Source organism: Leptidea sinapis, chromosome 34 (assembly GCF_905404315.1).
Source record: "Leptidea sinapis chromosome 34, ilLepSina1.1, whole genome shotgun sequence".
Taxonomy (NCBI): domain Eukaryota; kingdom Metazoa; phylum Arthropoda; class Insecta; order Lepidoptera; family Pieridae; genus Leptidea; species Leptidea sinapis.
Genome location: NC_066298.1, coordinates 704,205 through 821,410, shown reverse-complemented (window position 1 = coordinate 821,410; position 117,206 = coordinate 704,205). Strand labels below are relative to the sequence as shown.

Here is a 117,206-nt window from a genome sequence, read left to right as displayed (position 1 = left end):
AACAAAAAAAACAACCGACTTCAAAAACACTATTCCAAAACAATAGATATAATATGCACTAAAAGTATAAAATTATATGTATTTTTATACAATCTAATTAATTTGTTCCAAAATTTACGTACCTCTTAAGGTCTAGCCCGTTATGGAAATTTCCAAATTTGCTTGATGTGATTGATATTTCACTTAAAAATATTTTAGAAACCGTTTTGAATTGCGCGTTTACAGATCGTGCATGGTCTCAAGCCTCTTTACCGATACGGTTTGGTGGTTTGGGTACTCGCAAAGTTTCGGGCGTTGCCTTACCAGCATTTCTATCTTCAGTTCATAGTGCGCAGCCTTTGGTTACTAGAATTGTAAATCATGTACCAGGTAACTCAGAGATTGTGTATTTGAACGAAGCTAACAATGCTTGGCTAAATATTGCAAACATTCAAAATTTTCCAGACGATTTAAAGTGTCAAAAAGCATGGGACGCACTTCTTTGTAAGTCAGCCTTTGATGATCTATTGATCTCATCTACTGACATAACAGAGCGTGCTCGTCTTTTGGCCGTGACACAAAATGAGTCGGGCTTTTGGTTACAAGCCTTGCCTTCTGCGCCGATTGGAACGCTACTTGACAATATGACATTGTCAATATGCGTATCACTCCGGCTAGGTATAAAACTGAATGAACCACATCAATGTAGATGTGGCGTTCAGGTAGATGCTCTTGGACGCCACGGGTTATCCTGCCTAAAATCGGCAGGCCGTATCAGTCGTCACGCCAGCATTAATGAATCCGCAGGGCATTTGCCGCTCTTAATATACCAGCTGTTTTAGAGCCAAATGGTATTACCCGCCGCGATGGCAAGCGTCCTGATGGAATGACGCTGGTGGCTTGGGCACGGGGAAGGGCGCTGGTGTGGGACGCTACTTGCGTCGACACTCTGGCTCCTTCTCATGTCCATGTTACGTCAGTTGGTGCTGGGGCTGCTGCTTCGACTGCCGAAGACGGCAAGCGTCGCAAATATGTTGGTCTCAGTGAGTCATACATCTTTGTGCCGTTTGGTGTCGAGACACTTGGCCCGTGGGGCCCAGAGGCGCGGAGAATGTTCAAAATACTATCTTCGCGCCTCAATAAGGCTACTGGAAACCCAAGCGCTGGCAGCTATTTCGGTCAACGGATCAGCCTTGCTATCCAACGGGGTAATGCTGCCAGTATTCTTGGTACGCTTCCACGTAATGATAGTTTTAATTTTATGTAGTCGTAGTATTGTAAATATAGTTATAAGATTTGTTTTGATTAAATAAATAATATATCTAATTAATTAATTAAATTCTAGTTACCATTATTTTATATTTTTGGAATCGGTGTCCTTCCGTCGCGACCCGCTCTCGCCTCTCGCCTCCTCATGACTCAAGCACATCTCACCTATAACTATGTATGTAGTTACAAACCTATCTTGGATGACACTGACTCCAAAAATTACAATAATCGTAACTAGAATTAGATTAATTAAATATATATTATAAAAATACGCAATTATTTTTATACTTTTTAGTGCATATTCTATCTATTGTTTTGGAATAATGTTTTTGAAGTCGGTTGTTTTTTTTTGTTAAATTTTTAATTTTATTTTTGGATTTTTAGTGAATTGGAAGTACACTACCTAACAATTTGCCTAAATATGTCTAGATATACTAAATTTTTCAATGCAGCAATGAATGTGAGCGCTTTGCAATTTGATTACAAACAGTTCCACAGATCGCACCCTTACTGTAAGTCGTTAAGGAGTCCCATTGATCATCATATTCGACTACGACAATTACTCGACCATAACTATGTTATGGTAGATGACTTAAATATCCAGATAACATAAAAAAGGTTCGGCCGAATATCGTTAATTTGCTCCTAAGAATTGAAGATTTCCGTTACTTTGTCATGGATTTCGTAATCAGAACCTAAACAAACTATCTTTGAAGTATATCATTTCCAATAAAAATGTATGTACCTATAGCATATTTAAGACTTTTATGGTTTTCTCATGGATGCCATTGTTAGATCTGGACCAAATTACAATGGGACCACACGGGAAGCACGCACCAGCTTTCAAATAAAAAACCAGTCGAAAGTTTTGAGGTAACAAACATAAAAAATACACACCGACGAATTGAGGACCTCCTCCTTTTTTGAAGTCGGTTAAAAAAGAATTATTACAACAGTACTTACAGCAATAATCAATATAAATAAAATGATAGAGGTTTTCATTTGAGCGCGTATCACTGTATAGATACAAAAACTACTGTATAGATTTCAATTACCTAAGTCTTCTCAGTTTTATTACATTACATAGACACTTGGCCCTTAATTATCTTAGTAAAAAGCTATTAAAGTTTTAAGAAAAAACGATTTTTATACCTAAGCACTTTGTGATCAGCCAGGTGTGTATGCGGACGAAGTCGTTGGTTTCAACTTGTTATTTCTAAAAATGTTAGACTACAGCTGGGAGACAGGACCTCAAACTAGTTAGAACATGCTTTAAGTCTCCTGCTCCTGAAGTAATGATTTAATTGCATTTTCTTATAAATATTATTGGGACTAAATGTTTAGCTACTGTGCCTTATGAGATACAGCCTGACATAAAGACAGACATCGGAATTTTCTAATAGGGATTCCGTTAATTTATTTTGGTACAGAAGCTTAAAAGAAAAACGTCTCATTGAATTTCATGTGCCCGATCTCTTCAGGTTGGTCTCTTCCGAATGTATGATTGATTTTGAGTTACATTAAATAATTACAATATCCAATTAAGAATATAAACGTTTTTAAATGGTATTATTATTGATCCACCAGTATTTGGCGTAACGGGGCATCACTTTGTTTTTGGAGATCATTTCCCGTTCCCTACGGAACCCCGTTCCCCTTCCGTTGCCCGCTAATAGTTTCTTATAGAAAACACCACCTTTGGGTGCACTTAAAGGCGAACCAAGTCGTACTTTTCGAATAGATGGCATGAAAATCATATTAGCTTTTTAAATGCGCATTTTATCGTAACCTGTACTGCGATAGATACTCGTTTTATTTATATTCGGTTTTGTTACAGGTGGCTTTAATTTTCGGAGTACATGGAGCATGTCGTGGCAATGAACTTTTAAAAGTAGCTGTTGATGAAGTCGAAAACTGACACACACAAAAACAAAAATTGATCGATCCTTCGTGATCCGAGAGGAATACATAACTATTGTACAGAAATACCTGCTGCTGTCTATATTCATCCATTATCAAAATGGCAAGTAACTACTTCAATCAAAATATAGGAAAAAAATAAAATTTCAAACTTGCTATTAGAAATCGCTACTTAATGGAAGTTACCAGATATCAGGCTGTATACAATATTGTTTTCGTCGTACTTCTTACCCTTTCGGCATATTCTGGAGCGGACTTAACTGTTCTCAAGTGACATGGAGGATGGAAGTCGAGTGCTGTAGCAGAGGGGTACATAGAAGATTCCATCGAGAACAAGGCTAAAATATGTGAACGCATCGTGGAAAACATTAAATTGCAACCTTCACTTAATAAATCCATGCCACTGTCGCCGCGCCAATCTACATCCAAACCAGATATTCACCGTCACATTTTCCTCAAAATGAGCCAGATTCGGACATTATTTCACACACGCAGAATATAAAATCTACATCAATTTCTCATTCCTAATAAAACTGTAACAATAAATTTTCATATTTGCGAAAATGTCGCAAATGTAAATATAGGTGTTTGGTTGTTTTATTAATAGATACTATTTCATTTCAATTTAGTTGTTACTCTTTGTTTTATGAAATATTATTATTACAATAAAATATGAGGCGCCTTTTATTTCCTCAGAATAGGTGATGAAAAGTAGAGTGTAGAGATACATACCGAGTATTTTACTAAAGAATCCCTCGCTTTACTCTGGATGCAACGAAGTGCCCTCGCCTTCAAAATATTATTTTGCTCCCTTATGATACAATGTACTATGAAATAGGCTGGCTATCATTTGAAATAATTCAAGTAACGATTGGTTGAGTGGTACGTTAGTGTCTTCCTATGGAGGATCGTCAGGGTGAGGTTCCACATACTAAATATTATATTAAATAGTATTTCATGGGTAGAAATTATAAGGTTAGTGAAAAAATGTAGATGTTGCAATTTTATTCGTATGTTTGTGAAATTTCCCACTACAGTAACTGCATTTTTTTGATGGAAAACAGAGGACAGATTTGCTGATGTAGGATCACCATGGCCTATACTCTCTTATAACACCTGAGGGATCAGGAGGAAGCCTTACCGACCTTATAAATCATCGAATAAACGTACCTACATATGGAAGTATTTTGTGAGTACTTAATTTTTTTTAATTATTTAGTTGAGTTCTCGCTTAAAGGCCACTTCTTGTGGCGGCGACAGTGGAGGGTCGCCCTTTAAATATGGTCTAGGGAGGCGATGGCTGGTCTATGTGTTACCTATGATTGTAAACGGGCGCTACTCGTGGTGGCTGGAGGATCCTGTTACCATAAAGTCTGCTCCATGTTTTTAAATTAACAGTTTTTATATTTTTTTAATTGCTAATAAAATGCTCGCATATCTTAATAACTTTATTTATTTAATCAACTTTTTGACTTCCTTGTTGAAAGTGCACATTTAATGGTGTTTGGCGTTTAAGTAATTTTGTTGTATCACTTTACATAATATATTAAAATTGAAATAATTTGTAAAATGATGAAGCTGTAATTATTGATTAAAAGAGTGGAAGTCAAAAGTCAAAAACTGAAAATAAATTTATATTCAGTACATTAGCGGTTACCAATGAGTGTTTACCTACTCAGGTCAATAGTTAACAATGCAAAACAAAAGGATATGTGTCAGAGGTAGTCGAAAGATTATTTATTATATTTGAAGAATGTCATTAAGTACACATTTAAAACTGCACATCCGCTCATTAGCCAGTAGGTGAGTAAGAGTTGATAAGGGCGATGTAAAAACGCTGATTACGTCAAAATCCATAGATATGCAAATGTGTGTGGAGCTCGATCGGAATGCTACTTACTAGAACGATGACGCACCGGGTTGGGGTGACGATTAAGAAAATTGATAAGCTGGTACTAAGCTACTGAGGATGTAATTACGTAATTATTTTTTTTCGTAGGAATTATGGCTAAAATTTGTTAATCATGGGAATGGTTCCATCGCTTCACGTTGTGTAGAGATAGCCGTGACATTATGTATACAAATTAAATTTGATACCAAAATGAACGATGCGGGAATCGAACCCGCGCCTCTCGGCTTTCGGCCGAGAGCCACAACCTGAGAGTTGAACAAGACATACCAAGATTTTCAATACATTACGGGAATGTGAGGAATAGACAAGGTGAGGGTAGCCCTGGGAAAATCAACTCCCATGTTTATTAACTTAAATTCTTGAAATTTAACTCTTTTTTAATTAAGTTTAGATACCTATCTTTGTTTAAAATCAGCAAATAAGGTTGTTATTTGTTTTTAATGTCATTAAATTAATGGAGAAAATCTATAATTCCCACATAAAATATGAAAAATAACGTCTTGAATGAAAAAAAAATGAAATTCAGAAAATATTAACTGACATCTCTGAAAGACACTGAAAGTCTGAAAGTCACTTTCTCAATTTAAATCTAAATATCTATATTTCAATACATTTGTTCTAAGAGAATAATATGAAAATGCGTGATGTTTTAAAATTTAACTTATAAATAGAACATGTTATCTCAGCTAACTACTGGGAGGCTCCTTTGCATAGGATGCCGGCTAGATTAAGGGTACCACAACGGCGCGGCGCCTTTTTCTGGCGTGAAGCAGTTTCGTAAGCATTACTGGGTTTCGGTCTGAAGGGGCCGTAGCTATTGAAATTACTGGGCAAATGAGACTTAATATCTCTCAGGGTGACGAGCGCAGCTGTTGTAGTGCCGCTCAGAATTTTTGGGTTTTTCAATCATCTTGAGCGGCGCTGCATTGTAATGGGCAGGGGGTATCAGTTACCATCAGCGGAACGGCCTGCTCGCCTGTCCCTTATTTTCATAAAAAAAAACATTCAAATATAAAATTTTGCCATTCTCTTAAAATAATTACCGCACAATAAAACACAGCGGTGGGCTTTTTTTCTACTCGTAATTTCATAAGGCGGGCTAGCGTTGTCCTTTCTAGATGAATAAAAACTTATCTCGCATCAAGTAAGCTCATTAAAGTGACTAGCAATACCTACCTGCACTTTTACTGCTACAATTTTTTTCATCCCTAATAGATAAAAGTAATGAAAGTACAAATTTTTTGAACTTTTTACAAAACACTAAGTAATTATGTTAAGAACAACATCATTTACCTTATAGTTACTTAGAATTACGTATGTAGTTGCACAAATTATATATTTGAGCTCGAAGAGCTCAAAAACATCTGACGTTTGATTGACATTCGGCGACAGTTTGAAGCGTTTATGTATGGAATTAGCAGGAAGTTGCAGGGATGGCCTTTAGGGTCAACCGTTATCCTATTTCTTTTTCATGCACCTATTGTGGAAATGTCATAAGCTTATTTTACCCAGAAAAATATAAAATATAAGTGATTAATACACATGCGATAAAACTGTTTAATCAGGTGAATTCCATTTATATATTTTTTCTTTTTCCATGTTATATTATTATGTTATTGTTTAATATTAGAGCTATTTATAAGTTTATTTTTATATTTATTTAGTTTATAATAATTTCCAACCATAGTTATTACTATATAAAATATAAGATTAAAGTACATTATTTTTATTTTGTTTATCAAACTACCCTGATAAAGACCATTAACTGAAGATGGAAGGGAAAAGGGAATAACTGGCCCACAGTGGCAAAAATAGCCCAAGACAGAGGGAAATGAAAATCTTTAGGGGTGAGAGGGATTAAAGGCATAAAAAGGCATTTATTTTCTCAAAATTGATTCCTTTAGAATTCTTTTTGATGTCATTTCTTATTCTACTAGATACTACTACCGCTTCGGAAACAAATGGCGCTCTGAGAGAGAAGAAGCGGCGCAAGAAACTCTCCCAGCATTCTTTTTTTTTGCGCTCTTTTCAATAAAAATATACAATATTGTACAGTCGCTATAAAATAATCACAATCTAGTCCCAGGCTGTCCGATCATTTAGATATTTAGCAGTGGAGCAATAGGATTTACGACAGAGCCATTTTTTTATAAAACATTTAAATTTATTTATAGATAATGCCTGAACAGTGGCTGGGACTTTATTGTAGAAGTGTATACATTTACCCTTAAAGCTATTATGTGTCTTATGAAGCCTACTAGAATTAGTTACAAGCAATCCCTTATTTCTAGTGTTATAATAATGAAAATCACTATTAAGAGCAAAAAGGTGACGATTTTTGTGAACATATATTAAATTTTCATAAATGTACTGACAATAAACAGTCATAATATTTATTTCTTTAAATTTTTCTTTGAGAGACTGTCTATAACCAAGCTGATATATAGCACGAACAGCTCTCTTTTGCAGTGCAAACACTATATCAATGTCAGCAGCATGACCCCATAGTAATATACCGTACGTCATGATGCTGTGAAAATAACTAAAGTACACTAATCTAGCGGTCGCAACATTCGTGTACTCTCTAATCTTTCTAACTGCATACATTGATTCCAGTACAATATCAAATTTATAGATACTTTATACTTAAAATGTAAATATTTTTTTAAATTTAATATTATTTAAAATATAATGTTTTTTTGTTATATAAAGTGCTATATTTTTGTGTTTGTTTGTAAATCTGGAAATACCTAAATGGTGATTTATTTTATTTTACTATATTATGATTAGAAGGACCACCGTTGAGTTTCATACCGATTTTTCTCAACGAAAAGGCTTTACGTATCGGGTAGCAAAAAAAATACTTAATTTTATAGTTTAATATATTTTTCACAAACGTAATAAATAGAAATATTTGATTTGAGGATGCCAGACGTATTTCAGATGTACTAGGCTACTTCTTGTAACTACTTAAACATTGTGTAAACGTATCATTAACCATTAAGTACCTCAGTGCACGTCTATAACGCAGTGGTGGAGAGCTTTTATACATCAAATCAAATCTTTATTTGAGGCTGGCTAATAAGTGACTTTTCATTACTTTAATCGGAAGAATGATTTTGAAATACGTTACTGCTTGTTGAAATATGTGAATCACAGCTGCTTTCAATATCCAATCTCTAATTTAACTAATTTAGAATGAAGATTTGATGTCGTAAACTTGTAGGTTCCTTCTATTATATATTCTTTGGTCATACGTCAATTGACCCGTAAACTGTCAATCTTAATTTTCAAATCCATTTAGTTCTAGAAAAATACTTATCTAGAAATAATAATCTTAAAACGTACTTATAATAGGTACCTATCTAAATATGTCGTGGGTGTGCAAAGTGCAAAATATTTATAAAACGTTAGGTGCATAGTAGGTTAATGTAAAAATTATACTTTATAAAATAAAGTAGTTTTACATCTAACAAAAGATTTCCGGTTTTGCAAGGCAATTTCTAAATTTGTATATTCTTTAACATGGGGTGTTCCATAATTACGATTTAATAAATAAGTTGTTAAAATGGGAGTTCCACAGGGTTCAGTTTTAAAACCTTTTTTTTCTGTTTCAGATTTATATTAATGTTAAACACTATCTCGCCAAGGTTAAATATCGAATTGTGTTGTTTGCTGTTGATAAATAGCTCATGTTTAAATTAAACTGTTGCTTTTCTACGAAGATTTGCTTACTTATGGTAAAAAAACAGAATATTTTAAACGATGGGTCAATAAAGAGTCCTAAGCGACACTGCATTGTAATGAGCAGGACATATCACTCACGATCAGATGAATATTTTGCTCATCTAATCATTTTTCCTTAAAAAAAATATTAAGCGTTTAAGTTGCAGTATAGGTATCCGTAAATTGGCTAAGCACTTTATAAAAAATAACGAGAGAAGTTGTTAAATAAATTAGTACATATAATTAAGTATTATAGTGTGCAGTATTTCCATAACGATATCCCCTTACGAAAACTGCATAGATATTGTGCCACAAAGCGAGGCAATCCTGTGATTAATCTGGTGTTGCATGGATGGCAGTCATCACCTAATGGTAATTCTAAAAACGTAATAAGCACAGTCTTAATCCTGTAACTTGGAATTAGGCGTCCGCAGATACGTTTTCAACCCACCTGTGACAGTATTATTGACACTTATCAATTCATTATACGTACCTTCGCGACTATAATATAAAAAAGGTATTCAGTTCTGAAACAAGTATGTGTATGTAGGTACATTGTGAAGCAGCTGTTAACAATAGGTTTCTATCGATACATGAGCCCACGCATCGATGTATGATCACCTGTGAGGGCGGACAGGAACAACAACAGGCTATTCAAAGCCTTTTCATGTACCATTCGTTGCGATCCCACCAATGAGAGACGAGGGCGTGGCTCTGCGCACACGCCGCCCGGACATCATCAAACTGTCAGTGTATACCCAGCTGTCGCATCAGGACTACGCATTCGAATTTCAAAAATAAACAGTGCGTGTTTATTTGTTTGGAGTGTACATTTTCATCTATAAACGGTTTATAAGACTGTCAGTTGGTTTGCAAGATATGTTTTAGTGAAGTGACTTTATGAGTAACATTATCAAAATGATGATGGACCAGGCACACTTTGGTGAATATTTACTGAGGCAGCAAATGCTGCATGCGGCTTCTCTCAGTGGATTACGTAAGTATTTAACATAGTTCAATTCTTCCATTGTCTTCCGATCATTCTTATGAGTATTTATTACTCTTTAAACATATTATGTCTTAACAAAGTAAGTTATGAGGTATGTATTGAAATGAATACTATTTAAATGGCGGTTATCGCACTTTGACATACCTAGTTAAACTTAAGAATAATTTATTCCTTAAATCTGAGATCATCTTTGAATCTATCACTTTTCCATCAGTACTTTGAAAAAATTGAGAATTCATAAGGTGAAATTAGAACTCTTATTGAATTCTGCTCAAAATCATCAATTATTTACAACCTTAATATTTACAAGATATTTGTAACATACATACAATAATTATCATACCTACCTACTTATTATGAAAATCATTACTTACTCGAGTTGGTTACTTAATACCAGTTAACTTAAATGAAGGCAGTCATTTAGTCGCAAAATGATCATTTATAGTTAGATTTAAAACGTAGTTTGTCATACTTAAAATTGTCATTATAATAGTGACTATTACATTGTTATTACATTAGTTTAATATAATAACTTAATCTCAATAATAATTTGAATCTTGAGCGCGTTGATGTCTTTTGTACGATTGATTGGCGATATTGATCAGATTTTAAGTTTTTTTGAAAGTTTATTAAATATTACACAGATGGTAAATAAACAACTTTATTATAAAAGTTCCTTGTCTAATTTGGAACTTTTTTATGAAACTTATATAAGTATTAAAGTAATCAAAAAACTTTGTATTTATTTATATGAGTAAAGAAGATTTAATTTTAATACAGTCTTAGTCATGCCAAAAGACAAAAAAAAATATGACAGGTAAAGCAACAATTAACTGTAATAATTAATTAATGAATTTATTATTTCACTAGCTGATACCCGCGGCGTCGTCCGTTTACACACATGCACATAGTGGTTATAAAAATCTTTGTTTCTTAAAACTTTAATAACTTTATATTAAATAAAGATATGAAAAGAATGTTTTTTGTTAGAAAAGGGCCAAATGTGCAAGGAATAAAATTTAGAAGGCTTAATTGAAATCTATTAAGTAGCTTTTCCGGGATGACAAATGAAAACCTCTATCTCTTTATTCACATAGATTTACGATAAAAACCATCATCATCAGATCATAATATGACTACTATTATATTCAAGTATAATAATTACAAAGTGTACCTACATACTAATAGGTACATATATATATATTTAAATAGTAATCTATAATTGAGTAAAGAGCTTTTATTATTGATTATTTTAACGTGGCTAGTATTTTGTTTAAATTACAAAATATTAATCAAATGTAAATAAATTATTATTGTGTTAGTGACAAACGGGTAAAGGTTAGCTTCATGCTAGATGAATCCAATAATTTTGACTATGCGAGGACTTAAAACTTTCAAAACTTACTTACCCATTTTTCAAGTTTTTGTTGCCGAAGATCAAACTCTTTGCCTAAGCTCAAAACACTTAATATCCATGAAAGGCATTGTTGAAAGGGCTAATAGTATGAAAAAAAAACACACACAGCAATATAATTATTGGGTAATAATAATAATATATGACTCAATATATGACTCTTATGTCTAGATTTGACAAATTAAGCATTAAACAAAAGTGTAATAAACCTTTCGCACGTGGCAACAGAAACCGCTACAATTAAAGACGCGATTCTTCAATCAACAAAAAACCGTTGGAATTAACAATAATTGAATTCTCTGATTGCTTCCTACATAATATTAAGAGGTTTAAAAAATATCAAAAACACCGGCACATTACAATTACAAAGGATTATTAACGTTTATATGTTATACCCATACTTAAATGGTACAAGACCATCTTGGAGATATCGTATGAATTATTCATTCCGAGTCTTATTGGAATAGCGATTTCAATAAGTTTTTTGATTACAATCTTGGAGGTAAGATTTTATGCGAATACAGCTAAAGCGCTGACTGGCTTGTTTATAAAAATTAAATTTTGATTGTTTCTTTTATAATAGATAGATAAGCTATAAAAATTAAAGAACTTAATAATAATTTTTGGATTAACTTTTTAACTAACTTAAAAGCTTACTTAGCCGCTATTTATTACTATTTACGTACTTGTTCTATATATTTAAGTACCTACATATATTTATTTAAATTGAACAGTACCTACCTAGCATAGATTAAAAAATACGAATCATTCTTTTAATTTTCTTTGTAAGAAAAAACAATCTCCACAGATAGACCTAATTATATTCAAGACTGTTTATTAGCATAATGATTGTTGTACCAGCAGCAATTAACTCCTCTCAGCAGAAATTTTGATAGAGTTTGTATTATCATTGTATATGTAACAACAAAGTATAACAAAAAATAAGATAGCAAATACCAAAATTGCCGTCATGCGAATTAAAAATGTTTGTTAAAAGTATTTATAAAAGTTTTATTTATTTATTTTGGTACACAAAAAAACTATAGTAAATTAAAGATACGTAATGCACCTTACATTCTTTACACAGATGATCTGTATTGTAGATCACTAATAGCGTGCACAGCATGCTTGTTTTCAAATCATCAACGTAAATTACATGGACAGATGATCTTTGTGACTAGATCATTGATTCAAAATTACGGTACCAGATATGATCCCTGAGGAACTCCAGATATGACTTTAATTTTCTTCGATAGCCTTTGGCTGCAACAAGCTGACTACTATTTTCAAGATAAGATCAGATCCATCCAATATATATCTAACATCCAAATTATTTGTTATATATCATAGTATCATCGTATATGAATACAATTTAACGAAAAATTCTTTGTAGACTCAATAAAAACCAAAATGTATTTATTTATAGTTCTTAAGAAGGTATAATTAAAGTAATATTTGTGGAAATTTGCAAGATTGTACCTTTAATGTAATAATATAATATTATATTAATTGACACACTTCACACAATATATAGGTACTATCTAGCTACAAATTAGGCATATTAAGCATGGCCTGTTGGTACTATGGGTGCCAGACAACGATCAATTTAATAAAATAGACATACATAATTACATATTTAAATATCCATGACTCGGAAGCAAACGTTTGCACCAACTGGGATTCAAACCCGGGACCTCTAGCTCTGTAGTGAAGGTAACTAACCACTTTGTTATGAGTCGTCTAAGTATTCCTACTAAGTTCGTTATCATTAGTTGAAAGTTGAAAATAATAAATAATATTACTATAGGCTTAAAAAATAACTTTTAATTACTGACATAATAAAAGAGATACAATAGGTAAACTGAATCAGACTATTAAGCTTTATAATGATGGAAGTTATGATGATTTTGCAAAAAAAAATCCTGCAACAAATTATTTTGGAGAGACAGCAAATTTAAAAGTTTCCTTAACTTTTTTGTTTGTAGTTTTAATGTTGTAATGTATTATGTAAAGATGTAACTTTGACATCGATAGCTGTTATAATTATTAAAAGGTGAAACCTTTGACTCTCACCACAGTACCTCTGGTTCATAATTCACATACGAATGTGTATTCGTTTTTTGAATTCAATCAATAAGCCCAATAAGTACCTTCAGTAACTACAATTTAAAATAAAAAAAGTGTATATTTATACTCGTGCCTTTTAATTTAAATTTAATTTAACAGATTAAAGATGAATATTAATGTACCTAATAGTAAGTTATTAGCATTCGTTTTAAATAAATATGGAGAACATATGTAAATAATAATAAACATTAATAAATAAAAGTAAATGTTTTCAAGGATCTATCTCTCATGTACAACCAAGCTGTGGAATGAGCTTCCTTGTTTCTTTCCGTGAATCCGCTTTCAAAAATTAAAAAATAAAAAGGAATAAGAATAAAAACTTCAACAGCAAACAAAAAATTTAAAATCATACTATAATGTATATATGTATTATAATATTAACGGACACGTAATTATTATCATATTTTTAATATATATAATATATTTATAAATGATGATTCACTTGTACTTTAAAAAAATATTATCGTATTTCAGAACACAGAGTAGGTCCCGACGCGGAGCCGCCGGCTTGTGAGGCTCGACTTCTGAACGGGGACCTGTGGAGACGGTTCCACGACATCGGTACTGAAATGATCATCACCAAAGGAGGACGGTGAGTTATAATTATAACCTTCGTTTCAGGACAATGTTCATAATCAGGTCAGCCGTAAGACGTCCACTGCTGGACATAGGCCTCTACCAAAGATCTCCACGACGATCGGTCCTGCGCTGCCCTCATCCAATCTATCCAGGAGAATATTTTCGCCATATTGTGCCTACATGTCAGACGGCGCACAAACTATTCTACAATTTTGTCAGCATGAAGTTAGACCAATGCTAAGTTGACCTATAATTTCCGAATGAGCCGGTATCAGAAATGTTTGTTTAATAAATTCCGAAGGGGTATAGTGACTCACTCTTCACAAATGTTAGGATATTTAATGCGGATTGCATATTTAGAATTTAATTTGTGAATCTTTCGAGGGTTATTCTCTTTTAATTCAAAGTGAAAATAAAAATATATTTAAACAAATCAAAAGTATAAGCATAGATATAATTAACGAAGGCTATATCTAACATCAAGACCCTCCCTCTCTCTCTGTGGGTCGGTCTCTCATGTCTGAGGATCGTGGTCAGTGATGGGGCTGTATCTGGACCGGATGATCTGCCTCCACTGGTTCAATCAAGCGCGTCTCTTACAACCGTAGAGAAATAAGTTACAAGCAAAATCAAATTTTAATATCTTAATGAATATCTGTAGAGTAGTAGGATTAACGACGGAGCCATTTTTTAATAAAAAAATTAAATTAATTTATAGATAATGCCTGAAGATAAGATACATATCATAAGCCGCCACTACTATACTGCCGGCCACAGTGGCCGGCAGTTATGTATCTTATGAAGCCTACTATTATAAGTTCCAAGTAATCCCATATTTCTAGTGTTATAATAATGAAAATACCCATTAAGAGCAAATAATAAAGGTGACGATTTTTGTGAACGCATATTAAATTTGCATAAATGTACGGACAATGAACAGTTATAATATTTATTTCCTTAATTTTTTCTTTGACCGCACGAGGTGAGGCGGTGCGGGTCGGGTGCGGTATTGTTCTAATGAGCAAGGACCTTATAATATTCACATTTTATAATACATAATTCATACATATCTTGCAGTCATCATGTTCACATGTTGCGTGACCGCAATGCGTATTAGCGATTTTAATTCGCTGAACTAATTATTAGATTAGATTACTATTATTAGAACGATAATTTATTATATGATAATAACGAATATATTTTTAATGAGGGTACATCTAATTTCGATAGAACAACAATAATGACGTAAAGATTATAATGTGCAATCTATACCATTTTGATTAGAATCTATGTACTAATAAGGTTATGTGTTTGGATTAATTATTAATTGGTAGACAGAACTACAGCTGGTCTTATATTAAGTGTGAACAAACCAGAGATATGGATCTACCTTACCTACCTTACTAACTACTCAACTGTCGTAATAGTCTGGGGATGTACCGAAAATGATTTAATTTTATTTATACCTGTAACACATTACACGTATTAGTAACATTTCTACTTTGACCTAAATCATTAATATACCTTATTATTAGTTATATTTCAATAGGTGTATCTAATTTTGAGTAGGTGCACCGAAACTTAGTTAATTTAAATCCGCGTAAGCAAACAATTACCTATACCTTCTAGAAAATATATCTATCTATAGGTACCTACCTAAAATAAAATGTACCAAAATATACCTTCATTAGTATATCGATAATTATATGGTGGGAACCTACTTATTTTTATTTAATAATTATATACCTTTATTTTATATTTTACCTACTTACATGGAATACTATATTATATTATTGCCTGGCCTGCAATGCTTTTTTTTGAAAAAAAAAAATGATGTAGGCTCTACTTTGCGGAAATCCATAATTATCCAAATCATTTGAGTTTTCTTTAGTGTTAATTCCAATTCAAATTCAATATTTGTCTTTAAACAATTCGATACGTGTTTCGCCTCTACACGAGGCATCCTAAGGACGTGTTGACTCGCCAAAATCTGGCACGAGACTGGTCTCGAGACCCAGTCTGGATGCTCTTTTTTGTAAACCTGCCTGGTTTTATTTGAATATATAAACAAATACTCAAAATTAAAAGCTTATAGTGTTTATGTGCAATACCTACCTATTCTACTAAAGCCTATTTTTGATACACACTCATAGAATTACGCGATAAATCACCGACCGACGCATGGACTGCCCATGCGTCGGTCGGTGATATCCTAAATCCTAAACACAGGGAAACTTATTTAGGAGTTAGAGATCAGCCACGTACTTGTAGATTGTTCTCATAATGTAGATCTACATTATACATAACTATGTTCTACATTATACATAACTACTTTCCAACAAAACAGTTATTATGTGGAAGGCATCAGCTTTTATGTCTGTTTCACATAAGCCTACTGTCTGTATGTGCCTAGTTTATTAAAAAAGTCCTAGCATTATCAACCTCATACTAACTTTCTATAAGCATTTACCAAACATAAGTATGTAGACTTCTCTTAATATTTGTACCTAGTGGTTGTGATATAAGTTTTGTAGTAGGTATTATAATGTAGTAGGTAAGTACATGGTTTTATTGTATAATATTTTTTTTGTGACAAAATAAAGTATTTGTATTTTATTATTATAATTAAAGTTTAGATATACGTTCATATTGTAGTGCCAAGGTTATCTTGCAATTTATTAAGAATTGAAAATAAATCCTAAACCGTCTTAGAGCTAGTACTTAAACTGTAGCTTTTATTTGTTCGTGATTGAGATGCTAATCATTTTGAAAGATGAGGATAGTAATAGAACAGCTAAGTGATTTTATCTTGTACGTAGATAAACACTACACTTAGTGTTGATAAATAATATGTCTGACAAATTTATTTTTTAAGCATTAGTACGTAATAAATTTAAACTGATTATTAGTAAGAGCGAGAACATACATATTCATTACTTTATCGATTAATCTATTTCAAACTAAAACAAAAACGGAGCAGCTGCCATAAAAGCAATGTCCAGAGATCAGGAAACATATTCTATATCTTCTCCATTAAATTTCCAAATAGCAACAAAAACTTAACAAAAAGCCATTAGGGCTGCCGAATCTGACGCGGGGCTTGTTAACGGACAATTTGGGAGTTGGGAGTAGGTAACACAGACCTCCATCATAGACAAAACAAACAGCTGCCTCGATAGCAATTTGTACATTTCTCTAAATGGTCGAGCACAAATTATAGCTTATTATAAGCTTGTTTGCTTTACGACTGCTCCCCTACAATTATCTTTTTTCATCAATAACGTGAGTTAGCGAAGAAATTACTCGTCGTGTTTCGGGCGCCTCTCGTTTCCTGCTCAACACGACTTACGACTTACGCCCCCACTTGTCACTTCATGCTTGTTTTGTTGCATACATGCATCATATATACAAACTACGTGAAGGACATAAATATGTCGTTTTGTCACGTAATTATTGATCAAGCAGCACCACAAGTTTCATCACAATAAAGCGCTAATTAAAAAAATGCTCTTGAACTTGTATTTGTGATGTAACAATGCGCGTCGTTCGCGGGGACATCTTTTATATCATTTGTAATTATCTGTTTTCGTCTTAGCTCCCGTCTTCTTCTACACGTTTTTTCCCTGGCAGCGCCGCCGGACACGGGACCACCGCGATGGCAGAATTTCGATAATTTACCGCTTTATTCGGCCGATGGTGAATCTCGTTAACCGCTCGCGTCCGCGTCGGCCCAGAGGTCACTTTTGTTTGTTTTGTATTAATGATCCTGTACAGGCCGGGGGCTCGCTGGCGCCGCGCACGTCCCAAGCTGGCGCCACACATCGAACCAGCTCAAAATATTTGATTTATATCTCTCATTACAGCCTAGGTGCGTGTGCGCAGTAATTGAGTTATTTCGTGCTAAGCTCACGCATTTACATTACCGAAGTGAAAATACCTCAATTTGTTCTCCGACGAAGCTTTTAGGCGACGTTCAAATTAGGTGTGCAAGTGGGGATGAAGTTAGTTTAATAGAAAGTTCAAACAGTGGAATTAGGGCGGTTCCTTTGTGCAAGCGTTGGCTTCATGTATATAGGTGTGTTAGCACCTGCGCAGCCACCGCCGCCATTGCATCGTCTATGTATCCCCGGCCATCCGAGCGTCTAGCACCTGCATACGTGTCAATTAGTTTAGCACTCCGTTGCACCACAACATACAAATCTACACCAATCAACGCTTCTCCTACCTCTAACAATATGGCTTACATCAATTCAAAGACTTAATGTCCTCATAAAAGATGTTATTTATTTATGAATATAAACTTCTTCACAAAAAAGGATACTTTTAATATGCAAAGAGAAATATGGCCGAGATATCTAAATATACAAAATTTACAATAATAAACCACAAAGTGGAACATGTGTCCTTTATCAGAGATAACCCTATACTAATAACTAATCGTCGAACAAACAAACAAATGTATGTTAGAATAGATCGTTTTTTTTTTCTTAAAAAATACTTATGACAAATGGGCGCGGCGGACAGCCACGGCTGAACGCTCGCGTGTCGTCGCTCAGACCTCCCGCCATTTTAAAAACAAACAGACGATACAAAAACTCGTTATTTATTCTCATGTTGTTCGATGGAAAGGCGCGCCTAATTCGCTCAAAAAAATCAGAAGTTATAATTAAGAACGTCCGCTGCGTTCGTCGGGTTTGGCGACAATCTCGAGTTATGCGCGGCTTGTTCGTAATCTGTGGAATATGAGGTTTATGATGTTTCCGATCGTATCTGGGATGGAAACATACCATACCCTCATCCCGGCGCTTGTCTTAACAGAAATACCGATTAATTGAATCGATCTGTGTCGTAATTAAAATGGGTGATTAGAGCGGAGTTCGGCGCCGGCGCCTCAAAGCATCTTCCAGCATTCCTTTTGTTTTACTACGGGTCGATTGTCGCCTGCTTGCTGCGATGCCGTGCTCCGTCTCTGTCTGGCCTGCGCGCGCGGCGGGCAGTGCGAGCGAGAGGTTCCCGGGCGCCGACCTCCTGCGGCGCTGCCGACCGCCCGGCGCGGCCCCGCCCAGCACATACGTATAGCACTAATAATAATCACATTTTGACAGCCGAGTCCCAGCGGATCCGCCACTCGTCACTGTCCACTGTCACCTCAAAATTGACAGCGACCATACCTTTAGCGAAGCCCTTAGCCCGTCTAAAACCAGCATTAACTATTGAAATCGTAACATGAAGCAATTACAAGAGTACTAGTTGGCTGAATTAATTTTTAATCTTAAAGTATCTTTCCACCCTTATTTTATCGTTAAAAAACGATGTTTTTTTTTCACCTAAATTACTTAATTGCACTTCACGGTAATCGCAATAAATCGCCAAGTATCCGTAAAACGATGTTGTTTGTGGCTTCAAGTTGATTGTGACCGTTTAGTGTAATAAAGGCTTAGGTGACGTAACGTTTGTCGTTTCACAAAAAGCGTAACGTCATTGTAAGTAATGGATAATATAAGAAGCAGGAATCTGAAGCACGCGCCAACCAGTCGTCGCCATTCAATGATCATATCGCGCGGTCCCGCGGGAACTCTTGTTAGCTGCGACGTCCCGTCCGACAACGCATACCATTCCCTCTTTCGAACACACAATCATTTACATCGCTACAACGAAACCGGCGATGTATACTGAACAAAAGTTTAAGCCAGTCATTTAAATTGCATTGTCATTATACGGTTAAAAGTTAAAACAATTGATGAAAAAGCAAAAAATATGGGTTCGTATTCGTTCTCGCTAAACATATCTATACCGATGATAATTTCTCATTAGGTCATAGCATTTGTCAGTGGGACGGTCGGGAATTCTTGGAATAATTTGGGGAAGAAAGTGGTATGTGTATGTTTTGTTTTTATGGCGCCAACAGGCAGCCCGGTTAGATCACTATCTCTCGATACAAACGTTTAACCCATGTTACTTGGAACGTGGGGACCATTCCCACAGCGACTGGGTGCGGCGAACTGTTTGCATGTTTCCCTATATGAATACAATATTATAGTCACACGAGATCTGCTTATGCGTCATAATCGGTATGTAAGTCTTGTGATGTAGATAATTAGTAGATATTTTGGGTGTAAAAGTTAAGATTTATCTGGCGTGTGTATTTATATATACTTGCTGACTCATGTTACTTTTTGCAGTAGTTTTAGTTTAAGTAATTGAAAGATTTTCTTATTTTTGAATTTAGTCAAACAAATATACAAATAAAATTTAATCTTAATAAAATTAGTTTGTGTTTTACTTGTACAAGCAAAATACTGCATACAACTATAATTGTTACTTCCACTACGGCCGAGTCCACATAAACATACGATCGATGTTATGATCAACTATGGAACGAAAGAGTAAGTGTTGTTAAGCGAGTGAAAAAGTAGGGAAACCTTTAGTTTGCTTCCGTTTGCGGTCGTTCCTTGTGTTTGGCCAGGGCCTTACACCATCATAACACGTAGAATTATTCCCATTGCTGTACGTGATCATAACGTTCAGCTCAGGGTTATTACCGCTGGGCACTGGGTGAAGGCACCGTTTGTCACGTTATCATTAAAATTTAGACACGTATCATAAAAGTAGAGTCAGCATATAAAAGCTTAGCTCAAATTATATCATCAAATTACTTATTTAAAATATGATATATTTTATAGATGCTCTTTTTATAATAAATCGGGTTATTTTTAAAGCAGTTGTTTATCAAACATAATATGTAAGCTTTTTAGTTACGTTGAATTAAATATTTAAACTTATTATACGCTAGAACATTTTTGAATTGTAATTGTATTTTATGAATGTTTGATGCCAAAAATAGAAAAAATTCATAATTTTTTTATAATGATTTTAATAAATACTTTGCATTTATTGTTATGTGTACTAACTTAAATTATAAATACGTGTTAACTCTTCTTGCATCAACTTAACTTTACCTCAATTACATGCTTGTTTATCTATCGATTTATCAACTTTATATATTTTCATGTTTTGGCAATCGATGATTAATTTGCTATCGGTACCCAAATTGTTTGTTAGTTAAGAGTCCATCCCTCGAGATGTTTATCCGTACAGTAACGTTCGAGACTCACGATGCTATGTAAATGGTCCATAACTCCATGGCGCCACTGTATATCATATTCTTATGAATTTGTTTCTGGGTAAAACAAATTTTAGGTTCTCGTATTATATATAGGTATCTCGTAAGATAATACGGATTATCATAGTAGGCTTTATATTTCATTTTTACTTAGTGTTGTAGTAGTTAGTAGTTGATTAACCTAATCTATAGAAATGATTTGAATATTACCAAAGATTTTTATCACACTATATAAGGTTGTAATTTGAAACATAGAGACAATAGCTAATGTAAGGCAGATATGTTTTGATATTATGATAAGCTAAAAAAATTAAATTGTGTGATTAAATTATAATGAATATGTTCGTCTTTAGTCTGGTAATGGCCGCAGGTTACTGATCTTGATGCATGGTACATGTAGGTAATCCAAAATTTTGGTTAGCTTAAGAGCATTTATATAGCAAAACAAAAATACAATTTCGTTTGATAGAGATGAGCGCGGTTATATTATGGTGTAATATGTAGTTTGTTTGTTTAAAAAATAATTTAGTGTCTAGAAAATTAAATTGCTTCATGAATGATGTCAATCATCAATTCAAAATATTTATCTAGTTTGGAGCTAGCTCAATAGGAATTAAAAAAGAGTTGCATTCAGAAGAATTTTTTCCAGACTAAAAAATATTGTAAATTTAAAAATCATGATTCAGAATATACCTTATATCTTGTTTATAAAAATATCGTTTAAGTTTTAATTTTTAAAAAATATAACAATTTTCGTTTAATGTCCTATAGAGTCAAGTTAAGCGTATATAAATATATAAAGCTGGTCAATTTAAACATATAAGCAAATTTATAAAAGCCTAAAAAAAATTTATTATCCAAAATATGATTCCTTTGGAATTCTTTTTGTTGTCAGTAAATGACTAACTCGGCATCAGAAGCAAATTACACTTTGCAAGAGAAAAATACTTCACAAAAATCGCACCCAGTATGACTTATAGAGCGCTTTTGGAAAATTCAATTTATACACTGTTTAGATAGAATGCTTTATCGTTGAAAAACAGGTCCATATGTTTTATAGTACTTTTATTATAGACCATGTCACATGGCATCCCTTGGGTAATATAACATAGGATTTATGCAAATGTGTTGAACAATGGCCATGTTATTGATCTGAGCATGCTTAAACAATATGAGCATATCCTTTCGACTAATGTTCTTACGAAATATCTTTGGTAATACCAATATCATTCATCGGTTGTGTTCTAGTTCGTTTATTAATGTTTTAATACTTATAGACACACAGATAATAGTCTCCAAGTTTTTTTAGATATTATGGCTAATTACCTAATTCTGGAGTCTTGATGATTTTCTGTTATAGAAAACTAAATTTTAAGCCGATTGGACTGTTTTAAGAACCTTCCGAATGACTTCTCCTTTCGATTCGCTCAACCACCGTTCCTACTGTCGTATCTACAAGATATAACACTATTATTGGAATAAGTCATCATGGAATTAGACATATTAGAATTCGCCGTTTTGGAATCTGTCATTTTGGATTTCGCCATCTTGGAATTCGTTATTTCGAAGTTCATCATCATGGAATTTGCCATCTTGGAATGCGCCACCATGGAATTCGTCCTCATGGTATTCGTCATCTTGGTTATAATTTCTTGTTGCCATAGACATATTTTTTATTCGAAATAACTAAAAATAACGCAATCGATATAACAGAGCAAAAACGCTTAATAAAAACTAAATAATAAATTTTTATGAGTACTTTTAATGTTATTTCAGTGATAAAATAAAAATGGTAATTGAAAGAGTGATGTGAGAATGGTTGCCCGTTCAGCATATGCTTCAGCGGTCAGACTCTAAAAAGTACAAAAAGATGTGAGTACCTACATCTGTTTTGTGTATAGATTATTCTGTATTATGTACGTGAAGGTAAAACATTTGCAGGAAGGCTTTAGAGTAAGGAATGAACCACCCACGCGTGTCTGATACCATCAGCGACATCACGCCGCGATCCATATCTCTACCATGCTACTGAAATAGTCCTCTTCTCATCCAAACGACGCAACTTAATTTCAATCTTATTACAAAAGACTAAAGCTTGTCAATCCTTTGGGAGAGCACGTTGACTATTAAGTATTTGTATGATGCTGATAGAAGCAGGAATGGGTGACTTGTTGTAAGCTGCACGATTTTTAAATAAAAGTGTGAGTTGGGTGTCATTGCAGGCGACTTGGAAATCTTGTGAGAACAACGTTGTAACTGATAAGACTTAACGCGTAACCGTGGTCGTAATGTTTATTGCTTACGAGGCTGGTGAACCAAACTTAATACCAAGAAATCTTTTCTGTACTCAAAATTTAGAAAATAAAATTTCAATGCCGTTAAAACCGGAAATTTCTGCGACATGCATAAATCCGTATTAAATCAATCGTTTATCAATACGACTGTAAATCTTTTAAATATTAGTCTTAACATCATTTCATTTAATTCTAACGTTACATTTAAGAAAATATGAGAGCCAGTTAGTAAAAATAATAATAATAGTTGTAGCACTGCTAAAAAGCAATTTTAATAACTTTTCTGCAGTTACGTTGGCTCTTAATTTATAACAATTTTTTGATGAATGACGTAACGAAATGACATATAATACCTATACATTAGTTACTTACCTCTTGGATAACATTGTTTTCGTGGTTAAGTAAGTCTAACTTAGAAGAACTATTAACCGTCACCACCGTGTATGTATTCTTTGCCCTCCTCGTCCATAAAAATAATTCGCTAATTCAATTATTGTATCCTAAATATCTTGAAATAAAAAAAATTTGGCAAAATCAGTACATACAAGTCTATTAGAAGCAGAAGAACTCAAGAATTAAAAAAAAATTTTTCTATTAAATATGCATTGAATGAAATATGTCTTTTAATGTTTACATTTTTACTGACGATGTCTAACACATACATAATTTAAACACTACGTTCAGTCTAACAGGGGAATATAAATGAATGTTATGACATTTAAGCTGTCATATTATATCAATCAATTCAGATGCAAGGGCTACACTGTAAAGAAAATAATGACGTCCTAAACTGAGATGGCCCAAAATTATTTGAAGCGTAGGCTGGTCATTGTAACAGTTGGGAAAAAAAAATAGTGTATTTTTGATCATTCAAATAAATGTATTAATATTTATTCTATTCGTCAGATTGATATGTTGTCGTGTCAAATTAACAACTTATTTATTCACTAATTTTTATGAAAATTTATTGAAGTAGGCGTTACTTTGCGGAAATCCATAATTGATAAAATACAATATTCGCCAAGATTTTAGCGAGTCAACACGTCCTGATGATGCCTCCCGTAGAGGCGAAACACGTGTCGAATTGTATAAAGACAAATATTGGCGGCTTTAACACTAAAGAAAACTCAAATCATTTTGATCACTCATTTTTTTTTTAATATTAAGTTTAGGGCCCATAGGCCTGGCTTGAAATGGAGCATCCCGTTTTAAGAAATCTTTCCCGAATTATGACTATGTGATGTATATGAGGTACGTGTATTCGTTCATGTCCCCTACTCTAAGCTGAAAAAGTGACATAAATCTACATTGAAGTACAGAACGATGAAGACACATTTCTCTGAAATATGTAACGAGATACGAATGTCAATAAGACGAAGTGGTACAATGTCGCGACTAATTGGTGGCGATGACGGTGACGCGGCCTGTTTGTCCGTTTGTCTGTTCACACGTTGTTGCTTCAGCGCAATCTTGTTTACGCGCCACGCCATAAGCGATTAGCGAATTATTACTGTATAATTTAATTATTACTTTATATTTACATGACATAAAATTTACCAAACTCTCTCACACACATTTAGTTAGGTTACTTACAGTTATATATTACATTTCGTTAAACTTATTAAACAACTTACAAAGTACAGTGTTCTTACCCGTTCAGATATTTTTTCATATTGAAGGGAACATGGGCAAAAATGTGTTTTTCAGTGAATGTTGCCATACCACAGGTATTGAGATGCGTTGCCGGCAAATTAGTAGAAGGGTATTTAGAATCAGACAAAGGTTTTTAATAATATTTTATAATAATAATATAAGAGAGGGCATAATCTATGGGCCCTGGGACATTCGCAAGACCTGGAATCAATAGATACTTTGCTGGACTATGGTCTAATATTTGAATGTTCCTAAGTCGTATGGGTTCGCGATTACTGCAGCCGACATTTGATTCAAATGTGGCAAAAAATTCTAGCATTAATAACGTGATTTCTAAAAAACCTTAATCTCATGAATAAACTTTTTGAGAAATAAACTTAAGACGTATTTAACGATTTATCTAAGATTTTTATATTGCTTGAAGAGCTAGATTTTAAAATTTTGAAGTGAAGCTAAGAAGCAGCGATATTCAAAGCGCTTCGAATATTGCGCCGATTGAAATAAATCGATTAGTTAACGTTCTCGTCGTTCGAACTGGTTCCCCGATATCTGTAGCAGTACTCAATACTTGCGCCCCACACACAGAATTAACATCAATTAACACACACTGGCTTAATAATTGTGAATCGAGTGCGGTTCGCGTGCGGCGGTCTCTTTGTCGGTCCCTCTGTGTTCCTCCCGCGGCTTGATTCGCGACCGCTTCCTCGAACCGCTTCCTAAAATACAGGCGCCGCTCGCTTCCCAGTTGTGTCAATGAATAATGAACCCTGATATGTGAGCATACGTTTGTAATTAGCTCCCGTTTATCTGACGGTGGTTCTAGGTACAGCGGTATCACGCTACGGTGAGCGAAGATCCTGCGTTTGATGGATCGCCTCTTTGTGATCATTGGCTCAGTATGAGATTGGACAGTATTGTACTGACGTAATGTCAAACATCCAAAAGCTAACTGTCCAATAACTAATATAGATATGTTTATTCAAACAAAACAGAGCTTAAAACTATATTTAAATTAAATTAATACTATCATTACGGGGAAGTGTACCAAGAACACTGGCATCGTTGTCGCGTTGGAAATCTAGGCTGATCCGTTTACCAAAATAGTTAATACGAAATATATAATACAGAGAGGACGGCACAAAGATGTAAGACTCACTTCACGTTTACTGTCTTCGGCGGTCGAAGCAGCAGTCCCAGCATTAATTGAAGTACCTCCGACATGAGAAGGAGCCAGAGTGTCGACGCAAATTGCGTACCATACCAGCGCCGTTTTGCGTGCCCAACCAACCAGGGTCATTCCATCAGGAAGCTCGCGGCGTGCAATACCGTTAGACTCTAAAATAGCTGGAATATTAAGAGCTGCTAATGCCCTTGGGATGACTTGATTAACTTAGTGTTCAATTACTTTATTACGTGGTTGTAATACCACATTGTAATACCAAATATTCCATTTTTGAATTCAACACAGAATTAACATTCTTAACCAAAGATGATAATGAGAGTTAGATGAGTGTTCTGTTTGTAAGTGTTAGCCTAACAAAGAGCATAGACGAAATTAATTTGACTTCAGCGCTCCCTAAACGGAATTTAAAGTTCAACTTAGTGTTTCATAGATCTACAACATATTTGGTTTCGTCAGTAATTACTGTTTAGGTATTTAGAATCCCTTGCAAATCTGCAATTATTGCTGCTATGTTTATTTAAATAAATAATTAAGAGTCAAGGCTTACAATTGGATAATGTCGAGGAGTACGCGTTGCGAAATTTGACCCTTGACTGAGTCAGCGTCTAATTTTGTCGGCAACTCAGCAATTGGACTCAATGATGACGTCGTGTGCTGTCATTGTGGTGATCACCTAGTGGCCTTTCCCGTTGTGTGTTATTCATGCCTATGTTCAAACAACGCAGATAAAACAATATTAGATAGTATTATTTAACTATGTGATACACCATTATACATATTATTATGTGTTACCTACTCATAAATCATTTTAGTGTACACCATTATATTACGTTTCATTCAATTAGCATTTAAGTGCGGACTTAAAAATGGCGATGTAAATAATTTACTATATTAAATATTTGACAATTATTAGCAGCGCTAGATAGTTCATTATATCATAAGCATTTCACAGGACGATAAACATTCTTGACAAAAACTTATAGTAACTTAAAAAAACCTCCCAATATTTTGTAGACTTTTCATAATGTCCGCAATTAACAAAAAAAACACGCCACTACCACACAGATCATGTTAGATAAAATCAACTCATTTGAAGCGATCATCAATTCTTTTTTAAATCGTAGCTTTGACAGGATTATAATTAGAAACTGTCCGTCCTTATGGTTTTGTCGTTTTTAATGTCGCTGGCCGGGTCCCATACTGCGCTCGCATTTCTTTAAGTTATGAGTTAAAAAATTGTGAGTTCTCATAAAACGGTGTGATTTATATACGGACGGGGGCTAACGAGCCGCCACTGGTCCACGCCTTATAGACTTATATCGTCAACAACAATCAGATTATATTAAATAGTAGCAGATATATTATGAGCGCGCGTCGTGAAACTCGAAAACGTCATAATTGGGACCTGTCTTGGAATATAGAATTGACTATATTGGAACACTCAATTAATATTGAAGAAAATTGTTTAATTAAACAAGTCAGCAAACACAAAAGGGTAAAATTAAAGGCAGAGGTTCTGCCGTGAACATTATCCACAGACATTTTGGTACATAAGATATTAAGCACTTTAAGGCCTGAATTTAAATTCAATACCTACCGAAAGTTTAATCTGGTTAGAACCGTTTCTCTCTAAATTAATATAACTAGAAGTTCTAAAAAGCTATATTATAGTGTAATATGAAATAATACTCGTACGCCTGATCGCTGTTGTCCTTTTTTATTTTTTCCAATCACATGCGGAAATTAAAAAATCATAAATTGACCGCGGAATACTTAGTTTAACCCTAAACGTAAAAGAAAATAACATCGTATTATTTCGGTTATAATTTTTATTGTCATCAATTATTATGAATTAATAATTATTTTATCCTTTAAATACGACTCGAACGGTCTGGTCACCCGCCCTCGCTCAATGAGCAAGGTCACTGGCGTGTATTTAACGCCTAAGTCCTAAGCCTAAATACCATAAGCTCAGTAAGTAGTTTCTTGCGCAGCTTCTTTTCTTTCGGAGCGCCATTTGTGTGAGAAATGACGTCAAAAAGAATTCTAGAAGAATCAATTTTGCCAAAATGCCTTTTATGACTTCGTCGTAAGCTAAACTCATAATGTAATACTGGTATTCTAATAAGTACCGACTTCAACGAATCGATAAACAGAATAACTAAGTCCATTAAATCGCAAGCCACAAAACTAAGTATTGGGACTTATCGTAGTACTGATTGTTATCTAAACTATCTGTTGTGCGCATTGGACGGCGTCAAAAGGCGCATAATAGGCTATAGATATGTCGGCGAGATAAGCTTTGTCCTACCAGCGGCGAGCGGCGAGCCCAACTGTCAACTAAATTACTGAAAGATTGCGAACCGGCCTTTAGCAGTGAACGGGAGCCGCTGGCGCCGAGCCTTCGATACAACTGACACAATACTTACACTACAACTGAAATATTTTAATATATTCTATAAAAAATACTCGGATAGTATAAATTAAATTACTAGGAAATATTATTTTATATTTTTACTTTATATGTAGTAATAGATACTTATATATATTTTAAAACAATGTTTAGTTAATAAATAGAAAGTCACATGAACTTTATTTAAATAGTATTTATTTATTTAAATAGTATTTAGTAAGTTAGGTGATCACCGCCGCCTAAATTGTCGTCCTGGAAACACCGCGCAAGGTAACTCATTTTTTGTTGTTGTTTAATGACAGAAAGTTCTTTGAAATCGCACTGTAGAGAAACACCACATCCACATTCTTATTAAATAATAAAACAGTTTTAATTTTCGAAGTAACGAAACTTCTTACTTATAAAGCTGTTAGTCCACTGAATTTTCTTAAACAAAAAATATTAATTTAATAAATACAGTCAAAATATAACAGTGCCCCATTCCCACGTACTGTATTGAAAAATAAATCTTTGGACGGGTTGTATTTAACAAATCACTACTTGGACTCGAATCCGTGAACTAAATACTCAAACCGTTATGTCAACCTTATTACTCCATATCATATAAATTAATACACATATATAGAATCGTTTAATCTCAATCTCAGCTCAAGTAATGGCTGTAACTTTAGTAATAATATCACCATTTAATTACTTTCGGTGTTCATAAAAGGAGGTCTTATAAGTAAATGTGTAAATGCATTTGGCACACGCTAAGTTTATTGCGCAAAGGGGCGCCGACTCGGCGATTAAATATCCAATTTCCGCAAGTGTCGGCGTTTAGGGTGGTTGTAAATTTGGCGATTGGCGCATAAACATGTCACGCAGGTGCACGCGCTGCGGGTGATCATTGTTCCAATGAGCGCCGACCTTTACGACACTGTTCATCCCTCAAACATAAGTAGACACAGTCTTTATCTTGCGATGAATGTTTAATCAATGTATTGGACGTTATCAATGTTATTAATCAACATTTTATCGGCAATAGTAACTGATCGAGGAGTCCATCCATCTGATATGAAGCAGCATCAACAGCATTATAACTCATGACAATTCTATCTACAGCGTAGCATACTGCGGTTTTCATATCGCATTGCACCAGTCACCCTAAGTCTGAATATGTAATATCTCAAATACCCAGTTTTTACTCACTTGTACTGCACTGAACTTCTTTATTGCGACAGAAATGGTTGTGATGGCGGTACATATTATGTAATTACAAAAAAGTTAAAAAAATTGTTATTACATAATTAGCCTTCAGTAATAAAATATATAATTATGTATTTCTTCAATAAGGAGGAGGAGAAGTTACGAGAAGTTACCCTTTGGTTCTAAAAAGGGGACTAAGACAGTCTAAACAGCAACGCACTTACTTTTGCAATCTAAATCTAATATAAGTATTTATTATATTAAATCACTCAATGAACAATCTAGATTACAATATTTTAAATATTAATTAAATAAAATCATCTACAAACGATTATGAAGATATTTGCACGAGCTGTATCGGCCAATTTTTATATGCAATCTGTAGTTTAAAGTTATTTAAAACTCAGATAAAACACAAACTTGACTTTTACTTGACGTTGTCTTAGCCCAAGCTCAGTATAATTTCAGCTATCAAATGACTATAAAAACGAAATTAAATATTTACGTAAATAAAGTCTGAGCAAAGTCTAAGTAGGCTCTATAGATCTCAGCGTAATATGACATGTCTGATGTAACTAGTCCCAAACTATTTAAGTTTTCTTTAGTGTTAATTCCGCCAATATTTGTCTTTAAAACAATTCGACACGTGTTTCGCCTCTACACGAGGCATCCTCAGGACGTGTTGTCTCGCCAAAATCTGGCACGTGACTGAGATTTTGGCGAGACAACACGTCCTGAGGATGCCTCGTGTAGAGGCGAAACACGTGTCGAATTGTTTTAAAGACAAATATTGGCGGAATTAACACTAAAGAAAACTTAAATAGTTTGTATAGTTATGGATTTCCGCAAAGTAACGCCTTATTCAATAAATTTTCGTAACTAGTCCCGTTATCATTTCTCTTATTTTTAAGAATTTTTATAATATATGAATAAAAGACATATAAAACCTTACGAATACACCAGTTGTTTCTATGTAAATTAATTCAAATAATTATAGAAAATGTAATCTACAATCGCAAACTACATCATGACTAATTAAAGTTGCGATTAAATACAAATTAACATCAATAAAGCTGTTTCATTTACAAATTATTATTCATAAGCTACTCAGTTATGTAACGTATAAAAAGTTGTTGTAACGAGGCAACAAAAAACTATTAAAAATATGTTTTTTGTGGTAATCGTTATGATTGAAAGGACTGTCGCTGATTTAAAACAAAGAAAGATAGATACAACCGATCAATATGCTAATACTGAGTTACGTCGAATTGGGAGTCGGGCCGGAGCGATTTGGAATCGTTTTTGTACGCGGTCCCAAATTGGTCTGTTTGTTTTGTTGTGAATCTCAAAGCGAACTATATTTGTTAAACCTCAACACATGTCAAATAGCTTTTTATGTTATTTATAACTTACAATAAAGGTTTTGTTCAAACATTATTGTACAGTAAATGTTTTAGAACTGTACCTACTTTGTGTTACAACTACTGTTGTTTTTAATCCTTCAGGTGATCACTTGCTTTATGTATACTGTTTTTAATCATGTTTTATTAAAAAATAATAGATAAAAACGTCCATTTATTAGAGAATTTCAATGGAACTTTTATTATGATCGTAATCTATTATAACTATTTATACTTTTTCATTAGTTAATATTTTTAACAAATTGTCTAATTATATTTTGTTCTTACAATCACTTCTTACTACTGAAGTGTCCCATTACCAAATTACATCATAACAAAAGACAATTTTATTACTTTTTTTAATTCCATATAACCTCTTATTTACAAAATGGATAAACAAACAGATACCACCATTTACACGGCTGTAGTAAACAAACATTACTATAACATTGCATTGTTAATCACAATCAAAATAGAGCTAGCTGGCTGTGATTCTCACGGCGGCTCACACGGCCGGAGTGAACAATTTGACACATCCAGGTGTCCAATTTTTTATGACTGAAGAGTATTTACCCAGGCTTGCATCTGGACGAACTGAAACCAGCCGGACTTCTCGTAACAACGCTAATGAACACACACAAATTAACTTACAATCTTACATTCCTTGCATGAAGTGTTATTTATTCTTTCAAATGGCCTGCCTGTCAAGCAGACGCGCTTGAGTACAAGAATCTTATTGTCTGTTTAACGAGCGTTCTGGCTCAACATTGAACTTGAAGATAAAACGGTCGTCAAATCAACTTTAAGATAATTATAATCACTGTGGGGTAGGTTAGGGAGGCTGTGTTTATGATACTTTTAAAGCTTCAAGACAGCACTCTCTGTTGATTGTAACTGTTCAGTTGTAGGACCTCTGTTTCACAGGCTTATGCCACAGAAAGAAAGCAAACACTCCACTTAATTATTACAGCTAATGTGATTTAATGAGAGCTTTTTTTATGATAATTTATACGATATTTTGGGTAGAAAACGTAATAATAAATCATTTCAGTGTAGATTGAATGCAGTGCGTACTACATGGCCACATCTTATAAATATTATCTCCCTGTTCCCCTTTCACCCCTCGCGCTCGTCCTGTTGCGTCAGTACGGTTTGCAGTTTCATTACCGTTAGGCACATGTCGTGATATTTTCGTGCTATCACTGCTTTGTTTTTGAAGATTTCATTCTTACGTGTTGCCTTCTATTGTTGATAGTTCTGTGGTTTTGTGTTGTTCTGTGTCACTATAATAGTACTGCCAATTTTTTTTAAACTCAATCTAGATTCTTTCAATGATAAATATCCTAGTGATGCATATTTTACACACCGTAACAAAGCGACGATGTAACGTCATCGACGTTAGGTCCATAGTTAATGTAACCAGGTAGTATTTACTAAGCGGATATGATTGCACAAAATGGCGGCCCGTTTCATAGAGTTCGAGTGCGGATGCGAACGGTCAGGGCGGATGTAAGGGTTTCCCGCGCAGTTAGCGCCTCCGTACGCCAATTGGCAAGTTGTTACCGATTTACGACCCACTCTAAACTTTATTCAACGCGATTTTGGTGGTCCCATTGTATTCTAAAGTCCCACCGGCGGAGTCACCGCGACTTAGCGCGCCCTCAAACCCGTTTATGGCATTCAGTTTTTATAGTCTCCTTATTTCATTTGCATCGCCTTATAAACAATATCGTTATTTGAAGCCGACACTATCCATGTTTACGATTGTTACTTACAATATCGTTAATTCGGAAATTAACTTTGGACGGTTTTATAGACGATACAAAAACGCAATGAAAGTCGATTAATTTATGTCTACTTTCATAACTGTTGCTCAGAGCCAAGCTTTCATTTGGTTAATAAAATTTTACTTTAGTCTCGAAGGTCTTAAAATCTTACGGCGCAATAAATTATAAGCAAAAACAGTTCGGATCATATCATATTTGATTACAAATGTGAGTTCTTTGAAAGTTTTGAAGTGCATTTCTGATAAGCTGGGCTTATTATCATATTTAATTAGCTAATTGGCGTTCAGCATTGAGGCTGTATAGCGCGAACCTTCACGTACGATGCATTAAAAGTATCTTTACGGCTTTAAAGAGTTTTTTTTTCTGAAGCGGAGTAATAGGCTTTTAAACTCGTGAGGGTTTTCGCATAAATTGAGCTTTGATCGTCACCTTCGTCGGGCAGTTTCAAAGGCTCGTTAAGTGGACGCATGATAACAACGAGTGCAGGTTGAACGGTAGCCGCCGATTTGTCGTTGTACAGTCAACACGAGGCGATATCGGACAAGTATTGTATATAACGTGTCTGTTTGTACGGCGACAGGGCGCTCCGTCAATATTGCCAGAGGATAAGTAAGGCGAGATTGTGTTCTGTAAATATGAAACATATTTGATTACATATCGCTGGGAATATTGTGAAAGTTTGATGTGAGGATATCATGGTGTATTTTTAGTTAAATAATAAGAACTTTATTCAAGTCTTCTTAACATTTAAATGATATAAAAAAACACTAATTTAAAATTATTGCTTAGTGTATATTAAAGGTTTACTGTAATGCAATAGATTGCCTGATTATTCATAATATACAATAGGCATATATTCAAAATGTTTTAAAATGGTGGAAACAGCTGAATAGGCTCAAGTTTGTGTGTAGGTACCTTCAAAAAAAGCGCGTACACCTTCCTTAAAGGCTGGCAACGCTCCTGTGATTCCTCTGCAGTTGCAAGAGAATGTGGGCGGCGGTGATCACTTAACACCAGGTGACCCAAACGCTCGTTTGTCCTCCTTTTCCATAAAAAAAGGCTCTACTTTTGATGATGGGGACAAACTAGATCACTAAAAGTGGCAAAGTTCATCTAAAGCCAGTGGTTTATATTAAAAAGTTCTACCTATGTATTTTTATTGTAAAGAATAAACTTTAAAAAACTGTTTGATCAATTTCGAAACCTCTTTTACCGGTACAAAGCTTTATTATCACGGAGTATTAAAAACATTAAGACCTCTTAGAAAATTTCAATTTAAAAGTATTTTAACATTGTTGGTAATGTTAAAAAAGCTATGCGTTATTTCTTATTAACTACACTTATTAAAACAGTTCAAACACTTGTAAATCTACAATGCAGCTGTCTTTCAATTGGCCGCCACGACAAACTGTATCGATTTCTCCTCTATCTGTACTCAACGTAAGTCAGTAGCCGTCGTCGTAAACTTTAAATGGAGGCAAATTTAGTGTTCCGTTAATTGTGTCTCTGTCGGTGTTTTATCTGGAGGCTGCATTAGCGTGGCCGGCGGTACTCGATAGCCGCTGTTATGACGGATCACCACGGCTCGACCGAGATAACCGGCACCGGTTTTATGCTGATGAAGAAATTATAGATGCTTGACGTAATCTAACGAAATACCATTACGACTTGTCAATAATTGCTGCTCATTTTTATGTTAATTTATTTAACCTTACTCGTGTTGTTGTTTCTGTCTTATCACAAATTTCTTTAAAACTTTTAGAACGGTCCAACGATATTAGATTATTTTAAAGCATCTCTATGTCTGGCGTGTCTTTACAGTGCGGTTTACAGGACTTCCAACCACCATGACACCAACTAAAACTATGGAATGAGTTTCCTTGTGCCGTGTTACCAGGACGGAACGACAGTGGTGGTAGTGGAACATAGCGCGTATTCAAATAAAATTTGAAAATAAAATTTTATGAACGATGCGGGACTCGAACCCACGACTGCTCGCGTTCCGAGTGCTCTTCCAACTGAGCTAACCGTTCGAGTGACGTATCGTCATAAAATCATGTATGCTTTGTTCAACTCTCAGGTTATGGCTTCATGTTTCGTGTTCATGTTGTTTGTCTATTAATTCTAGAAGTGAGGGTTATCACTTTAAAAACATAAGAAATTGTTAAGCACGTATTACATATGAATAAATAAAATTTAATAATTGTTAGAGTCCTTCTTAACTATGTCAAACAAGAGCATGAATTCCACCTTCGCACGACACGCCACAAATTAGGATATCATTCCCACCATCTGGATGTGTGGCGTTCCTCCAGAGTGTGGTTTTTAAGACTTCCACGTACAACTAAACTATGAAATGAGCTTCTTTGTGCGATACATCTTCTAAAAAGCCTATGGCTCTCTATGGCATGATAATGTGGGCAGCAGTGATCACTTAACATCAGGTGACGCGTAGGTACGCTATTTTTTCATCCATCTTCATCACATCTTCCACGTGTCATTGTCACGTGTTTTTTCTCATATAAAAAACCGGTATATGTAAACTGTAAAATCTTGTGTCCAAATTAACAGATCTAGTTTGATTCTATATAATTGTGTGAATTAAATTAGCACATTACTAAATCAGTGTGACAAATATGTAACAATGTTTGTGTTTGATCAAAATCATATTCTAGAAGTAATTTTTTACTTGGACTAAGCGCTTACTTGACACTACAACTTATAATTTAGTAAGAAAAGTTATTAATTAAAACATGAAACAAGATAATTAGTTTTTAAGTTTTATTGATCCAGTACGGATCTTGTGCGGTATCAGATGTAAAAGATAGGCTCATACAATTAGTATTCATATTTCTTGGCATATTTACCGCAAAGAAGAATTTATATATGACGCAGCTACCACGATAGCACTATTTCACACAAAAAGACGACTAATCTGGTTTCAACCGGTATCATTTAAACATAAGAGGATGTTCTAAATCTAATCACATCACAATTTGACCCAAAGTACTGTACACTTGCTTGTTATGTTTTTTTAAAGTCCCTCACTTCTATGATTAATACACAAATAAAATTTGAAAATCAAAATATTATGAACGGTGCGGGACTCGAACCCACAACCGCCGGCGTTCCGTGCCGGTGCTCTAACCAACTGAGCTAACCGTTCGAGTGACGTATCGTCGTAAATCCTTATATGCTTTGTTCAACTCTCAGGTTGTGGCTTCATTAAGGCTTCATTTAGTTGGAGTGTCTCATTGCCTGTAGGTATTACACCGACATATGCTACCTAGACCGTACTACCTACAACTATTTATTTTTTTATTTTTTCTATTATCATTCAAACAACTTGGGTTAAATACACTATTTAAATATATAAATAAGTCAATAGTACGTTATAATCATATAGTAGAATATTTTTTTGGCACTGCTACTTTAGAACTATTGTTTTTACTAGTTTAGAACTAAAAGTTACAATCTGGATTCAACTCACGACAAACGAGCTCATGATGCCTTTCGAGTAGAATTTCCGTCTATCAATGATCATAAAAACAATGCACGGCGGGCGGCGATATCTCGTCCGGCGCCATCGATCATTTCCATGGCATCGGGTGCCAAAAGCCACTTGGACAACACATTTACCTCTATCACACGCTTTTATAATCACGATAAAACCTCACAGAAGTACCATTGTGCTCCCGAGCTCGACACTATCATCGTATACTGACTGTAATTTTATTATCACCTTTTGTATGGCGCGGCCAACATCGCCGAACAAAGTTATCTTTTATTGACTGTTAAGTGCTCGGTTTAATTTTATTTTTTAGACATTTTTCAAACCGTTTGTGGCGAGCGTTACTGTGATTTATAGAATGTTGTATATTTAGTCGTTTACACCAATTCTTCTTACTATTATGTTGCTTTGTAAGAATTTTATGTTGATATTATACCTTATTTAAGTTATCAATGCATATAATATAATAGTAACGGAGTACTGTACATTGATAATGCTTTTAAAAGAATACCTACTTCTTGTGTGTTGGAAGTATAAACAATATCGGAACCAAAAGAGGAGTTTACAGAATTTATGACTGTTTGTCTACATATATGTAATATTATGTATGTGGGGGCAAAACAAAAAACTGCTAAATAGACATATTTTCATCCACGCGGATGACATTGCGGACAAAAGCTAGTACTTATTGTAAGTTTATTAATTATTTTAAAATAAAAAAACGAATACACTTTATGATAAATTTAACTGTTGTTTTATCAGTATAGTACCTACTATAGTATCACTTAGCTACAAAAAGACCCTATTATCGGATACTTCGCAACTATTCTCAGGATTATATTAATATTATCATATTATATATTATTTATACCGAGGTGGCTGATAAAAACATTATATAGCAATTCACTGACTTTGAAATGTTATTTATGCCAGCTTTCGTACCATGGTTCTACTCTTCCATAATTTTTACCTCTAGATAGAGTCTCTTGCTGCTAGACAACCGATGAAAACGGGCCAGGTTTATAACTGTAATGTGCATGACAAGCTTCGTCTTGGCCTTGCGATTTGTGTTTGTCTTTGTGTGCGCACTTTGCTCAAAATAGAGGTTAACAGTCAACCTTTTTTTTTTCAACGTTTTCCCAGCTGTCTAGTATAGTCTATCTAGACGTATAAATGATCTAAGGTTTTAGTGTATCTATTTTGGGTCAACCTATCTGTCCCTCTGCGACAGTAACTTTTTTAAGGTTTTTACAAATTTTAAATAGATCTTCAATTTCAGCCGCATGTTTCCATCGCTACGGATATCCCTGAGTGGCTTGGACCCTCGCGAGGAGTACTGTGTCCTCCTGGAGCTGTCGCTGGTGGGTCGAAGACGCTGGCGATGGGCTGGTGGCGCCTGGGCGGCTGCAGGTGGAGCGGAGCCTCAGTCCCCGCGCCGCCTCATGCTACACCCTGACTCACCAGCCCCTGGACACCACTGGACGGCTAACCCTGTATCATTCAGCAAGTTGAAGCTCACCAATAACACTATGGATGCCCAAGGACATGTAAGTATCTTTTTTATGCTTCAGGCGGTTATCGTCGAGTCGAGACTCGAACGGTTTTCTCAGTTGGCACGAGGGCTCAGACGAAACCCGAGAAGTGGTTCGAATCCCGCATCGTTCTTAAATTTTGGTTAAAAATATAATTTGTGTAATAATTAATCCCAGAAAGAAGGGATATTGAACTAAACAATTTAAAATAACAAATTGTTTGGTTATGTTATTTGTCGAAACAACAATCGTAGAACCAATTTTAAGATGAACATTGGTTCATAAATGTTCATCTACCCGCATATTTTCTGCGCAGCGATTGGCGTTTTGTGAACCGAAGCCTCTTCAGGGATAGTTGACTGCATTTTATCATTACTGTCGTTTTAGGTCCGTCGAATAAGTATAAAATACATTTCTGAAATTAGTATTTCATCTCTATAATGTGCTCAAATCATAACAGGGACAAAAATTAAGAGAATGAAAATTGTAAACTTATAACTCGTCTATACACTTACAACCTCAAGCAAGAACGGTTACAAAAGGTTATTCAAATTGTAGAATCGAATATAACTTTGACAAAGTTATCACACCAAAATAAGCATACACTAAGTTACATTTTATAAAGTCGTGACTTAGTTCTTTTGACTCTTTTGAGGCTACGCCTACAAAAGCTCTAGCATACTTGCGTCTATAAAATGCAACAAGCCGTTTTGAATTATACCTCACTTGTTTTAAAGACCTAAATACAATAAATCGGAAAGGCAAACAAAAACTTTGTTTAAATTGTTTTCCGAACAAAATACTACCTTAAAACTTTAATATAAAGTTTACTTCACTCTGCACGAACATAACAAGCTATGCGTGCGCAGTTATTACGATGAAAGTTTGTAAAAGTCAAATTTGACAGGGACTGTAATTGAACAATTTTTATTAATTCATGAAGGTTAAAGTTTTACAGTTTTATTAATTTTATGAGAAAGAATATAATTTGCAACCAGCAAGCCTCGCGCAAAGCGCTATGTTAAAAAGTAATGACTTATTGAATTTTGTATCTGTTATTTTAAAAGGTACATTATTATATTATGACTTAACCTGTTATTAAAATTCCATTGGTGATAATTGAAAATTAAAAATCGTTGAATTGTACATGTTTTAACTATTATATTATATATAAAAATACAAAATAAACAATCTACTTATTAAAATGACAATAGTATGAGTGCACATGATTTTATTATTTTAGGTAATTCATCAAAATTTAGTTTCGCAGCTTTAATAATTAATAAACTTGAAGAAAAGAACAAAGCGTATATAATTTATATATATATATATATATATATATATATATATATACAACCGTTTTTACTACATGTATAAGAACACATATACGGTACTTACACCAAAATAACATTTTTTACAATTATTGTTTGTCTGTCTGTTTGTTCCGACTAATCTCTGAAATGGCTGGGCCGATTTTGACGAGACTTTTATTGGCAGGTAGCTGATGTAATAAGGAGTAACTTGGGTTTACGTTTATTTTAAAAAATATCTTTTATTTTAGAAAAATAAATTAAAGTTGCAATGACCAAGAAACCGCCGGGTCAGCTAGTATGTAATATATCCTGCAGCTTTGACCAAAATTGCAGAATTATTCTGTCGTACTTACTAATGCAGCGTATTATAATATAATACACAATATACTCAAAAGTTTTAAAAAATATAAGTATGACAATGAGGACAGTTTAAATTAATTAAGTTAACAAATGACAAAATCCAAAAACTCCAACTTGGCATAAAGGCAGACAAATCTTGAACCCTGCTGTTGCGTATGTCCATGGGCGGTTGCCACACCACTTCCCATGTCGTGAGACTCTTGCACATTTACCCCATTTTAATAAAAAAAAAAAAACAATATCTATCGCTGACTGTACCAAATCTGCTGTACCATAAACAAACACAGTAGAAGCCCTGTACTAAAATTGGTTTTGATATTCTTTCGTTGCTTGAAACAGTAGCAATCAACAAGTTTCTCCAGATCTTTACCCAACTTTTGTTACAAATTCAACAATTATTTTGTCAGAAACTATCATCTCATGTGACGCACCGCCGGCGGGCGCGGCCTTTCCTGAGCACCCACAACAATAGCTAAGCTACCGGGATCCTTACACCATCATCATTCGCATGGAAAATACACGCATCGTTTGCGCACTTGAGATTTTGCCACCTGTAATAAAAAGCAGCCCATTCTTCCCTTTACTGCTCATTGTCTGAAACTTTTTAACTCTACATCAAAGGAACGCAATAATACACCCTTCGGTGTTCTTTGTGTATCTCATACCTAATTAGGGTTGGGATTAAGTCAGGTTTTAAATTTGTTACACTGAAATATGTATGTTATCTGGTACCGCTGTTATTTTGTGATCTTGAGTAGTTTGAAATTACTATTGTTTACCGTCTATTCTCACGCAATTATAAGTAAACGGATTTGTCATTGGAGAGTATTAGTAAAATGCAATACTAAGAAGTCACTTGGTTATGAAGGAACGGTGTTGTAATTGTTTTCACTGATGTTAACAGGTCAAAAAAGCACGCAATGATGCTTTAAAAATTCACTTCGACATCAGTTGATAACATAATATGTTTACATAAGTTAACCGCTTAGTTTTATGCACCCATTATTCTCAGGTCCGAGGCTTTTTTTAATGGGATACAACATACAGAGATGAAAGAAATACTCTACAATATGTGGCCAGACCTGCGCTTTGTAAAACTCTAAATAGAGGGCTACTTGAAGTGTGCATACATTTACATTCATAATGATAAACAAACTCCTAATTCGACTACGACGACGCGCACTACGGCCGTTATAACCAGAACTTCTGAAGTTCCCCTGCTCGGTATACATAAAAGCACGGTGCCCCTAACAGATAACAACATTACCTTACAAGGTCTTTCTAAAATTGAGATTAATATGAGAAGTTAAAATTAATTAGAGTATGAGTAAATATAGAATAATTAACACAAATTTGTAATCTGAATGGGAACAATAATTCCGTGTTGGACTGTTTTTTTTTATCATTTTTTAAAGTCGCATTTGTACCTATTCTCCCGCTTGTGGCCCATGGATATCTAAAAAAAACAAAGCAGTGAACCCCAAATAATGATGATATCGATCGAATTTGAAAGACTAACTAGAAAACAGTCCAGAATGTATGAATTGAAAAATGAAAACGTATCAATACATAAATAAAATCACTAAAAATACAAATATGTCGAATTTCAACTCACTGAGCACAAATTCAAGAAATTTATATTGAGGATAATTATGCATGGTTCTTGTCTGCTTCTGCGCAGTCCACCTAAAATTTTATGTATTGTACTAGCTGACCCGGCAAACGTTATTTTGCCATATAAAGTATAATTCACGCGATAGTTTCATAAATAATAAAATATTGCCTATATTATAGCCTGTACATCATTTTGTTCTATTGTCAATAGTTTTTGCAGCGCACGCAAAAATAGGTTTTCGATTTTACACCTTGTGTTACAAAATAGCAATTTTATTACGGATCCCTAATTTAAAAAAAAACATAGCCTTCCTCGATAAATGGACTACCCAACACTGAAAGAATCATTCAAATCGGACCAGTAGTACCAGAGATTAGCGCGTTCAAACAAACAAACAAACAAACACTGAAACTGATGTAGCTACATGACGTTTAATACGTTGTAATATGTTATGTCATTGTCACTCCTTGTGGTAAATAAACATATTTCTCTTCTATTTAACTCCCAGAGATAATAATTGGTAAAACAACACTTACAACAAATAAAAAGCCACTGTAAATGTATCCGAAAATGTGTGTATATCTCTAAAGTGAAAAATTACCACAAATGTCCTCGAAGCGAGTCAACTCTTGACACAAAAACAAAAGGGATGTTTGTACGGCGCGGTATTAAGTATTATCGCTACAAGCAATCTGACTGGAGAGGCTAGAGACATGTCGCATGTCGCCCGCTACAACCTATTACAACTTGGGCGACGCTTCTCCCCTTTTCAACTTATCTCACAATCATGTTACGCTAATTATAAAAAAACGGGCAAGTGTGAGTGATACACCCACCGAGGGTTCCGTACAAATTTTATTATGATTTAATTATAAATGTATAGTTTTCAGACTTTTCCCTAAACTTGTAGTTCAAGTCGGTATTACCTTACATATTTCATATTTCTAGCTCTAGGGAAAATTTCCTATAAATTATGATTCCCGTTAGTGTCGAAATGTGTGTTTTTTGCGGCTTAAACGGTCGATTTTTTTTATTATGTTAGCTTAGGAGTTTCATTTTATATTATTTTAATTTCAACTCGATACCTCCACGCATTATGGAGGATAAATAGTCTTGACAGACAGATGGATCTCCGATCAACAACGTGATCCACCGACTTAAAACCTATCAATAAGAAACACATACAAATATTATTTTTTATAATTTTAAAGGTTTGAAGAAGAGGTGTATGAAATTAAATCTTTATTAAGCTATTTTGTACTTTTTAGTTTTTGAAGTTGGTTTTTTAAACGTATTATTTTTTCCTTTATATTACCTGACAGCCCGATAATGTGTGACCAATTTTGATTTATCAATGTGCGCATTAGCTAGTGGTTTAGTAAATTAAATCAAATCAAAAAAATATAACTTCGTAGGTAAATTATATTGCACTTGAAATATGTCATTTTTCATACAACTCATTCGGAAGGCAGATTTCTTTATAGAAGAAGGAGCAAGAAACTCTAAGATTTCTCTTTTCAATTATTGAATATAGTAAGGAGTTAATTTGGCTGACTGTTCTTTTCTATCTATATATATGTTCGTTAGAGCGTTCTTCTCTCTCGCACACTTTCTTAGAATACTGTATTTCTAGGGTTGCAACTTCCTAATACATATTACCTATGTCTAAAAGTAGTCTGCAGCATGCATTATATTAACAGATTATTCAATTCAAAACCCAAAATTCCCAGCATACGTAGCGGCAAAAACGAATTGTTGAAAATTTCCTCTTTATCTAAAACTTCAATCGCGTTTGATTGAATACTTGTCGGTTTGATGAACGAGAAATAAAACTTGTAGAAACGTTATAATGTCTGTCCGATTCTCACGCGTCAAAGATTTTTATGAAACTAAAAGAGATGCGACATGTTAAATAACATGTTGTGCCTATTATTTATGTCATGACAGATATAACTACTTTGTTTGTTTATCCGCTATGATTATTTTGTATGTATCGCTTTTTATATGCATTTATATAATGTGTATAAGATCTATTTAACATAATGTTTACCACCAACAAGAAGTTCGGTTCACTTGAAAATTAGCACACTTATCAAAGACGGTGATATTACAATATTTTCAAATGCCAATAATCCATTATACATATATGATTTTAAAGGGAATCGAGTCTTTTATATTTTATTTTATATCTATTTAGAGTCATAAAAAAAAAAGTTTAATAGCTGATAAAAACAAAATATATCATGTTTAACTTATACGAGTAAAAATTGAGAATTACTTGTGCTTTTTCATTGTGTATCATATTACCTATGTCCACTGGATTTTTATAAGTAAATTCTCAGTCAAAACTTTATATGTAACTTATTGCCGGAGGAGTTTGACAAATAAAACAGCTTACAATTATAATATTGGTAATCACATAAGGGATACTATAATAAGACATGCGTTTACAGGTGTAATCATCAAGTGTGATAAACATTCTTTACGAAAATAAGGCATGAGACGAGCAGGACGTTCAGCTGATGATAATTGATACGTTGGTAATTGATACCTGCCCATTACAATGCAGTGCCGCTCAGGATTCTTGGAAAACCCCAAAAATTCTGAGCGGCACTACAACTGCGCTCGTCACCTTGAGACATAAGTCATGTTAAGTCTGATTTGCCCAGTAGTTTCACTAGCTACGGCGCCCTTCAGACCGAAACACAGTAATGCTTACACATTACTGCTTCACGGCAGAAATAGGCGCCGTTGTGGTACCCACAATCTAGCCGGTGCTAATGAGCCTCCCACTGGGAATACATAATAATAAAATGAAAAAAATATGTTATTACATTTCTTTCTTTTAAAAAAGAGAAGTACAACTAGGTAAAACTTAAACAGTAAAATAATAAAGTTTAAATATTAAATGTAAATAATTAATTAGTGTGTTATATTATATTATAACTTATTAACAATTAATGAAAATAACTTAACAAGTTATTTGTAATAACTCTGTCAATACCTTAGTGATCACATTATTTTTCGATTAAATCACCCTGAGATGATTTTTTTTTATAGAAGAGACGAAAAACAAGCGTTCGGGTTACATGGTTAGTGATTACCGCCGCCCACATTATATTGTATCACAGGAGCGTTGCCGTTTTAACATATTTCCCTTATCAAAACAGTATGGAATTTCGAAAGTAAATGTTTTTTTTGTTTTCAATACATACAGTAGATCATTGTAAGGAAAAGTATCTTTCCACTACCTTTTTATGGAAAAGGAGGACAAATGAGCGGCATTAACCGTAAGTTAGTTACAACTTACAAATATGGTATAAAGGAATAAACCAAGAAAATGCATTTTTTTTTTCAAATAGACCTCTTACTTATGGTTCATTTAGGTATACGGACTTATAACGTTTTTTTTTATGGAAGAGCGGACAAAAGCGTAGGGGTCACCTGGTGTTAAGTGATCACCGCCGCCTACATTCTCTTGCAACACCAGAGGAATCACAGGAGCGTTACCGGCTCTTTAGAAAAGTGTACGCGTTTATTTGCAAAGCTGCTTGACATTCGGAAAACTTCAGAATCATCATCTTTTTCATGTTTTTCGTGAAAATTTAAACCTGACTTACAAGAATTATCAGCAAAATAGGTCATGAATCAATTTTGTCGATTGTACTTTTTTTCAAAATGTTAAGTAAAGTTAAAATAATTCGTAAGCGTAAAATAGTAAACATTCAACTATACAATAAAACGCTAGCTTGAACCCAAGATGGTTTCGGTTGCTTGCGTCCTCCGTTTTGTTGACGTAATTTATAATGAGCTATAAACAAGCTGTATAGCCCACACATAACTTTACTTCACACTTGAACGTTCACACATGTAACAATGGACGCGATGAATTTCACTTAAAACTTTTTCCACGAAGCTGAAGCCATCGCAATTTCGTAATTAGTTTCCAACGAGAAAAAACATCGGTATACGTATCGTCGCCAAAGGTTAATCAGAGATAAGGTTAATTTTAGGTTTGCTTTATTAGCCTTAATTGCATTACGTTTAACTGCTACCATTACTTTAATTACTCCGTTATAAAAACCGAACACGACGCCTCACGCGTTTGACGTACAAGAATTGTAGAAATACTTTATGTTTATCGCTACTCGGAAAATGTATTTGAATGCCATAAAATACATATGATATTTAGATGATAGGGAGCCGCAATGCATTCCTAGATATTAATATTTTGACGGATTTCACGGTATTTTATGAGAACGCTTAAAATTCATCGCTTGTGATGACGTCGTGAGGCAGGCCTGTCAGGCAATGTCATTCGTCAGTTTCCCCAAAATATTGTCGAGGTAAGCGATCATTGGTCTGCCATGCTTATAAACTTTTTTAAACTTCAAATGTCAAATATAATATGGTCGCATTATTTGTTTCATAAAAAAATACTGATTTGTAATTAAAATTTAAGTTTTAGCACACCTATTTCGTACAATATATATTTATATTTTGTTATTATAACTAAAAAGGTGTGGAATGCGTATATACCAAAGATTTATCAAATTTAAAAATAAATTCTTATTTTGTTAAGCATAATTTTCATTCTAATTATCACCTTTTTGTTAATATTTACTCATATTTGTCAATTTGATCTATTTAATAAACTAGGTTATTTACGGAGCCACTATTGAGGCGATAATTATCAAATATTTTCAAAAACGTTACTTACTACATAAATATTAGGTATGTAGTTAACACAGGTAAAGTATTCGTTGTTTTTGTACATAAATACATCTGCATCCACCGCCACAAGTAATTGGTATGTGTCCAGCAATTTCTTACAGTCTGTAATGTTATAACGTATTTATCCTGTCGTTTCTTAATGGTTAGGCTTTTAAACATTATTTCTTTGCAATTTACTAACATAAGCTTGCAGCTTTTGCCCCTTAGCTTTATTTTTAAACATTTTGCCATCCCTCTTCAAAATTTAAGCCCCTGTTGATAATAGTTTTGAGCAACAATTTTTCTATATATAATAAAAAATGTACCTATGAAAAATATTCTCGACCTGAATTTGTAAGGAAGAAATATTATTTTTATCTTTTCCCACAGCTTTATCGAAACACCTTTAATTTTAATTAATAAATTATATATATTAATGAATACCCAAACATTAAAGTAAAAGAGATATTTTCCGTTTTATTTTATTTATGTTAAAAAAAGTACAGATTTAATAAATTTAAATGTAGGTAGTTATGTTTTAAAACACTGATCAGATACTTCACAATTTTTGGAAAAAGTACCTACTAGGTATCACGTAGGTAAATTGGTATCTATTTAAAAAAATGATTTACATAAAATGATAACAAAAAGACATCACAAACAGCCTATTTTAGGTCATTTTTACTTTTACTATTATATTTATTTTTAGTTTCTGTATTTTCTTCTATTAACTTGGTAGGTAAACTTATATGATTATTAACAGAAAGTCTGTTACGTTCATTTAAGCACCCTTTCCGCCAAACGGTAGCTTCAAATAAAAATCACAAAAAGCGTTCAGCAAAATTACAAACCCTTTTACGCATGAAGTGCCTTACTGTAGATTCGGCGCCCGCGCAGGTAGCGTTCACGCGTCAAGTACTGCACTCAGATAATAGAGGGCTTAGTCTGGCGATCTTGAGACTGTCGCCAAAATATTATCTCGTACGTCCTCTTAAACCTATATGCACTTTCTTAAGTAACTACTTAACTATGCATAGTACTTATTCCGCCGTTAGGTATGTGTCGTATTTTGGAGAGGTAGTAGAAATTGTTTAGAAATTGTAGGAGCAGTTTGATTTATTTACTTTAAGGTTTATCAACTAGATACTTAATTTTACATATGTGTGATGCTATCTTTCTAACGCTGACCTAAGATCACAATAATTATAAGTATTACTATTTACGTAATTATACTAAACAACAAATGCTAATAATAGTTTTGCAAAATACAAGTAATTAACTGTTTATACTTTATTTTCTAATTTATATTCGTTTAATTGAATAATACACCTGTTTTTATAGAAGTTATAATTTGAATTAGTATCAATATTATGATCCAATTTAAGTATTTTATTATAGTTTACACACATGAGTTGAAAGGGAGAGTTTAAGCGCTAGTTATTTCCATAAATTTTAATAAACATTGGGGATTAAGTATTTCAATATATAGCAGAGAATCTACAGACAGACTGTGACAGTTTATGAGTTTGTAAAGATATTTTGATACACGTTTAGGAAGTAAGACAATATTGGACATGATATTGTTATTTTAATCCATATAATATTTAAATAGTAAACACTATAATATGTTCATAGAGTTCCTTTCAAGATAGACAAGGTTTTCGAGTATTTTATGAATCTCTATTATTACCACATTAACCCATTAGCCCAGCTTTCCTCAGGAGATGCCTTTATTTAATATTACAAATTCTGATTTTATTATGCTTACAATTTTTCGAAAAGCTTTTTTATTTAAATGCTTGTGCGCCGTTCTAAATAACATTTAATTCACTCACACCAAGTTATGGACAAACTTTCGATGGCGCTTCTTCAAGATAATTCGATATGGTCATAAAAGATGCGTAGTCTAGTAATTCTCTTTTAATTGCTTCTGCTTGATTCAATGTTCCCTTATTGATATATGTACGTGATTCCCAGATGGTGCTGACTTCCATGCACAAGTACCGTCCTCGCGTCCTGGTGGTTCGGGCCCGGGACGCCGCCGCACTAGCGTGGGGAGCTCCTCATGCCACCTTCTCCTTTCCCGAAACAGAGTTCATTGCTGTCACAGCTTATCAGGTAATTTGTTATTTTTTTAATGACAATAAGGGACGAGACGAGCAGTACGTTCAGCTGATGGTAATTAATACATCCTGCCCATTACAATGCAGTGCTGCTCAGGCTTCTAGAAAAATTTTGAGCGGCACTACAATAATTGCACTCGTCACCTTGAGACATAAGATGTTAAGTCTCATTTGCCCATTAATTTCTCTAGCTACGGCGCCCTTCAGACCGAAACACAGTAATGTTTACACATTACTTCTTCAACGGCAGAAATAGGCGCCGTTGTGGTACCCATAATATATAAAATAAAATGAGGATAGAAAATATCGGACTGGTCACCTGACGGTAAGTGATCACCGGCAGATCAATGCCGCTCAGGATTCTTGAAAAACTCAAAATTTTGAGACATCCAGTGTGACGTCTCATTTGCCTGCAAAACTTCACTTTTCAAAATGGGTTAATAGATCATCAAGTTACTATTTTATCAATTAGTTATATTTCATGGCTTCAATAGGGCCGTCTTAGGCCATGCCGGGGCCCATGGGCACACAAGAATTTGGGACCCTTTTGGAAAGTAATGAAAGTAAATGCAATGAATTAATTTACGTTGAAAATTCTGCGATTCTTAATAATATATAATATTAAGTATGGTTAATTGATACAAATCAAATAAAAGGTACATATATCTTTTATGTTATTAACAAGATAAAACACTGCTGTTTTAAATTAATAAATCTATAATATTTTTAAAATGTGATGTTGATGGTGCGATAGGTTAAACCGTTGACTGTCACCACATAGATAATATGCACGTTTATTCGACGTTTTATCTTGTGATTCCTCTAGTGTTACAAGATGGCCGCGGTGATCATATTCAAATATTGTTATTCAAAATAGGATTTCAATTCCCTTATTAAACGTCAATAAGTACCACCCATTCGAAATAGTGTGCCTCAGACCTGAGAAGAACGAAACGAACGAAAATACTTTATGCAAATAGCATAACTTTGCAAAGGCAAGAAAATGTCAACGGGCGATATTTATTGTCCATCCTCCTCCTCTCCTCTCCTGTCCTCTTGTGTAAAAAACTAGTGACTGATGATAAAATCATCGCGGCAGAGGAATAAATCATGACTGTGTGGTAGAATGTAGATAGTGTTCTATGTGTATATTATCATGGGAAAATGTACGTTACCGTGACATGTAGGAGTTTCGTTAAGTAATAAAGAGGTAGTTACGAAAATTATCTTCAAATGAATCAATCAATTCATGCATAGGTACATCATTAACCTAAATGAGATAAAATAAGTTTGTATGTTTCAATACTGTTGATAATCAATTGAAATTTCTATTGCGAGGGACATCTTACGGTCATTAGATTTCTAAGAAAACGTAGTAAAGTTCCGAGAACTTATGACTCGCACTTCAGATGCAATGATTTTTTCTTTCGGAGGCGCCAAAGCTTTTACCGAAACAGCAAAAAATTAGATTGCAACGGCGCGGCGTCGGTCATCGCCTGTTTGTAAAAACAAAAGCAACTAATTTAGAGGAACCGTCGGTTTGTTTAGTTCCGTTCCAATTGTGTGACATTTGAAACTTTTCTACAGTTAGACAATAAGCACTTTAATAGCGGCCAAACTATGGCTACTGTTTATGATACGATCAATAACTGTTATACTTACTGTTCATATTGCAATACGTATTTTAGTGTCATGAATTAAATTAATTATTTTATTTTAAAAATAAATTATTTCACAATCTAAACGTAGACACTAAAAGTAGAGATTTCAATTTCAGTTGTTATACTTAATCTGTTTTTAATGTAGGTACCTAGAGATTCATTAAACGGCTCCTTTGCAATGTTTCGTGCCCCAACACAGACCCCTGCTGTTTGTTTTCATACCCGAAGTCGCCGCCATTGTAACGCAGTATAGCATAGTTATTTCTTTGCATAATCCATCGTTGAGTAATTAGGGAGCGGCATCTTAACATCAGCCATGCGCTCCCGTTGACTGCAGCGAGGCGCGAACACTCCACCGTTCAATTACAATTACTACCATCGGCGGCTTTGTGGGATAATCCCGGAATTGTCCAAATAACGGGACGCGCAGTGGACAATGGTCGCCGCCGTATCGTTGCGTGTTATATTCGCATTGGCGCACTCGACGGCCTCGCTATTGTGGCGAATTACCATCGAATTAGAAAATAACCTTTGTAGTACCCGACGGTCTGTGCACGGCGTAACAAGGTGGCCGACCACGACGTGCCTTTGCTCAAACATATCTCAAAGTCTAGACGTGATGTTGTTTGTTAATCTGCCGATACTTTTACCGTTTGCACCCGATAACTCAAGTTTACACGAACCTAATTATACATAAAAAAAAACTGGCGACAGTCGCAAATATGAGATATTCACGCAAAAAGATACGGCGCTGACGTCAGGCGGCGACAGGGCGGGGCGAGGGCGGCGTCTCGAGCCCTGCGACCTGCGGAGCACTCTAGTGGGTTAATAACAGGCTTTTAGCACTCGCTGTCGAGCTGGCTGTGCGGTTATCTGGTGCGATGAACAACTCGCCGGCGCCGCCTTATCGCCGCGTGTAAACAATCACTTACAAGTGACTCTAATTCGGCGCAGACTGTTGGCGGGTAGATTTCGCTAGATAAACTACATGAGTCAAAGTCCTACCACATTCTTGAGGTTTATGGGGGCATAGGTTCAGGGGAAAGAATTACAAGATACCTATATAGGTATGTTAAAATACACTAAAATGCGAATTATTAATAGATTTTTCTACTAGAGACTAAATTAGGTTTAAAAATGTTTCGAAAAAAATATATTGGATTTGAAATATCCAGTAATTATGTATTTCGATTTCAACTTGTATAGATCACAGCAAGCTTTAGGGATTAAGATGCGGATTAATGTTTAACATTAATTATTTCGGAATGTTTTCATTATTTATCGGTCTCGACGTCTTGCTAAGTTTAACATAGAAATGGGCGTCTGAAATATTTGTAATCAACGTTCATTACTGTAAAAGCTATTCAAATTCAAATATTTTATTCATAATAGGATATGATAAAAACTACCACCCATTCAAAAAAATATCTATGCCTCAGACCTGAGAAGAACGGGCGCAAGCAACTCAGGCATTTTTTGCATAAAAATATGGTTACAATGTACAATTAAACTTATTATTTTATACCTTTACCACACAAACGTTCTTTAACAATTCTTTTGAATTTCGTACTTAATACATTTTTTTTTGAACATTTTCTGGGATGTTGTTAAAGCATATACATAGATACTATAGGAATAATACCAATCTGACGACGAACATAGAGTGGTGCATATTATTTGCTTAACGGCTTGGCTACAAAGTTTGGCGCCTGAATGGCAAGGTTTGCTTGTCGGACTGCCGTGGCTCGTCGCCGTTATGGTCGCATGCATGTCGCTCTAATTGGTGCGTCGCCAGTTCACATGTGCAACAATTATACTTACAAACTATTAGTGGTGACAGGCTCGCTACGGAAACGGATGTTTAAATCATCCCAATGAGATACAACACCGACCTTGCACAATTGAAATCAGATTTTAAGTTTATGATGACAGTTATTAAGCATTTTCAAAATGAAAAAAAAAATGTTGTCATTTACGCGTTTTATTGATAAAAAGAAGTGTTATTTTAAGCTTTAAATTATTAAGGTACCTCCTAGTACATATTATACCTATTAGTGATTGAAAATATTTTGAATTTGGAACAAGCACTAATACTAAGTAAAAAATATTTCATATAGGTATGGATTCTGAAACTTGCTACTGGCTCGCTATGTGGAGGTTTAAAATAAAAGGCCCGCCAATTTTAGTAAGGTTCTTTTCTATCATGCTATCCTGGTTGTCGTCATTGTCAACATAATTATGACAGTGCTTCCAGTGACGAAAATGAGACACTTACTCTGGAATAATTTCATTCTGAAGCAGCAATTATAGTCGATAAGAGTAATACGTCTCCCGTTGTTTATCCTTCAGATAGGGAACCTAAAAACGAACTAAAGCATAGAATAATGCGACACAATTAACAAACCCAAATAATTTGTACTTCACCCGTCATTCGGAGTTTTTATGATTGAATGTCTCATTCGCCTGTAACTTATACCGGCACCCCAACAGTCACTAAAACGCACGCTACAACCATAATAGTACAACCAATGTTAATTAATGCATAGATTTAAATGTGAAGCATTGAATTTATATGATGTTTTAAAAATATATCTCTTTGTTACAGAATGACCGCATCACAAAGTTAAAGATAGACAACAATCCATTTGCGAAAGGGTTCCGCGCGTGTGGCCAATCTAAATGCAAAAGAAAAAGCGTAGAAGGCGACACTAGCTCAGTCGAAACACCAGAGACTTCGGAGCCAAAAAGAGCCTGTTCCGATGCAGCTTCGTCTTGTTCGGAAGAAGGCAGCCTTCGCTCATCATCGCCCCGATCTCCTCCTCTCGTAGAATCTCCAGCACCAATCATTCGGCAAACAACACCTGAGAACATAAGTCATCCAGCTTTTTATCCTCCTGAATTACCATACATGCATCCCCTTCATATGCCAATGCCGCTTGGGATATGGCCTGGTTCTTCAGCACCATTTTTAACTGCACCCTGGAATCCAGCCCTTGCTCCACCTACACCAAGAATACCTTCACCGCCACCACCGGCAGTACCATGTCGAAGGGTGAAAAGCTTCACAATTAGCGCTCTTCTTGGTGAAGGTTGAGTTTACGACAAACCAATCATGGGAAACTTTGGCAATATTTACAAATAAATATGTAAATATTAAGAAATGGATTCTAATTTTGTACTATATTTATAATTATCTACATTTTAGATAAACAAAATAGATTTAAAATATTATTGTCATCTACCTCGTAGTTAAGAAGCTCTTTTGATTTGTGATATGTTTATATAAATGCTATATAACTATTTTTTTAATGTTTATATAAAACCAACTTCATTAAACAGATCGGAAATCCGTAAACAAATCTTACAAGTAACTGTACTTTTATAATACTCCTGTCTTCTTTCTGTTTTTCAAATTTCCAAACCACGCGATATTTTTGTTCTGTTTGACGAAACTGGGATTATTATAGGAAATAATTACTATTGTTTTAAGATAAATAAATGTTATGTAAAATTTGTAAATAAATTTTACCTAATACATGAATAAATATGTACTTAGATAACTATATTTGTATTACATACCTTCCTCTTACAAATCACTTTACATAACCATTAGCGGATGATGTTTCGATACATATTTCTCCCTTTCTTTTATTTGGTGTGGAGACGAGTGCGTCTTGGGCTCCTTCGTCAGTAACCCTTATAAAATAGACGCCTTATAAATTTGACAGTTGCCTCTGCTACAGAATAGGTTATTCAAACAGGTAACATGTAAAGCTTAACGCACATTTAGCCTACATACATGAGATCTAAATGTTTTTAAACAGAGGGGGAAATAGCCTATATTGGCACACCTGATCGGTAATAATTACTATTGTTTTACCCATGAACTTCCGCCATACTCTGGTGTGGATGACGAGATGCCTTTTTTAACGAGAAAAAGTCGCCCTGAACATTACAATGCAGTGCCGCTGACTGAATTGCGCTCGTCCCTTTTAGATAAGTCTTCTCTAGCTGAGTTATTACACGAACTACGACATCGTTTAAAGCGAAACTCAACAATAATTGCATACTACTGCTTGGCGCCGCACCTAGCTATCTAGCAGGCATCTTGTTGAAAGAAGCCTTTAAGCTTGAGCATCCCCAAGCCGCATCGTTTCTGGAATTCAGCAGCTATATAATTATATATATATAATATATATATTATATATAGCTATATAATTATATATAAAGTGCCTTATGCAAGGCAACGTGTTTGTAGCAAAACGCGTGGTTGTGGAGTGCCAGACAAAGATAATTTAAGCACTACGTTCAAATCAGTGCCAAACTTCAACGTGATGCGAATGAAATTACGCATATTGACGTAATGCCAAATAAAAATTCAAATATTATGTTCTAAATTCAAATTAAGGTACGACTGCTTCACGTTAGTAAGTATCCTCATTACTCATTACTTCATATTACATAAGAATTTAGAATGTGAATATTTGATATAATTAATATAACATTCCTATTCTTTTCAAAAAACTGACAGGTGGCGTGGCATGCTAGTTGCATAATTTCTATATAAGAAAAATTTTAGGTACGAAAATTGCAGCAAAAACGCTTAGGAAGTAATAATAGTTAAGAGAGGACCCGAGTCAAGCGTAATTTGAAAAATAGGTAGGTATTTGAAGAAACTATTGCCGTCGCGTCGCGCCCGAAACACGACTATCTATATATGCGTGAATAGCCCGTGCTTTTTGTGAGTAATGCGTATGATGGGGTGCGCGTACGCCACAAATCCCGTTTCATTTCTCAACTTACTCCGTACTCGCTCATAATTAGTTTTTGACCCTGGCTATTGATGCACGGATTTGTAGCGTTGCTATACTTTGACTCTGCACGCACTCGGCTTGTGAATCGGATTTTGAGTAATTGTTTTCACGACCTACTGAAAAATTTATGTATCAATAAATTTTAAATCTTTAATATCTTCGTAAGTATTCGTTTAAATTTAATGCTGTAAAAGGCCATGTTGATCTATATTAAATGCACAATGTATACTTAATTTTTATAAGGATTAATGCTGTATTGCTTAAATTCGCTTCGTAAATAAGCCATTATTTCTCGTAAATATACAGGGAAAAAAAATGGTTATTGTGGGTTATCCCTAAGAGATAGACATAAGTATACCCATCATCTGTGTCCTGTGTCAAAAAAATGTGTTCATTTACGACATCACATTAGAAAACTCTAAAATGATCAGTGTTTCTCTACTATGATCATCTTCAATATCATTCAGCCGGAAGACGTCCACTACTGGACAAATTACCTCCCCCAAAGAGCGCCAGTCGGTCCAGCGATGCCCTCATCCAACCTGTTCCGGACCATCTTAGACAGCGGGAACGACTTTGTCGTGATGATGGTACATTTAACATTCAATCACGAATGTAAAATATACCTATATATAAAAATATTGAACAAATGTATAATGAAAAGAATGTAATTAGGTCGGCTAGACAAATTCTAGCCCAATAAGTGATATGTCTCCTCTGTATAAGTTAAATTTATAGTTAAAAAGCTGAAGAGCTTCAACACTCTACAAATGATCAGAGTGATGATGAATTGTAGGCTTTAGAGAGGCGTATTACAGCGTAAAATTTTTGAAAGGTCTATAAGCTACGAAAAAAAAAACTTCAATTATTGCGGAATTATTACAGTCATTGCCCAAATCTGTACTACTGTACTATGTACGGTACTACTATATTCGAAGTAAACTGGACAGGACAATGTCAAAAGCGGGTATTCGAGGATAAGCATAATGGTTATTTTTCGGTATTACACCTGATTGCCTAGTAAATTATGATTCCATTGTGGAAGTAAAATGCAATATAAAATTGAAGAAATTAATACGAAAGATGGAATAGATAATTAAATTACTGTTTTTTGTACACTTCACAAAAACATGTAAAATTGAAAAGAAATCACAATTATTCTTTATCATGTTTCATCATCATCATCAGCCGGAAGACGTCCACTGCTGGACAAGGGCCTAATTTTTTATAGTCATAATTTAGTAAATTTTTTTTTATGGAATAGGAGGACAAACGAGCGTACGTAGGTACGAAGGTACGTAGGTCACCTGTTGTTAAGTGATCACCGCTGCCCACAATCTCTTGCAACACCAGAGGAATCACAGGAGCGTTGCCGGCCTTTAAGGAAAGTGTACGCGCTTTTTTTGAAGGTACCCATGTCGTATCGTCCCGGAAACACCGCACAAGGAAGTTCATTCCACAGCTTTGTAGTACGTGGAAGAAAGCTCCTTGAAAACCGCACTGTGGAGGACCGCCACACATCGCTAGCTCGCCTAACAGTTTTCTGTCTGAACTGTACTTCTATTATTACTATTATATTATTTGATGGAGCCCTAAGGAAATAACTTTATGAAACAATTGAAAAAGATGACGGATCTATGCGAAAAGTGGAAGCAAATCTAGAAAAAATCTACCTGAATTGATTGACAGTCGTATTCCAAAAAAATTACCTGTACGGGGAAGAGTAGAAATAACGATATAATAAATAACTTAACTATTTGGAAAATAAGTATGTAATGTTTTGTGTATAATAATAAGCACCCCCTTTTATATATTTTATTTTAGTATGTTTACAGTACCTATATATCGAAATAAATACAGTGTAAGCTCACTCTATATAACGACACTGAAGGGACTGTGGTTTTTTATGGCGTTAAATGGAGAGAAGAAAAATCAGAATTAGAAAAAGAAAAAGTTTATTTCAGACTAGTTAGTAGTTATGTACATAAAAAATAATCCTACTTGAACACTAATGCGTATAGTCTGTTATTTTTCTGTGACCTCTTTTGCTGCACCAGTAATTTTGTTGTATTTTTTCCTTATTTTCTTCATATCTTGCGATATTGAGGCATCTGGGTGATAAAGGAAGTAATTTTCCAATAATTTAGCTCCTTTCAGAGCTTCTTCAATGCTCGGTGGAGGCTCGGGCTCATCCATCTCATCTTCTTCATCTCTTTGTTCTTGATGCTCAGTTTTTCTCACTGAATCCAAAATTTATTTGTCTGTGACTGAATCCGTTGTAAGCTGGCAGTCGTCTACTTCGATGTAGGTTTGAAGATTTACCGTATTTCCTGCCATGTTGAACTGTTGAATCCACTCAGTTAATGGAAGGTCGTCGTCGCTATCAAACTCAGGTTCTGTTTCCACCTCATCACTCGTAGAATTGGTACAAAGTCCAGCAGGTCGAAAAGAGTGCTGTATAGTTGTGGGTGTCACTTCTTCCCAGGCTTTAGATAAAAAGGCTGCATGCAGCATATTGACTGAAGTTTTACCCTCAGATTTGACTAGCTCCATCAATAACTTCCTTCTGTAGTGACCCTTGAGGCTTTTAATCACACTCTCAACAACAGGCTTCACGTGCAAGCAATCCCAATTTGTAAACAAATGAACGAATTTCTTAGAAAGTTCGGTATGCATGATGCCGACAGTCGAGTTTATTGGGGGCTAGAATTATAAAGCGACAAAAGAACGTACACAGCTGTGCAGTTTTTACTAATTTTAGCAACTTAAAATGTACTTTTTATTAGTAAATTGTTGTCGTTATTGAGACTGGGTGTAATGATACGTAGAGTGTACCATTGTATGGAAGACAAGCCAAACCAACCAAAGCCAATGGATCTATACGTTCTATGGAATTTGTCGTTAGATCGAGTGACGGTATATGGAATTTACACTGTATATACATTATCGGTTCATGAGTTGAACAATCACAGTCTACCTACTCAAAATCTCTACTCAATGTCGCTGATGGAAGCAGCTGTGATTGATCAATTCAAGTTTAGTTTCGCCCAGCTCCGTGTCAGTTGAAACGCGCCCTTATACTTGTGATTGCGTGTATAATTTATACACGCTTGTCTAACCGTAGGTAACTTTTATTGATTTATTCTATATAAATTAATATAATCATCAGTCACGCACTACATACAACACATCTCACATTCACAACAATTATCCATAAATAAATTCTACTCAATCGACAAGCAAACCCTGTATCTGGGCGATGCACTATATATTATGTGCATACTGCATAACTCATAAGTTATACTCCGGATTGGACAACAAAGCCTTCCCCCGAAGAGTGCGATAGGGATAAATGCAGCTCAGACCGATTTTACCAACAAAATTTTGACTAAATAGAGGCTTCGTATTCCCCTGTTTTCCTCTAGAATATTGAACCTACCAAAAAAATTATTGATACAATATTTTCAGGAAGAAACAGTCTTTGTCGGTACGTTTTCCTTTTTTCTTAAAAACCTTTCAAAATTGTTACGTATTCTTCTGAACAGGGCGGTATAAAAATGGCATGTTCTACGATGTTTGAAGAGTCATATTTTCTAGAAGCATTATCCTCGGAGAAAAAAGGGGAATACATTTGTATGGAATAACGCTGCTAGCGTCCCCTCTTAAGAACACTAAGTACTGATATAATTTATAAATCATTACTACGTTGTATTTTGGATTCGGCTACACTTCTTAAATCCTTGAGTCTTGACCCACAAATAAGAATAATTACTTTTCTTCTCATCTCAAGCAATCTTAGCGTGGAACTATTTCGGTAAATCGGTAATTATTGTAACGCACCCATTTAATTACTATTTGAAAAGAGTCAAATTCCAAACATCTACACCGAGTAGGTAAGCCAATTTATTTATTTATTTAAGCAAACCTTACAGCATTTCTATTCGATAAATTAATACTATTAACTATATACATGTATTGCCTTTAACAAAGTTTGACAGGTTAAATTATAATGAAATAATATAGCTGGTAAATAAATAGAAATAATATAAAAAAGGAAGAAGAAGTCCTTAGTAATGTGTGCATGTGATACATAATTATTAAATGCGTGTAGTGTGTATGAATAGTAGTAGTAGTAATAGTGTGAGAGTGTTATGAGTTGTGAGTAGCTATGTCTGTGCGTTTTGTTTTTTTCAATCTAATGGGCATCGTTGCCAGCTTGAGACACGTGCTCGATCACTGAGTTAATAAATTTATTACGGCTGATAAAAAAATGTCAATATCTTTAAAAAAAAATAGAAAAGGCTAATCCGTGTATGTGCTGTACTGGCCCATACTCCGATCCGTCCGAACACTAAATATTATTTTTTATGCTGATGCGAATACTCACTCAGGTTTAATCTATTATATACATTAGTTACAAGGTATAAGTTCACCAGTTCCTTTGCACAGGATGCCGGCTAGATTATGGGTACCACAACGGCGCCTATTTCTGCCGTGAAGCAGTAATGTGTAAGCATTACTGTGTTTCGGTCTGAAGGGCGCCGTAGCTAGTGAAATTACTGGGCAAATGAGACTTAATATCTTGTCTCAAGGTGACAGGCGCAGTTGTAGTGCCGCACAGAATTTTTGGGGGTTTCAAGAATCCTAAGCGGCACTGCATTGTAATGGGCAGGGCGTATCAATTACCATCAGCTGAACGTCCTGCTCGTCTTGTCCCTTATTTTCATAAAAAAAAAATACGTACATAATAAACACCTACAGAACTTCTAACGGAATTTTACTCTTATAACCTAAGACTAGGGTTGCCATCCGTCCGGGTTTCCCCAGATATGTCCTAGTTTAGAAGGCGTCCGGGGAGCGTCCGCGCGGGGTTTCACTTGTAGTGCGGTTTTAAAAGTTGAAATTCACCGCCGCGGCCGCTTCGGAACGATATTTCCGCGAACAACCGACTCTCCAAAACCACAAAACAGAGGACTAAATAGTCTCGTCAGTAATTAAAAAAATTCAATTTCATAGATTATAACTGTGTCGATTTTTATGAATTTCTTTTAAGATAAGCCGATATTTATAAGCAGAAGAGATATTAGATAGTAGAGTTTACTACAATTAACACAATTTTTATTTTACGGAATAAAAAAAAACCGTTATGTCAGGGCTTTAAGCTCCTATATATGCGGAGTTTTCACGCTTCTTGTCCTGGTTGTCAAATTTCAGAGATGGCAACCCTACCTAAGACGAACCTCTATCATAGATATCACCTGTGGGTATAAACAGTATAATGCTGAAGTGAACTCCAATTCTGCATGTTCATATAAATTAATAATTAAGTCTACTTGTATACTTTAAGTTGCAGAATAAATGATTTTTCTTTCTTATCTTTTCTTTTTATAAGATGTGGCATCAAAAGTCAAAATTCAAACTTCAAATGCCGACTGGCGACCCTGCGCGTAGGTAAAGCAGTTGTTACAGGTTGGATGGCGACATCTAGTGATAAGGCACAAAATTCTTACTTTATGCTACGACCTTGTACCGAGTTACCTACTAATATTATTGACTACTACTTCGACAGGTAGACCAGAGTAAGATATTAAAAGGTAACTTTTCACCAAAATTCGTGGAAAAATAAATTATTTAGTTAAAGATAAAAATAAAAAACCAAAAACTTGATTATTCTAATTTATCACATAAATGAGGTTATATGAAAAAAGAGAGAATTTTTTTTTATTACATACATAAGAACGTCATTGCCTACAACTTTGCTATTTAACTTTTTTCCATAGGAGTTGTAATTTCGCCAGAAATCGAGATAGACCGTTTTTTACCCTTAAATACTTTTCCACTTCCCGTCCTCAGATCGCCAGTAATTTATTTTTCCTTTCATTTTTGTTATATTCTCTTCCATTTCCAATGGTTTTCATCATACTATTTTTTTCATGATTTATCATTTTCCAAGGCTTCATCACTGAGAGAGGCGGAAGAGGAAGACAAGGGTTAACAATCAACAATGATATCTTTATCGAAGCCACTAGAAAATAACGCAGTATGACCAAAGATTCATATAATACCTACTAAACTAATCAATGAGGATGGGATTGAGATTATATGTCATTTTAATTTTGTTGAGTCTAAATAAGAAAACAAACCATCCGCTAATTCCAGAACAAGAACACCTAGTAGAGAAGAATTAAACTGAAAGGGAATTCTTCATAAGCACTTGCAATTTACTCCCAATATTTTTCAGATCCCAATGTTGGTTCCGATTATATTTATATTGATTGCACCTACCGGAATTCGAACCCGGGACCTCTAGCTTAGTAGTCAGGGTCACTAACCATTCAGCTATATGCTATGGGTCGTCAATAAATCTGGAGACACCAATAGTAAAGCACCTAATGCTGAAACATCGCTATAAATAACATTATGAAAGGTTACGTAACTTGAACTAATACGATAAAAATCTCCACGGGCAAATTCGCGGACCCCTCGCTTGTCATTATAATACTCAGACAACATACACTATGACCTTTGAAATAACACACTGGCTTTCTGTGTTCTGTGGACCCCACTATTCAATCCTATTCATTCTACTGTGGCTTCTGTGGAAGGGGCACCACCAAGCTGAGCGTGTTACTCGATCGGTGTTAAGGAATTTACAAGTGATTAGATACGGTAATGATCGGTGCCCAGATTGAACATAGTTTTATTTTATTATAAAACCTGAAACAAATACTTATACATGCTGTTAGATTATAATGGACAGACACAGATAATATTACTCAAATAAAACATTTATTGAGTTAGTTATAACTTTTTATTAATTTATTTTTGGTATTTTTTGTTTCATATTTTATTTACAAAAGGAGTGAAAACTAGGGAGATGAGACATATCATGAAGGTGGAGCGGGGGATTTCAGGAGCTATAAAAATGATCCAGAAAGACTTCACAAAATTAAAAAACAAATGGTCTACATTTCCCTCATCTAGTCCACAATCACACAGAGTGGTAATGGTCTCTAATTCTAAGTTTGGCCAGACACACTGTAGTGCAAGAGTGATTTAAACGTAACTGGCAAACTGTTGAGATTATTGTTTTAATGGAGATCCTAAATTTCGAGAACCAGGTTTTTAAAGGGATTACGGGTTAAAGTTCACAATAAAAGTTGCCTTTATAAGTTTTGGATACCGGCACTGTTGGACCAACTCTCAAACATCTTTGGTTTCACACACAATATCCGATTCTACTTTGACAAGCAACGTTCACGCCATCTATTAGACAGCTAATATAATTTTACATAAATAATTATAGATGGCGTTATTAACGTAATATTAGAACATTAATTTTAAAACATTTTTAGTATCACAAAACATTAAAATCACGAAAGAATACATAGATAATTAATTAATTTAAATTTACAATTTAAAAATTAATAAATTTTATAGCTGAGCAGACATGCCTAAACAAACTGGGCTAGGTACTCACAAACGCTTCGGTGTTCGCTGCCATCTATATCCAACAAAGTGAACTAATTGTATTACAAGTTGTAATAAGTTTATTTTATTTCATCGGGAGTTGTAATTTACAACTCAGCATGGAAAGCAGAGAGCGATTAACGGCCGCGGCCGTTAACAATAATGTATCTCAAGTTACGGATATATTGCTGTCACCGTTTAATGACAAGATCTTATCTAAGTATCTATAATTATGTCACATATAGTTATAGTCCAATTCTATCTGTCGATAGGTTATTTAAATGTTAGTAAGCTTAAAAGGATAGATTTGTCTACATCTAGTAAGTTAAACTAAGGATAGATAGGTTATTGAAAACGGCCGTTAAATACGTAAGCCCTCCCCACCAATAATAAATAAGTACTTACCGAATATACTAATATCACTGTATTTTATAACAGTCACTTAACAAAGACGGGGAAGAAGTGCCTCTTGTATTATAATCAGAATTTGTCATCAGACAATCATGGCAAGATGGTTGTATTTCAACCTACATTCAATACAGTACGTTCGCGTATCCCGTTCATTTGCCAACTCATGAACTCCGAAGCTGTTTGCGTCACTCATAATTCATTTCACCTAATTTTTTCATCTTCTATTTACTTCAGTGGGTTGTTTTTCTTTTGAGTACCTATAGGTTTTTCTGCCGACATGTAATGTCTCAATATGACGAGCGAAATTGTGATGCCGCATTGAATTTTTGGGTTTTTCAAGAATCCAGAGGCACTGCGTTGAAATCGGCGAGGTATCTCTGACCATAATATGCAAATATTTTTATTCAAAATAGGATATGAAACCACTTACTGAAAATCTAGGATCTTGTAAATGGATATACCTACATCGCCCCACAATTGACTGATCTACTTACTCCACTTAGCAGAGCAGTAGGCACAATGTTATGTTTGTTCCTGGTATCACTTATGACCGTTCCTAGAAAATTGACGTATGTGACTATGTACCTTTAAAAGTACCTACATAACATTTTCAAGAATTATATATTGAGAGGCAATAGTTAAAATATATATTTCTTTAAATTATGCTCTTAAAGATTCTTTATCAGTACCTAGGTTATCTAACAAGCATTTCGCTCTTTTCGCCACTTATACTCATAAAAAGTACAAATGGATAGTGCTAAGCCATCCACCCTACATGCAATCCTTCGGGCTATATCAAATCATTTCTGAATCAATCTTGGAGATGGATTTGGGTTTGTAATATTCCACAGATAGAGAAAAATAGCATAACCCTCTGACCAATCCGAGTTTTCTTTTGAAGCCAACAGTGAGTGGCCGCTTACTAGTCGTAACATATCACAGGCAATACAGTCATCTGATATCTCGAAAAAGGCTGTGCAGCGTTTGTGAAGATTACGAGTGGATTTCACAAAGATGGAGCTCTCAGAGATGCCGAAGGCGCAAAAGACCTGTGGCAAACTTTGTAGGAAAGTACCATAGACATCTATCAGCTGATATGATGATGGTGATCTACTGTCACCATCATCTACAAATAAGATTACAACTAGGCTTATACTGGGATTTATATGGGAAATAAAAACACAATTAATTTAAGTGGTACATATATTGGTACTGCCACAACTGTCACATTACATACATCAATAAAACTCCAAATACAATGGCATATTCAAATATTCAATTGAACTGCAATAAAGAGGTAGTTTGTCTTTAAAATCCCAACGTAAATCTATTTTATAGACTAAAGATTTTTATCATGATTTCAATATTTATGAGAAAAGTTACATTCAAATAATTCAATGTTAATGGAATACATTGCACACTGGAATTAAATTATTGGAAATGTTTCAAATAAAAAAATAACTACAAGTACTCATATATTGACAGTTCCTCAATAATTATTATCTAATAATAAAACATCAGTTTAAAAAAAAACAATCAGCAATTTAACTCTGCTTATGGCTTGGTGCATTGTATATTGTTACCTTGAGCAAATTAAATAATCCATATGTAGAACTCAAGAGCTAATAATTATTATGACTTGTTAGTTAAATATAGTACTGTAGTGACTGCAATTTTTTTATGAAAGAAGTCAAATAAGTGTGTTGAGTACCTGATGAAGTGATCACCGCCACCCATTAATTTAAATCAATTGGAGTTAGCTCTAGGATATATATTTAAAATGAGTCCCGAAATTAATAACATTTACACTCACTTTGTATCAAATCACAATTTTTAATTTTCAATCACTATTTTTTTTATATCTTACATTAGAAAATTGTATTTACATGAATATATTTTCTTATACATTGAAATGACACATTAAGGACAAAACCCTTCAAAATGGGTGAATTGAATGTAAATTTTTTGAAGTGTTACAAAATAGATTACTGTGATTAACATATGTAACGAATTAATTTATGTAACATATTAATATAATTTGTATCTAAGAAACTCAATTATCCAGACTATTTGTTGTTATGAGTCATTCGGGTATTTGAATAAAGAACGAATGATTTTTTTACTTATTAACTCATACAGATAACAGGTTAGCTGGTGCTTATACAAAAACACACTTTGAAGCTATCAACCATAACAGAAGTTATTTAATTTATTACACATAATGTATTAAGTTGTTAAAATAGTAGGTACTACAACTACTTGCACTACCGTGAATTGAATTCTTTGAAAAACTAAATTAAGATGTCACTGCAGTTTAATGGGGTATAATATATTGGGTAAGTGTCACTTAATTAAACAGCTTTTTTATTTCCAATGCTCAGCAAAATGTTTTCAACAATACTGTAATCCTCAGATGATTAGGCCTGGTTTAAACTTGTGGTAGACAATCTAGATAATCACAAAAACGGTATAACTGACGTCCAGATAAAAGTCATTACTATTATTTATACATTTCACTATAATTAGATCCAGTATAGTAAATGAAATAAAAAGATAAAGAAAAGTGAAGATAGATCCCATAAATCACATATGAATATAAAACTCGATAACTTTCTGTGATAATGAAAATAAACTTCAAATTACTGTCTTAAGAGTACTAACTTACAACATACATGTACCAAATAAGCTGATGTGCTCTTATTGAAATAATTGTTATATTTAATATTGACTGTCCTTTGGTCTGTAGTTAGTGGCACTATAAATTAGATTATAATTTTAATTATGCTATAAATTATACTAGAATAAATTGAATGCTCAACTTACAAAAAAAAACAATGCTGTGCACAGTTGTTTTTTTCAATATTTATAATTGACAGATCTAACAGCTAAAATTAGGCAAAGAGATGTTGAAATGTAGTTTTGTTCTATCTGCAACAAAGATGCTGAAGTGCAAAAACAATGACAGCAAGACAATAACAATAATATAAAGAAAATAAAGGTATTTTACCTTCGATTAATAACATACAAACATAAATCTGATCTTAAAACCTAAAAGAACCGACCATTTGTTGTTTATATTCAATTTTATCCAGCTACAAGGTTTTGTAGTTCTGCTGTCAGTTCAGCAGCGTCTATACTTGGTTTGACATTGGAAGCAGGTACCGGAGCACTCAACTCCCTATTGCAAGCCTTTTTGTGAACAAACCAGTGCAGTCTCTGACATTCTCTATCACAGTACTGCACCAATTTGCACTTAGAGCACTTCTTGGCTGGTTTCTCTTCAGCACAAGTACTGCAGCAAGGAATAGAATCCACAAATCCTCTTTGACCATTAATGGTACAATCAATCACAGATAATGCAGGAGGAGGTTCCTTTTCGGTCAATGCTTTTACCATTTGATGCATTATTGTACATTCTCTATAAGGGAATTCTCTCACACAATCCTTTAAGAAAACATCCATTAGGTCTAATGAATAGCCATCTTTACCAGGTTTCAGAAGTTTTCTTGAGAATATCATAACAAAATCATGATTCTTTTCAGTTTGATCACTTGACTTGTGAACATCTCTAATTTTATGAATCTCGCTAACAATAAATGCGAGGTAATGGTATTTAAAAGCCATAACTTCGTTTGTCTCACTACCTCTTGTCATTTCCTTTTTACAAAGCATTTCTAAGACTTTAGTAACCTTTTCCGCATTATCTAATAAGACTGGTGCGTGTTGCAGATTTAATGCGAGTCGTACAGGATGTATATTGACTCCAAGCACAAATTTATGAAGTGGTTCAACCACCTGTGCAGGTAAATGGGCAACTGTTTGCTGTCCTTGACTCACAGCATAATAGGAAAGCTCACTTCTTGGAATGTAATTGTTGATAGTAGCTACAGTGTGGTGATTGCCCACAAAAGCAGCCATCTGAGCTGCTGTACGTCCCACAGAATTGGTTGCCTGTGGTTTTGCACCAGCATCAAGGAGGAGCTTGCAAACTTCAGAATTTCCAGACAAGGCACCAAAATGTAAAGCTGTGTAGTTATATTCATGATTTCCACAATTCACATCAGCACCCTGCAACGATAAAATAGTGTGAAATAAGTAACTATAAAATATGTGATATGATTGAAGGCAATATAACCAAAATAAACGTGATTACTTACCCTATCGAGAAGTAACTGTACCATATCCTTACAGCCCTTATAAGCAGCATGTTGCAGCGCAGTCATTCCATTTTCATCGAAGAAATTAACATTACCTTTGTGCTGAGCCAGGATACTCTTGAATTCTGTTAAGTCGCCTTGCGCGATGGTAGTAAATATATTATTTTCTGGGGAGCTTTCATCAGTATTGTTTTCCATTGCACTTATTTAAAGGTAATTATTTCTATGATTTATTTAACTATAAAATCTATACAATAGACATTAAAAATTACAATCACGTATTATTAGTATGAGTACTGCGTATCCTCAACAGTGATGAGTGATCGTGATCACGAACAGGAAAAGTCAACTTTTTTAGATTAGGAATTAGGGTTATTGACATTTGGTACACAGTACACATGTGTCAGAACTTGATGTGAGTGGCAATTGACATCTGAATCGTGCCACTTGTGTCAAAATGACAGCTAGTGTAGTCAGGAGTCAGGACTCAGTAGTGTCAATATTCTAAGACTCGGGACATTAAAAACTGAATCACCCAGTGATATTATATGCAATAAAGAGGTAGATATCACACTAGCGCGCGCGAATTGTTGCAGACAAATTCAGACAATTGTCGTAATTTCATTTAGTCGGCTAATAACAGCGAACTAAGCAGAACGTTTTCATGGCAAGATAATAAGAATCTAAAATGCCAACCCAATGCCAAGATATATATATATATATATATATATATATAAGAGTGAAGGTATTTCATACCATACGAAAGTATATAAAAGAACGTCGCATTTGTATTTTATCACGATTTTATTTCCTATTTACAAATAAATCTGGAATTATTAACGTGGTGGTTCGAGCGAGATAGATATGATGTCAACTGCAGCACGACAAGGACAAATAGCATGTGTCATAGATTAATCAACCAGAAGTTAAAATAGTAGGCAAAATACATGGCGTTAGTAACCGCTTTGTTTGCGGAACTTGAGTTTTCTTATTAGTTAGTGAGCGTCTTTCTAAAATAATATTATGATGATTATAATAAGTTCTGGCTTTCAAAGTCTTTCAATAAAGGTGATTTAGAATGAGATTAGTAATAGCAGCCTATTTTATATTTTATTAGTAATCAATCTTGGAATTTATGTAACGTACCAGGAGGTATACTCGCAAAATCGACAACGACACATTCGGAACGATACGATAATACTCCGAATATATCCCAACTACCCTGTTTGCTGCGGGAAGATCGAGGTAGTCTATTTTTTGTTTTAACAATTTAGGAAATGATATAAAAAAGGCCTTGTTGCAGTGAATGCAATACGAGATATATTTTAATAAACAAGTGCGTATATAGGTAGCTGAACTATCAAAACTACAAAAACAAGTTTTAGGGTAGGTAGTGGACGTAGACTGTAAGTGCTATTTGCTAAGGTAGGAGGAAGGTTTTTTCAATAACACTGCTCTTAGACTATATTCCTTGCTAACTGCAGAAGAATCAATGGATCATTTTATTTTTCTCCCATATCTTATTGTAATAAACCCTCAACAAAAAGACATTCATAAATAATATAATAAAGAAGAAATAATAATTGTAAACTTAAAACTTTTTGGGAGCCGTCTTTAGTAAAATTGTAAAAATGGAACCCTTATTGTTAATACATTTCGGTTTTGTTTGGATATGTGTGTATGTTTTTTATTATTTTATGTACAAATAATTTACATCATCAATATAGCTATATATTATAATCAATATTTTTTTTATAAAATTAATATAATTTCAATGTAGTTTTACTACTTTATAACGAATCGTAATTTAGGCATAAATCACGGTGTACAGTAAAAATGATATCTGTTAAATTATTCTATGTTTTTGTTACTCAAATACGAAGCAATTAGCAAATTAGACTTATATCTTTTTCGCTTTCCATAATTGCATTTACTATCCTTCTTTGACGTGTAACCGTAATGTAGTGTGCTAATGCAATGTTATTCATGTGTGCGTTTGTGTATCATTTTCAAACATCGAATGTTGTCTAGGTAACCTATCTATACTTTTAAATATCCTTGGAATAACCTAATTTATTTCATTTTGTTTCTATTTTCATTGTAAACACCATTTAACCGTATTTTTCTCTTACAAGATAAAAATGTTTATTATAATAATGAACTATAACAGCTGCACTATGGCAGCTACAGAGAGATCTTACTATATTTTATAGGTAACTAATAATCATGATTTCAATTAAACAGCCAGCCTAATATTAGAAACCTTTAGCCCTACAAGTGTTTTACTTCTGAACTGCTCCGCAACGTACTAGAATGTGTTAGGGAAATCAGAGCTAGACAAGGGTGTCTGGGCTCTATAATCTTTAGTATAGAACTTCCCCGTTATCGGGGCGGAAATTTCGAAGTGTTGTTCAACCACTCGTTGTGTATAATATGAAACACTATTCTATTATAGATAAGAAAGAGGAACGGCCCAAGAATAGACCCTTGTGGTACCCCCATACTGAGAAACGTCCCAGGAGATCTCCTGCCATTTACGTCGCCTTTCTGAATTCTATTGTTTAGATATGAAATCAGAAGATTGAGCGCAGTTCTTTTTATGCCATAGTGACATAGTATCCTGACCACCGTTGAATGAAAGAGTGACCGTTGGTGTCTTATATTACGAGCTCAACTATTTACGAACATATGGTAAATTTAGTAATTTAAAAGAAATATTTGTAGTGACGATTCCAAAGCGCTTAGTTTAAGACTAATTGAATAAAATTTATTTGACTTTGAGTTTCACTTTGAACATTGATGATCAAAGCGAAACTCAAAGTCAAATATCAGACGGATAATCACTCTCAAGTCTCAACTCTCTCAGTTCCTTCATTGGCCCGACCTTTACGCAGGATCAGTGACTCGAAGGTGATCACGGAAGACCTGGCTACCAATACATTTTAACCGCCTGGGCCGATGCCATCTCCGTAGAAGTTCAAGGGGGTTACCTAGCGGTCACTCGCCACCGCGATGAAGGGGATTGAATCCAAGCAGATGCCTGCAAGATTGCGGTAACTCATCCATCAGAAGCGAGTCCAAATCAATTCACGCCCCAACAATTTTTATTTTTAACGTTTATTTTTAAAATATGATCATTGTGGCAGTCATAAGAGGAAAGAAAAGTATCTTGGGCTTCAACTCACGTTGCAAGTATTTGGTACAATCTTTCGTGAAGCAGTAGGTATGTCCTTCAGAAACTAGGGCCCAAAAGTGATTGAACACAAATATGCCACAAATTAATATAGAAGGCTCAAGTCGATTGTAGAATCAAACTCTTTTCAGTTCGAGACTCTGAGATGAGCGATACTGATGGATACGTATGAACTGCGTGTGAAATAGATTATAAAATTGTAGAAAATGTTTCTTAGTGAAGACCGGAAATACCAATTTTATATAACCACGTAGAAATAAAACAGAATCGTTAATATTACAAATAAATTTATTCTACAAATCAATTATCATTATGGCTGGTATGACAATTGATTACATTTAAAGCATTAAATCTAGAATAATATAAAATATCTCAAGTTATTTATTAAAATTAAGCATTGGAAGGGATTCACATTAATTATAGGAATTGCCTACGGTTATAAATTGTTCTACATCTACTACACAAGAAATCTTCAAGAACGTATTATTCTTATTATTATAAAGAGAAAGAGAAGATAAAATCCTTATCTACTATAAACCCCGCGCGATATCATGGGTACTGCAGGCCATCTTAGTGACGTCACGCAGATGTTAATAATATGAGAAAGTTCCGTCCCTGTTGGAACAGGGAGTAGAGTTGAAACGCGCGGGGCTATACACATCGTGAGACTGTTGGTGTGGAGCGCTATTACATTACAAACTTCAAATAATTAAATAACATTTAATTATTATACCATTCATCAATCCGCATTGCCCATATCGGAGTGACGAATAGTAAAACAAAATAAAATTAAAGTAACACGCGATTACACAATGGAGCACCTTAACTACATTCACAACATCGAGAGAAAAACATCTATTTTAAATTTTAAAGTATTCGATATTATTTAGGCCCGTATTGCACAAGGCGTCTCAAAGCATAATCCGTCAACAAGTACATTTTGTAGCTTTCCTACACAGTTTTAAAGACAGTGACAAACACATTCGATCACAGATAACGTATTACTCCTTCTGCAATACCGACATAAAACAGCTCGCTTATGATAATTATATGCTACAAAAACATCGATAGATAAACATGAATATTGATTATTAGTTTTTAAACATTGGACTAGGCCAACTATATTAAATATAAGTATAACATCTTGTCTATGGTTGACAAAAGAATAGCGTCTCCATAGCATATTAGAATGATACCTACTATGATGATGATTCTAGATATAATTAACAATACTTCATAATTATTTGAGATCAAATTTCAAAGCCATGCATAAATTATTGCTCTACTAGTATAGAACCAACAATTAGAACCGTTTATATCTATGATACTACAGCTACAAGCAGTAACAGTAAAATAATACCTAGTTATAAGTACCTACTTAATTAAATTCTAAAGGTTTGTATTGTATATATATTTAAAATGCTGATAATAAACTTTATACCACCTACATTGTGTGGGTATATGAACTCTGAACAACACCTAGATAAATCTGAAACTAATCTCAACATCTAATCTCTACTAGATATTATCTACACAGCATCTTGTTTTTTAACTATTCAAACGTTAATTCTTATAATTATATTAGGTTAGTAATATAATATTAAAACGCTGAATAATATTTATGTAATCTGGCATTTAGCACAAAATACTTTTTTGTTAACACCAGTAAAAAAAAATATTAGCGTCTCTCTACTCGCAACTCCTGCCACAATTCTGTTGCTTTTCATTTCGTATTTCCGTAAATTTGCATCACCGATGAACAAAACATAACCAATTTCACCCAACTCTACTCAAAATTAAGCAGTCTAGCTAGAGAATAATCGAAATTTCAGCATAAAATTCTAAATTCACTCAATCATTTGCGGATGAAAGAAATCACTAAAATACATTGTAATTATGACTAAAATGTTATTCTAGGGTAATTTTAATTCTACGCTTTATTCTAGCTAGTTGCAGATAGACTGAACTCCTGCAAAGAACATTATAAGTACCTAGGTTTCTATGTAAGACATTCAAAAGATAATATTTTTAGAAGCAATATTTTTTATTGCGATAGTAGATATCTACCTAAATAATTCTTATTAAAATTATAACTGTTGAATCAATTATTTTAAAAACAACAATGACAGTATAGATACTTAATAAGTAGATTTTCGTATAATTCATCCATTAGGTTGGATGGATAACCATAATAACTAATTAATATAATTTTCAATTTCTTGCAAGGAAACTATTTTATTATCATTAAAGAAAGTTTTCTAAAACCACTTTTCAATTTGGAACTGAAACTCAATGATAGGATCGTGAATCGATATTTGTTAAACTTGAAAAAATATTAGACTATAAAGCAAAACGATATTTTAAATTTGAAATTTGGGGAGTTGGGTATTGGGTAAATCATACAGTGGGTTTATTATATCACTATTCTATTTGTTCCAGCATCAACCTTTTGCTTCAGTACGTAGATAAATATACTAATCTATTTTAATGACGTTTTACTGAATGTATTTTACTTACACTTATACTATCCTACATCCGTAGTTAAAGAGATATTGAGTACATATTATGTATATATAATCTAAAGAAGAATTATAAAAATCCTTTCAGCTGAATTGTAAAGGATTACGTACCTATTTTATAATTTTCAATTACAGGTTTCTTTTTATATTACAATATCACTAAAGCATATTTTATATAATCAAGATAATATAATTCTTACATAATAAGCGGTATACATTATTATTGTAATCAAATAAGAACGTGTCATGTAGTTCTTATTTATGTTATGATTAGTTATGAAATGCTTGTCTTCGTCGCCTCCACACTTAGTAGCCCCTACTAGTTCTTATAAGATTATAATTTACAACTAACTGGTAGATACCTGATCCATACCCAATTAATATATTATGAAAACTATTTCTTCAAATAGCAGCAGCTCGCTGCCTTCTTACTATCCTAACCTAATATTATTTTCCTTTATCTATACATGAGTAGGTGGGTAAAAAGATATAAAGGTTACTGGAAGCCCCAAATTAACTCGCAATACAAAATATAACTTGATTTACTAAGTTAAATTAATAAGTATATTTCTTATAAAGCATTTGAGTATCTTAATAAATAGTAAATACTTATAATTTATAATGTAAACTTAATATTTTAACAGTAACAACACATAAAAATCTACGTTGATACATTTCACACATTACGATGGGCCCCGTGCGATTGAGTCCATAGTTTGGTGAGATGTATCAAAATACGGCATGATATTAAAATACAGGAATATTAAAACGAAAAAAGTGCACTAGGTATATATAACTAAGAACTACAGAAGCGCAACCTTCTTCCTTCTTTTTAAAATTTTCCTTCTATTTTGTCTCCATTTGATTTTTAGAAAAAAATTGTACCTAATTAAACTCAATAGTATATCCCAAAAAATATATTTTTGCTGAAATTTGAGGACCTATTGATAATGACTAAACTTATATTTAATTAAATAATTTCTAAACATAGTAGACGTCGAAGGATAGCTGCGTTCAGACGAGCGCGGGCTGAGTCGGCGAGTTCGAAGGCGGCGAGGTTGTCGGCGGCGGCGTCACAGGGGTCGTCACAGCCGACGTGAGCCTGACACCGCCGCTCTCCGATACGATCATACCGTTCACTGCACTGTGTTCAGAGTCTGCGTAAGGAGTTGTGAGGATGTGGAGCCGCTGGATTTAAAACAGATAAAGTTTTAACAAATATTCCGCTTCTACATTATATTTGGGAACAAAAATAAGTGCATGATGGTTATTAGTTAATGTGCTGACGTATCTCAAGTGGTTGAAAAATTGGTCTTGCCAAAGAGATTACGCATTACAGGATCACATTCAGATAGGATCACTATTCAGAATCTAACGCTCTGCAATTCCTGAGGCCTGAGGTGTTTGTTTTATCTGCAGTGCCTCTTAGGGTCTATATAGGATGCATAAGACATTTTCCCTGCTACTACCTACCTACTACCTACTTACCTCATGTGCAGACTTTTTGTTAAAGGTTTAGATTAGGCTTTTGTAATGGGTTAAACTCGGAGTGTTGCTCCAGAGTTTATTACACTCTTGTGAACATGAGGTGTCAAGGGTTGATTTAACAATACTCCTTCGGACATCACATAAGGGTTAACGGCCAAACTGAGTATCTTTGGCACCAATCCTTGCAAGTTACCAGTGCATTCAGTCATCATTCATATTGCCTTTGATCCCTGCATTACCTGGACCCCATCACAGTGTAACTTGTATATTTCTCCCAAAGTAAGTAAAAGATGATCAATTCGATGGTCTTATTAACAGAGGGCTAGGGGTGAAATGCGCAGATCGTACCCAGCGTTTTCAGCATCTACCAGTCGCGCAGCATCATAAATTGTAGGTAACTACTCAACTATAAACCTGCACAATAAATTCGACCACTGCTCTGTGCGGGGGCAAATACTGTAGGTATTTTCCCCCGTGGCTACCCTTCATGGCTATCTCTACCTACGCATATTCAAAGTTTTGGCTAGCTTAAATTGTAATACTAAAATATAATTAATTTAAGTCTTACCTCAAAAAATGTACCCTTGGTTGTCAAGATTTTATAAATGGCCACAGTTGGTATGCAGATAACACTAGAGCCAGCTATAGCCCAGCCCAGAACATTAGCCCAATCAGGATATACGTAGCCTTCATACTGTAGAGGTTCATAGTCGAGGAGGCCGTATGCTATGATGAAGAGTAAGAAAGCGGGCGCCACGAAACGCCAACAGATCCTCCAATATAGTCCAGGTTTGAAGCCAATCATATCACGAATATCTTCGCAGAACCTTTCTGTACCTAAAGTTATTAAAGAGTTGTTAATATTAAGTTGTACATTGGAAAGGCAACTATGTACTTAAATTTCTAACCATGTTAGGAAAACATGAAATGGTTAGTCATTAATAAACAACCTATAAATGATTTCATGATAAAACAAAAAATACAATAAACAAAACACAGTTCTTGTTAAACCTTCTATTGTAATTTTTTAATATGAAATCCACTTTTACCCATACTACGATGTTAAATTTTATTAGATAAAAAAAATAAAAAGAGGCTTATAAAGTTTTTAAAGCTTACCATAGATCCAAGAAACGGCGATAGCCTCGAAGAACACGGCGACAAGTATTGAGTAACCAGCAGCGTATCTGTCCAGGAGTTGGAAGAAGTAGAATCCTCCTTTGGTGCACGAAGTTAATCCTACGATGAAGTACAGAGTAAACAGGCACGCGACAAATATTTCTCGATGACGTCCAATTGGGGGATACTCGTCGCTGAGTGCTGTTATTATTGCCTCCGAACCACCGAACTGAAATAACAGTTTATGAGTTAAATAAATAAAAATAATTTCTCTCCAATTGTATAAAATTAATTTAACGATATTTAATTATACGTTTTGGATAACTCACTTGATGGTAAGCTTCTTATTTTTCTTCTTTTTCTAGTTTAGGTAAGATTTATTTACTATGATGTACCTCAATGATATTTAATTAATATTATAATACCACTGTTTAATACCATTGTAATCCATATTTTATATTAAAAAAAAGCCCGCTGAGTTTCTTGCGCCCATTCTTCTCAGGTCTGAGGCAGTCTCTTTTGAATGCGTGGTAGTTTTTGACGTTCAATAAGTGATTTTAAATCCTACTTTGAATAAAAATATTTGAATTTCAATTGGGTGTACCTACAATTTACGGTTTTTAAATGAGACGAGGAAACCTCAAGTGCGACTTGTGTTAATTTCCTTGACCCAAAAAACCACCACGATTTAGTAGCTTAGATTCTTACCGAGCTATCCAATCCCAGAGTAAGCAGCATCATGAAGAAAATCAGCGCCCAAAACGTGGAGCCGGGCATCGTTGCAATAGCTGCTGGGTACACGACAAACACCAGCCCTGGACCTTCCGTTGCCACATCCTTCACTTCCTTACCAGACGCGTGCGCCATGTAGCCCAGCACACTGAAGATCACGAAACCGGCAACGAATGATGTGCACGAGTTTATCACGCTGGTGAGAATGGCGTCCCTGTAATTAATATTTGCTTTAAATTAAGAGTCAGTGAAGACTGCTGATTTATTTTTTATGGAATTGGAGGATGAACGGGCAAACGCGTCATCAGATTGTGAGTGATCACCACCACAAATCTATTGCATTACCAGAGGAATTTCATAATCGTTATGGGTATTTTAGGGGCGTTCAGTGTAGGCGCTTTTTTTTAAGTAAAACTTCTTTAAGCCCGACGAGGTAACTGGACAAAAATGCAGCGGAAGTTGGCGTAACGGAAGTCAGTTACGGCAAGACAGCATCACGTTTCTGTACCATCCTTTTTTTTGTTTCATCGTCCATTATTAGGTGAGGCAAATGGTTGGAGCCGTTATATTAATATGTGGTAGTTAATAATTTAACCTTCAATTTCTTATGTTCAATTATTTTATTTCATGAGTGAAAAGTAAAATTTCAAAAGTGGTATTAATGAATTATAAATAGAATATAAAATGAAAAGAATAATCAGATGTAAAGACCGACAATGACGCGACGTGTACGTACATGTATGACATGTACGACGCTAACGGTAAATTAATTTTGTTAATATTTTATAATATATATAATTAAACCTTTTAATAGGTGCTCTTCGGGCAGAAAAGAGGCTTTACATCCCGATAGAGTAGTTGGGATTAGAACTTCTTATCTTGAAGAGATCGCTGAGTAGCGACAAAGTCGCCTATTTGTACGACCAATAACTCTTATGTATTAATTGCAACATAAGTGTTAGTGCAATAGACTTTTCATTCATTCATACACTATTCAACTTACTTGTACACATTGTTGTGGTACTTATTGTACGAAGCGTAAGCTAGCAGGACTCCAAAACCAGGACCCAAAGAGAAAAACACTTGTGTAGCCGCATCCACCCACACCTGAATATAATAAAGTTTAAATACGCTTTATTAAAAATACGTTTTTGAGAAGTTTTTTCCAAAAAGAGCTCATAATGTAGATTTTGTATTTTATTAAAAGGGTGTATTAGGGAATTGCGCGTTAAATCGAGGAAATTGTAATATTAAGGTTTGTTACTAATATAACTTAAGGTTTTTAATGTATTAAGGTACCTGAGGTTGAGTAATAGCTTCAAAGTTTGGACTGAGATAATATTCAATGCCGGTAGCAGAGCCAGGTAGAGTAATCCCACGAACCAGCAGTATCAGTAGAACAGCGTATGGAAAAAGTGCCGTGAACCACACGACCTGGAAAAAAAAACAATTATTTATCTAGTAATTTTTTATTTTGATCATAATTAAGGTAGTGGACCTAAAGTTGGATAGGGGTTGTACTGAAAATATCAAGTATGAGAGATCTACGAAAGTGTTCATGCCAGAAGACGATGCCAGAGAATATCATAATATATGGGGCGTAGCAAAACAGTTGTCCGTTGTCGTGGACAAAATCGTATGTAGGTATATTCAAAATCAAATTCAAATATTTTAATCCAAAATATGATTCGAAATGAGAGCGTCTGATCTAAAAAGAACAGGCGCACGAAATTTTGTGGTCCTATTTTTTTAATAAAATTGCGCTACAATAAAATTTATTCTTTAAATAGCCTGTGCTTATCAGCTCATCGTTTATTTATTATTATTTCTTTTTACTTCAACCAGCACAGGCCGTCCTAGAAAGCTAGCAGTTACGATGCTGGAGCTCGGAGTATTTGTGTCCATTATTCGGACATCGTTGGATGAGGGCAGCGCAGGGCCGATCTTTATGGCGATCTTTGGGGGAGGCCTTTGTCCATCAGTGGACGTCATTCGGCTAAAATGATGATTCGAATATGCTTCTGCGTATAAGCATGTTCTATAGCGTTTCTTCTGTCTCCATGCATCCTGTACAAAAAGGGCTTGTATATATGCAAGAGTGTGAGAATCATAGAAAATCATAAATTAACTAAAAGAGTACCTTGCCGGAGGTGCTGATCCCCTTCCAAAGCGAGAAGTAGCAGATGATGTAGACTGCCAGCAAGCACAGTGCCATGTCCCATTTAATGGCGCCCAAGTCGTGAAGACCCTCGCTACCCTGCAGCTCCAGAATCGCCCGGCTGTAATGAAAAAGTATAGGCAAATTATATCAGAAAACACGATCAATTTCATAATTTTACGAGCTACCATACACAACAACACCATTGGCCATTTAAACGGATCTGTTCGCCATAATAACTTTTTTCGCGCAATATTTGATTATTTTCCTAAACAAAATTAGTTTAATTTACTTCTTATGGTATGAGTTATCTGATAGTGAAAAATTCTTATGAGTATACTCATGATTTAAAACATCTTGATATAATATTTAAATAAAAAGAAAACATAGTTTTGAATAGTCTTACTTGAAATATTCGGAAGCAGCTGATGTATATGGAGTAGCTTGAGGGTTATTCAATGTATTCGTCTTGTTATCCTTCGCCGTCCAGTTTGCTTCGAACTGGGAACAAAATCTTACAATACAATATAATCAAATTAGCCAAGAGTTCACCTAAAATCATAGATAAAAATTTTAAAATACAATCCCAGAGGGGAGGGAAATCTCTTAAAAAATCTTTTAGGAAGTTTAGATAAATATTTGAAAGAGCGATATCTTGATTTCCTAACATGCTTTTATTGAGGTTGAGCGGGCTTTCAACCATTGACTTGTAAGTCTATTTTAATATGTAGTATAGTACATAGACAAACACCTCGTGCGAGAGAGAAGAACATCTCAAACCAAGACACAGCAATATAGAAAAGAAAAGCGAATTTTTTGATGTAATGGTTTTGATTGACCAGTCGTAAACTTTTTCGTAAAAACCCGTATGAGGAAAACACTTGATAATAAAAAAGGCCCTATACAAGCTAATGTATTTTTTATACAAAACTTGTTTATTGGTGTTAGAGTTTAATATTAAATTACCGGTTGGCACGATGGCGTGTTCCACTCATTGTTGCAGTTGGTCCACGGCAGCATGGTGGTGAACGAGGCGAAGAAGAACCGCAGCGCCCACGCGATGATGACGTTGTAGTAGAAGTCCACGTAGAATGCTATCAAGACCACCGCGTATCCTATGCCTTATAAAAAATAAACGAGTATATATTAACATTTCTCTTCAGAGCTCGTACAACACCTAAAAGGCCGGCAACGCTCTTCTGATTCTTTTGGTACTGCAGGAGAGAGAGAAATTATGCAGAGAAGAAAGGTCACGTCGAACGTCGAATGTTCGCGTGAATTCGATAGGTACGTACCGGCGTAATTGATTCTAGACCTTGATGTGCTTAGATGTTTTGTAAACATGTTTTCAGGGTTGCTTATTATTTCTTGTTACTATGTATTAGACTGTTCGACATCATTTGAGAATAATCCTTACAGCCAACTGAAATTCAGGACGCTGCAAGAGCCGTTTAATTTAGCATTATTTGAGAAAAGTACTATTCAAGCCTTGGCCACAACTAGGCTTCCTTGCTGGCCGCTGCAGTAGCTAATGTACTATTTGTAAAATTTTCTTAAAATTTAGTTATAAATAAAATCAAAAAGCAGTAGACTTAGAGACAATACAAGACAAACGTATTACTTGCTCCGGTTCCCCATTTTTATTATATAATATGCTTTTACTAAAATTATTTTATAATTCTCTTTAACACGTAGTCTCATAAAATGCATGATTAATTTAAATATCTATATTGAAATAGATGTTTCATAAAAATACTTTTGATACGTAATTATCAATTTTTGACTAACACATATTCTTGAACATCCTTTTTAAAATAAATATATAACAAAACGTATAACATATTACGTAGGAGTACAAGAGCTTGCCACAGTACATCAGTAAGAACCACATTCAAATCGGTTTAAATGTTTCATAGATATTGCATTAACAAGCGATGTACGGCATTAACATAATTACAACATTATTTTTTAATATTTAACCTATAGGCACTTACTTTACTTATTGTTATCAATAACATATTGAAGTAAGTATGAAGTAACATTTAAAAACTAAATAGCAATAAAAATTGCCACATCCATAATCCATTTCAATATTCATAACACTATTCACCTTCTATAAGAACTGTACCAAATCCAAAAAGAATTATTTCCACTCCATTACCAATTTTATTCCTCTTCAAAAATCATATCGTAGAAGCCACTCAACTAAGGACGTGACAATCGACTAAAATGAATTCGCTGAACGTAAGCCGGCCCGCAAATCTGCAGAGCCTTTGAAAAGCGTATGGCGAGCACTTAGGGGTGCCAAGAAATGGTGTCAATTATGGACGTAAGTGCTTTAGAATTACGCCGAATGATATAGATAATAACATTTGCAAGAAGTAATATATTGGAATGAATTGGAGCCATATTTCTAAAGGGTTTTCCCTCAGTTTTTAAAGGTAAAAATTTCTGAGCTTTTTTTTCAGATCCAGCGTGTAATGACCGACTGCGAGAGAGCATTTGCTCGACTTTGTTACAATTTTTTTACCTGAACGCATACTTTTAATGGACCTTGAAGGTGGATATAGGCTGTATGTGTAAATTCCGCCTTTACATAAAGATAAAAATCGTTAAGCATAACTGTTTGCTTGATATCCCTAACTTTTGGACCAACCGTTCGAGTTGGCTCAGTTGGTAAGAGCGCTTGGAACTAATCCGAGAGGTCGCGGGTTCGAGTCCCGCATCGTTTATAAATTAAATCTGTATTTTTATGTATAAAATTTAACCCAGATTATATTGGGATCAGTTACTTGACTGTACAAATAATGGCCCTGGGACATAACTAGGGTGTCGGCGTAGTTTGGTCGATAAAAGACCTCTTTCGGGGTTTAATATTCGGGTAGCAAATTAAAAAAAAAAAACAAAATCACATGAATTATGATGTCAGACATTTCGTGTTTACATCGTGATGTAAAGTGTAGTATAATTGTTTCACGATTTAAAGACAATTCTTTATTTGGAAAGTGACATAATTGGGTACTTAACTCATTTTTTTTTATTATTTGATCATAAGATTAAAGTAATGATGCACAGAAAGAATAATTTAAGTGAAATAGAGAAATACAAAGTTACAGGTTTAGATAATCAGTAAGATTAATCTAGATAGACTGTGACAGCTGTGAACACGTCAATAAAATAGCGGCGCACTGTTAACCTCTATTTACAGCAACGCACGCACACTAAAACAAAGCGACTAAAAATCGTGTAGCTGTTATGTACACTAAAGTAATAAACTTGGCCTGTTTTCTTGCGTTCCCTAACAGAAAGAGGCTCTATCTAACCGTATTAAGTTGTAAGATTACAAGAATTTAATCTCTTGGAGTGACGTTGGTCTTCTATCTCTATCTCGCAAATTGTTTTATATAGAGCTACTATGGAAAAACTGAGATTTGACGTCATATTTTATTATAGCTATCTCTATCTAATCAGAATAGTAGATGAAGTACTTAGAATCCTTATAACTATTTTGTTATTTGAGCGATTGAATTCATTTCTTCATCATTTTATATGTTATTAAATCTAATTTAAACTATGAATTAAAATATTTAATATATTTACCTATGTATAACACCGGATTGCGATTATGTCATTACAAAAACATCAATTACGATAGGTACAAATGTAATAATTCAGTATGTCCATACATTATGTGTGACTTCCCGCAAATTAAAGTCGTAAACTGTAGTATCTATGTTCTATACTAATGAAAACAACACTGTTAAGATTTACAAACACCACCTAGTTATTTTTCATTATGAAAATAAGGGACAAGACGAGCTGGACGTAAAGCGGTAATTGATACGCCCTGCTCATTACAATGCAGTGCCGCTCAGGATTCTTGAAAAACCCAAAAACTCTGAGCGGCACTACAATTCCGCTCGTCACCTTACAGACATAAGATGTTAAGTCTCATTTACCCAGTAATTTCAGCTACGGCGCCCTACAGACCGAAACACGATAATATTTACACATTACTGCTTCACGGCAGAAATAGGCGCCGTTGTGGTACCCATAATCTAGCCGGCATCCTGTTGCAAAGGAGTTTCCCACTGGTAAAAAGTTAAAAAGCATTCTCTTTCGAGTAAAGTTACCTTTAAAAAGTGGTACCAGTCGGCCCCAGCAAGTGATGGCACCCTTCCGATGGAACTGACCCAGCGCCAACTCCATGTAGAACAACGGAATCCCGCCAACCACCAACATGATGCAATATGGTACCAAGAATGCACCTGAAAAAAAATCTTTTAGATGCCGAACTTTTACAGCGAATGCGTTATGTGTTTCACATGGAGTATTTCTTTTATCTATGGTCTGGCGTACCCCAGTATCAGCTCGACCTAGTTGACCGCGTGCAACGCAGAACAGCTCGAACAGGTTGCTCTGTAAACGGCTGGATCACTTGGCGTAGAGACGTCGCTTCATTATGTGTCTTGTACCGCATTTATCAAGAGGAGTAATCCGAAGAGCTGTTTCACCTGATTCTTGCCGCCCAATTCCACTTTCACACAACACGCCACAAATTAGGATACCATCCTTACCATCTGGATGTGTGGCGGTTCTCCGCAGTGCGGTTTTCAAGCTTTCTTCCACGAACTACAAAGCTGTGGAACGAACTTCCTTGTGCGGTGTTTCTGGGACGATACGACACCGCGTACCTTAAAAAAAGCGCGTACACCTTCCTCAAAGGCTGGCAACGTTCCTGTGATACCTCTGGTGTTATTATGACCCGTACGCTCGTTTGTCCTCCTTTTCCATAAAAAAAAATTGCCAAGTAGTTCGAGTATTGTATTGGATGATAAAATTTAATAATATCTTTCTCACAGACAACGGCTAAAAGTATACAAACGGTACACGGACGGTACGGTACGGTACGGTATTTACGGACGACAACAGCGAAAAAAACCGGTGAAATTAAAATATTTAAAAAAGCCATGCTTTACTTTAATTTCGAAAACTTTTAACCCCCTCACGGAACGTCGATCATTGGGATATTAAATCAACTACAATACAAGGCATTTAACTGGGTCTCAATTGGCTCGAGTTCCTCTATACTGTCTCCAGTTTTATAAAAGCTTCAAAGTAAAAGCGTCACTTAAAAGGGCAATTATTACAATTAGCCTCATTCTGCGACTTACCGCCGCGTACCGGCTTTACAATGTCTTGGGAATTGTTCCTAGATAATATTACATTTCGAAAAGTATCGCAGGATACTTATTATAGATAGATCATACGGTGATTATTGATAGAAAAGGTTATTATTATAATGTTTCAAGGTTAAAAGAATGAGTTTTATTTTTTAAATTAAGCACATATTAGTGTTAGCAATTAGTTGATGTATTGATTATGATTTATGTATGTATATGGGTCAGTAAATTATGAGGTTTTCAAGGATTTCTCCCAAAAAAAAAGACAATTTCGTAATAGAGATATTATATACTTTTTCTTTAAGCCCTTAGCTAATGCAACGTTAAGCTTTCGGTTTAACGTTGAGAAGAAGATAACATTAACATTTCATAAAAAAAAAATTAAGTCGAAAAAGAAAAATAATATAACACACAAAATTATCTATGTTCCTTAACGCTTAGACGTTTATAATTTAAGAGGACTCTATAGGATATTAAACAAAAATTATTATATTTTTTAAAACTTTAAACAATTAAGTTCATAAATTACATCATATTATGAAATTTTTTTTTGTAAATAATTCTGTGATAATATGAACAAAGCACTGGAGCAGGATTTTTTAATTTTGCAGTATTTTTCATGTTGAAATTAATTTCTCAATATAACTCTTATTTAAATTCTGATGTCGAGCTACTGCTCCATACTGGATAATTATATTGGGATTTAATTTTCTAGACATTAGTGTCTATTTCAAGCAGCATTATTTGAAAAAAACTAAATTCTAATAATTTATTATAACTAACAAAAAACTATAAAATTTACTATAATATAATTGCACTCGATGGCTCAGTAATAAGCGCTCATCTGTGTGGAACGAAATTGCATTGCTTTGCCATAACGGATCCTCCTTAACACTTCAGAAAATTAGAAACTAACTCTATACATAGAAATGACGTTTGTAAGGTTCAATTGTTAAATGAGATTCTTCCGTTAAACTCGTGGTTAAACTGCATAAGATGTTCCAATGACACGTACTTAACACACTAATCTACAGTTTACACTACTTTTATATTTTTTATTGAATTTAAAATGAAAATGAAAAAAAAATAATTACAAAAAGTTATAAAAGAATTATAGATGTTATGCAAAGTACCGCACGACAAACATTCTCAATTCCGTGATCATCTGGCGGGCAAAGCCAAATTGGCGTTACATAGAGACGTCGCTTCATTGTGTGTCTTCTACCGCATTTATCACATGGAATTTTCCGAAGAGCTGTTTCACCTTCGCACGACACGCCCCAAATTAGGATATCATCCCCACCATCTGGATGTGTGACGGTCCTCCACAGTACGGTTTTCAAGGAACTTTGATACGGCGTGGGTACCTTCAAAAAAAGCGCGTACACCTTCCTTAAAGGCCGGCAACGCTCCTGTGATTGCTCTGGTGTTGCAAGAGGATGTGGGCGGCGGTGATCACTTAACACCAGGTAACCCGTAAAAATGTCTTATTAACCTGAAAAACAGGGTATGACAATTTTATGTTTATTTCTAGATCTGAATTTGTGCAGTACACACTTCTTAACATATTTATATGCATATTTTTCCTAGTATACATAATATATTGATTGATATATTCTGATGGCACTGTATAGTATATTTATTCCTTTAAACAGATTTTGTGATGAGTCTCTACTTCCAAGACCAGAATACCGTAAGACATTTATTTATTTATTTTATTGGAAAAACACAAACAGAAATACAATTACATGTGTAGATAATAAGTTATAACAATTATATATAATACATGTATTCTAAACCACGTGTTCCGCTGATTTTTAACAATATTGCGTTATCTACGCTTAATACTACTAATGCTTAAAAATTAAGATTAAAAATAATATTTATAAGTAATAGTAATAGTGTCATATATATAAAAAAAATTAATAAAAATAATATAATTAAAGAAAATTTATTGAATTAGGCGTTACTTTGCGGAAATCCATAATTATACAAATGATTTAGGTTTTCTTTAGTGTTAATTCCGCCAATATTTGTTTTTAAAACAATTCGACACGTGTTTCGCCTCTAGACACACGCCTCGAGACATTTGAGTCTCGTGCCAGATTTTGGCGAGACAACACGTCCTGAGGATGCCTCGTGTAGAGGCGAAACACGTGTCGAATTGTTTTAAAAACAAATATTGGCGGAATTAACACTAAAGAAAACCTAAATCATTTGTATAATATAATTAAAGATACATAATAATATATACCTATACATATTATAGTAATACACTAAGATATATATTATACCTACTATCTATATTATACACATTTACCTATATATATATATATATACATATATACACATTTTAGGAGCCTGTATTCTATGTATAGTTCATATTTAAATTTTGTATTCGTCTTCTTGCTTCTTTCTTAATATACTTATCACCTGGGATTTAAATGTCGACTGCTTGTCATGATCCCACATTGTGTTGCTATATCCGATTGTTGCCTTATTGTCCAAACGGCCGGCGTAGGAAGCTCAACTTAATTTAGAGGTCAATTTTTATATAATTCTAATTTCTAAATATAATTTTATTAGCCTATTTAATAATATTATTACAACTATGGTAATATTTATTAAAATGCGCACATAATATTATATATTAAATCTTATTTACTATGTTTTTAAAGAAAAACTATGTTTTAAAAAAAACAGGAATTCATATGCAGTTTAGAGGTTCATGCACCATGCAGGTTTTACTTCTGACATGTGTACTTTGTACGCACGCAATGTTTTCTCTTTTTCCACTTTTTTTAAGACGGTCATGTTTAAGATCTATAACAAAAGGAACCGCGTTTTCTACGGCTGCTGTCAACAGGTCGACTTAGTAGGTACCTACTGAGTTCTGAAATCAGTGCTGGAAATGGTCAATTCCAAAAATGCTTTGATGACATAATTACTTTACTTTATACTTTTATTTTATATTTTGTTAATAATAATAGTTATATATTATGGTATGTGTTGTGCAATGAATAGATGCTTACTTGCTTACTCTACTTACTTAATTGAACTTAAGTCGCAATAAATCTTGATATAGTCAGGGAGGGGTGGCAGGGAGTTGCCAAGTTACTTTATTGCCGGAAGCAACAGGTCGAGGGGATGAAGGGATGAAGAATGCTTATCCGCCGTTACTCGACCGGAGAGTCTTAAGTTTCTAACAATTCTAGTATAAGTAGCGTCGGCAATCTTTGAAGCTAAAGTAAAATGTACAGTAGGAAACTAAAATGTACCGTCGGAATATCACAATAAACATAATAATAATAATTGTTTGGGTTGGTTTTTAAATTTTGTTTCCAAACATATAGACTTGTATCATTTACAGTATTCTATGTCTGATTGTTCGGATTTATTTTTGTTAGTTACGTATACATAGATATAAATACAAAGTCCAGGATGCAAATATTATATATAAGTACTATTTCCTAGGCAAGTTAACAAGTTCAAAAACATGTTAATTCTATACAAAGCACCTAAATATATGAGTTATAGCAAATCCAATTTGGAATGACGTCTAGAAATGTATCAAAAGTATGTAGGTACTAGCAAATAAAAAATTGCAATTAATATTAACGGCCGCGCGGAGACCTATTTTCAGCAATAATTGCAATTAAATATTAATTGTTTTTGAGTTTTTAATAAAAAAACTGAATATTCTCTTTTTTTCATCTAAAATTGTTAATAACAATTGGGATTTTTAATTTGTACACACGTTACATTTTTCTAGACGTCATTCCAAACTGAATGAACCATCGCTCATATTTTTAAGAGCTTTATTGAGAATAAACACGTTTTTGAGCTTGTTAACTAACCCATTTTTTATACAATAGCCATAAGTACTATTATATAGTAGGTACTATTACAACATTAATATACACAGGTGAAATGTGGCACACAGCGAGTAGACTAACTACAAATAGCTGATAGCCCGCGACTTCGTCCGCCTACACACAGGTCTAAGCGTAGTAGCGAAATTCAATTAAATTTTTAATATAAAACAACACAAAACGTATATGTTTGAAGTCGCGACACTTTTCGTAAATAATGATGTGTTCTGCAAAGTCGTAGTACATTATTATATTCCATCATCAATACTTTTCGCAGCGCACGCGATCTAAAGAATATTTTAGGTATTTTTTTACGGCTTGCGTTACATTATTGGAGTTTTAGTTAGGATCCCAATTTAAAAAAATATATAATATAGCCTATGTCAGCCGGGGATAGTGTAGCTTCTCACCAGTGAAAGAATTTTTCAAATCTGTTCAGTAGTTTCGGAGCATATTCAATGCAAACTATCAAATCTTTCCTTTTTATAATATTAGTAAAGACGAAACGACAATATTAATTAAATATAGAAGATTTTTTTGAAATTGAAATATCTGAAGTCCCAACTGGACTCAAGAAATGGGAATAATAATAGCATCTGATACTCAAGTGTCCCTCCGGTATCGGATGATTGGGTATTATGAGATTTCCACCGTTCAGTATTAAATCATCCTCTACGGACAGATTCTTATCAATATTGTTTCGATTTAAGCTGGAAGTGCGCCTATTGCTTCGTAATGCCATTCCCGACATAAATGCTTCGAGACAGGCCGTTAATATAAATCTTTTTCAGATTTCCTACTTCGAAATACATAACTAAAAGCATTCCTAAGCTTATTAGATTATGGAACTATCTTCGAACTTAATACTATATTCGTTTTTTCTCTATTTCTCATCTGTGGCATACTGCCAGGTCTGATTTTTATTATAGACATACCCCCGTATTCATAATGGTCCGCTACCTTCGAACAGCCGCTAAAGAGTGTTTTTTCTCATTCTGACTTAGGTCAATAGAAGAAGACAGAGTGAGAATTAGCAATGCTTTAAGTTAGCAGACTATTATGAATAAGGGGGATAGAATATAGGCTCTGTCGTAAATCCTACTACTCCACAGCTGAATATCTAAGTGATCGGACAGCCTGGGTTATGATTATTTTATAGCAATAACAATAAAAGTACAATATTGTGTATTTTATTAAAATGAGCGTAAAAAACGAATGCTAGGAGAGTTTCCTGCGCCGCTTCTTCTGTCAGCGCCATTTGTTTCCGAAGCGGTAGTAGTATCTAGTATATTAGAAATGACATCAAAATGAATTCTAAAAGAATAAATTTTGAGAAAATATATGCCTTTTATGACTTTATAACTAGCGTATAGACAACCTGACAGCCCGATAATGCGTGACCAAATTTGATTTGTTTTTGACAATAAATTTAGATTTAACAATGTGTGCGAAAAGCTGGTGCTTTAATATTCAAAACACTAAGGAGCTAATGTCAAGCTTGGCTGACTGTTTACGACTTATTAAATAAAACAGTTACAGTAACAACAGACTTGCTTTCCTTATCTATCTGCTATCTCATTCTCTCGCCGGCTGAATCCTATACATTTACCTGTTTGTGTCTCTATCGTCTCGCTTTTTCGTTTCATTGGGTTTCAAATCACAACGATTCTAAAGAAGTTTCACTTTAAAAAAACGAAACTCTATAAGAAAAAAGCGATTCTATAAAACGTGCAGTGATTGATCTAAGAGTGATGGAGCGATTGATAGATGACGGCTGTAATCTTGTTAAAGAGAGATAGCCGAAATCCACTACGTTATAGGCAACTGTACGCTTTTAAACTTAGCCGGATTTAACTTCGTCGCTATATTGTAATTACTATTTTAAACTTATGTCAAATCTCCCTGCAGGTTTCATACTAAACTAAATTTCAATTTTTACTTAGTCAGTCCAGCCTCTAATTACGTATCTACTATTTACATCCTCTTTGAAGTACACTCTATAGATCTTTTCAGCTTTAATTTCCGATGGTGATCTTCCTGTACCTGAAAAGCTAATAATAATATGCTGGACTAACACACCACCGCTGGCTCAACTTATCATAAGCGGTCATCAGTCGATATATATTATGTGATTTTATATAACCTACATTTACATACGTGAGTCTTAAGTATCCTGCGTTAAAACAATATCACAAACTGACTACACATAAATTGCTTTTATTTTAGGTTTATTTTTTTAAGCAAGAAAATAAATATTTTCCCCAATTAGTGGCAAAATTTCATTCATCCAATTATCCAAATTAGGCAAAGCCTGTCACTATTTAAATCGCTATTCACTATCTTCACTATTATTCTTCGGTTATACTGCGCTAACCACTGAACCAAACGGAATAAGACTTATACCATAAGATGCAAGGTGTTTCGAAGAAGGTTTACCATATAATTTATGGTTATAACTTATCTGGAAAATATATTTTGTTGACTTAGAAATATCTTTAAATGCGCAGTACAAATAATTCAGTCAATGATATTTCATTAAATATGACAATTCATACATTAAGTAGGCGCAAACAACGTTTGCTGGATCAGCACTTGTAATAATATAAATTACATCTATCGGGATTCGAACTCAGAAATTTAACTCAGTGGAACGTGTTACAAAGCCACTGGGCTAATAGGTCGTAGAGTTTTTAAAAAAGTACGTAATTAAAAATATAATATACCTACATGTAGTTTAATAATCACAATATTTTCAGATATTCAAGCGCGTAGAGAATCAGATAGGCCGCCATTTTAATCACTACGTCACTATGACGGCACAGTCAAAAATCGCCATTCAAAAGTAAGGTTTGCATCCTGCTTACGTCACGCAAGCACGCATTTTTTGAAAAGGTTCCTTCGAGGTGCCAAAGCGCGGGGATTGTATAAGGTAACGATTATGGCTTTCTGTTGTAACTGGACGCATGGGTGATTGATAGTGAATGACCAACGATGTACGCATAAAATCAATTAGCGGGCAACCCGAGGAAATATTCGCTGTTATGTATATCCCATACATATTATGAATTTTTTATCCTTGATTTTTGACTCTAGATGAAAATTAGTATTAAATAATAACTATATCATAATTCTCTGTGTTTCTATATTTTGTAATTTTTTTTTATTTATGTAAGTATGTTCTATTTTTAAAAAATCCTTAAAACGGATAAATCATAATATACTTAGTTAAGCCGCAAACAGCCTAGTAGGTATACAAATCCGACAGTTAGAAGCGAAAAAATTAAAACAGTCCGACACGTAAATTTTTATGAAGTAAGAATTATCTTTTGCATTATTGTGCCAAAGAATCTATTAATCTTAGGGATGCAACAATTCTATTGGAAATTATTATTTATCTTAAAATGCCTGGGCCATTGATATTTTTGCAGATGCTTCATTAATTCTCACGTAATTTTAAGTATATGACTTTTTCATTCACATTTACAATGTTACAATAGTTAAATCAAATATGTTTGTATTCATCATGCTTATATTTATTTCGAGGATGAAAGATATCAGTAAAACTTATGATGAAAGTTAATGATTACCAATTTAAGCTGACCTCAAATCGATTTAGCTGAAAATCTTAAAAAGGGTTAAGTTTAGGCTGGAGATAGGCTGATCTTGCCTCGCCTTTTTAAAACGCGTTGCGGATGTTTTTAACGTCACCTCTCAGTGACATAAGATAACATCAGCTAGAGTTAGTTGGTAACGAGAGGTCTGGTTACATGCCTGTAGGGTACCCTGCACGTAGGAGTTAGTTGTGAGTGGACGCTGGTTGTAAAATCCTATAACCAAATAAAAACCGAGATGGCGAATGTCAAAATAGTAGCGATGCAAATTAAAAAGTACTAAATAAGTAATAAGTACATACATAGTTATTTTGTTATGTTTTTAAAGTGATAACCCTCAGTTCTGGATTTATTACACAAATAATACTGAAAACAAAATTGCTTAGATTTGCAAGAGCGACATCACAAGTCAATTTCCTAATATGCAAATATTGGAGTTGAGCAGGTTATCAACTGTAAAGTAGATCCTGTAGATGAAGCTACAACCTGAGAGTTCAATAAAGCATACAAGATTTTATGAACTGTTGGCGCTTGTCACTCGAACGTTTGGCTCAGTTGGAAAGAGCACTCGCACGGAACGCGAAAGGTCGCGGGTTCGAGTCCCCCATCATTCATAAAATTTACTTTTCAGTTTTAATAATTGCTTAGATTTGCAAGAGCTTACTTACTATTTAAATAAAACACTTTTAAAGGATTAAAACGCGTGTAATTGTAACTGTCTTAACATTAGATTTTTGCGTAAAAGTTACATTTTTATTTTAGTTAACCCGACGTTTCACGACCTTTTCAGATCTCATTTTCAGGGGGTTTTTTTTTTCATCTACAGTCCCCACTGTAGATGAAAAAAAATTTTTCACGAGAAGAATGTAACTTTTACGCAAAAATCTACGCGCGTTTTAATCCTTTAAAAGTGTTTTATTTAAAAATGTAACACTCGCGTTAATCAAAGAAAATACTAGCTTACTTACAAGCCACAGAATATACTACTCTCTAACGAGAGATACTAGCTGCTAGCGAATAGACGACCTGACAGCCTAATATTACGTGAACAACTTTGATTTGTCAATGTGTGCGTTAGCTAGTGGTTTGCTAGTATACTTAATGAGTATACTGTTCAAAATACTAAACCGCTTATTCCAAGCGTGGTTGATTGTTTACGATTTCTCAAGTACTTGTTGATCTCTAACGGATACATAGCAATAAAGAAAAGGCAGGCGAATCTTTTGTTACTACAACCAATTTTGATTGACAAGTCTTAAATAGTCAGCCACACTTATGGCATGATCTTACCACTTATTAGGAATATTAAACCACCAGCTAACATACTGTATAGATATATAGATTGACTGTCAGATCGTCTTCATACTGTAATATCCTAAGTCTGTGCTTGACACAAATAAATTTGCGCTTCTCTGTAAAAAGTGAAGGAAATTATAGAACCCATATACATACAACAGCTCTGTAAAGAATATGCTTCGCAGTCCAGCTATCAGAATTGAATTAGACGCTATCAAAGGCATGTCACAGACGCAAAGGCCGCGTTAAATAAATTTCCGGTGCGGCCTCCGCCAGAGGACTTCAAAACGGAAGACTTATTGGTGTAGAGAATTGCTATTTAATTAGATCAGCGAGAGAGCTCGATCGCAAAGATGACCTTCCCTATTACCTTATTACGCCCGCCCATTATTGCGTTACTGATTTTCCTGCACGAGACTTAAGTAAGTTTCGCGTCGCGTAAAGGGCGTTTTGATTGTCAATTAAGGACTTGGACGAAAGGATGCCGACGAGGACAAAGTGACGGAACGGGACGTAATTAGCATTGGAAACTTTGTTTTCTATCTATATAATTATGTACATACTTGTATGTATAATCTGTGGGATAGTGAAGAACATTTTGTACAAATTTTATAATTTATTTGAGGGAACTACGAGATAAATCTAGATATTTTTATGGTGAGAATAAGTGACTAAACCAGGGAGATGTTCACCTGTTGGTAAGTCATACAATTCAGCGTCGCTCAGCATTCTAGATTGAACCCAAAATACTGCGTGGCATCACAACATACCGACATAGCCCAGAAGATTGCAAAACTAAAGTGGCAGTGGGCAGATGGGCATTGGAGAAGTAAAGTCCTCGATTGACGACCACGTTCCGGAAGACGCAGTGTTTGGTAGGCAAGATGGACCGATGATCTGGTCAAGATCGCCGGAATAGGTTGGATGAGGGTAGCGCAGGACTGATCGTCGTGGAGATCTTTGAAAGAGGCCTTTGTCCAGCAGTGGATGGTTCAAATATAGCTTATATTTTAACCATAGACTTAGGCTGAGAGTTATAGAGCGTAGGTTGTACCTTGGCTTTATGTGTGCCTAGGCCTAAAAATTTCCGCGGTGTAAAATTTTATTGTCTAGTGTATTCTGCACGTCACTACTGACTATTCAATTTAAAAGTACCGCCATTAAGCCGGTGTTTGGTGTTATCTACGTTAAAATGTTTTTTGGGGAAAAAAGTAAGTATTTATAATATGCTTTGAAGTCTCATTTAAACGTCTTAAACTTTTCACGTCACTAAACTTTTATATGCTATTGGTTCTTTTCTTAAACTTGTATTAAAACAATCGTAAAGTAACGAGATAAGAGACCCCAAATTATTTCCAATCCACCGTTTTGTTAAAGTTGGAGTAGCATATTTTACACTTCTCGAAAAAAAAAAGTTCGAGTAGTGTTGTACCTCGGTCACTGTCAATCAATTATTGTACCTTGGTCAGTGGCTAAGGTACATTTAGATGTTGTACTAAAGTACAAAAAAATAATATAATAATCTATTATATAGAAAAATAATAGAAAATATTCTTTTACATTATTTCATATTCACGTGATATAATATTTCGAATAAAATATAAAAGTAGTCACGGAAGTTGACTCGTCGGGTTTAGCTGAGCGTAGTATTACGTTCTAACGTAAGAACCGCGTTTAATACGGATATCATATTCATTTTACATTAACTCCAGGTAGGAAGGAAACTGTATTTCGTGCAGCACAATAAGACTCTCATCGAACAGCAACTTATACAAAATGAAAATGTAACTGAATTGGCAACACAATCCGAAGAAATTCAGATTGGAGAAGCAATAGATGACGGAGCAATATAAGGGATAAAGGACCTTAATTCCAAGATATCTAGAGAATCTCAATACAATTACTTATAGACCGAACGTAAAACGGAACACAAGAACACCTTTTAGCATTATTATTTATTAGCTGTAGTACAGAGCTACGTATAAAGCCGAGTTCAGCTTCAATTAGCGAAGTATGTAAGCGGTTCTCGAGAACGCATTCGAGACTCATACAAGTTGTTGGTGTGGAGTGCTCGCTACTGAGAAGGTAAGGGCACTCGGCACGCGTCTGTGATGTACGGTGGCGCCCACTGCTCGTATTCAACTAAGAATTTGTTCATATTGAAGCAATTCAGTATTGGTGAGAGAAATAATAATTACAAATGCGTTTTCGGTCCATTGTAAGATGAAATGAGCTTTCCTTCAAAAGCCTATATCAATATGGCTCGCAGTGATAAAATATTGACTTAATATTAGCTTTATTATGTCGTTCTTACGGCCATAAGCCAAACTATAACACACGCGTGCATAGTAATATTATAAATATACAGGTATTATGACGTTGAAATCCATTTATATTTTTGGTATAAATAAATATGTCTCTAATTAAAACGAAAACAAAATTAATTATTATCAAATTATGTATAATTCACAATAATTTGTTATAAAATATATGCATTTTATCACTTATAATTATAATTTTGTAGAAGACTGTATGGCTATATTATGTAATCAATCACCTTCATTTGGCGCGTGCAAAAATACTTGCGCGTCACTCTCTATAATTTTCAGATTTTGTTTGAACGATTTATGCAATACAATATAATAATGATATTACTGATTTATTTTACAATACAAATCTTATAACAATATTTACAATACTTTGACTACATGAAATTAAAACTATCATTACATGGAAGCGTACCAAGAATACCGGCAGCATTACCGCGTTGGATGGCAAGGTTGATCCGTTGACCGAAATAGCTGCCAGCGCTTGGGTTTCCAGTAGCCATATTGAGACGCGAAGATAGTATTTTCAGCATTCTGCGCGCCTCTGGGCCCCACGGGCCAAGTGTCTCGACATCAAACGGCACAAAGATCTGACTTACTGAGACCAACATATTTGCGACGCTTGGTGTGTTCGGCAGTCGAAGCAGCAGCCCCAGCATTAACTGACGTAACTTGACATGAGAAGGAGCCAGAGTGTCGACGCAAGTCGCGTCCCACATCAGCGTACTTCCCCGTGCCCAAGCCACCAGCGTCATTCCATCAGGACGCTTGCCAACGCGGCGGGTAATACCATTTGGCTCTAAAACAGCTGCTATATTAAGAGCGGCAAATGCCCTGCGGATGACTTCATTAATGCTGGCGTGACGATTGATACGGTCTGCCGATTTTAGGTAGGATAACCCGTGCAATACATGTTTGGTTTTTGCTCGCAAGTGTGGTGAAATAGTGCGTATGAAACTTGTGAGCAACTTGCTAACTAGACGCTAGGCTGATTTACGCCCTCGCCTACGGCTCGGCACCCACAGCCTCGTGTATAATGAGCAACTTAGCTCACTTGACTCATAATGTACACACGCAATATTATGCACGACCGACATTTTCACACCACTCAGTGTCGATTATAACTGTCCGACTGTTTCAAGAATCCGCCGCCTCGGTAGATAAGTTTTTTATCTAAAGCCCGGAGTGACATTCGTCTAAACTTCAAAATTACTACTCAGGTATATAGTGTTTCTGTCACTTAACCAAAAATAAACGAAGATAGCAAGAGTAACGTGCATGTAAATGCGTCCTTATAACAGTTACAGCGAACTGACAATTAGCGAAGCCGAGAGGTGGCAAGTGGCACTTAACATTGAGGTCGTTTCACTCTACACTCTTGTCCTGCTCCTACAGCCCTCTTGTAGACGAAATCTGACTGTCGCGGACGAAGCGTGGGCAATTTCTATACTAATCTTAAAGCAGAACAGTTTTTGTTTAATTGAAGGGGCTTATATCAGTATCTAGCGGCTGGAATTGAATAATTATTTTTAGTAAATTATGTTGGCTACATCTCTCAGCTAGCTTTCAATATTTTTCAAGAATAAATGCTCGATCTGTGTGCGCGTAAATTGTTTTCAAAATAATATGGTACATTTGATTCGATGAAATTTTATTCGAAAAAAAAGAAGCCCGCTGAGTTTTTTGCGCCCGTTCTTCTTTTACTTCTTTTCTGTTCTTTCTTTTCAATGTTCAATAAGCTATTAAAACCTATTTGAATAAAAATATTACAATTTGAATTTGAACATGTGTGTTTTTCGGTCAATGTGTCGATGCGAATAATTGACGACATTTTAATCTGACCATATAATATTTTAGCGAGCAATTTAAATGTTACGAAATTTTTTGATGAAATGATTGATCTCCTAAATAGCCTGGAATGAAAAAGATGGTATCCAACCAGATGGACGTATTGCACATTTTGGTGTAAATGTTAGGCGATAGGGATAGAGATTAGGAGGAGGACCCATTGCGTTGCCTGCGAGGAGTCCGGAATTAACGCCGCCGCCGGTTGGTTTCTATGTCTGGGGTTACATGAAATCCCTAGCTTACGAAGTCTGGCCTATGTCATCCGCGGAATCACTACAAATTATTAACGCAGCAAATGTGATGCGGGATAGTCACTTCGAGCAAGAACTTTAATTAGGCTAAGTTACAAAATGTCTAAAGGGTTAAAATTATCGCAAATAGTGTACATAAAACTCTATCACCTCCTCACTGGAATTTATCCGTGTCTAGTTCTAAGCGGTGGTTGAGATTTAGATCAGCTATCTCCTTTTCAATAGCTGCTGTTCTGCTTGCAGTCTTTTTTGCCTTCTTGTATTATTTTATCTTTATCGGAGCCAGTTTCTTGCCAGATATTAGTTCAGTTTGTATGTATAGGAATCTTTAATCGCGATTTTCATCCACATCGAGATGTTAGATTATTTGAAAATTTGCAGACTATGCAAGGACAGCAAAACAATATTTACATGGACCGTTAAGGAAATGGATAGTAAAATGCAGTTTATTTAAATGTTCCTACGTCGTATCAACCTAGATATGTCGCTAATAGTAGTTTATTACACGCAGTTACACGGAGTGGTGGTACATACGTAGAAGCGAGTTTATTCACGACTGCACTATGCATATACCCTCAAAAACTATGTAATAAGCATCGTTAGGAACTATTTTCGCTAGTAGTAATATTTATAGATTATCATACCTTTATGTAATATAAATAGCTGTAAGTTTCTTTATACAAATAAATAAAAATATTATAAAAAAAATAAAAAAAATATATGCTGAGCACGATGGTTGTTACTACTAAAATAAATTCTGTTATGCTTAAACATTTTTTTTAAGCTTAAGCTTTTCCATAACCTAATCTTACCTCCCCCGTTCTTGTAGCAGAGATATGGGAAGCGCCACACGTTGGCCAGATCTACAGCGAATCCGATAACGGAGAGCAGGAAGTCCACCTTCTTGCCCCATGTCTCACGCTCACCCACGCCGCCGGGCGTCGGTGTCTTCAGCGACATCCTACCAGCTCAGAAGCCGCCACCATCTATATACAAAAAGGAAATAAAAAATAACTTCAAAACATAGTTATAAGGGCTATATTTCACTGGGACACCACGGTTGCGCAACCAGTCGCCGCTACCAATAAAATGTATACCACTATAGGGAGTTTACTCACCTGGTGACCGTTTCCTGTTCCGTAGCTCAGACATGTCATAACTCTGATGTCTGTATGGTGTCAAGTTTTGTAGATTACAGACACCACGGTGGCACAACTGGTTGCGGTGTCCCGGTGAAATTTGCCCTAAAGGTAGTCAATAGTACTTAGCGTATGAGCAGTGTTCGCTCTGACAATACTGGTGGCACAATAGCCGCTATTTTGTTGCGGAAGAAGCTGGGTGTTGACAGCAAGCATTTTAGTAAGCCTGTGTCATTACTGAAAGCAGTTTGATGTTGTAGGTCGTAAGCGTCTCATGGTATATTACGTCATTTTGTAATGAGTTACGATTGAGAATATACTGACACTGCTGTGGGCAGTGGTGCTGATGGATATCAAGTAGACCAGGGGTGCTCAAGCTTGAAATGCTGGCGATCTACCTCAAAATTGTTAGACTACGATCGATCGGCTCTGAGAGGCTTCAAGTATGTGTGATGAAGGATTGTCGTCTAGGTAGAGTGTCACGATGACATAGATATTAGTTTTGCGCAAAATATGCATTTTTTTAGTCAAGGTAAGTGTAGGTCTGCTCTTAAATGTCAATGAAAAAACTCATAATTATTATTCAAAATTGCGAGTTTATTGGTTCTTACAAAACAAACGCGTTCTAAAGTTCTAAGCTTAACTAAATAGTGACTTTGGATGTTGAAGCGTGACACTGCATGTCCTGAGCATACTTTTCATAAGATGGTACGTAATTACCGATTTTAGTTTATTATACCGGATTTTTTTCTCGAGATCGACTCAAAAAGCACTCCCGATCGACCTGTCGATCCCGATCGAACGTTTGAGTAGAACCCCTGAAGTAGACTATCTGCTCTTTTCTATAATAATTTCCATAGAAAATGAATTATTAATTAGAGAATTTGGCTTACATGTGACTAAGGCTGATAGCGTAAGCGTTAAATGCAGAGTTGACAGAAATGAATTTTCGTTCACCAGAAGACATGTCAGTACGTAATCTGTGATCAAATGTCTTATTTTTACTGTCTTTCTAACTGAGCAGAAAAGAGACGCCCTCTGGAATATGGGCCTTACTATAAAGTTCATTTATGCCTAGTGACTTTAATTGGATTGCATCGGGCAAGCTGTTCTAGCCTGAACACTTGGTTGGATTTGGTACGGTTGAACCATTGGACGGTTCGGTGGGCGCCTCGCACCGATTGGTCCGGCATTGTACTCAGTACGGTCCGGACGGTAATAATTATAGTTTTGTGCGATGGACTATGCGACATACCATCCAATTTGACGACTTGTATAGCCTAGTGGTTAGCGATCCTACCTACTAAGCTAGGAGGTCGGGTTGGAATCCCGGTAGGTGCAAGCATTTATAAGATGAATATGGGTGTTTGTCTCCGAGGATGTTCATGGATGTTTAAATGTATTTATGTATGTTTAAGTACGTATATTGTATAAAATATATCTTCGTATCGTATAAGGTAATTTGTGTAAAAAGTGTGTCAATATTATACTATTATATTATATAATATGGTCCGCTACCGGACCGCGTCTGGTTCAGCCGTACCAAATCCGATCATGTGTTTAGTGTAGTACACTTGTAAAGTACCGGTAACAATAGCCCAGCTCAGTAATGTACTGACAGACAGATCTCGTAACTATATAGTAAGGGGCCAATATTAAATAGAGAGTTTACCTTATAAGTAATAAAAACTAAATATTTTTTTGGAGTTTTCATAACTATTATTATTAAAATCACGTAGATACTTATTTTTTGTTTAAAACGATAGGCCCCAACCGAACATCGTATATTTAAATAAAGAGATTTTATTTTTTCATTTAATGAAGAATACCGGTAACAGCACTCCCATTTGACCTTTGATTGGGGTTAATTAACGGTCCCGAAATAATCGTCATAGCCACTCTATTAACGGCCAGTAGTGGACAGCGGTGACAAATGATACCGCATATGATGTAGGACCACTCGACAACCCTGTTTCAACGCACGCCTAGGGCTGCCAAGTTATAAAATAATAATTTCATTCAAAAATCGGATTCCAATCCCGATTTATTAAAAGCATAAATACCTTTGTAATCTTTCTGATTACTTTGATTGTAAACTATATTATGTACATGTGCTATGCTAGCTTTGACTATCATGATAAATATGCTATCGGAGTGAGAGAAAGGAATGCTTGGCAAACTGGACATCTACAGAGTAACTATATGCTAAATTGTATCTTCCATGGGAAGTATATATCTTATGCAGATCATACACCTTTAGGATCCATTGAATGATTAGAAGTACCTCAGACCAAATGACATCCACACAAACCCAAGTGGTTTATGGGTGCTATTGTATTGCATTATCCTCTATGTTTCCTAAAATAAAAAAATAAAAAAACATGCATAAAGTGAGTAGTAGGAATATTACTTGATTGTGATATGTGAAATTTGATCGATAATATTTTCTGATAGGCTTGAATACGGACTTTTCTTATGAAAATTATAAACAGACCTCTCATATAACTGCTACACAGTACTTTTAAATTAAGATAAAACCTATAATATTATACATATACTTGTTTTTTTTTTGTCATTTGTATTATTTTTATGTTATTAGTTCTTTTTTTTTTATTTACCTCTGTAAGTTCTTTTTTACTTTTATTATTCTGTGTGGTTTGTGTTTGTTATTAATAAAGTTTCCATTGATTCATTCATTCATTCATATGAATTAAGTTGTTATTTTGATTAATGCTTCATATTTGTATTAGCTCTACAAATTTGAAAATTATATAAAAACTATCCGATTGATTTACAATATTTGCCGTGTTTTTGCGACGCTGACAACCCTACTGTTGGTAGAACGCAGTGCCCCTCACTGCCCTGTCACAAACAACACGAATGCCGGAACAACACCCGCGCTCACAGCAAGAGTGGACAAATTGGATTCCGTTCTATTAGATTTGAAGATTTTTATGTCAAAATAGTAGAAACTCTTGAAAACTTTTGATAACTCCCATCTGACATGAAAGTGGATCGCTAACTAATGTTTTTTTAAGAAAATTATTTTTAGGGGCGGTCTGGTCATGTAGACAGAAGATTAGCTGCACAAAATAGAGAGACTACGAATGTATTAATAAGAAAGCTATGTTATAATAAGAAAGTTTGTTTCCGAGGAGTAGTTTACGAACAAAGGAACTCATCGCTGTTTCATTTTAAGTAATCTCTGTATATTATTTTTATAATTTTGATGGACACCTTGTTACGGGTTTTATTATGTAAATGACACACCTTTGGTAAGTAAGAACTTATATTTCTTGCACTAAATCAACTGTAGCCTTATTACACCTATTATATTTAAACTAGACTAAAGCTAAGTACTAAGACTACTTTGGACGCCAGGAGAATTTTATCCACGTTGGAGGGAATTCTACCAAAACCCAAGCTCTCGGCTGCTCAACCTCTCAGGGTACTTATGTATTCATTAAAAGGGCATTTCCATAGGCTAGGACAATAAAAAATAGTAATGTTATTTTCAGATACAAATACAAATGCCTAACTTCTATCCCAATTAGATATAAATTCTGTGCAACTTACCCCTTTCCTTGTGGTTTAATAAATATTTTTGATGGCACAAATTATTTTATTACTATAACAAAACTATAACCATGACGAACTATAATATCACATTGACGATCACAAAGGTACGTGTTACTTCATTGCACAGCTGATCGCTAATGTCAATGACCGACCGTAACATTCGTTATGAACCAATAATCGAGAAAGAAACAAAAAAAACTAAAAACGAAAATGAAGCCAGGATTCGAACCCCCGATAGACGACAGTATAACGCTTCACGATTCTATCGTCGATACCGCTAGACCACGAACGTTATGACCGAAAGTGTGAAATTATCTAATATGTTATACTCAAAGAGTCGTAATACTAATTCATAACATTCCCCCAACCTACAAAAGAAAAAAAAATATATATTTTATCTAAAATATATATATTTTATTTCTTCTATGCATCAGCCCACAGTCTTTAAATCTTTTGCATGCCAAACGCCAATCGGTTTGCCATAAGCATTATTTAGCTGAAATACATTATCCGACAATTTTTTAACAATTAGAGCTTTTTCAAATTTCGGTGCAAGCTTGGCCATAAATTTGGTTCCCGCTTTTGACAGGAATTTCGTTCGTCTCCATACTATATCGCCCTCTTTAAAGTTTGCTTTACGACGTCTTTCGTTATAAAACCTGAGACTTTTGTCATGTGCGAGCTTTATCCTTTGTTCAACCTCTCTATGTAATTTCGATCGCGATTTTAAGCTATGTAAATATTCTTCAATGTCCACACGTATCGGTTGGTTCTGCACTACGTGTTGTGTACCAACAGATTCACCAGTCAGTTTTACGGGAAAGGATGTTTCTCGGCCAAAGAATAAAAAAGAGGGTGTGTACTCAGTAGTTTCATGAACTGATGTCCGTATTGCGTGTGCAAATTCTTGCAAATGTTTATCCCATTCATTATGTTTTCTTGAATTAATGTAAGACGCTATCATTGTGCCAACAACTCTGTTTACACGTTCTGTAGGATTGCTTTGAGGATGATAATTAGGAGTATACCAAATTTGAGTGTCATATTTATGTGCGAGATCTTTGAATATTTGTGATACAAATTGCTTTCCATTGTCACAGATTATAGCTGAAACTTTGCCAAAAAGTAAGAACTGTTTCTCTAAAATTTCACAAATTTTGTCTGCTTTTCCTGTTCTCAAGGGAAACATTAGTGTGAATTTACTAAATAAACAGGTTATTACTAAAAGCATTGTGTTCAAATTCTTGCTTTTTGGAAAGGGGCCCATGAGGTCTGTTGATATGACTTGCCAAGGTCCAGTAACAGTCCTCTCTTGACCCATATGACCTAAGGGTGATTTCTGTGATACTTTCACTTTTGCACAAGTTTCACATTTCCTTACATATTGCCTAATGTCATTCAGCATATTTGGCCAAAAGTAATGTTGTTTTATCCTGAATAAAGTCTTGCGCACTCCGAAATGGCCTGCTGTAACATCATCATGACAGTGTCTTAAAATATCAGATCTCAAAGACTGTGGAATGACTAGTTTCCAGTCATTCGATTCATTGGGATATTGCTTCAAACAAATTTTCTTGTATAAAAGACCCTCTCTAACCTGCCAGTCGTTACAATTATTCTGTTCACTTCCAAATTTAGCAACTTTACTTTTATACCACTCATCCTTATGTTTATCTAATATCCTTATATTTCCCCGATCATTGTCCATAATTGCATCAACACACCTAGACAGGGCATCTGGCACCACATTACTTCTGCCTGGTCTATGAACTATATCAAAGCTAAATTGTTGTAACTTCATAGCCCACCGTCCTAATCTACCATGCGGATCTTTCATATTGTGTAGCATTTTAAGTGCACTATGATCAGTAATAACTGTGAAGTGAGTACCATCTATGTAGGGTCTGAATTTCTCAATTGCATAAACTATACTTAAAAGTTCCCGTTCGGATGTCGAGTACAATTGTTCACGGCTATTAAGTTTCCTACTTAAATAAGATATCGGTTGTTCTGCATTATTAGTTTTTTGACAGAGTACTGCGCCAATTCCTTTGTTGCTTGCATCACATTGTATTATAAAAGTTTTACTAAAATCTGGACAGGAGATGACCGGTGTTGTAGTGAGCAATGTTTTTAATTTAAGAAATGCTTTTTCTGTCTCATCTGTCCAGACAAACTTTTTGTTTTTCTTACCTTTTGTCAAATCATGAAGTGGAGCAGCAATTTGTGAAAAATTTTTAACGAATCTCCGATACCAACTAGCGATTCCGATGAACCTTCGTAATTCAGAAATATTTTTAGGTCTTGGAAAGTTCATGATTGCCGAAACTTTTTCGGGATCAGTGCGCAGACCATCTTCATCTATGATGTAACCTAAAAATCGTAAACTCGGCCTTGCAAATTTACATTTCTCAACATTTATTGTTAATCCAGCTTCTTCCAGAATATTCATTACCTGTCTCAGGATTTCTAGGTGTTCTTGAAAGGTTTTAGAGCAGACCACGATATCATCAAGGTAAGACCACACTTTACCCTCTAAGGCGTGAAATAATATGTCCATTAACCGTTGTTGCGATTGTGACGCATTTACTAAGCCAAATGGCATCACTTTGAAATGAAAAAGGCCTCTACCTGGAATTGCAAATGCGGTCTTTTCTTTGCTAGTTTCCTCAAGTTCAATTTGCCAAAAGGCGGATTTTAAGTCAAAAGTGCTAAGGTATTTTGCATTACGTAAATTATCGATAATGCTAGATATTCTTGGAAGTGGGTATGTGTCCCTTTTTGTAACTTTATTTAGCTGATGACTGTCTAAACAAAGTCTGTTGTTACCATTAGCTTTTTTAACAAGTACCACCGGTGAACACCATGGACTGTGAGACGGTTCAACCACATCTTTTTCTAACATTTCATCTAATTCGCTTTCGATTTCTTTCTTAATGACCGGAGAAAAAACATACTGTTTCTGATATATTGGTTTACTGTTCCCTGTATCTATAGTGTGCTTAATAATTTTAGTTCTACCTAAACCTGTACCTATACATTTCCGTATTTCTTCAATAATATCAGTTAGTTGTTGTTGTTGACTTTCATCTAAATCTTCTTTACTTGTTAAATGCGTTGCTTTATCTTCAATGTTGTTGACTTCTGATAATTCTTTTACCAACACTCCTTTAAATTTAAAGGAAATTTCAAAAATGTCAAAAAAGTCTTTACCTAATATCAATTTCTGTGACAAATTAGGCATAAGAAGCATAGTGATATAGTGAAACTGATCATTAAAACTTACCGGAACATCAAAACCTTCAGTTACAGAATAACTGGCACCATCTGCAGTTGCAATATCCATAGATTTTATTTTCTGTATTTTAACCCCCAAGTGCTTCAAAGTTCTTGCGAATTCACTATTTATGACTGAACAAGTGGCACCTGTATCTAATAATCCGTAACAATTATAATTTAAAATGTTTATTTGTATGTATGGCCTGTTATCATTTTCTTTCTTGAGGGTTAAGGGTGAAAGTGCTTTCTTGGACATGACGATACGAATAAAATTTAGCCAGTTCTGCCACACTTTATTAGTTTTAGAGGAGAGGTTCAGTTGGCAGGTTTCAAACCCTCCTCTTTGGCGTTTCCCTTGCAGGTACAATCTTTTGCAGTTACACCAAAATGACCACAACGATAACAAAATATACGCTGTTTTGGCATGGTGCAAGATCTGAATAAATGACCAGATTCACGACAATTCCAGCACCGCATGTTCACACTACTTTTATTGGTGGTTTTTATTTCATTAACTAAGTCATTGTTAGTCATAGAATTTCTGCTCAATTTATAAGCTAAATCGGGTTCTAATGAGTAAACTGACGTTTTCGGTTCCTGAAACTTGTCACAATTAATTTTAGTTCTTTCAATGATACGCATAACATTTATTAGATCGGAAATAGAACAGAAAGTGTCCCTACATATGGCCCTTTGATAAAATGGTTGCAAATTTTTACAAATAATCATTATTTTTTCTGATTCAGTAATTTTGTTGGGGAGTCTATTAAACATATTTTGCATTACTGAAATAAATATGAGTACTGACTCATTTTTACCTTGTGTTCTAGCTTTTGCTTCGGTCAATAGTTCCTCTTGGTAGTAAGGAGATTGAAATGTCCGTTTAAGCAAGATTACCAGCTCATTCCAAGTACTTATAAACTCTCTATTTGCACGAAACCAAATTAACGCATCATCCTTAAAAAAATCAATTGCATGACGCCATAAATCATCCTCAGTTGCGTTCCTAGCCTCCTGAAGTTCCTCAACCCGTTCAATAAAAGCATTCACGCTAAATTTATTGTCACCATAAAAATGGACACCCCATTGACTTATAGGTACAAGCTTGCGTACTGGTCGAGTCTCCTCGAATGAAGTGGAATTAAATAATTTAGAGTTTCGCTTTTTGCCATGAAAAGTTGGACTTTCAAAGTCCTCTTGCGCAAAACATACCTTTTTGTGTTCTAAAGAATCTTTTAAAATTTGATCTTCTTCTACTAACACTCCGTGCAATTCCTTAGACGTAGATGCCATAGGTTTCGTCATCATATTTTCTTCCTTTAAAAGATTTAAAATTTTTTTACTATCCTCACCTATGGAGTTATGTAAAGCCTCTTTCATTTCCGGAGTTATTTCCTCCCCATCCAGTATGTCGTCTTTGCCCTCTAAATCTTTTAAAGTTATAACGGCCTTATCTAATAGTATGTTACGCCTATCTCTGTCTTCCTCTTCCGTAGGCGCGGCCAATTTCAATCTGTTGACAATGTGACACAAACGAGAAACTAGACGTTTGTACAACTGTTTATCTGGCTTTTCTTTTAACTCTGAGACATAACGCATAACATTGCTTATTTTGTCTGAACAAATGTCTAGTTCTAGCCCCGGGGTGGTAATAGATGCTTGCGGTGACTTTATTTCATAAGAGACTATCATTGAGCTTTCAGCTTCTAACATTTTTTTTAAGATAATTTTAAGAGCTGAAACTAAGCCTGGATAAGTATACCCCCGACACGCAAGTTCGAATTCGACTTCATCTTTTAACAAAAATTGAGGATCCATATTTAATATACAATTAAAACAAAATACTATACAAAACTAAAATTAGTTGATTACAATAGCGGTATTGTGTACAATTGCCTTATATTATGTGTACCTAATATAACTAATGTAGAATTCTTTAATTACAAACACAAAGAAATAAACTTTTATGTTTATCCGGTAATATAAATAAGTAAATACTATCAATAATAATATTATTCGCAAAAAAAACTCAACACAATATACAGAACCACAAAATAAACTTTTCGCCAAGAGGGAACTCTAAAAGTATGTACCTACATGTACCAAACTGATTACTGTCATACATAATATTTTAATCAAAAGTAAGTCTTATATATTATCTTATTTAGATCTAAAGTCTGTAAATGTTAACAATAATTAAACAAAATAATTATGTGCCTAATAATGTAAACTAGTATCTATTAGAATGCACTATCTAACTTAATCTATCTACTTAACCTATAAGTAACCACAAGATTAGGCAGTATTATATTATAGGTAAATGCAACAAGTTAGTGTGACTTTTGTACCTAACTGCTCGCCAAATATTATTATACTAAGCTTAGGTAGATGTATGGGTAACCGCATTGAATTACTATTCTTTTTGAAATTTAATTGCATACAATACACAATATTTTACAAGTTACAAACCCACGACAGGTATAATATGCCTACTGCCACTATGTAACTGCTACAATTAACTTATGAATAATTAATATATAAATAACCAACTTATGAATTACAATTAAGTATAAGCGTTATAATATACGCAAGCGCATCAATCTTATACTTCAACTAAAGATGCGTAAATAGGTATGAACAAGTTAAGTTAAGCCGTATGTAGGTATTTAGCTGCCGTTAAGCAGCCAAAGCATAACCACGATGTCAAACATAACCCTTTAGTTTTAACGTTGGGCGCTATTTTGTTACGGGTTTTATTATGTAAATGACACACCTTTGGTAAGTAAGAACTTATATTTCTTGCACTAAATCAACTGTAGCCTTATTACACCTATTATATTTAAACTAGACTAAAGCTAAGTACTAAGACTACTTTGGACGCCAGGAGAATTTTATCCACGTTGGAGGGAATTCTACCAAAACCCAAGCTCTCGGCTGCTCAACCTCTCAGGGTACTTATGTATTCATTAAAAGGGCATTTCCATAGGCTAGGACAATAAAAAATAGTAATGTTATTTTCAGATACAAATACAAATGCCTAACTTCTATCCCAATTAGATATAAATTCTGTGCAACTTACCCCTTTCCTTGTGGTTTAATAAATATTTTTGATGGCACAAATTATTTTATTACTATAACAAAACTATAACCATGACGAACTATAATATCACATTGACGATCACAAAGGTACGTGTTACTTCATTGCACAGCTGATCGCTAATGTCAATGACCGACCGTAACATTCGTTATGAACCAATAATCGAGAAAGAAACAAAAAAAACTAAAAACGAAAATGAAGCCAGGATTCGAACCCCCGATAGACGACAGTATAACGCTTCACGATTCTATCGTCGATACCGCTAGACCACGAACGTTATGACCGAAAGTGTGAAATTATCTAATATGTTATACTCAAAGAGTCGTAATACTAATTCATAACAACCTTACGTCCATTTTAATATTATATAATTTAATATTCAATTGTTAACTAATGAATTGCTATCACATTTTATTTTCCAGCATATTATATATAATAAATACCTAACAAGATCATATCTGTTTCGTATAAAAGTATTAAAAATACGTATTATATTCTCAATAAAGAAGCAATTTCTATTTAATATTATATGTTGGTTGGACCTTACTTACATTCTATATATAGGTATATATAAGAGATTTCCACCTATGTACAGGTGTAGAGACTTGATATTTGGTAGGTATATTCCTTTCGCCTTCAGCTAAGAACGAATTTTATGAAATTCCACCCGCAAGAGTTTTTTTTATTATAAACCGAACAACGTCATTTGTTTTTGGGACCTAGTAGTAAACAAAGGCCGATTCACTGAGATGCCAATTAGTTGATTACACTAATGCATAACTAAAAAATAATGACTATACATAATACAAGCCGTTAAATTGTAAGAAATGAAATCGCGTTGAGAATCTATCGTTTAATTATAATATGACTAGTGAAATTGTAATATCACCGCCTTTAACAATGAACCGACCAGTCCACGCGTGTCTGCGCTCCTAGGTAATAATAATTGTTTTTTTACTTATTTGCAGGCCTGAATTATAATTTGTGATACAATTATTAGATCTATGTTATTTTGTTGGCTTGTATTTATATTTTTTGGCTTGTATTTGATGGGTTAGTTGTAATTTGATTCGTTTTAGTTTAAAAATACATAGACATTGGATCTACCTAAAATACTTAAGTATGAAAGTTCTTTATTTTCTAATACACAATAATGAAACTGGATGTTTTGAAAATAAGTTAAAAATTAAAATACTTAAGAGTTAAAGTTATACGTCAACTTCGCCCATGAGAATCACGTTCACGAGAAAGTTTCACGCTGAAGAGGTCGCGGTCGTCCGCTAGTTACAATATAGGTTCAAACTTAGTATCCCGTAGCACGAATAATGAGGTAAAAAGTATTGAAAAACAACGCACGAGCCGAGCGTAGCGGGCCGCGGCAGCCGCCGGCGAGTACCAGAAACGAATTCTAAGCGTTTACTTTTCTTCCCTCCTCATTAAAATCTCCGAGTTTGACCCACTTTAAACAGCTAGATTTCGTTCAAACTTTGTAGATGTATCGAGGACCGATGACATTACACTAATTTGATAAAATTATTCAATTTTTTAATTTGCAAAATATGATTTTTGTTAATTCATATAATTTTCGTCTATAGTCGATAAGGCAGGAATTGATGTTAAAGTACTTAATAGTTTTAAAAATACGCTTTTATAGAAAATTTAACTAAAAAATTAAAAATAAATAATAGTTAAGAAAAACTAAAAATCACGCTTTATATAAAATTCAAATAGAAAATAAATTTAAATTGAAAATAGTGTCAAAAAATATATATTTTATTGTAACAAAAGCGTGGGGTGCTTTTTAAGATATTATTAAAATAATAATTCTTCTACATCTCACGCTTTTTTTTACAATAAAATATTTTTTTTACACTATTTTCAATTCAAATTTATTTTCTATTGTTTAATTGAATTTTATAGAAAGCGTTCTTTTTAGTTTTTTTAACTATTTTTTTTTATATAGAAATATGTAAATTCGTACAATAAAATTTATTATTTAATAGTCTGTGGGCGATCGCTCAATTCCCAATTAGTGGTATCATTAAGAAAATCATTTATTTTATCATTATCATTTTTATATTTAGCAACCTTTACCACACAAACGTTTTTTAACAATTCTTTTGAATTTCGTAATACATTTGTTTTGAACATTGTTTGGGATCTTGTTGCCAAAGTATATACAACGCCCCACAAAAGACTCTTACTAATTCGACTTAGCCGAGTAGTAGGCATACCAAGTATATGTTTGTTCCTGGTGTTAACATTATGGTTATGACAGTTTCTAGCAAATTCACTTATGTGCCTATGTACATATACAGAAAATATTATCAACAATATATTGAGAGGCAACAGTCAAGATGTATATTTTTTCCACCGGTTTTATCACCTCTCCGTTTAATATAAACATTTAATATTTTCTGTGTTATTGATGTTTTTTATATAAATTTATGATTAATTTAACTAGTTTAAGCTAGAATTAAAGGCACAATTATATAAAATTTGTCTTTTCATTGTAGCTGAACATACTTTTTCACTAAATGTTAGGATGAAAAGTCAAATTCGGTAAATTATGCTTTTTATACGTAAAGTTTTCGTTTGTACTTTTTTTTGTTATGTTGAAAAAGAAAATGTAAATTATTTAATTAATACTATTAGAATAAAAACTTCTATTATATTCTTATAAAAATTATGTGGTTGCTGCTAATTTCATTCAAACATCTTCGAAAAATAAAATAATTATTACGAATGATGAAATATTTATAAAAAAATATTTTCATCATTTTAACCTAGTGTATGATGGTAAACTTGAAACATTGCTCAAAGGAGATTGCCTAAAAATGTATGGACCGCCGCCTAGAATTAATCAAATTCATAGATTTACATAATTCTTTTTTAGTTCGATGCGTAATAGATGCCATTTGGTCCCATATAAAATTTACATTATTTTCTCCCAGTTGTTTTCATTTTATGAACATTTTTATGAAAATTTTTGCAAGGGACGATGGCAAGAGACCTAACGGTATGAGTTTGATTCCATGGAAGGTGGGCCGGGTGATGGTATGGGATGCAACCTGTTCAGACACGCTGGCCCCTTCCATCTACATGGAAGCAACAACAGAGCTGGTGCGGCTTGTGAAGCGGCTGAAAAAGCTAAAGCATGCAAATCTAGGTTTCGAATATGATTTTATTGCATTCGGTGTCGAGACTCTTGGTCCGTGGCGTCCTAGCAGTATAAGGTTTTTTAAGGAAATACCAAAAAGGTTAGTTGACATCACAGGAGACCGAAGAGCTGGCAGCTACCTCGGACAAAGAATTAGTCTAGCCATTCAAAGGGGGAACGCTGACAGTATCTTCGGAACCTTACCAAAAGGGACTCCTTTTAATAATGTAATTTAGTTGTCATATTATATTTTTTAAGGTTTTTACTTTTAGATTCTGCTTAAATTTGTAATTATTGATATTATTTATTTTAGTTATGTAACCTATTTTTTAGGGTTCATATTTTATTTATAAATATTTTATTTATTCATATTCTATTCATATTTTTCAATATTTTAATTCTTTATCTTTATTGGTTTTAGGTTTGTTTAGAAATTTGGATACTTATATATTGAGATGTTTCACATCTTTCACACACAACGTGATATATCTAGTTTATTATCCCGGGGTAGGGCGATACAAATTTAAGGACGAAATCACCTGTAATAATCCTATCAAGCACCCATCATTCATGATAAACGGGGTTAATTTCCTAACGTCCGCGTCATGTGAAACCTTTTGTCACCTCTTAATTATTATTATAGAGGGCTACTTATTATCTTTATGTGCTCATTAATTTTAATTTTATCTGTAAATAGTATTTATTTCTAACAACATAATTTTTTGTGCGAAACTTTTAATGAAATCGCGAAATTTAAAGCTTAAAATAATTAGTTTATCCCGGCCAAGATGATTGCACGATTTGGCCTCAGTTTGAGAATTTCCCTGGTATTTCAAATTAAAATAAACCCGATCGATGTCGAATTTGTCACAGTAGAAGTGATCACCTTCATAAGTAAGCTCCATCAGAAAAAAACACGTGCCGACAAGCTATTGAACTATCGGCGTAGAGTTTTAAGTCGTCGTGTCATGGATTTCGACCTGCCCTACCATCACGGCCTGTAAACTAAATATTTTTTCCTCCTCTCGGGAAAAAAATTGTATTTGACTAACTAAAACTTAAAAATAGTACCTATATTCTGTCGAGAATCGCAATCCGAATATTTTAATGTAAAAACTATTTTAGGTAATTCCTTCGCGCGATTGAGCTTACTACAGCTAATGTTAAAACTTTATGTTATAAAAAGATTGTATCAATCTTAATATATTATATAAATTACGTGACACGTTGTTTGTCCGCGATGGACTCCTAAACTAATGAACGGATTTAAATGGGGGTTACTTTATAGAGTGCAGTTAAGTCCAACTTGAGAGATAGGATAGTTTTTATTTCGATCTGGGACCCATAATTATTTTTATTTCCAATATTTGATTTGTATGGACATATTTTCTGTGAGATAATTTATTGGCGCACGGTTTGACAGTTCTGCTGTGAAACAATTTCATTATAACAACAAGGAGCACAAGTTACGAAATAATTATTGATGTTATGAAAAATTATTGACAAATTCCTATAAAACAGTTTTTTTTTGTTATATACAGGAAAATGTCTGTCGGGTCAGCTAGTTCATTTATATTTTAAAGAATGTTCCTAATTCAAACGTTCAATACTTTTAAATTAGGGACATTGCATTCCTAACAATTGTGATTAATAAAATTGGAATGAGAATTTAAATTACGCATATTACCCATACTTAATATTTACATTTCCTGAAACCACGATAATACTAACAACATAGGTTTTATAATGAAAAATAACGAGTTGAGAATATTAATCGAATGTTCAATAAGAATAATAATATATATATCTTGAAAGCATTTTATTTCGACTATATTTTATCCTAAAAAATAAATCGAAGAATAATGAGAAACACCATAAATAAAAAATATAAGTAAGAATAAAAATAATGTTCATATGTTGGTACTCACGTGCGGCCCGGCCGGCGGCAGAGTCGCTCCATGTCCTCGCGCCGCTGGGTCCGTAGCTGATTGAGGATACCGCTCGCAGTATCTACCTCGTAGCCGCGTAGCTCTGTGGGCGGAGCATTGCTTCCAACAGAAACGACACGCCCACCAAGTCGTACAGCCCGTGGACATTTCAATGTAAATTGCGAGATTTTTATATGAAATAGATTTTCTTACGAATGAACATGCGATTCATCGCATGATAAGTAAATTCCCATTAAATAAATTTTTATGTACCCATTGAAATTTTTTAAAAATAGACATTTAGGTGCGAGGCATTTTCCTCAGGCATATCGTATGCAATATAACAAACGAAACAACTCCTGTTTTCCAGAAATTTATTAAAAATCCAACGCAGAATAAAGATTAGGATTTGAAAGTCTGGTTATTGGTTTTATTTATTATTTTAGTTGTAGGAAAGTTCAATGCGATTTCTATAATGCTTAAAATATGCCATTCAGATGTTCAGACAGTTTATAAGATAGAGGGCAAACAAGCGTGAAGCATGCAAAAAATCAAGAGCATGTTATGTTGAACTTCTGTGAAAAACTTTGTATAAGAAAGGCATAGTCGTCATTTAGCTTTCATGAAATTATTGTGAAACCTGGTTGAAGATTTTGCTCAAATAAAAGGCTGTCAAAATTAATAAACTCACCCTTATTTCTTCCGTGCAGCACAAAACTACCTCACTATTTAACCTTTGGTTGTGTTACTATTTGGATTATTCCTATTTTTTTTCAAATTTCATTGCAATTTCATGTAACTGTTTCAGACTACTGTTGAGTTTATAACGGATTTTTTTCTGAAGAGCCTGATGGGCTGATTCCTGCTTACTTAATTTCAGAATAATTGCGCTAAGCTAAACTAGCTAAAATAATAATTTCGCCCTTTAGATGCGTTGCGTTATCTTTTGCTGATTTTTCAAAGGTTTGGTTGAGTTTACTACGGAAAGGATTTCATTTCGCAGTGCCTTCAGATTGATAGTAAGCTCTTGTAATATTAAATTCTTAGGCGTTTTTTTGAGTTAGATGAATAGATTCCTTGCAGAGGTTGCCGGCTAAGTCTGGGCCTTTTTCCAACACCAGGTAGTACTACTGATGGGAGATTGTTTTTGTGTTTGAATCTAGTGAAATTACTGGACCTCTGAGACTTAAAGTATTAAATTATTTTATTACGGCGTAAAAGGAAATATTTTAGCGGTAGGGGGCGTGTTTTCTTGGTAGGCGTGGCATCGATAATTCCGCCTATCCTACATTAACTTACGTAACCCACTTTTGGTTCTGGCAGGCTGGTAATCAAATCACTGCACAAGTCACAAAGTAATATGTATTATGACGAATGTATGTAATGCAAGTTCTATGTTCCGGTATCGTTATAATCTTCTACCGAATAATCTTTGTTACGAGATACGACCTTAATGGTCGGCTAGTATGAAAAGTGATTAAGGAGTATTTTAAAGTGAAACTTTTATTACATCGTTTCAAACTGTTTCGTCGTTGCCTGTCGCGTGACGATCGGGCGGCGCCTATAGTTCGCAGCAGCTGACCGTGTAGTGTATAGACTATTACTCATTTGTGCCAGTGCTCCACAATATTTTGTTTGTTTTTGTCAGTGTTTAATGTAAATATTATTCCAAAAATTTTTAGTTAAATGTTTATAATGTTAAAAAAAGTTTCACGTTTACCGTGGTTTCATAAAACCACACATTCCTTTTTTTTATTATGTTACACCGCGTTAGAATAAGTAATGATAATCGAAATATAGGTAAACCATAGATCTTATATTGAAAGTAAACAAAATTGAAATTAAATTTGACGAAAATTCAAATTTAAATTTAATTTAAATTGGCATTCAGTTTAAGTCCAGTGGAATTTTATTTAAATTACATTTGCCAAAAAGTTGGCATTATAATGTTTACGTTGTTGTTTGTATTTCATAAACCGCAATGAAATGGCAGCCAATATAATAAAAAGAATAGCTTCTCATACAAAAGTTTCTAAAAAAGTAGGTAATAACCTACATGTTTTCTCGAACTTGATCGCCGATAGTTTTTTTTTTTATTTTAGCTATGAGTACTTAGCAGATTTCAAACTAAAATCGAAACGTTCAATCCCCACTTCACGGAACTTATCTTTGTGAACTTTTTACCATTTACCATGTACCCCAGCAGGAGTCTCTAACGTATTCTCTTACCCTGATTAATAATACTCTATTGAATTTTATCATTACCTATGTTTCAAGAGTTGAACACACCATACAAGATTTTCTAAACGATACGGCACTGGAACGGTTGGCACAGTTGGAAGTGTGCTCGCACGGAACGCGAGAGGTCGCGGGTTCGAGTCCCGCATCGTTCATAAAATTTTCGTTTCAGTTTTATTTGTGTAATTAATCCCAGAAGTGAGGGTTATGACTTTAAAAACATTACAAATTGCTTAGATTTGCAAGAGCGACATCTCAAGTCAATTTCCTAATATGCAAAAATTGGGGTTGAGCAGGTTATCAACTGAAAAGTAGATCCTGAAGCGACAAACTGGGAGTTGAAAAAAGCATACAAGATTTTATAAACGATACATCAGTCGAACGGTTGGCACAGTTGGAAGTGCGCTTGCACGGAACGCCAGAGGTCGCGAGTTCGAGTCCCGCATCGTTCATAAAATTTTAATTTCAATTTTATTTATGCACTTTTAAATAATTCATCTGTACGTATATAGGTATTGCTCTTTTGTACAACACAGGGCAAACGGGCTGGTGCATAACCTTATGGAGAGTGAATGTCAATGATGGTTATAATAATTGACATATTAAAATCAGGTGATGCGTTGCCGGACTTCAACATGACAGTAGGTATGCTCTGTGCTTGAAGATCACTAATAATACGGTATCTGAGCAGCTGATTCCACAAAGTGGCTGTGCCGGGCAAGCAAATTTCATGCTATCCATGCTGATGTTACTGAAATTTCGCATTTTAAGGTGATGTCCGGTGAATAGAAAACTGTTCGCCAAGCTCGATTTCCCTTGGTCGTTTAGAAGTCGAGCGGGGCAGTTGGCATTTCTTCGAACGTGCTCTTCCTCTTGAGCGGACTGTAGCAGTAATAATCAAAGGACTTAATCACGAACTTATACCCAAACAAATTTGGCCTTTGCTTTAGTATTATATATAAAATGTATGTACATAAGTACTGATTGTATGTAAGTGTTTATTCAAGACACATTAATATCATATTATCTTATTTTTTGTACAAAGGTACTTAAATATGTACAACATAAATCTGTAGCTTCTGTCTGTTTTACATGTTTTTTGTCGAATATGAATAATCGTGATAAATGGAATTCTAAGATTTTTTTAAATAAAATGTTGATACAATATACTTACCCTATGTACTTTTATACGCAAGGTATGTGTAAAATTTCGTGATTGGCTGTGTAATTAAGGCCTGAAAGCAAAACAAACAAAAAGCAACGAAAATATTTTGAGTTCTGTTTTGTACTCTTAGATTAATATTAATTATAATAATTAAAAGGTTTATTTGGTTCAAAAAGTTTACAGAAATCTTATAACTAATAACAATATGGACATTACAGAACCAAAATAGTGTCTAGTCAGCACTATGCTGGAAATTTTACTTAAGATGAAGGATTGGTCTCTTAATTTAGTAGATACAGCAGGCGTAGTCGCAAAGTGCAGCAACTAATACTACACCCAAGTGGGCGTACTCGAGCCAGTCTGGAACAATGTGTGACGTTGACGTGCCACATGTTCCGTTAAACTTTGCTAATAATTGAAACCATTATGTTATATATAACCACGGGTTGCGTTGTAAAATTTTGTAAAAATAAATCTACAAGAAATAAGAAAGACACTGGGATCACATATCATCAGTAAGTATTTTGTATTTTATTAATTTCAATGTAAAATAACACGAAGCGTATGTTACAAAATTTTAAGGATGCCATTGAGTGTCAAGATGCCGCACACAAGCATCTAATAGTTGCCGTAATAAAAAAGCTATTGTTCTTATGTAGTTCGTTATCTAGTTGAAACGCAGCGGAGACCAATCCATAATCTAAGTTTGTACTGTTATGTTTATACGCGTTCACAATCATAAGAAATATAATGGATCAAAACTGTGTATACTAAGGACATCATCATTATCTTCTTCAGCCGGAAGACGTCCACTGCTGGACAAAAGCCTCCCCCAAAGATTTCCACGACAATCGGTTTTGCGCTGCCCTCATGCAACATATTCCGGCGATCTTGACCAGATCGTTGTGGGGGGCCTACCAACAATGCGTCTTCCGGTACGTGGTCGCTATTCGAAGACTTTACTGACCCAACGGCCGTCTGTCCATCGAACTATGTGCCCTGCCCACTACCACTTCAGTTTTGCAATCATTTGAACTATGTCGGTAGCTTTGGTTCTCCTACAGATCTCCTCATTTCTGATTCGATCTCGCAGAGAAACTCCGAACATAGCCCTCTCCCTTGCCCTCTGAGCGACCATGAGCTTACTAATAAAGCCCATAGTTAGCGACCACGTCTGCGTACCGTAAGTCATCATTGGCTATTGGTTGAAAATCTTCGTCATCAGACACTGTGGTATTTGGGACAAGAATAATTTACGAAGCTTCCCGAACGCTGCCCATCCGAGTTGGATTTGACGAGTGATGATAGTCTTTCTCGTAATTGGACCTGCCTAACTGGATTGTTTGTCCGAGGTAGACGTACTCGTTG

The 117,206-nt window shown here is 34.5% G+C and overlaps 4 protein-coding genes across 4 annotated transcripts; 1 reads left to right on the top strand and 3 right to left on the bottom strand.

Moving 5' to 3' along the window:
* The first annotated feature begins 9,569 nt into the window (after positions 1 to 9,569).
* On the top strand, positions 9,570 to 53,132 carry LOC126974871 (T-box transcription factor mls-1-like). The gene is made up of 5 exons (XM_050822566.1): positions 9,570 to 9,803; positions 13,831 to 13,948; positions 37,767 to 38,034; positions 47,998 to 48,138; positions 52,410 to 53,132. Exons 1-5 carry the CDS (start codon positions 9,707 to 9,709, stop codon positions 52,896 to 52,898), a joined length of 1,113 nt encoding a protein of 370 aa, XP_050678523.1. The 5' UTR covers positions 9,570 to 9,706; the 3' UTR covers positions 52,899 to 53,132.
* A 10,552-nt stretch (positions 53,133 to 63,684) lies between these two features.
* LOC126974868 (ankyrin repeat and MYND domain-containing protein 2) lies at positions 63,685 to 67,005 on the bottom strand. The gene is made up of 2 exons (XM_050822562.1): positions 66,657 to 67,005; positions 63,685 to 66,567 (listed from the first exon to the last, which is right to left on the bottom strand). Exons 1-2 carry the CDS (start codon positions 66,852 to 66,854, stop codon positions 65,584 to 65,586), a joined length of 1,182 nt encoding a protein of 393 aa, XP_050678519.1. The 5' UTR covers positions 66,855 to 67,005; the 3' UTR covers positions 63,685 to 65,583.
* A 4,457-nt stretch (positions 67,006 to 71,462) lies between these two features.
* LOC126974861 (sodium-dependent dopamine transporter) lies at positions 71,463 to 112,491 on the bottom strand. Its single transcript, XM_050822554.1, has 12 exons — positions 112,436 to 112,491; positions 97,066 to 97,239; positions 81,999 to 82,133; positions 78,832 to 78,986; positions 78,272 to 78,366; positions 77,848 to 77,986; positions 77,007 to 77,141; positions 76,711 to 76,814; positions 75,684 to 75,921; positions 74,976 to 75,204; positions 74,425 to 74,693; positions 71,463 to 73,556 (listed from the first exon to the last, which is right to left on the bottom strand). Exons 2-12 carry the CDS (start codon positions 97,211 to 97,213, stop codon positions 73,383 to 73,385), a joined length of 1,821 nt encoding a protein of 606 aa, XP_050678511.1. The 5' UTR covers positions 97,214 to 97,239; positions 112,436 to 112,491; the 3' UTR covers positions 71,463 to 73,382.
* LOC126974873 (uncharacterized) lies at positions 104,669 to 106,085 on the bottom strand. The gene is made up of 2 exons (XM_050822568.1): positions 105,069 to 106,085; positions 104,669 to 104,847 (listed from the first exon to the last, which is right to left on the bottom strand). The coding sequence occupies exons 1-2, from the start codon at positions 106,066 to 106,068 to the stop codon at positions 104,801 to 104,803; spliced, it is 1,047 nt and encodes a 348-aa protein (XP_050678525.1). The 5' UTR covers positions 106,069 to 106,085; the 3' UTR covers positions 104,669 to 104,800.
* Positions 112,492 to 117,206: the final 4,715 nt, after the last annotated feature.

Excerpts from the sequence above, each read along its gene's own strand:
- LOC126974868 (XM_050822562.1), bottom strand. The coding sequence starts at position 66,854 with ATGGAAAACAATACTGATGAAAGCTCCCCAGAAAATAATATATTTACT. Across the intron at positions 66,568-66,656 it reads TACAGTTACTTCTCGATAGG|GGTGCTGATGTGAATTGTGG; the intron begins GTAAGTAATCAC and ends TTATCGTTGCAG.
- LOC126974873 (XM_050822568.1), bottom strand. The coding sequence starts at position 106,068 with ATGGATCCTCAATTTTTGTTAAAAGATGAAGTCGAATTCGAACTTGCG. Across the intron at positions 104,848-105,068 it reads AGCAAAAGCTAGAACACAAG|GAACCGAAAACGTCAGTTTA; the intron begins GTAAAAATGAGT and ends GACAAGTTTCAG.
- LOC126974871 (XM_050822566.1), top strand. The coding sequence starts at position 9,707 with ATGAGTAACATTATCAAAATGATGATGGACCAGGCACACTTTGGTGAA. Across the intron at positions 9,804-13,830 it reads GGCTTCTCTCAGTGGATTAC|AACACAGAGTAGGTCCCGAC; the intron begins GTAAGTATTTAA and ends ATCGTATTTCAG. Across the intron at positions 48,139-52,409 it reads TTGCTGTCACAGCTTATCAG|AATGACCGCATCACAAAGTT; the intron begins GTAATTTGTTAT and ends TCTTTGTTACAG.
- LOC126974861 (XM_050822554.1), bottom strand. The coding sequence starts at position 97,213 with ATGTCGCTGAAGACACCGACGCCCGGCGGCGTGGGTGAGCGTGAGACA. Across the intron at positions 78,367-78,831 it reads ACACGCCATCGTGCCAACCG|TTCGAAGCAAACTGGACGGC; the intron begins GTAATTTAATAT and ends TTTTGTTCCCAG. Across the intron at positions 74,694-74,975 it reads CGCCGTTTCTTGGATCTATG|GTACAGAAAGGTTCTGCGAA; the intron begins GTAAGCTTTAAA and ends TAATAACTTTAG.